At 36.3% G+C, this 144,179-nt stretch overlaps 7 protein-coding genes, 1 long non-coding RNA gene, 1 other non-coding gene and 1 pseudogene across 9 annotated transcripts; 3 read left to right on the forward strand and 7 right to left on the reverse strand.

Annotated features, from left to right (window-relative positions):
• Window positions 1–9,432: 9,432 nt before the first annotated feature.
• LOC146916215 (putative inactive poly [ADP-ribose] polymerase SRO1) lies at window positions 9,433–10,176 on the reverse strand. Its single transcript, XM_085721575.1, has one exon. The coding sequence runs from the start codon at window positions 10,174–10,176 to the stop codon at window positions 9,433–9,435; it is 744 nt and encodes a 247-aa protein (XP_085577701.1).
• Window positions 10,177–23,797: 13,621 nt separating this feature from the next.
• On the forward strand, window positions 23,798–26,623 carry LOC146916216 (uncharacterized). Its single transcript, XR_015014929.1, has 5 exons — window positions 23,798–24,633; window positions 24,730–24,818; window positions 25,032–25,169; window positions 25,904–26,094; window positions 26,178–26,623. It is a non-coding gene; the product is annotated as an uncharacterized LOC146916216 (long non-coding RNA).
• An 837-nt stretch (window positions 26,624–27,460) lies between these two features.
• LOC146916217 (putative inactive poly [ADP-ribose] polymerase SRO1) lies at window positions 27,461–57,466 on the reverse strand. The gene is made up of 2 exons (XM_085721576.1): window positions 56,646–57,466; window positions 27,461–27,593 (listed from the first exon to the last, which is right to left on the reverse strand). The coding sequence occupies exons 1-2, from the start codon at window positions 57,464–57,466 to the stop codon at window positions 27,461–27,463; spliced, it is 954 nt and encodes a 317-aa protein (XP_085577702.1).
• On the forward strand, window positions 50,609–50,715 carry LOC146916218 (small nucleolar RNA R71). Its single transcript, XR_015017188.1, has one exon. It is a non-coding gene; the product is annotated as a small nucleolar RNA R71 (small nucleolar RNA).
• An 11,186-nt stretch (window positions 57,467–68,652) lies between the features above and the next one.
• On the reverse strand, window positions 68,653–69,372 carry LOC146916219 (putative inactive poly [ADP-ribose] polymerase SRO1). The gene has a single exon (XM_085721578.1). It carries the CDS (start codon window positions 69,370–69,372, stop codon window positions 68,653–68,655), a length of 720 nt encoding a protein of 239 aa, XP_085577704.1.
• A 3,423-nt stretch (window positions 69,373–72,795) lies between these two features.
• Window positions 72,796–73,989, reverse strand: LOC146916220 (putative inactive poly [ADP-ribose] polymerase SRO1). The gene is made up of 3 exons (XM_085721579.1): window positions 73,596–73,989; window positions 73,153–73,501; window positions 72,796–73,057 (listed from the first exon to the last, which is right to left on the reverse strand). Exons 1-3 carry the CDS (start codon window positions 73,987–73,989, stop codon window positions 72,796–72,798), a joined length of 1,005 nt encoding a protein of 334 aa, XP_085577705.1.
• A 3,424-nt stretch (window positions 73,990–77,413) lies between these two features.
• LOC146916221 (putative inactive poly [ADP-ribose] polymerase SRO1 pseudogene) lies at window positions 77,414–78,485 on the reverse strand (annotated as a pseudogene).
• A 15,559-nt stretch (window positions 78,486–94,044) lies between these two features.
• On the reverse strand, window positions 94,045–99,191 carry LOC146916222 (uncharacterized). Its single transcript, XM_085718342.1, has 2 exons — window positions 98,465–99,191; window positions 94,045–95,295 (listed from the first exon to the last, which is right to left on the reverse strand). The coding sequence occupies exon 2, from the start codon at window positions 95,270–95,272 to the stop codon at window positions 94,286–94,288; it is 987 nt and encodes a 328-aa protein (XP_085574468.1). The 5' UTR covers window positions 95,273–95,295; window positions 98,465–99,191; the 3' UTR covers window positions 94,045–94,285.
• A 4,867-nt stretch (window positions 99,192–104,058) lies between these two features.
• Window positions 104,059–109,207, reverse strand: LOC146916223 (uncharacterized). Its single transcript, XM_085718343.1, has 2 exons — window positions 108,481–109,207; window positions 104,059–105,309 (listed from the first exon to the last, which is right to left on the reverse strand). Exon 2 carries the CDS (start codon window positions 105,284–105,286, stop codon window positions 104,300–104,302), a length of 987 nt encoding a protein of 328 aa, XP_085574469.1. The 5' UTR covers window positions 105,287–105,309; window positions 108,481–109,207; the 3' UTR covers window positions 104,059–104,299.
• A 14,856-nt stretch (window positions 109,208–124,063) lies between these two features.
• Window positions 124,064–124,483, forward strand: LOC146916224 (uncharacterized). Its single transcript, XM_085721580.1, has one exon. The coding sequence runs from the start codon at window positions 124,064–124,066 to the stop codon at window positions 124,481–124,483; it is 420 nt and encodes a 139-aa protein (XP_085577706.1).
• Window positions 124,484–144,179: the final 19,696 nt, after the last annotated feature.

Genomic DNA, 144,179 nt, shown 5'->3' on the forward strand with positions numbered 1-144,179 from the left:
GAGTAGCAACGATAACCTTTTTGAGACCGATGATAACCAAGAAAGACACATTTGAGTGATCGGGCCGATAGTTTGTCAAGACCAGGAGAAAGATCGTGAACAAAACATGTGGACCCAAACACACGGGGTGGAAGTGAGTGTAAAGGGGTATTAGGAAAAAGGATCGAGTGTGGGACTTGAATACCTAAGACCGAGGAAGGCATGCGATTTATAAGATAGCATGCCGTTAGAACAGCATCCCCCCAAAAACGAAACGGGACATTACTATGAAGTAAAAGAGTTCGAATGGTTTCAATGAGATGACAATTTTTCCGTTCAGCAACCCCATTTTGTTGAGGTGTATGGGCACATGAAGTTTGATAAAGAATACCGTTGGAGGACATAAATGTTTGAAATTGGTGAGACAAATATTCTTTGGCATTATCACTACGTAAAGTTTGAATAGACACTCCAAATTAAGTTTTAACTTCTTGATAAAATTGTTGAAAAATAGAGTATAATTCAGATCTATTTTTCATTAAAAATAGCCATGTGCAACGAGAAAAGTCATCAATAAAAGTGACAAAATATTTGGAATCAAGAGTGGAGATATGACGCGAAGGGCCCCAAACATCAGAATGGACTAAAGCAAAAGGGGACGATGCTCGTTTATTGACTCGATCGGGAAAATGAATACGAGTGTGTTTCCCTAACTGACACGACTCACAGTGCAACTCGGATAATTTAGAAAGACTAGGGACCAACCTTTGAAGTTTGAGGAGACTTGGGTGACCCAACTGAGCATGTATAGTAAGAGGGGAATCTATGGTTGGGCATGCTGTGGAGGGGTTTAAGAGATAATAAAGACCATTAGACTTACACCCGACGCCTATTTGCTGTCCCGAAATCCGATCCTGCAAAGTAACATTGCCTTTAGTAAAGGTGACAACACATTCATGTGAAAGAATGAGTTAAGTGAGAGAAATTAAATTAAATGGAGATCCAGGGACATAAAGGACAGATGTAATTGACAGAGAAAGGAGCACTCTGACAGTGCCAATGCCTGTGGACTGTGTTTCTAAACCATTTGCTGTGATAATACTCGGTAAGTAACCGGATGTAGTGAGAGGGGAGGAAAAAATCTATATTACCGGTAATATGATGGATTGCACCTGAATCAAGAACCCATGGACTAAGAGAGGGTGACGTAGAGTTACAACTAAATGATTTACCGGTGTGCGCTCCCGAAATAGCGGAACTTTGACGAAATTTTACCCATCGGAGAAAATCTTCATAAGTTGGCGTAGAAACCTTAGGAGAATCAGTGGTCCGAATGGCGTCAGATATAGCAATCAAAGGACGTGAAGAGCACCCTTCAAGTTTCCTGCACTGAACAATAGTATGTCCCAAACAGTGACAATACCTACATTTGGGACGAATCATAGAGGTAGATGATCGCTTCCGAGAATCAAAAAACAACCATAAGCAATAAAAAAAGGATCATAAACAGTGTGCTGAAACTGTCAAGAGAGAGAAAATCACACAAAAAAGCAAGAAGACAAGGCTGTTTGAACGGAAACACGTATACACGTGACTCAAAACTCGAAAATAAGGGCAGATCTGAAACCAGCACAAGATAGATGCGACGGCGCGTGAGACCCACTCGCAGAGAGAGTGGAAGCGCGTGAGGGCGCGTGATAGACGCGTTTGAGACGGCGGTTTCGGAGACGGGCCGATCTGCACGATGCGAATCGGATGGTTGTGGTATATCGTTGAAAAAGTCGCCGGAAAAGGTAATAAGAGCGGCGGCAGCAGCTAATCTGACAAGAAAGTGAAAGTCTAGTTGCCGGAAAGTGTCACGGCAGAGGAGGAGAGGCAAACCGGAGTTGAAACACGGTTTGCCGAAAATTTTTCTCAACGGAGGACAGTGGGTCCACCGGGTAAACACGGTGTAAGGGCTGTCTCTCAATAGGCTCTAGATACCATGTTGAATAAGAGAGAAAAGAGAGACATATAATGAAATACCGTGTGTCTGAATAGCACAACGGAAGATTTATTATATAGAAGTAAGTAGCTTAGGGCCTAAGCTATGATATATTTACAGAATGAATATTCATCATAATATTATATCCTAAGTAACTTAGAGAGTAAGTTAAAATATATTTAGAGCATAAATATAATTATTTACTATATATTTATATATCAACATAGTGAAATCCCTTGCCAATGCAAGGGGACTGGACTACTCATGTGTTGTGGGAGAAACCAATGTAAAGTTGTTTTGTGGTTATTATCACTGAGAATATCTTATGACACTTTCATAACAAACTATATAGTATTCTCATGGAGGGCCAATCCAGAATAAATATCACTCCTAATATTTTTACCTATGTATAGACTTAATATCTCATATTCATGACCTGTGAGATGTACTCATTAGTCTACATACATAATAGTCTCTACACTTTATTATTATCCCAATTTATATTAAAGCTTGACTACAGATACTTTTACGAATAATGTTCTGGATAGATATGTATGTTCATAGGTAAAAAAATAGTCTCTATACTTTTACAAGGTAACAAAATCATGAATAATAGTTCTATACTTTTACAAGGTAAAAAAATTGCTAAAGGAACATTACATCACTGTCAAAATCCAAAAGGGCCTTGAAGCTGACAATAAATTCTGGATAGATATGTGTGTTCATATTCATGTTCCAAACTACATAGTACTCTGAACATTGAATGTCATCCACCCCGTTATCATATTCACAACTACTTGGATATATTTGATCACTTCCTGGATGAAGAAGCTCCATGTTCCCCATTATAGCACGATATAGGACCAAATGCTTAATTCCTTTTTCATCGACATCGCAATAAAGTGAACTGTAAACATGGAAAAACTAAATCTTGTTAGAATTTAAACATAATAATCTATATGAAAAGTTATGAAGTTCAATGTTCATCATATGAAAACTAACCAAGCATAAGGTTGGGTAACAACAGTAAGATGAACACGAAAACCATATATTCCTTTAGATGGAGATTGTCCGTAGTGACGAAGTCCATATTCTGTCATCTTTGATAGTTCCTCTGTAGAACAAGCATGGCACGCATAGCGGAAATTAGCATCCCCCTGAACTTCTTTTGTGATATCAGCATGCTTTCGGAATAACTCCAGCCGCCTTTTCGTTGACATGCTTGAGTTATGAGAAATATCAACTATGTCAGACTCAGTAATGCCCAACACAATCATTCCTGTAAGAAACATCTCCTTTACAGAATCCACATCCAGTTTTTCATATATAGATTCTGTATAAGCAACTAAATCTACATCTGGCTCTTTCATCTCACTTATATTATTGGGTTCTTCAGGGAAAAAGTAGTTCCCTTTCTGATCAATCCAAGCAATGGGTTGTTGCAAACCCGTTTTCAAATCAACATGATACATATGTAGAAAATTTAACACAACCTCTTGACCATCTAACTGTACCTTCACATTTACTTCTTTATTTTGAAATCTCTTTTAACCAAGTCAACAACATAATCTGGATAGTCCAACCATTCACCGTTCTTATAGAACATCAAACGTTTGGGCATCCCACTTTTCTTGTAGTTCAAATAGATCATGGACAAGGATCTTGAAATAACAAGACCAGAGTCATCTGGTTTGCTAAAATCTTCAAACAATCTCATTTGTTTGACAGCCACACTTGTTGGTGCTGAAACTCCAATCACATGTGAAACACATCGGGTAGCCCACTTTTTCTTCTGATTCACTATAGTTCCATCCAATGACTTTGGGGGTTTTGCTTCCATTTCTACACAATACAATCCATGTAAACTCTTAATAACAATGTATATTGAAGTGACATTTGATGACATTGACTTTCCAACTAAACAAATATATTTCGGCAACTCTTCTTATGGTCCCCAAAAATCATTCAAAATAAACATTTAATGACTGATATGATTTTCTTAAAACTAATAAAGCTTAATCCATTTACCATTTACTCATAAAAAGTTGTGCATAAACATTTTCAAACTTGCCCGTAGTTTGGTATAACCTAAAGCCACCATTGAAATTTTCATGAAAGGATTGAGCATGGTTTACTAAACTATCATTTACTAAAGGCCAAAACTAAAGATAAAAGCGTCAACACCATAAATAAAACATGAATAAAACAAAAATAAATAAATAAACACATGTAAGAAATGACTCAATTGACAATAGTAACGCAAAAAAGTTATATCTACCCAGCTATGCTCCTAATAAAAGAATTAAACAATATAAAAGATCGTAACTATTTTCAAAAAATAAAACAAAAACAATTCGCTTTATCAAAGTTCAAAACCAACAAGGCCGTACATGCACCATTCACCAATTCCAACCCAAGAAATTGTTTCGATATTTCCCCAAATTTAAATAAATAAATAAATTCACGTCCCTCTTTCAATTTTTTTAAGAAAAAAAATTAAAATGTAATAACATCATTTTTAATTACTAACATCACAAATATGTTAGCTCCTCAATAACCAACAATCGTCTGAAATACCTCTGCATAAAATCATTCAAAAACTATCAGTGAGTTTCAATATTACTTCCAACAACAAAATCATCACCAAAAATTGATGAAAAAGAAAAACTCATTTCAAACTCAGAAGAAAAAGATCCTAACTTGATCCACTTAAATCAACCCATTAATGACATATTCAATCAAACACAAAAATAAACCAAAAAAACAAAGTAAATTACAATAATTGAAACTAAAAAAAAAACACCGACAATTAAATTAAATAATACAGAATAAATGAATACTAAGCAACAGAGAAAAGGCTTTAAAATTATACCTGAATTCAGAAACACCCACAACAATATAATACCAAGCAATGTCACAAGTAATTTATTGTAACTTTGAAGTTATACATCTAATTGGGGGAGTAAGAGGTCCTTTTTATACATATTCTAACCCAAAAACATAAACTCTGACTAATCCATTAGGCGAGTTGGGTATCTCACGAACACGCGTGAAATGGTAAACATTAACAAATTAGATAAATTAGGTATTAGTTTTCTTCACTTCTAGAATGCTGAGTAAGCACTTAGTCATTGTTCGTTGTATTAGTTTTCTTTTTCAACAATTCACAAATCTTTCTCGAAATCAAATATCCAAATATGGATATTTTTTTAAAAAATTCAGGTGTATCGTGTGAGCGGTTTTATTATATTGTGTAAACGGTTTTTTATGGTAATAAATTTTAAAATATCATGTGAACGGTTTTATTATACTACTTGTTTTGACGATGTATACTTGCTCACAATTTTTGCACTTTGTTAACATTTTTTACACTAACGTTGTGTATAAATTAAACTCTTAAAATAATGATAAATGCATATATTGTTATTTTTATAATAGTTAAGATTATCATGCTATTAAAATAACAATCAATTATTATGGCATTTAATTTTATAATGAATTACATTATTTATTTATAATTAATATTTAAATTCAAGTTAAAAAAATAGGGGAAATTTACAAATTAGATAAATTAGGTATTTAAAAGAACATGAGTTTGATTTTTGGATTGAACAATTCTTGACCATGCTATATCCATCTCACAGCCAAAATCTGGATCACCAAAAAACAAATTAGGGGGTTAAATTTAATAAGAGAGAAAAAAAGGACATGCTAAGTTTCAACATTTATAATACACACATATATAGAAATAGAACATTGCAAGAAATGGCTATAACTCTTTTAAATGAGGGCATTGTTGAAAAATAATTTTGGTCTGAAGCCATCAACATTTCTTACTATATTTTGAACAGAGACTCTATCGTAAGGATTTTGAACAAAACCCCAATTGAAATTTAGAAAGGAATAAACCAAATATTTCTTATTTCCAATATTTTTGAGTGTTATTGCCATATCTTTAATCGTAAGAATAACCTTGTAAAATTTGACTGAAAGACAGACAAAGGATTCTTCCTTGTCTATTGTACTACCTCAAAGGCATATAAAGTATATAATGTGAGAACATGCACAACAGATGGTGGTTGACGACGTTGGTAAGTTTGAAGAGGCCGTGGAGTGGGAGGCTCTGCGGGAGGGTCTACAAGAATGGTTGTAGGAGGCTCCGTGGGAGGAGGCACATAAATAGTCGACTCGGGCGGAGCAGACACCATAGGTTGAAGAGGAACAATATCAGACGAGGTTGGCATATCAGCCTGAAGTGGGTCAAGAGGTACATTGGTTGACCCAAAAAAAGGAACAGACTCAAAAAATGTAACATCAGCTGACATGAGGTACCGTCGAAGAGTAGGAGAGTAGCAACGATAACCTTTTTGAGACCGATGATAACCAAGAAAGACACATTTGAGTGATCGGGCCGATAGTTTGTCAAGACCAGGAGAAAGATCGTGAACAAAACATGTGGACCCAAACACAAGGGGTGGAAGTGAGTGTAAAGGGGTATTAGGAAAAAGGATCGAGTGTGGGACTTGAATACCTAAGACCGAGGAAGGCATGCGATTTATAAGATAGCATGCCGTTAGAACAGCATCCCCCCAAAAACGAAACGGGACCTTACTATGAAGTAAAAGAGTTCGAATGGTTTCAATGAGATGACGATTTTTCCGTTCAGCAACCCCATTTTGTTGAGGTGTATGGGCACATGAAGTTTGATAAAGAATACCATTGGAGGACATAAATGTTTGAAATTGGTGAGACAAATATTCTTTGGCATTATCACTACGTAAAGTTTGAATAGACACTCCAAATTAAGTTTTAACTTCTTGATAAAATTGTTGAAAAATAGAGTATAATTCAGATCTATTTTTCATTAAAAATAGCCATGTGCAACGAGAAAAGTCATCAATAAAAGTGACAAAATATTTGGAATCAAGAGTGGAGATATGACGCGAAGGGCCCCAAACATCAGAATGGACTAAAGCAAAAGGGGACGATGCTCGTTTATTGACTCGATCAGGAAAATGAGTACGAGTGTGTTTCCCTAACTGACACGACTCACAGTGCAACTCGGATAATTTAGAAAGACTAGGGACCAACCTTTGAAGTTTGAGGAGACTTGGGTGACCCAACTGAGCATGTATAGTAAGAGGGGAATCTATGGTTGGGCATGCTGTGGAGGGGTTTAAGAGATAATAAAGACCATTAGACTTACACCCGACGCCTATTTGCTGTCCTGAAATCCGATCCTGCAAAGTAACATTGCCTTTAGTAAAGGTGACAACACATTCATGCGAACGAATGAGTTGACTGAGAGAAATTAAATTAAATGGAGATCCAGGTACATAAAGGACAGATGTAATTGACAGAGAAAGGAGCACTCTGACAGTGCCAATGCCTGTGGACTGTGTTTCTAAACCATTTGCTGTGATAATACTCGGTAAGTAACCGGATGTAGTGAGAGGGGAGGAAAAAAATCTATATTACCGGTAATATGATGGGTTGCACCTGAATCAAGAACCCATGGACTAAAAGAGGGTGACGTAGAGTTACAACTAAATGATTTACCGGTGTGCGCTCCCGAAATAGCGGAACTTTGACGAAATTTTACCCATCGGAGAAAATCTTCATAAGTTGGCGTAGAAACCTTAGGAGAATCAGTGGTCCGAATGGCGTCAGATATAGCAATCAAAGGACGTGAAGAGCACCCTTGAAGTTTCCTGCACTGAACAATAGTATGTCCCAAACAGTGACAATACCTACATTTGGGACGAATCATAGAGGTAGATGATCGCTTCCGAGAATCAAAAAACAGCCATAAGCAATAAAAAAAGGATCACAAACAGTGTGTTGAAACTGTCAAGAGAGAGAAAATCACACAAAAAAGCAAGAAGACAAGGCTGTTTGAATGGAAACACGTATACACGTGACTCAAAACTCGAAAATAAGGGCAGATCTGAAACCAGCACAAGATTCCGAGTCCGACGATACAAACGGCGGCTGAAATGGTGACTGGACGCGCTTCCACGCGCAAAAGATGCGACGGCGCGTGAGACCCACTCGCAGAGAGAGTGGAAGCGCGTGAGGGCGCGTGATAGACGCGTTTGAGACGGCGGTTTCGGAGACGGGCCGATCTGCACGATGCGAATCGGATGGTGGTGGTATATCGTTGAAAAAGTCGCCGGAAAAGGTAATAAGAGCGGCGGCAGCAGCTAATCTGACAATAAAGTGAAAGTCTAGTTGCCGGAAAGTGTCACGGCAGAGGAGGAGAGGCAAACCAGAGTTGAAACACGGTTTGCCGAAAATTTTTCTCAACGGAGGACAGTGGGTCCACCGGGTAAACACGGTGTAAGGGCTGTCTCTCAATAGGCTCTAGATACCATGTTGAATAAGAGAGAAAAGAGAGACATATAATGAAATACCGTGTGTCTGAATAGCACAACGGAAGATTTATTATATAGAAGTAAGTAGCTTAGGGCCTAAGCTATGATATATTTACAGAATGAATATTCATCATAATATTATATCCTAAGTAACTTAGAGAGTAAGTTAAAATATATTTAGAGCATAAATATAATTATTTACTATATATTTATATATCAACATAGTGAAATCCCTTGCCAATGCAAGGGGACTGGACTACTCATGTGTTGTGGGAGAAACCAATGTAAAGTTGTTTTGTGGTTATTATCACTGAGAATATCTTATGACACTTTCATAACAAACTATATAGTATTCTCATGGAGGGCCAATCCAGAATAAATATCACTCCTAATATTTTTACCTATGTATAGACTTAATATCTCATATTCATGACCTGTGAGATGTACTCATTAGTCTACATACATAATAGTCTCTACACTTTATTATTATCCCAATTTATATTAAAGCTTGACTACAGATACTTTTACGAATAATGTTCTGGATAGATATGTATGTTCATAGGTAAAAAAATAGTCTCTATACTTTTACAAGGTAAAAAAATCATGAATAATAGTCTCTATACTTTTACAAGGTAAAAAAATTGCTAAAGGAACATTACATCACTGTCAAAATCCAAAAGGGCCTTGAAGCTGACAATAAATTCTGGATAGATATGTGTGTTCATATTCATGTTCCAAACTACATAGTACTCTGAACATTGAATGTCATCCACCCCGTTATCATATTCACAACTACTTGGATATATTTGATCACTTCCTGGATGAAGAAGCTCCATGTTCCCCATTATAGCACGATATAGGACCAAATGCTTAATTCCTTTTTCATCGACATCGCAATAAAGTGAACTGTAAACATGGAAAAACTAAATCTTGTTAGAATTTAAACATAATAATCTATATGAAAAGTTATGAAGTTCAATGTTCATCATATGAAAACTAACCAAGCATAAGGTTGGGTAACAACAGTAAGATGAACACCAAAACCATATATTCCTTTAGATGGAGATTGTCCGTAGTGACGAAGTCCATATTCTGTCATCTTTGATAGTTCCTCTGTAGAACAAGCATGGCACGGATAGCGGAAATTAGCATCCCCTGAACTTCTTTTGTGATATCAGCATGCTTTCGGAATAACTCCAGCCGCCTTTTCGTTGACATGCTTGAGTTATGAGAAATATCAACTATGTCAGACTCAGTAATGCCCAACACAATCATTCCTGTAAGAAACATCTCCTTTACAGAATCCACATCCAGTTTTCCATATAAAGATTCTGTATAAGCAACTAAATCTACATCTGGCTCTTTCATCTCACTTATATTATTGGGTTCTTCAGGGAAAAAGTAGTTCCCTTTCTGATCAATCCAAGCAATGGGTTGTTGCAAACCCGTTTTCAAATCAACATGATACATATGTAGAAAATTTAACACAACCTCTTGACCATCTAACTGTACCTTCACATTTACCTTCTTTATTTTGAAATCTCTTTTAACCAAGTCAACAACATAATCTGGATAGTCCAACCATTCACCGTTCTTATAGAACATCAAACGTTTGGGCATCCCACTTTTCTTGTAGTTCAAATAGATCATGGACAAGGATCTTGAAATAACAAGACCAGAGTCATCTGGTTTGCTAAAATCTTCAAACAATCTCATTTGTTTGACAGCCACACTTGTTGGTGCTGAAACTCCAATCACATGTGAAACACATCGGGTAGCCCACTTTTTCTTCTGATTCACTATAGTTCCATCCAATGACTTTGAGGGTTTTGCTTCCATTTCTACACAATACAATCCAAGTAAACTCTTAATAACAATGTATATTGAAGTGACATTTGATGACATTGACTTTCCAACAAAACAAATATATTTCGGCAACTCTTCTTATGGTCCCCAAAAATCATTCAAAATAAACATTTAATGACTGATATGATTTTCTGAAAACTAATAAAGCTTAATCCATTTACCATTTACTCATAAAAAGTTGTGCATAAACATTTTCAAACTTGCCCGTAGTTTGGTATAACCTAAAGCCACCATTGAAATTTTCATGAAAGGATTGAGCATGGTTTACTAAACTATCATTTACTAAAGGCCAAAACTAAAGATAAAAGCGTCAACACCATAAATAAAACATGAATAAAACAAAAATAAATAAATAAACACATGTAAGAAATGACTCAATTGACAATAGTAACGCAAAAAAGTTATATCTACCCAGCTATGCTCCTAATAAAAGAATTAAACAATATAAAAGATCGTAACTATTTTCAAAAAATAAAACAAAAACAATTCGCTTTATCAAAGTTCAAAACCAACAAGGCCGTACATGCACCATTCACCAATTCCAACCCAAGAAATTGTTTCGATATTTCCCCAAATTTAAATAAATAAATAAATTCACGTCCCTCTTTCAATTTTTTTAAGAAAAAAAATTAAAATGTAATAACATCATTTTTAATTACTAACATCACAAATATGTTAGCTCCTCAATAACCAACAATCGTCTGAAATACCTCTGCATAAAATCATTCAAAAACTATCAGTGAGTTTCAATATTACTTCCAACAACAAAATCATCACCAAAAATTGATGAAAAAGAAAAACTCATTTCAAACTCAGAAGAAAAAGATCCTAACTTGATCCACTTAAATCAACCCATTAATGACATATTCAATCAAACACAAAAATAAACCAAAAAAACAAAGTAAATTACAATAATTGAAACTAAAAAAAAACCGACAATTAAATTAAATAATACAGAATAAATGAATACTAAGCAACAGAGAAAAGGCTTTAAAATTATACCTGAATTCAGAAACACCCACAACAATATAATACCAAGCAATGTCACAAGTAATTTATTGTAACTTTGAAGTTATACATCTAATTGGGGGAGTAAGAGGTCCTTTTTATACATATTCTAACCCAAAAACATAAACTCTGACTAATCCATTAGGCGAGTTGGGTATCTCACGAACACGCATGAAATGGTAAACATTAACAAATTAGATAAATTAGGTATTAGTTTTCTTCACTTCTAGAATGCTGAGTAAGCACTTAGTCATTGTTCGTTGTATTAGTTTTCTTTTTCAACAATTCACAAATCTTTCTCGAAATCAAATATCCAAATATGGATATTTTTTAAAAAAATTCAGGTGTATCGTGTGAGCGGTTTTATTATATTGTGTAAACGGTTTTTTATGGTAATAAATTTTAAAATATCATGTGAACGGTTTTATTATACTACTTGTTTTGACGATGTATACTTGCTCACAATTTTTGCACTTTGTTAACATTTTTTACACTAACGTTGTGTATAAATTAAACTCTTAAAATAATGATAAATGCATATATTGTTATTTTTATAATAGTTAAGATTATCATGCTATTAAAATAACAATCAATTATTATGGCATTTAATTTTATAATGAATTACATTATTATTTATAATTAATATTTAAATTCAAGTTAAAAAAATAGGGGAAATTTACAAATTAGATAAATTAGGTATTTAAAAGAACATGAGTTTGATTTTTGGATTGAACAATTCTTGACCATGCTATATCCATCTCACAGCCAAAATCTGGATCACCAAAAAACAAATTAGGGGGTTAAATTTAATAAGAGAGAAAAAAAGGACATGCTAAGTTTCAACATTTATAATACACACGTATATAGAAATAGAACATTGCAAGAAATGGCTATAACTCTTTTAAATGAGGGCATTGTTGAAAAATAATTTTGGTCTGAAGCCATCAACATTTCTTACTATATTTTGAACAGAGACTCTATCGTAAGGATTTTGAACAAAACCCCAATTGAAATTTAGAAAGGAATAAACCAAATATCTCTTATTTCCAATATTTTTGAGTGTTATTGCCATATCTTTAATCGTAAGAATAACCTTGTAAAATTTGACTGAAAGACAGACAAAGGATTCTTCCTTGTCTATTGTACTACCTCAAAGGCATATAAAGTATATAATGTGAGAACATGCACAACAGATGGTGGTTGACGACGTTGGTAAGTTTGAAGAGGCCGTGGAGTGGGAGGCTCTGCGGGAGGGTCTTCAAGAATGGTTGTAGGAGGCTCCGTGGGAGGAGGCACATAAATAGTGGACTCGGGCGGAGCAGACACCATAGGTTGAAGAGGAACAATATCAGACGAGGTTGGCATATTAGCCTGAAGTGGGTCAAGAGGTACATTGGTTGACCCAAAAAAAGGAACAGACTCAAAAAATGTAACATCAGCTGACATGAGGTACCGTCGAAGAGTAGGAGAGTAGCAACGATAACCTTTTTGAGACCGATGATAACCAAGAAAGACACATTTGAGTGATCGGGCCGATAGTTTGTCAAGACCAGGAGAAAGATCGTGAACAAAACATGTGGACCCAAACACAAGGGGTGGAAGTGAGTGTAAAGGGGTATTAGGAAAAAGGATCGAGTGTGGGACTTGAATACCTAAGACCGAGGAAGGCATGCGATTTATAAGATAGCATGCCGTTAGAACAGCATCCCCCCAAAAACGAAACGGGACCTTACTATGAAGTAAAAGAGTTCGAATGGTTTCAATGAGATGACGATTTTTCCGTTCAGCAACCCCATTTTGTTGAGGTGTATGGGCACATGAAGTTTGATAAAGAATACCATTGGAGGACATAAATGTTTGAAATTGGTGAGACAAATATTCTTTGGCATTATCACTACGTAAAGTTTGAATAGACACTCCAAATTAAGTTTTAACTTCTTGATAAAATTATTGAAAAATAGAGTATAATTCAGATCTATTTTTCATTAAAAATAGCCATGTGCAACGAGAAAAGTCATCAATAAAAGTGACAAAATATTTGGAATCAAGAGTGGAGATATGACGCGAAGGGCCCCAAACATCAGAATGGACTAAAGCAAAAGGGGATGATGCTCGTTTATTGACTCGATCAGGAAAATGAGTACGAGTGTGTTTCCCTAACTGACACGACTCACAGTGCAACTCGGATAATTTAGAAAGACTAGGGACCAACCTTTGAAGTTTGAGGAGACTTGGGTGACCCAACTGAGCATGTATAGTAAGAGGGGAATCTATGGTTGGGCATGCTGTGGAGGGGTTTAAGAGATAATAAAGACCATTAGACTTACACCCGACGCCTATTTGCTGTCCCGAAATCCGATCCTGCAAAGTAACATTGCCTTTAGTAAAGGTGACAACACATTCATGCGAACGAATGAGTTGACTGAGAGAAATTAAATTAAATGGAGATCCAGGGACATAAAGGACAGATGTAATTGACAGAGAAAGGAGCACTCTGACAGTGCCAATGCCTGTGGACTGTGTTTCTAAACCATTTGCTGTGATAATACTCGGTAAGTAACCGGATGTAGTGAGAGGGGAGGAAAAAAATCTATATTACCGGTAATATGATGGGTTGCACCTGAATCAAGAACCCATGGACTAAAAGAGGGTGACGTAGAGTTACAACTAAATGATTTACCGGTGTGCGCTGCCGAAATAGCGGAACTTTGACGAAATTTTACCCATCGGAGAAAATCTTCATAAGTTGGCGTAGAAACCTTAGGAGAATCAGTGGTCCGAATGGCGTCAGATATAGCAATCAAAGGAAGTGAAGAGCACCCTTGAAGTTTCCTGCACTGAACAATAGTATGTCCCAAACAGTGACAATACCTACATTTGGGACGAATCATAGAGGTAGATGATCGCTTCCGAGAATCAAAAAACAGCCATAAGCAATAAAAAAAGGATCACAAACAGTGTGTTGAAACTGTCAAGAGAGAGAAAATCACACAAAAAAGCAAGAAGACAAGGCTGTTTGAATGGAAACACGTATACACGTGACTCAAAACTCAAAAATAAGGGCAGATCTGAAACCAGCACAAGATTCCGAGTCCGACGATACAAACGGCGGCTGAAATGGTGACTGGACGCGCTTCCACGCGCAAAAGATGCGACGGCGCGTGAGACCCACTCGCAGAGAGAGTGGAAGCGCGTGAGGGCGCGTGATAGACGCGTTTGAGACGGCGGTTTCGGAGACAGCCCGATCTGCACGATGAGAATCGGATGGTGGTGGTATATCGTTGAAAAAGTCGCCGGAAATGGTAATAAGGGCGGCGACAGCAGCTAATCTGACAAGAAAGTGAAAGTCTAGTTGCCGGAAAGTGTCACGGCAGAGGAGGAGAGGCAAACCGGAGTTGAAACACGGTTTGCCGAAATTTTTTCTCAACTGAGAACAGTGGGTCCACCGGGTAAACACGGTGTAAGGGCTGTCTCTCAATAGGCTCTAGATACCATGTTGAGTAAGAGAGAAAAGAGAGACATATAATGAAATACCGTGTGTCTAAATAGCACAACGGAAGATTTATTATATAGAAGTAAGTAGCTTAGGGCCTAAGCTATGATATATTTACAGAATGAATATTCATCATAATATTATATCCTAAGTAACTTAGAGAGTAAGTTAAAATATATTTAGAGCATAAATATAATTATTTACTATATATTTATATATCAACATAGTGAAATCCCTTGCCAATGCAAGGGGACTGGACTACTCATGTGTTGTGGGAGAAACCAATGTAAAGTTGTTTTGTGGTTATTATCACTGAGAATATCTTATGACACTTTCATAACAAACTATATAGTATTCTCATGGAGGGCCAATCCAGAATAAATATCACTCCTAATATTTTTACCTATGTATAGACTTAATATCTCATATTCATGACCTGTGAGATGTACTCATTAGTCTACATACATAATAGTCTCTACACTTTATTATTATCCCAATTTATATTAAAGCTTGACTACAGATACTTTTACGAATAATGTTCTGGATAGATATGTATGTTCATAGGTAAAAAAATAGTCTCTATACTTTTACAAGGTAAAAAAATCATGAATAATAGTCTCTATACTTTTACAAGGTAAAAAAATTGCTAAAGGAACATTACATCACTATCAAAATCCAAAAGGGCCTTGAAGCTGACAATAAATTCTGGATAGATATGTGTGTTCATATTCATGTTCCAAACTACATAGTACTCTGAACATTGAATGTCATCCACCCCGTTATCATATTCACAACTACTTGGATATATTTGATCACTTCCTGGATGAAGAAGCTCCATGTTCCCCATTATAGCACGATATAGGACCAAATGCTTAATTCCATTTTCATCGACATCGCAATAAAGTGAACTGTAAACATGGAAAAACTAAATCTTGTTAGAATTTAAACATAATAATCTATATGAAAAGTTATGAAGTTCAATGTTCATCACATGAAAACTAACCAAGCATAAGGTTAGGTAACAACAGTAAGATGAACACCAAAACCATATATTCCTTTAGATGGAGATAGTCCGTAGTGACGAAGCCCATATTCTGTCATCTTTGATAGTTCCTCTGTAGAACAAGCAAGCCACGCATAGCAGAAATTAGCATCCCCCTGAACTTCTTTTGTGATATCAGCATGCTTTCGGAATAACTTCAGCCGCCTTTTCGTTGACATGCTTGAGTTATGAAAAATATCAACTATGTCAGACTCAGTAATGCCCACAACAGTCATTCCTGTAAGAAACATCTCCTTTACAGAATCCACATCCAGTTTTCCATATATAGATTCTGTATAAGCATCTAAATCTACATCTGGCTCTTTCATCTCACTTATATTATTGGGTTCTTCAGGGAAAAAGCAGTTCCCTTTCTGATCAATCCATGCAATGGGTAGTTGCAAAACCGTTTTCAAATCAACATGATACATATGTAGAAAATTTAACACAACCTCTTGACCATCTAATTGTACCTCCACATTTACCTTCTTTATTTTGAAATCTCTTTTAACCAAGTCAACAACATAATCTTGATAGTCCAACCATTCACCGTTCTGATAGAACATCAAACGTTTGGGCATCCCACTTTTCTTGTAGTTCAAATAGATCATGGACAAGGATCTTGAAATAACAAGACCATAGTCATCTGGTTTGCTAAAATCTTCAAACAATCTCATTTGTTTGACAGCCACACTTGTTGGTGCTGAAACTCCAATCACATGGGAAACACATCGGTTAGCCCACTTTTTCTTCTGATTCACTATAGTTCCATCCAATGACTTTGAGGGTTTTGCTTCCATTTCTACACAATACAATCCAAGTAAACTCTTAATAACAATGTATATTGAAGTGACATTTGATGACATTGACTTTCCAACTAAACAAATATATTTCGACAACTCTTCTTATGGTCCCTAAAAATCATTCAAAATAAACATTTAATGACTGATATGATTTTCTTAAAACTAATAAAGCTTAATCCATTTACCATTTACTCATAAAAAGTTGTGCATAAACATTTTCAAACTTGCCCGTAGTTTGGTATAACCTAAAGCCACCATTGAAATTTTCATGAAAGGATTGAGCATGGTTTACTAAACTATCATTTACTAAAGGCCAAAACTAAAGATAAAAGCGTCAACACCATAAATAAAACATGAATAAAACGAAAATAAATAAATAAACACATGTAAGAAATGACTCAATTGACAATAGTAACGCAAAAAAGTTATATCTACCCAGCTATGCTCCTAATAAAAGAATTTAACAATATAAAAGATCGTAACTATTCTCAAAAAATAAAACAAAAACAATTCGCTTTATCAAAATTCAAAACCAACAAGGCCGTACATGCACCATTCACCAATTCCAACCCAAGAAATTGTTTCGATATTTCCCCAAATTTAAATAAATAAATAAATTCACGCCCCTCTTTCAATTTTTTTAAGAAAAAAATTAAAATGTAATCACATCATTTTTAATTACTAACATCACTAAAATTTTAGCTCCTCAATAACCAACAATCGTCTGAAATACCTCTGCATAAAATCATTCAAAAACTATCAGTGAGTTTCAATATTACTTCCAACAACAAAATCATCCCCAAAAATTGATGAAAAAGAAAAACTCATTTCAAACTCAGAAGAAAAAGATCCTAACTTGATCCACTTAAATCAACCCATTAATGACATATTCAATCAAACACAAAAATATACCAAAAAAACAAAGTAAATTACAATAATTGAAACTCAAAAAAACAACCGACAATTAAATTAAATGATACAGAATAAATGAATACTAAGCAACAGAGAAAAGGCTTTAAAATTATACCTGAATTCAGAAACACCCACAACAATATAATACCAAGCAATGTCACAAGTAATTTATTGTAACTTTGAAGTTATACATCTAATTGGGGGAGTAAGAGGTCCTTTTTATACATATTCTAACCCAAAAACATAAATTCTGACTAATCCATTAGGCGAGTTGGGTATCTCACGAACACGCATGAAATGGTAAACATTAACAAATTAGATAAATTAGGTATTAGTTTTCTTCACTTCTAGAATGCTGAGTAAGCACTTAGTCATTGTTCGTTGTATTAGTTTTCTTTTTCAACAATTCACAAATCTTTCTCGAAATCAAATATCCAAATATGGATATTTTTTAAAAAAATTCAGGTGTATCGTGTGAGCGGTTTTATTATATTGTGTAAACGGTTTTTTATGGTAATAAATTTTAAAATATCATGTGAACGGTTTTATTATACTACTTGTTTTGACGATGGCTCACAATTTTTGCACTTTGTTAACATTTTTTACACTAACGTTGTGTATAAATTAAACTCTTAAAATAATGATAAATGCATATATTGTTATTTTTATAATAGTTAAGATTATCATGCTATTAAAATAACAATCAATTATTATGGCATTTAATTTTATAATGAATTACATTATTTATTTATAATTAATATTTAAATTCAAGTTAAAAAAATAGGGGAAATTTACAAATTAGATAAATTTGGTATTTAAAAGAACATGAGTTTGATTTTTGGATTGAACAATTCTTGACCATGCTATATCCATCTCACAGCCAAAATCTGGATCACCAAAAAACAAATTAGGGGGTTAAATTTAATAAGAGAGAAAAAAAGGACATGCTAAGTTTCAACATTTATAATACACACATATATAGAAATAGAACATTGCAAGAAATGGCTATAACTCTTTTAAATGAGGGCATTGTTGAAAAATAATTTTGGTCTGAAGCCATCAACATTTCTTACTTGTCATACCCCAATTTTGGACCAGTTATTTCTTTTTCTAGTCGTATTTTTAAAACGTCTCAAACTCTTTTTCGCTTTAATTATTTAAAGTCATTTAGTCGTCTTTTAAAATTTTTGAGGCTTTATTTTACAGTTCAAAGTGAATTTCTTTTTTGTCCAAGCTTCGTGTAATTTAAATCAGTCTTTTGTGCGTCAGCTTTTTTTTAAAAAAATAATATTTTACGCGCTCTTTTAAGCATTTAGTGTCCTGTTTTATTTTAATTTCCTTTGAAAACTTTTAATTTAAAATTTCCTCTTTGTTCGTTTTTTAAACCGCTTTAAAAGAGTTTTGCACGCATTTTGAAACACCGCGTTATTTTAGACGTTTCAGTCAAAATTTCGGCAGAGAGGTATTTTAAAATACCTCATTTATGTTAAAGTTTTTAGTCTAATTATCTTTTTATTATTATTATTAATTTTATTATTATTACTATTTAATTTTTTAAAGTCACGTGAGTTTTAAAAAACTCACACCCTTTTATTTATTTTCTTTTATTATTATTTCTTTTTAGTCTTTTGTTAGTCCATTAGGGTCCATTTATCTGTCCAGATGTCAGTATTTAATTGGTCATATTAGAAACTTGGTCCCCAAACTTCATTGTGTTGTGCTGGCATTTTCATCTGACCCATTTGAGGGTATTTTTGACATTTGTTCTCATCAGTCTAAACCCTAGTTACACCAGTATAAATAGTGTCATTATTACACTGTACAAAAAAAAAACGCGTCAGAGAGTCAGAAAAAGCTACAGCAATCAAGTCACAAACACTTTTCTTTTTTCTCTCTCATAGAATTCTGAATCAAAACACAAAAAAATACAAAGTTCATCATGAACCTCAAGAGCATGATGAACACGAAAATCCAGTAAAACTCAAAATTCATTACCACACCATTTCCGTTTCTGATCTTTCACAATAATCACACAATTTTTTTTTAAGCTCAACTCCAACAACACATATACTCACGAATCCAAACCGAGTCTGAATCGTTCCAACAAGTTTTGCTCGAATTTTCAAACCTGTCCAGATCCGTAGCAGAGGAACACGTGAAAGAAGAAATGGAGTGATGCTCATCACAACATGAACGATAACAGAACCGAAATCAGCAGAAGAACTGAAGTTTTCCAATCCAAACCAAAACGCTGAATCGAAGTATTCCGACGACTAAACTCCTGGTCTTAACAGATCTAAAAGAGGTAACGGTCCTGTTCTTTTTGTTTGTTTGTTCTTGTACAAAATTTTCGCATCTTCAAAGTTAGATCTAGGCATATGTGTTTGGTTTTTGAAAATTTTAAAGGTGGATTTGAATAGAGGATGAAGAGAGCTTCCGACTGGTTTAAAAAAATTTCAAAAAAAAAAGAAGTTGAAACTTCCGGCACGGCGCCGCCGCCGTCCTCGGCCGGTCACCACCGCACCGGAGTTCATACCTTCATCTTCTCCGATGACCTGGTTAGTGAGAGAAGAGAGCATATGTTTTTAGAAAGAGGAAGTTGGTTTAAGAATGAAGTAAAAAAACCAGGAATAAGTTTTTATACTACTTTACATGAACCGGTCTGACCTTTTTGTGAACCGAACCGGTATTTTCTTCCCAAAACCGGTTTCTCATCTTGCTTTTGGGCCCAAGTTGCTGGCTGGTTGTTTTCTTTTTCTGCATCACTACAGTTTTCCTAACTGTACCCCCCTGTTTGCATGCTGCACCCCCTCCCTGCATTTTGTTTATTTTAGTAACTCTTACAAAAACCCATATGCATTTATTTTAACTCATTTCTTTGTGACTATGTTTCAGTAGTTTTAAATACTTTAATCCCCATGAATTTTTTATTTTTATTTCGCTTTAAACTCTTACAAAAACATCATTTCATGCATTGTAAATGTTTTTTTTGTCAATAACATCTTGTGTTAATTTTACTTTTAATTTAATATTTCAATTTCTACTTCATGTATTGCTTTAAAATTTTGACATCATTGAATTTTGTTCTAGTATGAGGCTTTTAAAATTCTCATTACCTCATCATGTCATGTTTGCTTTAATTTTAGTATAATCTTATGCATTTTTTTTTATCATTCTTGCAATTTATTTATTTTCCAATATCTTAGTGTGTATTTTAGGCATTGATGTAATTTATTTTTGAGCTTTTTATTTCTTGCTTTAGAATGCCCCTAGGATGGTATGTAATAGCGTAGTAATTGCACACACCGACACTTGCACCGACACCATATCACTTTATTTGTTGCTTTACTCTCGTTTTATTTTTCACGTTGTTACGCTCGCTTTCCGTTAGTTTAGAAAAATCCTTTTTATCTCGAAAAATCAAATAAACAAAAGTCAAATTACTTTCTTAATAAACCTTGGATCCAAATCCAAGAGATTTTTCCTTTATTTTCATAATCAAAGTCTTAAATGAATCTTAATTAAACTTAGACCAAATTTCTTAAATAAAATGAAACAACCTCACTTCTATTTTATTCTTCTACACCTTGAGGTCTCGCAACCCTTCTTAAAACCATTTTCAAAAATAATTAAAATCAACCTAACCCTCAAAAAAATATTTTTAAGAGAGAACTACGGCGGTTTTGATCCCTTTTAAGGGTACGTAGGCAGAGGGTTTATTCCTTCCAAATCGATCAAATAAAAATAACAAAAGCTCATACTTCTTCTCCCTCCATTCTTTCACTTATACTTTAAAGCAATAAATTTTCAAATAAAAATAAAGTTAGAAAGAGGTTCCCACGGAGTACCGTGGACGATGCGGGTGTCTAACACCTTCCCTAATCGTAACCGACCCCGGATCCAAAAAAGGGTTTTAAATTCATCTTTTCCCTTCCCGCGAATAAAGATCGAAAGTCCAAACGATTGAAGGTTCAAAACCAATTAATGGATTGACACCCGAAAATCATGGTCTACAAAATTGGCGACTTCACTGGGGATCCTACGCGGGTTTAGCCCACCTTTCCTTCTTTATTTTGTGATTTATTTGTATATACTTTGTAGAATATTTTTACGTGAGTGGTGAGACAAAGTCCTATAACCGGACTTGAGTGAAACATAGGATATAGGACGGGGTAAAATCATAGTGACATACCAAGAGCATTCTTGGACCATGTTTACAAGTGATAACCCTACTCGGCGGAGGCCTCACGGAAGGTAGTTGTCTTGTTAACATGAGCATTCGTGTTGGCGTTATTACTTTCAATGTGAGTGTCCGGTGAAGCCGTGGACCTTAGTAACCCTTAACCCCACTTGGCCTTTTTAGGACGTAGTGCGGAGACTGAACCAAGAGCATTCTTGACTTTAGTTGTCACGTGATACTACACTCAAACTAGACTTCCTTATGGATGATATTGGACTAGGAGCATTCCTACGCACCGATGAATTCATAAGGGTAGTTGTAATTTGGGAACTTGGTAGAACCCTTGTTACATGTGCGATTGAAACCATAGTCCTTACCAAATGGCGTTGTTATCCCTTAAACTCCAACATTGTATACCTTAAACATCATCATGTTTTCCTTGCATAATCATGCATACATGCATTCATCCATAAACCTTTTTTCTCATCCATAAAAAAAAATATATTGAAGGATTTAGCCAAGCTTTTTATAAACATCAAAGGTATGGACCTTGTAAGAATGAACGCCAAGCAATACAATTTCAAAAATCTTAACTAAGCTTTTGCTTTTGTTAAAGAACTTTGTCCTTGGTTTCGTTCTTACCTTTTGAAAAGGGAACCGATTGCAATATCTTTACAAATCTTCAAATGAAACCATGTTCATCTGCAATGTTTACAATTCACCTTGACAAATCCTTCAATAACAAAAAAGGGTGTACAGGTTTTTGCATAAACATATCATGCATTCATAGTTTCCAGTCTGTGTCTTATACTCTGTTTCTGTCTACAAGAGGTTTATCCATCAGTAAAGTGGTCTGATGTCTTCATCCAAGTTCGGCTTGCATATGCAAACACTCGTGTAAACACAAAAGATTGATCAGCTTGAGCAAGAGGTCCACGAGCTTCGTGGAGAGGTAACAACACTTCGGGCTGGGGTAGAGAGGTTAACTAGCCTAGTATCTTCATTGATGGCTGCAAAGGATCCACATCTTGTTCAGCAAAGGTCTCAGCCATTATGTCAGCCAATGTGCATGAAACGACCTCGACAACAGGTTCCTCAACAACCTCAGTCGTTTACTACTCAGAATCAGGCTCCTCAGCCATTTACTTCCCAGAATCAGGCTCCTCAGCAGCTTATCCCTCAAAGTCAGGTTCCTCAGCAACTTATTCTTCAAAATCAGACTCGGAAAGCATCGTAGTTTGACCCAATTCCTATCAAATACGCAACTTTGCTTCCCATCTTGCTTAAGAAGAAACTTGTTCAAACCAGGCCACCTCCTCGGGCGCCGAATCAGCTGCCATCTTGGTATCGCCCTGACCTCAAATGTGATTTCCATCAAGGGGCACCAGGCCATGACACTGAGCAGTGTTACGCTTTGAAGGAAGAAGTTCAGAAGTTGATTGGAAATAACACCGAGTTCTTCGAAGACCCGGATATAAAGGTGCTACTTCAGCAACAACATCTGGCTCCACACTCTGTTGCCGCTCTTAGGCCCATCAATACTGTTCAAAATCCGGGTTATCAGCCCCAGTTTCATCCAAGTCAACAACATCTGGCTTCTCACTCAGTTGCCGCTGTTAGGCCCATCAATGTTGTTCAAAATCCGGGTTGTCAGCCCCAGTTTCATCCAAGTCAACAACATCTGGCTTCTCACTCAGTTGCCGCTGTTAGGCCCATCAATGTTGTTCAAAATCCGGGTTGTCAACCCCAGTTTCAACAAAGTCAACAACAGTATCAAGTTTCTCACTCTGCTGCTGCTATCAAGCCCATCACCAATACTGTTCAAAATCCGTGTTATCAGCCCCAGTTTCAGCAATACCAACAGCTGCCTCAACAACAGGCGCCAAGAACTTAGATTGATCCTATTTCTATGAAGTATGCAGAGTTGCTTCCAAAGTTGCTTGAAAGGAATTTGGTCTATACCAAGGCACCTCTTCCAATGCCAGCAAAATTGTCAGCCCGGTACAGGCCCGACCTCTTTTGTGCTTTCTATCAAGGGGCACCAGGTCATGATATTGAGCATTATTTTGCATTGCAGAAGATAGTTCAGAAGTTGATCCAGAAAAATCTCATACCTTTTGAAGAGTTTTGAATTTGAATGTGCAAGTTAACCCGCTACACTACAAGAAATTTGCTCATTACCCACGGTCTTGCGACCGTGGATAAATTTTAAGCTTTCCGACGGATTACCCACGAATAAACCATCTATAAGGTTAAAAGTCTAATGTAATATTTTTATAATTACTACCCACGGCTTAACCATCAATAATTATAGACGGCTTATATCCGTCAATAATTACCCATGGTCTAACCATCTATATCATAGATTTATTTATAATTTATATATACCTAGAAATTTTGGCTCTAGAATTTTTCCGCCAATCCCAAAGTTTCAATAATTTGGCTCCAATAAAATTTGCCAAAGTCAATCCCAAATTTCAATAATTTGGCTCCAATAAAATTTGCCAAATAGGAAAATCTCAAAATTTTGTCAAGAAAAAAAATTCCAAAATCTCATATCCTTCAAAAGCAAAACCCTCTCTTGTTCTTCAAAATCAGAAACAAATCCCAGTAACGGTAGCGAATTATGCGTGTATCGTTCGTGTTTGTGAAAACCTTACTGCAAATCAGAAACAAGTGACCACCACCGTCTCAGTCTCTCCATCCACCGTATCTCTCTCTGTCCACCGTCTCTCTTACTCTTCGATCCTCGAGCTTCTCTCTCTCTAACATTCTCTCGCAGTTTCGGCGATTCCACGCCCTGATTTCTGGATGAATTCACTCTTGGTTTCCAAAGACGTGAAATCGTCAGTTGAAATTCGATCCAGATTGACGCAACTTCTCATCTGAATCACTCACAAATATTCGATCCATCACCACAGAATATATCCACGATAAGCTTCTCGTTCTCGATTTCTTCGTCCGAGCTTTCGCTCACGTTGGAGATCTAGAGGTACTTCTCCAATGATTCAATTTCTATAACAAATGCTTGTATAACTATATGCTAATTCGTTTTTTCCTTTTGCGTTTTGAAATTTCAATTTTGAAGAGTTGTTTGACATTGAGATACGAGGCATTAGTAATGCAATGCGAGAACTCAATTCCGTGCACAAAGGTTTTCACTCGATTGCAGTAAAGGTAACGAATTATGCCTGTATGGTGTTTGTGATAATGTGCAATTCAAGATTTAGCTTAGTTGATGCTTTTTCTGAAACTGACTTATTAGTTTGGAATAAATTGAAATTATTGAATCCATGATATTATAAAATTGTGATGTAAAATTATGAAGGTTGAAATTTGAGTTTCTTTTGTGTTTGAATGCTTAATTAGTAATTACTGTTTGGTGAATAGGCATGTGAAAATTCGTTGGAAATAATGATGTTCAAAAGCTTGGAAAAGACGTGATCCCTGCAAACTTGAAGGCTAATGCTATTAGTGAGATTACTAGGCTCAGGAACTTTGCACTGACATCAATTACTTCACGTTCTGGTATATATTCTCCTATCTTCATTTGTTTGTGTTGAACCTTCATGCTGTTTTGTTCTGTTTATTGTACGTGCAAATCATTTTTAGAGTATGCTTTTCAAAATTTGAGAACAGTTTTTAATTCATGATTTGATCTAAAGATTTTTGCTGCAACCTATTAGCACTGACACAACACAACACTGACACATGTAGCTTATGCTTTACCTGCAATGCAATGATATTCTGAGCTAATCCTAAATTACACTATAAATATAAACTAGAAATATTTTATCAGCTCATTTGGTCAAGTTCACCTTACTCTGGATGCCTTTTGGCTTTACATATGCTCAATGCTATGTTATGGGTCTATACGTTGAATTCTTGGCCACCGGAAAGTTTCTAACTTGTTAATTTTAATGACGTGTCATTTTGTTAATATCACAAGACATGCAGCTTGTTCATTTTGATTTTAATAGGTTAAGCTTCACTTTCCTCTGGCATTCTTTCTGAGTTATGACGTGATTGTCTAGGTCTGTATGCTGTCTTATTCATTGTGAAGACTTCGTAATTAAATAGTATTATAAAGTCAAAAATTTGGACTTAGTTTATCCTATTTTGGCCGAACAGAGGCCACTTAAAGAATGTTCATGTAAAGAAGTTCTGGGAGGCCGTTACGGTCGTTGTTGCTTATGTGTATGTCGTGAGATGTACTTCCGCTTCCTATATATATTTACTCTGTTTAATTTCTCTCAATGCAGTACTCCTTTTGAGTTGCATGACGACAACTATGTGCTCAAAGAAATTAAATTTAGTGATAGACTAGAGTGATATTGTTACACACAATGTTATAGTTGGAGGGGAAGGTTCTAGCATGCATCTGTCACAGGTTTCCCCTTCAGCTTCAAGCGTGTCAACCAGGCCTCCAACATCACCTCCAACATTACCTTATGTAAGTGTAATTATTGAACTTAATTTTTATTTGATTTCGACGTACAAATAATGTAAAGTGTTGCATTGTTCTATTGTGAGCAGGAAACATAGCAGGAGAAGCTAGTGAAGGCATTTGAAAATGGCACCAAGATGGTTGATCCTTCATGACCCAACAGCCACATGTATCTCCGTATAGCAGTCAAGTTTCTTTCGATATTGCTGCAGAGATGGCAGTAATTGAAGAGAGACCAAACACAGGAGATGATGATGCTCGAGCTGCACAAGAGGAATGTCACCAGGAAAATGAGCGTTGCTTCCATCAGGGATGACCGACACCGTTGACATCTAGACCATGTATGAGGAGTATGACTCTGACAGCGAGCATGACTTTGTTCACAGCGTAGATGATTAAATTATACTTTACTCTCTAACTTTGAGGATTACTTATACATCCACACTATGCTATGTTGAGACTTGTGGATTGATAATTATTGAGACTGGTTTATGTTAAACTCATTGAAGTTATGATAATGATTGAATTTTGATTATATTTTAGCTTATGTTGATTAGATGGTCAATGTGATATATATATATATATATGTTGGTTCTGAAAATATATTCATGTGAAACAAAAGCACCATCAACCATATTAGATATATCAGAAACATTGTAATTTGGTCAAAACAAAAATAATAATAATACAAAGGGCTTGGTCGTGGGTAATGACATTCTAAACTTTCAGCAAAGAGAAACACGACATAGGGCTTGGCCGTGGGTAATGTTACAGACGGCTTAGTCGTGGGTAATGTAGGACCAATAATTGTTTGTTAAAACAATGATTACCCACAAATTATCCATGGCTTAGTCGTAGGTAACTACCCACAGCTTTCATGGCCGTGGGTAAAGTTACCGACGAGGCTTTTACCCACGACCTTGTGGCCCTCAGTAAGTTGTGGGTAATTAACATTACCCACGGCTTTTTTCACTTACCGACGGCTTTTGGCCATGGGTTATGAGAGAATTTCTTGTAGTGCTATCGGATCTTGGAACCTGATGTTAATACATGGAATGTTTAGCAGCAATTGGCTCCTTGCTGATGTTTATATCTACTACTCATCTGTTTAATTAATATGTTTGTTTGTTGCTTTATGTTTTTCAAAAAAATTCCTTTCGTCCCACCCGAGACGGAAGTAAACTTGTTTAGGGCTTTTTGCTTTACGTATTTTCATCATTAATGAAAGGTCGCTTTGATCCCGACTTTGTTTTTATTTTGTGCTTTTTCTGGAAAAATGGTAATACAAAAAACCAAAAATTCTTTTTTTTTCTTTAATCATTTCCACATATCTGCATAATCGTAATGTTTATATCTATAATCAAATCATGCATTAATAAACCCGTTGAACACTTAAATCATGCACTCTCTCTCGATTTTGTGTTCCTTGTGTCTGATGCTGAAAAAGGGAAGATGAAAGTTTCCCAATGAGATTATTGCCAACTGGGGCATCTTGGCCATCGAAGCTGCAAATATCAAGAAAGATTGTCCAATAGATGACATTCAATTACGAGGACTGGCACGAGATGCTACCATCTGCCTTGCAGGGTATTGTGCTTCAAGTGCACACTTTAGCAGGGGCAACCCCCCCACCATCCCTCAGTATACAATATAAAGGTAGTACCCCAAATGAAGGTCAAAGTCCTGTCAACGGAAGCTCCAATGAAAGCTAAGCTTGATTGAATCTAAAAGTGCTATTGCCGTGTGCTATGGACAGTTATATCAAAAGGATAAAGCAAGTATTCAACAAAGAAGGCTCATCCCCGTGAATGTCAAGAAAGTGGCTTTGTGCTCAAAAAATATGTTACCTGATTCCAGGGGCAATGAGTGCCTAATTACAAAAGATGGTGATAAACTTGTATGTCCTGTGAATACCGATGCAGTCAAGAAATACTTTGTTAAAATAAAAGATCGATAAGTCGCAAACCTGAAAAGGCGGCTTAGGCAAAAAAGAGCGTCTCGATGGAACTGAAAACTCGAAAGGGCGATCCATGCAAAAGTTAGAGACATGTAAAAAAAAAAAAAAAGAAGGAAAAGCTCGATAAGTCGCAAACCTGAAAAGGCGGCTTAGGCAAAAAAGCGCGTCTCGATGGGCTGAAAACCTGAAAGGGCGGCCCATGCAAAAGTTAGAGACATAAAAAAAATGAAAAAAAGATTGTGTTTATCCTGATAGGTTGAAACCCGCAAGGGCGACCTATGCAAAAGTTAAGGATTATGACAAAGTAACTGCATCTGGTCGGATATGATTCAGTTGAGGCATTTCAGTCGTCAAAAGACCGCCAACATATGGCAAGGTAACCGCAACAAATCAAATATGATTCATCTGGGGCATCTTAACTGTCAAAAGACCTCCGATATGAAGGATGTGCAAATCAAAGACTCGGAACAGTGGAATTCAAAGTTGTTAGAGAGCATAGCGGTTATTGTGTTCAATGTACCTTTTCCATATAATTACCATTTTCCAAACTTTCAAAATCTGTGGAGCCACGCCTTTGGCAGGTCACCACTCTTTTACATCTAATTCGAGCCTGTGCCCATTTATTTGAAATTCTCATTTATTCTGGTTGCATAATTTTCTTCTATTTTTGATGTGAATACTTAAAGCAAAAAAATTGAAAACTTTTTTTAATTGTCTTTTGAAAAGCATAAACAACAGGTACTTCTTCTTTGAACTTATGAGTAGTAGAAACATACATCAACATTCGTCTTAAGGACAGTTAAACTCTGTAAGGTAAGCATGACCAAATGATGTGAGATGACCTCTGTCAAAAATAGAAAAAGAGAAAAAAGAAGAATACAAAAAAAAAAAGCTTGCTAAGTTGAAAACCCGAAAGGGCGGCTTAGGCAAAAATGAGCGTCCCGGTGGATTGAAAACCCGGAAGGGCAGTCCAGGCAAAAATTAGGGGCAAACAAAAAAAGAAATATATTCCCGGTGGATTGAAAACCCGAAAGGGCGGTCCAGACAAAAATTAGGGATTCAAAAAAAAAAACAATACAAAAATGAAAAAAAAAACACAAAGACAGAGGCATTACAATTTCAAGTGGGCTAAATGGAAGAATGCACTTTGTGCTAGCTTACAAATGGCAACTTCTGCCAGACTTTGATTGATGGGTTTTATCCCGAGAAGTGGCAACTTCTGCCTGTGGTTTGAGAAATGGCGTCCTCTGCCAATGCTTTGATTGATAGCGATTGCTGCCTGTGGTTTGATCAATGACGTCTTTTGCTTGTGGTTTGACAAATGGCGACTTCCGCCACTGGCTTGATTAATGGCATCTTTTGCCTGTGTGTAGATTGATGGGTTTTTATCTCAAGAAATGGCGACTTCTGTCAGGTTTCTGATTGGCGGGCTTTACCCCAAGGAATGATCACTTCACCATCAACTGTGATTGTTGGGTTGTATCCCCCATAAGTGGGTTTGATTATTGTGGTTTTGATTATTGGGTCATATCCCCATCAGTGGTTTGATTATTGGGATGTATCCTATCAGCGGTATAATTAATATGCTATTACCCCTTTTACGGTATGATTAATGGGTTGTTACCTATCCAGTGGTTGAATTGACGATATGTTACATCTTCAGTGGCTTGATTAAGGAGTTTGTTACATTTTCAGTGGCCTGATTAATGGGTTGTTACCCCTTCAGCGGTATGATCAATGGGTTGTTATCTCTTCAAGTGGTTTGATTATGAGGCTTTCTCCCCTCAGTAATATGATCAATGGGTTGTTATCCCTTCAAGTGATTTGATTATGGGGCTTTCTCCCCTCAGCAGTATGATCAAGGGGTTGTTATCCCTTCAAGTAGTTTGATTATGGGGCTTTCTCCCCTCAGCAGTATGATCAAGGGGTTTTTATCCCTTCAAGTGGTTTGATTATGGGGCATTCTCCCCTCAGCAGTATGATCAATAGGTTGTTATCCCTTCAAGCGGTTTGATTATGGGGCATTCTCTTTTCAGTAATTGGTTATTGGACCCTTTCGCCTTTCATTAGTTGATTATGGGTCTTGACCCCATCAGTTGGCTTGAATATGGGCTTTACCCCATCAGTTTGGTTTGAATATGAGCTTTACCCCATCAGTTGGTTTGAATGCGGGCTTTACCCCATCAGTGGTTTGAAAGGCTTTACTCCGTCAGTGGTTTGAAGGGCTTTACCCCGTCAGTGTTTGGTTCATCCCCAGTGATGTTATCCCCAGTGAAGAATGCTGAATGCTTGTAATGTGATGTCGGACAACTTTCTTTGGACCTACCCAATATTGTCTCAACAGTCTCACCATTATACTGTCAAATAAGCCTCATATGCATCCATTCATCCATGCATACATAGCACGCATACAAATATCATTCATGCATAGTTGCATTATTTTCCTGCGTCTTACCCCAATACACAAAATGTCACTCTCAAAGTGTTTAATCCATAAATGTCACCAATCAGTATGTGATCAAGTGGCAGGTCCCATCAAATGATCACTTTACCAATGCTAATCAGTTCGCCAGTTCCCTGCTTAAAGTACTCCGGTATTGATAATAATCAAGCTTTATCTTTTGTTTGTTCATCGTTACCACGACCAGTTGATAATAGACAAGCTTTATCTTTTGTTTGATCGTCGTTACCACGAGCAGTTGGTAATAGACAAGCTTTATCTTTCGCATTTTCGTCGTTACCACGGGCAGTTGGTAATAGACAAGCTTTATCTTTTGTTTGATCGTCGTTACCACGGGCAGTTGGTAATAGACAAGCTTTATCTTTTGTTTGATCGTCGTTACCACGGGCAGTTGGTAATAGACAAGCTTTATCTTTTGTTTGATCGTCGTTACCACGAGCAGTTGGTAATAGACAAGCTTTATCTTTCGCATTTTCGTCGTTACCACGGGCAGTTGGTAATAGACAAGCTTTATCTTCTGTTTGATCGTCGTTACCATGGGCAGTTGGTAATAGACAAGCTTTATCTTCTGTTTGATCGTCGTTACCACGGGCAGTTGGTAATAGACAAGCTTTATCTTCTGCATTTTCATCATTTACCACGGGCTGTTGGTAATAGACAAGCTTTATTTTCCGTTTCAAGCTTTATTTTTTGTCTCAAGCTTTACTTTCCGTCTCAAGCTTTATTTCCTGTCTCAAGCTTTACTTTCCGTCTTAAACTTTATTTTCCGTCTCAAGCTTTACTTCCCGTCTTAAGCGTTATTTTCCGTCTGAGCTTTATCTTCTGTTCAAGCTTTATCTTCCCTATTTTCGTCTCTACCACGGGCTGTTGGTAATAGACAAGCTTTACTTTCTATCTCAAGCTTTACTTTCCGTCTCAAGCTTTACTTCCCGTCTTAAGCTTTATTTGCTGTCTGAGCTTTATCTTCCGTCCAAGCTTTACCGTTTGTTCAAGCTTTACATTCCGACAAGCTTTATCATCTGTATTTTCGTCTTTACCGCGTCAGTTGGTAAAAGACAGGCTTTATCTCCCCAGTGTTACTTATCAGTTTTATACCCCAGCCAGTATATGTTCGTCGTTGTTGCATTCATAATGACATTGTACGCATGCATACCATAACACTCATGAGCATTGCATTATTAGCACTTCAACTGGTCCAAAAGTGGTGTACTTAAGTATTTAAGTTTCTTCGACCCATCGATTTAAAAGTCTTCTTTCTAATCTTCGTGATGAAGAAACTTAAATAGGGGCATCTGTCATACCCCAATTTTGGAACAGTTATTTCTTTTTCTAGTCGTATTTTTAAAACGTCTCAAACTCTTTTTCGCTTTAATTATTTAAAGTCATTTAGTCGTCTTTTAAAATTTTTGAGGCTTTATTTTACAGTTCAAAGTGAATTTCTTTTTTGTCCAAGCTTCGTGTAATTTAAATCAGTCTTTTGTTCGTCAGCTTTTTAAAAAAAAATAATATTTTACGCGCTCTTTTAAGCATTTAGTGTCCTGTTTTATTTTAATTTCCTTTGAAAGCTTTTAATTTAAAATTTCCTCTTTGTTCGTTTTTTAAACCGCTTTAAAAGAGTTTTGCACGCATTTTGAAACACCGCGTTATTTTAGACGTTTCAGTCAAAATTTCGGCAGAGAGTTATTTTAAAATACCTCATTTATGTTAAAGTTTTTAGTCTTATTATCTTTTTATTATTATTATTATTAATTTTATTATTATTACTATTTAATTTTTTAAAGTCACTTGAGTTTTAAAAAACTCACACCCTTTTATTTATTTTCTTTTATTATTATTTCTTTTTAGTCTTTTGTTAGTCCATTAGGGTCCATTTATCTGTCCAGATTGTTGGAACAAAATGTGTTTAACAATGAACCTTAGAAAGTTTTGATGATAACAAGGTATTAAAAATTGTAAATTGGACTAGCTAATATTTGTTCAAGTGTACAGGACCACAGTTAAAAAAATTACATCATTGATTGGTTCTGAATGAGCAAATAAAGAGCAAAAGAAAATGAAGCTTAGATGATTCTGAAGGCAAAGCGCTCCTGAAGTCAAGCTGCTCCTGAAGAAATAACGCTCTTGAAGTAAAGCTGCTCCTGAAGAATAGTGCTTCTGAAGACAAGAGGTCCAGAAGCCACATCATCAGAAGCTGAAGAAGCTGCACCATCAGAAGCTGCAGAAGTTGCTTCATCAGAAGCTGCATCATCAGAAGCTGCCTCATCAGAAGTCATTTCACCAGAAGCTGAAGATCAACTGGATTTGCAAAACATTCAGAGATTGAAGAATCTACATTGCAAAAGCTGTCTATTGGTTTCGAAAACACAGCAGAAAATCAGTGGAACATTGCAACGGTCATTTCAAAGGTGTTTGAAGGCATGTGCTTGCAATTTGGACGAAAGCGTTGACATTGTACTTTGTACGAATTGTACAACCACGTTCTCCACTACTCTGTTTTGTGTCCACGCTACAAGACAAGAAAACAGCTCCAGAATACGGTCTCGCCTGCATATATGTTCCTTTGGATAAGGAATGGATTTCAAATTGGTTCTTCATAGAGCAACAACCAAATCAGGCAAAAGATCATTGGTGAAAGATCAAGCTTCAACAACGACTCTTTGGTGTGCTGGCAATTTCACAACGTCTCTTTCACACCTCTATATAAAGGAGTGAAGACCTAGAGATTTGGTAATGCAAGAACGCTGAACGAAAGACTCATAACATTTTTACAAGTGCCAAACCTCTGCTGAAATTGTTCTGCATTCACTTAGAATTTCTGTGTCTCAAAGTCATATCTTAGAAATTCTTAAGTCCATTGAGTCTGTATCTGATTTGTATTGTGAGCACCTCTGATTGTATATCAAGTGTTCAACCTTAAACAATTTTCTGTGTAATTTTGTTTAGTTAGGAAGTCTCTTGCAGTTGTGCTTGAGCAGGAAGTCTCTTGATTGTGTTCTTGAGCAAAGGAAGTCTCTAGCTTGTGTGCTTGAGCAAAGGAAGTCTCTTGCTTGTGTGCTTGAGCATTTGTAATCAGATATTACTCATAGTGAAATCTCCTTGGAAGTGCAAGGGGGACTGGACTACTTCCGGATTGTGGAAGGAACCAGTATAATTGCTTTGTGTCGTTCTTCTTCTCTCTCTCTGTTTTATTCCGCTGCATTTAGATTCTGATCATCACTTCAGAAGCTGTCTCACTTAGCCTCTGATCAGTGTGTTCAGTTTTTAGGAGAAATTGAAGAATTTTTCAAAACACAATTCAACCCCCCTTCTTGTGTTTTTCTCACCTTCAATTGGTATCTAGAGCCTTGGTCTGTTGTGTAACACTTAACCGTGCAACAGTCAAAGATCTGAGAAAAACATGTCTACTCCTCCTCCTGCTGGTTCTAGTGATACTAGCTATAAACATGTCTCACATGATTATAGTGATAGTAAGAAATCCAGTGTTGGAAAGATTCCAAAATTCAATGGAGATGCTGAAGAGTTCTCTTGGTGGAAGACCAACTTTTACAGTTACATCATGAGCCTAGATGAAGAATTATGGGATATTCTGGAAGATGGTGTTGGTGATTTAGTCCTTGATGAAGAAGGAGCTGCTGTGGATAGAAAGAAACATACTCCAGAACTGAGGAAACTCTACAAGAAGCATCATATTATCAGAGGAGCCCTTGTCACTGCCATACCCAAAGCAGAATACATGAAGATGAGTGACAAATCCACTGCTAAAGCTATGTTTGCTTCTCTCTGTTCAAATTATGAAGGGGGCAAGAAGGTCAAAGAAGCAAAGGCTCTCCTGCTTGTACATCAGTATGAGTTATTCAAGATGAAGGATGATGAAACTATTGAGGAGATGTACTCAAGGTTTCAAAACTTAGTTTCTGGACTACAGATTCTAAAGAAGAGCTATGTTGCTTCTGATCATGTAAGCAAGATACTCAGAAGCTTACCGGCCAGATGGAGACCAAAAGTGACTGCCATTGAGGAAGCTAAAGATTTAAACACTTTAAGTGTCGAAGATCTTGTTAGTTCTCTCAAAGTTCATGAGTTAAGTCTTAATGAACATGAGTCTACTAAGAAGAGTAAATCAATAGCTCTTCCATCCAAAGGCAAGTCATCAAAAGCTCTCAAAGTGGTTGAATCTGAAGAGGAAGAACAGTCAAGTTCAGATTCTGAACCAGATGCTGCTGAAATGGCCATGCTCTCAAACAGACTTCAATATCTGGCCAAGAAGAACAGAAAGTTTCTCTCCAGAAGGGGTAACTCCAGAAGCTCAAAGAAAGAAGATCAGAAGGGATGCTTCAACTGTAAGAAGCCGGGACACTTCATTGCTGAATGCCCTGATCTTCAAAGAGAAAAGTCAAAGGACAAGTCAAAGAGGTCTACATTCAAACCAAGCAAATTCAAGAAGCAGATTAAGCAGAGTTTAATGGCAACCTGGGATGATTTGGGTAGTGAATCTGGATCTGATAAAGAGGAAGCTGATGAAGATGCAAAGGTAGCTGTTGGGTTGGTAGCAACAGCAACTTCAGAAGCTGGATCAGATTCAGACTCAGAAGATGAAAACGAGGTATATTCCAAAATTCTCAGAGATGAACTTGTTGAGTCACTTAAAGAACTTCTTACACATTTTGAAGTAAGAACCAATGAGTTGAAGGATTTAAAAGAAAAATATGCTGATTTGGTACAACAGCAAAAATTAACTCTATTGGATCTGAAAGCTTCTGAACAAGGACTTAGGGGCTTTGACTTCATGTGTAAAACATATGAAGATCAGCTCAGGTTCTTATGTCAGAAGCTACAAGAAAAGTGTAATGAAAAACCTTTAAGTAACCATGAAATTGCTCTTGAAGATTTTATTATATCTGGCATTGACAGAAGTAGAGTAGCTTCTATGATTTATAGCATTTACAAGAACAATGGCAGAGGAATTGGTTTTCCAAAAGTGAAACTTGAGAAAACCAATCTAAAATCTTGTTGTGAATGCATCAAGGAAGGTCTGAAAACCTTCTTTGTACCAGAAGGGGCTGAGTTGGAAACTGTTGTTCAATCAGAACCTGAAGCTTCTTGTCCTAAGGCTAAGATTACTTCAAAGCCAAAGAACTCTAAGTCAAAGGCTATGATCAAATCTGATTCCAAGACTTCAAAGGTTAGGATCCTGAAAAGATCAGAACCTATTCCTCAGAGTCTGGTGAAACCAAAATCTGGGGTTCTGAAGTCTAAGTTTCAGAAGAAGACAGTTACTGCTTCTGAAGTACCAAAACCTAAGGTGATGGTTAATCAGAAGCAACCCAACTCACAGCACAAGGTACAAGAAGTGAAGAGTAAAGCCCTAAGTACTAACCTTCCAGGACCCATAGAACAATGGGTACCTAAATCTAAAAATGTCAATGATGCAGGTATGTCTAAGAGCAGTGCCAAAGCAAAGATCATGGTACCTAGACAGCGGTTGCTCAAGACACATGACAGGAGACAAGTCCATGTTCCTCAGCCTAACAATGAAAGAGGGAGGAAATGTGAAATTTGGAGGCAACCAGTCAGGCAAGATCATAGGTATAGGAACTATTGGTAATTCCTCTACCTCAATTAATAATGTATGGTTGGTAGATGGTCTTGAACATAACCTTTTGAGCATTAGTCAATTTTGTGATAATGGTTATGATGTGCTTTTCGAAAAACCCAACTGTACAGTAATCAACAAGAAAGACAAATCCATTGTGTTCAAAGGAAAGAGAGTTGACAATGTCTATAAAATCAATTTTTCTGAACTGGCTGATCAGAAGGTGTTTTGCCTACTATCAGTGAATGATAAGAAATGGATGTGGCACAGAAGGTTGGGACATGCTAACTGGAGGTTAATCTCTAAGCTTAGTAAGTTACAACTTGTGAAAGGGCTACCAGACATTGACTATCATTCAGATGCACTCTGTGGTGCATGTCAGAGAGGGAAAATTGTGAAATCATCTTTTAAAACCAAAGACATTGTTTCAACCTCAAGACCTTTAGAATTACTCCATATTGATTTATTTGGACCAGTGAGTACTGCATCCTTATATGGAAGTAAATATGGATTAGTCATTGTTGATGATTACAGCAGATGGACTTGGGTGAAATTCATAAAGAGTAAAGATGTTGCGTGTGATGTATTCAGTAGCTTCTGCACGCAAATTCAATCTGAAAAAGAATCAAAAATTTTGAAAGTCAGAAGTGATCATGGTGGAGAATTTGAAAATGAGCCATTTGAAGCTTTTTGTGAAAAACATGGAATTTTCCATGAATTCTCTTCTCCTAGAACACCACAACAAAATGGGGTTGTAGAGAGAAAGAATAGAACTTTACAAGAAATGGCCAGAACCATGATTCATGAAAACAATTTACCAAAACATTTTTGGGCAGAAGCAGTGAATACGGTATGCTATGTTCAAAACAGGATCTATATCAGACCTATTTTGGAGAAAACAACATATGAACTCTTTAAAGGAAGAAAACCCAATATCTCTTACTTTCATCAATTTGGATGTACATGTTACATTCTGAACAACAAGCTCTACCTAATGAAATTTGATGCCAAGGCCCAAAGAGGAATCTTTTTAGGTTACTCTGAAAGGTCAAAGGCATACATAGTGTATAATTCAGAAACACTCTGTGTTGAAGAATCTATGCACGTTAAATTTGATGACAAGGAGCTTGAAGATAAAACTTCAAAGCAAGATGAAAGTTTTGCAGAGATACAGGTTCCTGAAGCTACTCCAGAACCTGATCAGATAGCTGAGTCTGAAGATAGTCCAGAAGCTGAACCCACATCAGAAGCACAAGATGAAACTGCTTCTGATGAAGCACAAGATGACTCACATCAAGAAGATCCTCCCAGAAACACATTCAAGCACAAGTCTTCACATCCTGAGGAGCTAATCATTGGAAACAAAGATAGTCCAAGAAGAACAAGATCACATTTCAGACAAGTAGAGTCAATGATTGGACTAATCTCAATGATTGAACCTACAACAGTTGATGAAGCACTTTCAGATGATGGATGGATCCTAGCTATGCAAGAAGAGTTGAATCAATTTCAAAGAAATGATGTGTGGGATCTGGTACCCAAACCTCAGCACAAGAACATTATTGGAACAAAATGGGTATTCAGAAACAAGCTGAATGAGCAAGGTGAAGTAACAAGAAACAAAGCCAGGCTTGTTGCACAAGGGTATAGTCAACAAGAAGGCATTGATTACACTGAAACGTTTGCTCCAGTTGCAAGATTGGAAGCAATCAGGTTACTTCTTTCCTATGCAGTTAATCATGGCATAATATTATATCAAATGGATGTCAAGAGTGCATTTCTGAATGGTGTCATAGAAGAAGAAGTGTATGTCAAGCAACCTCCTGGATTTGAGGATATTAAATATCCTGACCATGTTTTTAAACTGAAGAAATCACTATATGGCTTGAAACAAGCTCCCAGAGCTTGGTATGATAGACTAAGTAATTTCTTAATCAAGAATGATTTTAAAAGAGGACAGGTTGATACTACACTCTTCAGAAGGATCCTTGGGAAAGATATTCTTGTTGTGCAAATATATGTTGATGATATAATATTTGGTTCTACTAATGCATCTCTTTGCAAGGAATTTTCTGAGTTAATGCAGGATGAATTTGAAATGAGCATGATGGGAGAGCTGAAGTTCTTCCTTGGCATTCAAATCAATCAATGCAAAGATGGAGTCTATGTTCATCAATCAAAGTACACAAAGGAGCTTCTGAAGAAGTTCAAACTGGAAGATTGTAAAGTGATGAACACTCCAATGCACCCTACGTGCACCTTAAGCAAAGAAGATGAAGGAGCTAAAGTAGATCAGAAGCTGTATAGAGGTATGATTGGTTCTTTGTTATACCTCACTGCATCTAGGCCAGATATTTTATTCAGTGTATGCTTGTGTGCAAGATTCCAATCAGATCCTAGAGAATCTCATATGACTGCTCTCAAGAGAATCTTCAGGTATTTGAAAGGAACAACTAATCTTGGACTCCTTTATAGGAAATCCTTAGATTATAAGCTAATTGGATTCTGTGATGCTGATTATGCTGGTGATAGGATTGAAAGAAAGTCAACCAGTGGCAATTGTCAAATTCTGGGTGATAATCTTATATCCTGGGCTAGCAAAAGACAAACAACTATTGCTATGTCTACAGCAGAAGCAGAATACATTTCAGCTGCAAGTTGTTGTACACAACTACTTTGGATGAAACATCAGTTGGAAGACTATCAGATAACTGCTAACAGTATTCCCATTTATTGTGATAATACTGCTGCTATTTGTTTGTCTAAAAATCCAATTTTGCATTCAAGAGCTAAGCACATTGAAATCAAACACCATTTTATCAGAGATTATGTTCAAAAAGGAATTTTAGATATACAATTCATTGACACTGAAAATCAATGGGCTGATATATTTACTAAGCCTTTAACTGTTGAAAGATATGATTTTATAAAGAAAAATTTGAACATGCACTACGTGTCTGATTAGATGTTTGCTTGCTCCTGAATAGGATTTTAGGTTCTGAAGTTAGTTCAGAAGCAGTAGTCCATCAGAAGCTCTTTATTGAAGTTCTGAGGAAAACTCGCTTCTGATGATGACGTCAGCATCTGAAGTCCAGAAGCTGGATTTATTGCTTCTGAATAGTTGAATTAGTGGAAACGTTGGGAGTTACTTTTTAAAAGTAACTTCTGGCCCACTAACTTGGTAGTTACTCTGTGAACTTCTTACGTGGCCTGTATGTGTTGGTGTATAACTAAAAGGGCAATGATGATTTAATAGCTTTGAAAGTACTTTTCACGCGCCCCCAATTTTGTCATTAATGTTATGTTTGTTTGTCTCTTTTGAATTGCAATCGTTTTACTTTTAACACTTTGTCAATTCACACACTACTCACTCACAACAAACACATTTTGCTCTCAAACCTCTTGCGAAGTAAGCGCAAAAACTTTAGAACCCTAAATTCTCTAAATCTTCTTCAATCATCATCAAATGGCATCATCAAGCAAGCAAGGCGCATCAGGATCTGGGTCAGTCTACAAAGAGAAGACTATGGATATTCCATGGAAATCTTTAATAGTTCAAATAGAATCACCGGTGGACTTCACTTCACTTAAGAAGTACAAAGTGAACATGGAAGGATTGATAGAAACTCAGAAGCTGTCTGAGTATTTCAAGATGCTAAATGGGCCAACTTATGTGAACTTGGTCAAGGACTTTTGGTTAAAAGCTGAAGTGTACAATGAAAAGCCTGTGAAGGTAGCAGGTAAACAAGCTGGGTCGAAGAAAGGAAAGATGGAGATAGAGTTGAATCCCACTTCCTTCAGTAGCCTTGAGATAAGGTCTGAAGTGATGGGTATTCCCGTAACCATCACAGAGGAGATAATAGCTAAAGCTTGTAGAATGAATGCAGAAGGAAGGTTTCAAGAAATAGTTAAGAAGGATGATGTCCTGCTGTAAAGCTACTACAACACTCTTTTGGGTGGTAACAAAGAAGCTAAGCCTTCTGAAATGGAGATTCATAACAGGATGTTGGTGAAATTCTGTACTGATTGCTTCTTTCTAAGAGCAGGAGGGTCTGACCAACCAAATCATCAACAGAAACTGGCAATCTACTTCATGGCCATGCTTGAGAAGATTAATTTCCCCAGATATGTCATGGATTATCTCTGCTGGGCTATTAATGAAGGCACTGTCAAAGGAAGGAAACAAGTGCCCTGTGGAAGATTGTTATCAGAATTCTTTTATCAAGGAAGAGTGCTGGATTTCTTGAAAAAGGAAAGAGATGCTTCTGATAAATGCTTCGAAGTTTCTACTGCTGAGAAGACTATTAGTAGCAAGACATTGCATTCTATGCATGTTTTCAAGACAGCCCCTAAAGATGAAAAGTGGTTGGAGATGACCACAGAAGAAACTGAGATTATCAGGGACTTTCCTTCCATCTTTAAGAAAAGTAATCCTGAACACTTAGCTAAATTAGTAGCTAAGTACATCTTGGAGGAAAATGCGAGCTCTCAGGAGGAAGCTGCTGTTGCTAAAGGGAAAGGCAAGAAGGCCAAGGCAGTTGCTGTGTCAGAAGCTGTTTCTGATGCACCTAAAGGGAAGAGAGCCAGAACTAGTTCAGAATCTGATGCTGCTCCTACTAAAGGAAAGAGGGCCAGAACTAGCACTGAGTCAGAAGCTGCTGTTGCTAAAACCAAAAAGCAAAAAGTTGCTAAGTCTGAAGATGAATCTGTTTCTGCCAAGGATAAAGGAAAGATACAGAAGGTTGGTTCTGCTTCTATTCCTCAGAAAAGAAGAAAAGGTAAGGCAGATTTGGTAATCACCGAAGAGCAGCTAGAGGAAGCTCTTGAAGAAATAGAAGAAGAAGAGGCTGAGCCAAAGCTGAAAAGGAAGAAGGCTCCTGTTGACAAGAAAAGTTCCATGGTTGAAATGACTCCAGCCATGAAGAGAATGGCTAAGGAACTTTCTGATGACTATTTGGCAAAAGAACAGGAAGGAGAAAGGACTCTAATAGTGGATGAAGCTGTTGCTGAAAATGTGGAGCAAGTTCAGAATCTTGGAACTTCAGAAGCAGTAGATAACTCAGCTATGTTATCTAAGGTATCTCAAGTTTCTCACACATCTTATAGCACATCCTCTATTCCTTCTGAAGACACATCTCTTTTAGATCACCTAGAAAGTCATTATCTAGGTGAACTACCCCAATCTGGCTTTACCACAACCTCAGAGAAAGCCTCTGAGACAACTCCAGAAGCAGCTGCTTCTGATAAAGTTGTTTCAGAAGACCCCCCACAACAAACACCTTCACCAGAAAAAGCCTCTTCACCCCCTACAACTTCATCACCCCCAATTATTCCTGAACTACCAACTCCTCAAAAGACCGTTCCTGAACATTCTGTTCCTGAACAACCAGTTACTAAACCCACTCCTGAACCTGAACCTGAAACTACCGCTCCTGAACACATTGTTCCGGAGCTAACCTCTGCTTCCATATCTTCTTCACCAGTTCAAGTCATCAAGATCATCCACCATACTGGTGTATGTGATATGGACACAGAATCTGAGGATGATCAATATGATCATGCCTCTGATATGGTAGTTGACCCCACTCCTGACCAACCATCAACCAGCCAATCATCAACTACAAATGACCAATCATCATCAAACCTACCAATTGTTCCCCTAGCCCCTCCAAAACCTTCTAAACAACCTTCACCTCCCACCATTTACCTGGATTCTCAAGTACTAAAAGATGTGTGGGAAGATATTGCTTCTGAAGTTCTCAGACTGATAGCAAGTAGAAATGACTTGGGTCATACAATAAGCTATCAGAAGCAATGGAAAAGGATCAAGGAAAGGGTCATCAACCTGATTTCAGCTCTGCATGATTCCTGTATTGAGGCTCAAGAGCAAGCCAAGCAGAAGCTGGAAGATTGGTTGAATGGCATTGAAGAGAATGCTGGAGATGTAGAAGTTCTTGGTACTTGGGTGAAGAATCCACTCAGTATCAGAGGCAGAGAACCTGATGAATTCCTGCCTAAGGAGCTGAATCTGATCATTCCTTCTGAGATCCTAGAGAAGATTGATGCACCAAACCTGGCTCTAGCTCAGGAGAACAAGGTGCTCAAAGAAGAAAATGAAAGGCTTGAAACAGAGCTAATAGAGCAGAAGCTGAAGATATCACAGTTGGAAGCTGACATGCAAGAAGCCAAGATCAGAGAAGACAACTACAGAAAAGTTATGGACAAGAAGTATGCTGATGTTCAAGAGCTTCTGAAGAAGATTTTAGAGAAATAAGCCAAACCCATAGTTGCACACCTTTAGCTTATTTTTCTGTCTTTTTAGGCTTTTGATATTCTTTGTTCATTTCTGCTTCTGAATTAGTTCTTTTTGCTTCTGATTTTATAAGGTTCTGATTTCTTCCTGCTTCTGAATAAGTTCTTTGTTTATATCATGTGTGTTGTTATTTGTATTGATAATAATGCTTGCAATGCCTTGTTTATTTGAATTATGCTCTGAACCTTTAATCTTGAGTTTTTCTCATCTCTTCTTTTTGTTTATGTCTTTTTGCTAATGACAAAAGGGGGAGTATATGTGATAGTATTTAAAGGCTCTGAGCCCCATTAATTGAAGTTTGAAAATTTTGAAAATTTCTATCCTTTTTATCGGTGTATCAAAAAGGGGGAGTATCAAATTTCAAATAACAATTAATTGAACCATTCTTCTTATCTATAAGTCAATTCTTTCAATTTTTTTATATAGCTCTGATATTATTGTGCGAAAAATGAATTTAATTAACCTGGATAGAACTTAGGGGGAGCTTACAAACCTCACCTTAAAGACTATCAGACTCAGGGGGAGTTAGAGCTTACAAACCTCAGACTCTGAGCTTACAAACCTCAGAACCCCAAGGTCAACTTGTTAATTATATTAACAACAATTGATCAATTTTTAAATACTATTGTTTGTCATCATCAAAAAGGGGGAGATTGTTGGAACAAAATGTGTTTAACAATGAACCTTAGAAAGTTTTGATGATAACAAGGTATTAAAAATTGTAAATTGGACTAGCTAATATTTGTTCAAGTGTACAGGACCACATTTAAAAAAATTACATCATTGATTGCTTCTGAATGAGCAAATAAAGAGCAAAAGAAAATGAAGCTTAGATGATTCTGAAGGCAAAGCGCTCCTGAAGTCAAGCTGCTCCTGAAGAAATAACGCTCCTGAAGTAAAGCTGCTCCTGAAGAATAGTGCTTCTGAAGACAAGAGGTCCAGAAGCCACATCATCAGAAGCTGAAGAAGCTGCATGATAGATCTCTGGCAAGTGCACCAATAACTATCGAAGTAGTAAAAATATCGTTCCCACGAGGACTGTTTTTAACTTCAATTATTCAATTTCGTTATAAAAGTCGGATGTATAAAAGTTTATTTTGTTTTGCCACTAGGCAGTAGATTTGGTTTGATTTTAAGAAATCAAATAAAAAAGTAAAGATTTGATTAAGAAAATAGGAGAGAGATGAGATCAGGTCTTCGAATCCTCTATGTTTCCCCTAATTGGTTACTGCACCTATTATTACTAATGATTCTCTAGTTTCACGATAGTTAACAAATTAGCCCTAATCAATCCCTTGAGTTAGGACCCTCTTTTTAAACTACAGCCCCTAATTCCTTAGGTGGTCTAATAATCATCAAAGGTTTAAGCACGTTAACCTAATATCACTAACAAACGATTATCCATTCCTAGACTAACCATGTTTATTAGAACAATTCAATTAGGTCTAAGTCGAAAGCTATGGTCAGTAGTCATTCGATCTCACAAAATCATGTTTATATTTGATCAGGATATAAAAAGCAGTAAGAACAATTGAATTGAATGAAAACTAGAATATCATTAATAAGTAATAGAGTTTCACAGCAACATATGATCAATTAGGGTTACATAGGTTCATCTCCGACCTAATCTCTAAGAGATTTAGCTACTCATAATTGAGTTTACAAATAGCATAATCAATGAAAGAATTAAAACATACATAAACTGGGTTAGAGATGATGAAATCCTCTCCGCTGCAGCCTTCTGGGTGTTTAAATCGCACTTTCGTTCTCCAAAATCGTAACCCTTGTTCTTCAGATTGAGTGCAGTATTTATAGAAGTCATGGGCCTGACCCATCAAAATCGCGCCGCGCCTTGTTAATTGGCGTGCCGCGATTTCCCCTTTACAGGAAGTGTGTATTTTTGCTTCAAAAATCGCAGCACGGCTTGAAATTGGCGTGGCGCGATTTCCTTCGAACAGACTTCAAATTTTAAGCTTTTTGCACTCCAGAACAGTAAAAATTGCATGAGAACTCTATCAAAATGTCACAATAAGTCCCTAATATTACGTAATGACAGAATGTCATCACAACCCCAAACTTAAACCATTCCTTGTCCTCAAGGAATTTGCTTGCAACAGTGACAAACGACAGTAAAATAACAGTTACCTGACAAAACGATAGTACCCAAAAGTTCATTCTCCTTCTAGCTAAAGATGAGCTAGTTTGACTTGTTCGCATCCACCAATTCACAACTCCACGCAACAATTTGAAATAGGGTTCTACCAGTCGACATGCAGGTCTACATATTACCATATGCTTGAAAAGTTTCTAAACATCAATCAAAGTCAATATCATTACACACTTTTGAGGTCTTTAGGGTTATAACGGGGCTTAGGTGAAAGGTGGGATATATTTGGATAAGTAGGCTACACAAAATTTGAGTTAGGCATTCCTACGGAAGTTAAAGCACAAAGTTCAATCCTTCATTCATTCACCTTGTGGAAATACAATCAATGCAAAGGTACTAGAGAACATTTTTAACTTTAAGGACACTCGAGTTTGAAGTTACTCGGATTTTAGATGTTTTGTCCCTTTTTCATCATTCAATTTCTTTTTTTTTTTTGATACACCATTTTTGTGTATATATTGCATGACAATTTCATATTTCTTTCATTTTTTTTTTTTGTTCTCTTATTCTCTAGTACCCCCACCCCAAACTTAGTTGGTTGCAAATTCCAATAGCAACCCCAAACTTAATCTTTAGCAAAATTCTACAATGCCTTAACTCAGAAATTCATTAAGGGACAAGTCCTAAAAGTCTCTAGGCTTGTAATGTAGTTTGTCACCGAACAAAAAGTTCTAATCCTACCGGCTCACAATTGGTTAAGAAAGGATAAATTCAATCAATATCAGGGTAGGCTTCAAAAAGGTTCACAGGACCAAGCACTTTTGCCTCAGTGTGTAATTGACAAAGACCAATCAATAATAGAGAAACAATGCAAGTTCTAGAAATGTAGTTGCATGGAAAACTAATCTAAATATAAGTAAATTGAAAAACAAATTTGGCAATGAACCTTATGGCTGAGATTTCTGGGAGTGTGTGACTACCTAGCAACGCCGTACACTTCGCCTTTGAATCAAGTCACCCCTCCTTTAGAACTTTTGGAATACCGTTTCATCAAACAACTGTTACTAAACTGGAATAGGTCACATGAAACAAAACAAATTCATTAATAAAACAAGTGCAGGATCAATTACAATAGGGAAATAAGTTCAATGGACTTTGACATTAAAAAGAAAATAAAAACTGAATGTATTGAAAAACAAAGTAAATCTAGTGGGTTGCCTCCCACCCAGCGCTTCTTTATCGTCACTAGCTTGACTGCTAAGGATCCTCAGAGGTCCTTCAGAATGAGTGCCACCCTTCCTTTAGGTAGGTCGCCACCTAGGTATGGTTTAACTCTTTGTCCATTAACTTTGAAACTTCGATCTCCTTCAGGTGTCACTAGTTCAACAGCTCCATATGGTGACACACTTTTGACCAAGAATGGTCCAGACCATTTTGACTTGAGCTTCCCAGGAAACAGCTTCAACCTGGAATTATACAACAAAACTAGTTGTCCACAGTTAATATCCCTAGGCACTAAGTTTTTGTCATGATACCTTTTTGTCCTGGCTTTATAGATGAGGGCATTTTCATACGCTCTAAGCCTCATCTCCTCAAGTTCATTAAGTTTCAAAATTCTTTTCTTACCAGCGGCTACTTGATCAAAATTCAAGGCCTTAATGGCCCAATAAGCTTTATGTTCCAGCTCGACTGGAAGATGACATGCCTTCCCATATACTAACTGATAGGGTGAGAACCCAAGATGGGTCTTAAAGGCTGTCCTATATGCCCACAGTGCGTCATCTAATTTCCTAGACCAATCTTTCCTATTTGACGCAACTGTCTTCTCCAGAATCTGTTTCAGCTGTCGGTTTGAAACCTCTGCTTGACCACTAGTTTGTGGGTGATAGGGAGTTGCAACTTTGTGCTTAATGTTATACTTTTTGAGCACATTTTCAAGAAAATTATTGCAAAAATGCTTCCCCCCATCACTGATCAATACTCTAGGAGTTCCAAACCTAGTGAAAATATTCTTTTGAAGGAAGTTGACAACCGTTTTGGCATCATTAGCAACACATGGTATCGCTTCAACCCACTTTGTGACATAATCAACACAGACTAGAATATGGAGATAAGAGTAAGAGGGAGGGAATGGTCCCATAAAATCAATACCCCAACAATCAAATGGTTCAACTTCAATGATTCCTTTTAGGGGCATTTCATTCCTCTTTGATATATTACCTGTCCTTTGGCATTTGTCACATCTTGTGACGAAGTCGTGGCAATCTTTGAAAAGGGTGGGCCACCAGAATCCACTTTGCAAAATTTTTGCAGCTGTTCTTTCTCCACTGTGGTGGCCTCCATAAGCTGAGCTATGGCAGTGCCACATGATACTATGTGCTTCCTCACCTGCAACACAACGTCTAATCAAACCGTCAGTACCTACCTTAAACAGATAAGGGTCATCCCACAAGTAGTGGTTTGCATCTTTGAAGAACTTTTTCCTCTGAGGGTAGGTTAGATCATCAGGAACTATGTTGCCGGCCTTAAAGTTTGCCATGTCAGCAAACCAAGGTCTTTCTCCAATAGCAAACAGCTGTTCATCGGGGAACTCGGCCTTGATGGCCTTCTCCTTCTTTGTTACCTCGTCATTCTCCAGCCTTGAGAGGTGGTCAGCTACCACGTTCTCGACTCCCTTCTTGTCACGAATTTCAAGATCAAATTCTTGCAATAATAGGATCCACCTCAACAGTCGAGGCTTTGAATCCCCTTTTGTTAAGAGATATTTGAGAGCTGCATGATCTGTAAAAACAATGACTTTGGAGCCTATTAGATAAGAACGAAATTTTTCCAATGCAAAGATTACCGCAAGCAATTCCTTTTCAGTTGTGGAATAGTTAACTTGATTTTCATTTAAAACCTTGCTTGCATAGTAAATTGCATGAAAAAATTTGTTCTTGCGTTGGCCTAGGACTGCACCAACAGCATAATCACTTGCATCACACATAAGTTCAAAAGGTAAATCCCAATCGGGTGCAATGATTATTGGTGCAGTTACCAACTTGTTTTTAATCAAAGAAAAAGCATTTAGACATTCAGAGTCAAAATTAAACTCGTTTTCTTTGACCAAGAGGTTACAGAGGGGTTTGGAAATTTTAGAAAAGTCTTTTATGAACCGCCGATAGAAACCGGCATGCCCCAAGAAACTCCTCACTCCTTTAACATTGATTGGTGGAGGAAGTTTCTCTATAACCTCTATCTTAGCTTGGTCCACTTCAATGCCTTTAGCACTTATCTTATGCCCCAAAACTATACCTTCGGTTACCATAAAATGACATTTTTCCCAATTCAAAACAAGGTTAGTTTCGGTGCATCTTTTAAGTACAGCATTTAAATGGAACAAGCATTGATCAAAAGACTTACCAAAAACAGAAAAGTCGTCCATAAATACCTCAATGTTCTTCTCTATCATATCAGAGAAGATGGAAAGCATGCACCTTTGAAAGGTTGCCGGCGCATTACACAGCCCAAAGGGCATCCTTCGATAAGCAAACACACCGAATGGACAAGTGAAGGCAGTCTTTTCTTGATCTTCCGGAGCCACTGCAATTTGATTATACCCTGAATACCCATCCAAGAAGCAATAAAAGGCTTGGCCAGCCAGTCTCTCAATCATTTGATCCATGAATGGTAATGGAAAGTGGTCCTTTCTTGTTGCGGTATTCAACCTCCGGTAGTCTATACACATTCTCCAACCAGTGACGGTGCGGGTGGGTATCAATTCATTTTTTTCATTTGCTACCACCGTCATTCCTCCTTTCTTGGGTACCACATGAACTGGACTTACCCATGAGCTATCTGAGATAGGGTAGATCATACCTGCATCTAGTAACTTCAGCACCTCTTTCTTTACCACTTCCTTCATTGTTGGGTTAAGTCTCCTTTGAGGTTGAACCACCGGTTTGTATTCAGCCTCCATGTTTATTTTATGCATGCAATAAGCTGGACTAATACCCTTTAAATCAGAAATGTTCCACCCCAAAGCTCCTTGATTGTCTCTTAACACCCTCATCAATTTTTCTTCTTCCAAAGGTGTCAAGGTATTGCTGATGATTACTGGTTTAGAGGCATCCTTAGTGAGAAAAACATATTTCAAGTGAGAAGGGAGTTCTTTTAATTCTGGATTTTTCTCTCCTTCTCCACTCAAAAGAGGGGCATCTATAGAGTGCTTACCCATTAATTCTTCTGTTTTTACCGGACCCAACTCTTGCTTGCTTGCTGCTAGTTGCTTCACACAATCACTTACTTCAAGATCTTCATCATCTTCACCTTTTTCTATAGAATTCACAATTGCACGTTCAAGAGGGTGTGTTGGTTGATGTTCACAAGAGTCATCTTTAACTATTTCTTCAATAATGTCAATCCGGTAACACTTGGGATTTTCATCTTTGTGCTTCATGGCCTCAAATATATTAAACACTACTTGCTCCTTATGGAATCTCAACATTAGCTCTCCTTTCTCAATGTCAATCAAAGCACGGCCAGTTGCAAGGAAAGGTCTTCCTAGAATGAGTGGCATATCCTCATCTTCAGCCATATCTAAGATCACAAAATCTGCTGGAAATACCAAGTCATTAACCTTGACTAGCACATCTTCAAGTATACCGAAAGGATAAGAGATTGACCGATCAGCTAAAGTAATGGTCATTCTTGTTGGTTTTGGTTCCCCACACTTAAGCTTCTTCATCATTGAAAGAGGCATCAGATTTATACTTGCTCCCAAGTCACATAAAGCTCTTCCAATGTCTACCGGTCCAATTGAACAAGGGATAGTAAAAGCACCAGGATCCTTCAGCTTAGGTGGCAGCTTCTTTTGAAGAATAGCACTACAATTCTCAGAAAGTGCTATGTTCTCATCATCCTTAGGCTTCCTTCTTTTGGTTAACAAGTCTTTCATGAACTTAGCATACAACGGCATTTGATCAAGAGCTTCACCGAAAGGAATATTTACCTGAAGTTGTGAGAAAAGTTGCATGAACTTCTTGAATTGGCCTTCATCCTTTTCTTTCTTCTTCGAAAGGTGAGGGTATGGAAGCTTCACATATGATGGAATAACCTGTGGTTTGTCTCCATCTTTCAAAATTTGACTCTTCGACTTCCTCAAGATTGAATCTTCATCAATTAATCTCTCACTTTTTTCTCCCTCTATTTTTTTCTTCCTTTCGTTTTCAACTTCTCCATGATCATTTTCTTTTTCAACTACACCCTCATCATTCTTTTCAACTACATCATTCTCCTCCACCTCAACTACTTCATCAACCTTCTTTGGAGCTTTTGGAACTAAAGGTGTCAAAACCTTTTTGCTCCTCAGTTCAATAGCATTACAAGACTCATTCTTAGGGTTATCTTTAGTGTTACCTGAGAATCCGCCTTTGTTTTGTTCAGCCAACTGCTTAGCTAATTGCCCCAGTTGAGTTTCAAGCATCTTCCTAGAAGCTTCATTGTTCTTTCTTTCAGCTTCTTGACTCTTCTTCATCTCTTCAAAGTTGCCTTGAGTCATCTTCATGAAGTTCATCATAGTTTCCTCAAGAGCGGATGGCTTCCTTTGTTGTTGTTGAGGAGGAGTTAGCATCTGAGAGTTCAAAGCATTGTTGTTTGAGTAGCTTAGATTTGGATGCTTATTAATGCCTGCATTGTAGTATTGATTCTGCCTTTGATATCCTCCCATGAAGTTAGCTTCTTCACTTGATCCTTCCGGAACACATTCACCGTTTGGATGTTCTTCACCACATAAGTCACATTTGATTGCAGCCACTTGTTGTTGCTTATGAGCCAAAGTGAAGCCTTGAAACTCCTTAGTTAGAGCTTCAATTTGTTTGTTCATAGCTGCTTGGTTAGCAAGGATAGCAGTTTGTTCACTCACCCCAAACACTCCTCTTTCTTTCTTTTTAGCTTGATCACGATACTCATTGCCAGCCATGTTTTCAATTAGAGCTTGAACTTCATGATCAGTTTTACTTTTGAGACTACCTCCCGCGGAAGCATCTAAGAACATTCGAGTGTTTGGTGTTACCCCCTCAGTGAAGATTTGGAGGTATTGCTTCTCGGTGAACTCATGATTAGGGCATCTCTTGAGAAGCAAATTGAATCGCTCCCAAGCATCATACAATGATTCACCTTCTCCTTGCTTGAAGTTAGAGATCTCCATCTTCTTGTCCCAATACTTAGACATAGGGAAGTATTTCTCCAAGAACTTCAGCTCTAACTCTTCCCATGTTTGGACAGTCCCGTTTGGAATTGTTAGCAACCAATCTTTTGCTCTTCCCGTCAAGGTGAAAGGAAACAGCCTTAGCTTCTTTTGTGCTTCAGTCACGGTGGCTGGTTGCACACAAAACTCACAGGTTTCAGCAAAACGGCTCAAGTGTTCATGAGGACTCATAGCTTCAGTCCCATCGAATTGCTTGTCCCTCAAACCATTGAGGACAGTTGTCTTGATGTCGAACGCTACGGGGTTAGCTGGTTGAAAAGTGTGGGTCAGTTGACCGCGATGAGTGGCTAACCCGTAGTCTCCAAGCTTAGGTCTTGGTGGTACAACTCCTTCTCCTTCCATCGTTGCAGATTTAGGAGAAGAATTTGTTTCAGATTCACTTGAGAGTTGCTCCGGTACTTGTTCTCGAACACCCGGTGGAACGGATTGAGCTAACCTTTGCGATCGGACAGCTTTCCGAAGTGCTCTAGCAGTTCTTTCAATCTCCGGATCGTACTCTAAGTCGTCAGAGCTCTGTTTACCTCGCATAAACAGCAAAATACCTTAGTAGCACTGCACCACGCAAAGTAATCAAGTGAATATGAAAACAGAAAAATAAAAATAAAAAAAAACAGAAAATTAAATTGCAAAAACCCTAAATTATAACGTAATTGCCTTGTTGAAATAATTCAACAGTCCCCGGCAACGGCGCCAAAAACTTGATAGATCTCTGGCAAGTGCACCAATAACTATCGAAGTAGTAAAAATATCGTTCCCACGAGGACTGTTTTTAACTTCAATTACTCAATTTCGTTATAAAAGTCGGATGTATAAAAGTTTATTTTGTTTTGCCACTAGGCAGTAGATTTGGTTTGATTTTAAGAAATCAAATAAAAAAGTAAAGATTTGATTAAGAAAATAGGAGAGAGATGAGATCAGGTCTTCGAATCCTCTATGTTTCCCCTAATTGGTTACTGCACCTATTATTACTAATGATTCTCTAGTTTCACGATAGTTAACAAATTAGCCCTAATCAATCCCTTGAGTTAGGACCCTCTTTTTAAACTACAGCCCCTAATTCCTTAGGTGGTCTAATAATCATCAAAGGTTTAAGCACGTTAACCTAATATCACTAACAAACGATTATCCATTCCTAGACTAACCATGTTTATTAGAACAATTCAATTAGGTCTAAGTCGAAAGCTATGGTCAGTAGTCATTCGATCTCACAAAATCATGTTTATATTTGATCAGGATATAAAAAGCAGTAAGAACAATTGAATTGAATGAAAACTAGAATATCATTAATAAGTAATAGAGTTTCACAGCAACATATGATCAATTAGGGTTACATAGGTTCATCTCCGACCTAATCTCTAAGAGATTTAGCTACTCATAATTGAGTTTACAAATAGCATAATCAATGAAAGAATTAAAACATACATAAACTGGGTTAGAGATGATGAAATCCTCTCCGCTGCAGCCTTCTGGGTGTTTAAATCGCACTTTCGTTCTCCAAAATCGTAACCCTTGTTCTTCAGATTGAGTGCAGTATTTATAGAAGTCATGGGCCTGACCCATCAAAATCGCGCCGCGCCTTGTTAATTGGCGTGCCGCGATTTCCCCTTTACAGGAAGTGTGTATTTTTGCTTCAAAAATCGCAGCACGGCTTGAAATTGGCGTGGCGCGATTTCCTTCGAACAGACTTCAAATTTTAAGCTTTTTGCACTCCAGAACAGTAAAAATTGCATGAGAACTCTATCAAAATGTCACAATAAGTCCCTAATATTACGTAATGACAGAATGTCATCACTGCACCATCAGAAGCTGCAGAAGTTGCTTCATCAGAAGCTGCATCATCAGAAGCTGCCTCATCAGAAGTCATTTCACCAGAAGCTGAAGATCAACTGGATTTGCAAAACATTCAGAGATTGAAGAATCTACATTGCAAAAGCTGTCTATTGGTTTCAAAAACACAGCAGAAAATCAGTGGAACATTGCAACGGTCATTTCAAAGGTGTTTGAAGGCATGTGCTTGCAATTTGGACGAAAGCGTTGACATTGTACTTTGTACGAATTGTACAACCACGTTCTCCACTACTCTGTTTTGTGTCCACGCTACAAGACAAGAAAACAGCTCCAGAATACAGTCTCGCCTGCATATATGTTCCTTTGGATAAGGAATGGATTTCAAATTGGTTCTTCATAGGACAACAACCAAATCAGGCAAAAGATCATTGGTGAAAGATCAAGCTTCAACAACGACTCTTTGGTGTGCTGGCAATTTCACAACGTCTCTTTCACACCTCTATATAAAGGAGTGAAGACCTAGAGATTTGGTAATGCAAGAACGCTGAACGAAAGACTCATAACATTTTTACAAGTGCCAAACCTCTACTGAAATTGTTCTGCATTCACTTAGATTTTCTGTGTCTCAAAGTCATATCTTAGAAATTCTTAAGTCCATTGAGTCTGTATCTGATTTGTATTGTGAGCACCTCTGATTGTATATCAAGTGTTCAACCTTAAACAATTTTCTGTGTAATTTTGTTTAGTTAGGAAGTCTCTTGCAGTTGTGCTTGAGCAGGAAGTCTCTTGATTGTGTTCTTGAGCAAAGGAAGTCTCTAGCTTGTGTGCTTGAGCAAAGGAAGTCTCTTGCTTGTGTGCTTGAGCATTTGTAATCAGATATTACTCATAGTGAAATCTCCTTGGAAGTGCAAGGGGGACTGGACTACTTCCGGATTGTGGAAGGAACCAGTATAATTGCTTTGTGTCGTTCTTCTTCTCTCTCTGTTTTATTCCGCTGCATTTAGATTCTGATCATCACTTCAGAAGCTGTCTCACTTAGCCTCTGATCAGTGTGTTCAGTTTTTAGGAGAAATTGAAGATTTTTTCAAAACACAATTCAACCCCCCTTCTTGTGTTTTTCTCACCTTCACAGATGTCAGTATTTAATTGGTCATATTAGAAACTTGGTCACCAAACTTCATTGTGTTGTGCTGGCATTTTCATCTGACCCATTTGAGGGTATTTTTGACATTGGTTCTCATCAGTCTAAACCCTAGTTACACCAGTATAAATAGTGTCATTGTTACACTGTACAAAAAAAACGCGTCAGAGAGTTAGAAAAAGCTACAACAATCAAGTCACAAACACTTTTCTTTTTTCTCTCTCATAGAATTCTGAATCAAAACACAAAAAAATACAAAGTTCATCATGAACCTCAAGAACATGATGAACATGAAAATCCAGTAAAACTCAAAATTCATTACCACACCATTTCCGTTTCTGATCTTTCACAATAATCACACAATTTTTTTTTTACGCTCAACTCCAACAACACATATACTCACGAATCCAAACCGAGTCTGAATCGTTCCAACAAGTTTTGCTCGAATTTTCAAACCTGTCCAGATCCGTAGCAGAGGAACACGTGAAAGCAGAAATGGATTGATGCTCATCACAACATGAACGATAACAGAACCGAAATCAGCAGAAGAACTGAAGTTTTCCAATCCAAACCAAAACGCTGAATCGAAGTATTCCGACGACTAATCTCCTGGTCTTAACAGATCTAAAAGAGGTAACGGTCCTGTTCTTTTCGTTTGTTTGTTCTTGTACAAAATTTTCGCATCTTCAAAGTTAGATCTGTTGGAACAAAATGTGTTTAACAATGAACCTTAAAGGGTTTTGATGATAACAAGGTATTAAAAATTGTAAATTGGACTAGCTAATATTTGTTCAAGTGTACAGGACCATAATTATAAAGTTACATCATCATTGGTTCTGAATGAGCAAATAAAGAGCTATGGAAACAACAAAAATTTGAAGCTTGGACGCTCCTGAAGGCAACTTGCTACTGAAGAGAAAAAGCGCTCCTGAAGTCAAGCTGCTCCTGAAGAAATAGCGCTCCTGAAGTAAGCTGCTCCTGAAGAATAGTGCTTCTGAAGACAAGAGGTCCAGAAGCCACATCATCAGAAGCTGCGTCATCAGAAGCTGCAGAAGTCATATCATCAGAAGCTGCATCATCAGAAGCTGCCTCATCAGAAGCCATTTCACCAGAAGCTGAATATCAACTGGATTTGCAAAGAATCAAGAATTGAAGAATTATCAATGCAAAAGCTGTCTATTGGATTCGAAAACACAAACAAAGGATTAGTGGAGTTTGCAACGGTCATTTCAAAGGTGTTTGAAGGCGTGTGTTTGCAATTTGGACGAAAGCGTTGACATTGTACTTTGTACGAATTGTACAACCACGTTCTCCACTACTCTGTTTTGTGTCCGCGCTACAGGACAAGAAAACAGCTCCAGAATACGGTTTCGCCTGCATAGATGTTCCTTTGGATAAGGAATGGATTTCAAATTTGTTCTTCATAGGACAACAGCCAAATCAGGCAAAAGATTATTGGTGAAAGATCAAGCTTCAACAACGACTCTTTGGTGTGCTGGCAATTTCACAACGTCTCTCTCACACCTCTATATAAAGGAGTGAAGACCTAGAGAATTGGTAATGCAAGAACGCTGAACGAAAGACTCACAAGATTTTCACAAGTACCAAACCTCTGCTGAAATTGTTCTGCATTCACTTAGAATTTCTGTGTCTCAAAGTCATATCTTAGAAATTCTTAAGTCCATTGAGTCTGTATCTGATTTGTATTGTGAGCACCTCTGATTGTATATCAAGTGTTCAACCTTAAACAATTTTCTGTGTAATTTTGTTTAGTTAGGAAGTCTCTTGCAGTTGTGCTTGAGCAGGAAGTCTCTTGATTGTGTTCTTGAGCAAAGGAAGTCTCTTGCTTGTGTGCTTGAGCATTGGAAGTCTCTTGCTTGTGTGCTTGAGCATTTGTAATCAGATATTACTCATAGTGAAATCTCCTTGGAAGTGCAAGGGGGACTGGACTACTTCCGGATTGTGGAAGGAACCAGTATAATTGCTTTGTGTCGTTCTTCTTCTCTCTCTCTCTCTCTGTTTTATTCCGCTGCATTTAGATTCTGATTATCACTTCAGAAGCTGTCTCGCTTAGCTTCTGATCAGTGTGTTCAGTTTTTAGGAGAAACGAAGAATTTTTCTAAAACACAATTCAACCCCCCTTCTTGTGTTTTTCTCACCTTCAATTTTTTATCTGCATATCGAGATTTTCTTTTTTTATAAAACCTAATGAAAAATAATTGTTTTTTATAGGTCTATAGCTAGGGTTTTAGTGGTCTTGTCTTTGGGCTGATCCTGCAACAATGTACTGAGTAAACACTTAAATTTTAAATGAGAGACATATCCACTTTTAGTGTTTGATGTACTTTAAATAGGATTACCTTCGGACCCATTTGGGGTTGGTCTAGTGGTTGACTTGGAATCTTGGAGTGTGTACCTCTCAAGGTCTCAGGTTCGATTTCCTCTGGTGCCAATTTCGCAACGCAAGTGGGCGAGGGATTGGTCTCCTCAAATTAGTCGGTCCTTGGATCAGATACCGAGTTTATTTTTTTTAAAAAAAAGTAGGTTATGTCTAACGAAAATGATTAATGTTGAAATTTCAATTGGAATTGAAAGAGGTGTCTTTTTATAATTGTGCCTCAAGATTACCTCTAAGGGAATTTATAGAAAACTAAGAAAAAACATCTAACCATATGTAATTACATATAAACCTTTATCGATAACATGATGACATTTAGAATACACAAGTGATAAACACATACGATTCTTAGTTTTTGATCGGCCTTGTGAAATCATTTTTCAAGGCAGAAGACTTCTTTTAACGTGGCAACTAGTTTTTGGGCGAGGACTAGGGTGGGAGACCCTAGCAAATCTCTCATTTTGAGAGATGATGTTTTAGCAATTTCAATTTAAATAAATTATAGAATCAAACCCTTTTTTTTCCATGTGCTTCTCTCTCTCGAATCCATACCCTTCAGCATATTTGTGACCAAAACCATATATTCCTTTAGATGGAGATAGTCGGTAGTGACGAAGCCCATATTCTGTCATCTTTGATAGTTCCTCTGTAGAACAAGCAAGCCACGCATAGCGGAAATTAGCATCCCCCTGAACTTCTTTTGTGATATCAGCATGCTTTCGGAATAACTCCAGCCGCCTTTTCGTTGACATGCTTGAGTTATGAAAAATATCAACTATGTCAGACTCAGTAATGCCCACAACAGTCATTCCTGTAAGAAACATCTCCTTTACAGAATCCACATCCAGTTTTCCATATATAGATTCTGTATAAGCATCTAAATCTACATTTGGCTCTTTCATCTCACTTATATTATTGGGTTCTTCAGGGAAAAAACAGTTCCCTTTCTGATCAATCCAAGCAATGGGTTGTTGCAAACCCGTTTTCAAATCAACATGATACATATGTAGAAAATTTAACACAACCTCTTGACCATCTAACTGTACCACCACATTTACCTTCTTTATTTTGAAATCTCTTTTAACCAAGTCAACAACATAATCTGGATAGTCCAACCATTCACCGTTATTATAGAACATCAAACGTTTGGGCATCCCACTTTTCTTGTAGTTCAAATAGATCATGGACAAGGATCTTGAAATAACAAGACCAGAGTCATCTGGTTTGCTAAAATCTTCAAACAATCTCATTTGTTTGACAGCCACACTTGTTGGTGCTGAAACTCCAATCACATGTGAAACACATCGGGTAGCCCACTTTTTCTTCTGATTGACTATAGTTCCATCCAATGACTTTGAGGGTTTTGCCTCCATTTCTACACAATACAATCCAAGTAAACTCTTAATAACAATGTATATTGAAGTGACATTTGATGACATTGACTTTCCAACTAAACAAATATATTTCGAAAACTCTTCTTATGGTCCCTAAAAATCATTCAAAATAAACATTTAATGACTGATATGATTTTCTTAAAACTAATAAAGCTTAATCTATTTACCATTTAATCATAAAAAGTTGTGCATAAACATTTTCAAACTTGCCCGTAGTTTGGTATAACCTAAAGCCACCATTGAAATTTTCATGAAAGGATTGAGCATGGTTTACTAAACTATCATTTACTAATGGCCAAAACTAAAGATAAAAGCGTCAACACCATAAATAAAACATGAATAAAACAAAAATAAATAAATAAACACATGTAAGAAAGGACTCAATTGACAATAGTAACGCAAAAAAGTTATATCTACCCAGCTATGCTCCTAATAAAAGAATTTAAGAATATAAAAGATCGTAACTATTTTCAAAAAATAAAACAAAAACAATTCGCTTTATCAAAATTCAAAACCAACAAGGCCGTACATGCACCATTCACCAATTCCAACCCAAGAAATTGTTTTGATATTTCCCCAAATTTAAATAAATAAATAAATTCACGCCCCTCTTTCAATTTTTTTAAGAAAAAAATTAAAATGTAATCACATCATTTTTAATTACTAACATCACAAATATGTTAGCTCCTCAATAACCAACAATCGTCTGAAATACCTCTGCATAAAATCATTCAAAAATTATCAGTGAGTTTCAATATTACTTCCAACAACAAAATCATCCCCAAAAATTGATGAAAAAGAAAAACTCATTTCAAACTCAGAAGAAAAAGATCCTAACTTGATCCACTTAAATCAACCCATTAATGACATATTCAATCAAACACAAAAATAAACCAAAAAAACAAAGTAAATTACAATAATTGAAACTCAAAAAAACAACCGACAATTAAATTAAATAATACAGATTAAATGAATACTAAGCAACAGAGAAAAGGCTTTAAAATTATACCTGAATTCAGAAACACCCACAACAATATAATACCAAGCAATGTCACAAGTAATTTATTGTAACTTTGAAGTTATACATCTAATTGGGGGAGTAAGAGGTCCTTTTTATACATATTCTAACCCAAAAACATAAACTCTGACTAATCCATTAGGCGAGTTGGGTATCTCACGAACACGCATGAAATGGTAAACATTAACAAATTAGATAAATTAGGTATTAGTTTTCTTCACTTCTAGAATGCTGAGTAAGCACTTAGTCATTGTTTGTTGTATTAGTTTTATTTTTCAACAATTCACAAATCTTTCTCGAAATCAAATATCCAAATATGGATATTTTTAAAAAAAAATTCAGGTGTATCGTGTGAGCGGTTTTATTATATTGTGTAAACGGTTTTTTATGGTAATAAATTTTAAAATATCATGTGAACGGTTTTATTATACTACTTGTTTTGACGATGTATACTTGCTCACAATTTTTGCACTTTGTTAACATTTTTTACACTAACGTTGTGTATAAATTAAACTCTTAAAATAATGATAAATGCATATATTGTTATTTTTATAATAGTTAAGATTATCATGCTATTAAAATAACAACCAATTATTATGGCATTTAATTTTATAATGAATTACATTATTTATTTATAATTAATATTTAAATTCAAGTTAAAAAAATAGGGGAAATTTACAAATTAGATAAATTAGGTATTTAAAAGAACATGAGTTTGATTTTTGGATTGAACAATTCTTGACCATGCTATATCCATCTCACAGCCAAAATCTGGATCACCAAAAAACAAATTAGGGGGTTAAATTTAATAAGAGAGAAAAAAAGGACATGCTAAGTTTCAACATTTATAATACACACATATATAGAAATCGAACATGGCAAGAAATGGTTGTAACTCTTTTAAATGAGGGCATTGTTGAAAAATAATTTTGGTCTGAAGCCATCAACATTTCTTACTATATTTTGAACAGAGTCTCTATCGTAAGGATTTTGAACAAAACCCGAATTGAAATTTAGAAAGGAATAAACCAAATATTTCTTATTTCCAATATTTTTGAGTGTTATTGCCATATCTTTAATCGTAAGAATAACCTTGTAAAATTTGACAGAAAGACAGACAAAGGATTCTTCCTTGTCTATTGTACTACCTCAATGGCATATAAAGTATATAATGTGAGAACTTAGACCATGGAAGAAACCATGCATGTCAAGTTTGATAAATTTTGAGGAACTTGAGAAGAAAAGAAAAGATGAAGACGATGATATGCTAGATACACAAGCAATCTCCAAGAAAGTAGATGAGGATAAAAATATCTCAACTACGACTCCATATCGAAATCCTCCCTGAAGTCTAGTTGTTAATTTGATTAACAATGATTGTTTAAAATACTTGTGTTTGTCATCATCAAAATGGGGGGGATTGTTGGAACAAGAGTGGTTCATACAATTTCTCTAAGGTTTTGATGATAACAAAGTATTGATGAACAATTGGAATATTAACATATGTTCAAGTGTGCAGAATCAAAGAATAAATCTAACATTGAAGGATGAATATATGAGACGCATCAGAAGGACCATGAGAATCCTAGAAGACTATGGTTGAAGATCTGAAGAAAGGTCAACCAAAAGTCAACGTCCTTAGAATAAGGATGCCTCACAAAAGCTATAGAGATACATCAATAGATTCTGTGAAGGTCATCAGACTCGGATGACCCCTCAGATTTGAGAAAATCCCGAGGGACCCATAATCCACGTAAGTTTTGTCCTCTTTTGTGAATTGTCCCTATCAAAAGGATATAATAAAGCTGTTATTTTGTCTTCTTCTCTTTACGTGTGAAAACAGACAAGGGAACTTAAGAACAAAAGGAATGCAACAAATAATTCTACTTTCAATAAAGGAACTTCAAAGGACTATTCAAAGGAATTATCCATATCAGGCAAAGAGCCAACGTTATTGATTAAAGCTTCTCAATAACTCCATTTGCAGTGACACTCTTCTCCAACGTCTATCAAATGGCTGCCTATATAGGATTTTTGTATTCAAGTAAATATCTTAGAATCCTAAAGAGTTTATTCATTTGTTCAGTTTACACTACCATTATTAAATTCAGTGTAAACGCGAATTGATTTGTTTACTTTGTAAACATTCAGAAAGTCTATTTCGTACGTTCTTTGTGAAAACTTGAGCAGTTATGGAAGTCTTGAGCAGTTGTGCTTGAGCAGGGAAGTCACTTGGAAGGGTCCTAAAGAAATTTGTAATCATGTGCGGTTATAGTGTGTTGAATAAGAGAGAAAAGAGAGACATATAATGAAATACCGTGTGTCTGAATAGCACAACGGAAGATTTATCATATAGAAGTAAGTAGCTTAGGGCCTAAGCTATGATATATTTACAGAATGAATATTCATCATAATATTATATCCTAAGTAACTTAGAGAGTAAGTTAAAATATATTTAGAGCATAAATATAATTATTTACTGTATATTTATACATCAACACTCCCCCTCAAGCTGGAGCATATAAGTCAAATGCGCCAAGCTTGCCACATATATAACTTATTCTGGGACCTCACAAAGATTTTGTAAAAACATCTGCTAGTTGATCATTTGAATTGACAAAGCTTGTGTCGATGTCTCCAGATTCAATCTTCTCTCAGACGAAGTGGCAGTCTATCTCGATATGTTTGGTCCTTGCATGGAACATTGGACTTGAGGCGATATGCAACGCAGCTTGATTATCACATATAAGCGTCATTGGTCGTGCTTCTTCGAATTGAAGTTCCTTAAGTAGCTGCTTCAACCAAATGAGTTCACATGTTACTAGTGCCATGGCCCTATATTCTGCCTCAGCGCTTGATCTTGCAACTACATTTTGTTTCTTACTCTTCCATGATATCAGGTTTCCTCCAACAAGTACACAATACCCAGAAGTAGATCGTCTATCAATGGGTGAACCTGCCCAATCAGCATCTGAGTAACCAACTATCTGAGTATGTCCTTTATCCTCATAAATGAGACCTTTTCCCGGAGCACCTTTGATGTATTTAAGAATTCGAATTAAAGCATTCATGTGTTCTTGGCAAGGAGAATTTAAGAATTGGCTTACCACACTAACTGCAAAGGAAATGTCTGGACGAGTGACTGTGAGATAATTCAATTTTCCAACCAATCTCCTATATCTTCCTGGATCAGATAAAGGCTCCCCCTGATTAGGTAGAAGTTTGACATTTGGATCCATAGGAGTATCAACTGGCTTGGCATTCAATAGACTTGTTTCTTCAAGAATATCCAAAGCATATTTCCTTTGTGAAATTACAATACCATCCTTGGATTGGGCTACCTCAATACCCAAAAAGTAACAGAGTTTACCAAGGTCCTTAGTCTGAAACTCATTAGAAAGATGTTGTTTTAACTGGTGTATGTTATACCCTAATTTTGGACCTAAAAATACTAGCTCCATTCTTCTCTTCTTGTATTTCAAGTCATTTGAATTTGTCTTGGATCAATTGCATCTTTCTCTGTATTTTATTTCAATGTCATTTGCAAAATTCATGAAAAAGGGTATTTTAGTCATTTCCTGCATTCAAACTCATTTTAATCCTTGAAAATTGTTTGAGTCTTTTCAATTGGTTTGTATAAGTACTTGTTTCAATCTCATGTCAAAATCCATTTCAAAAATTACATTTGAAGTCACTTTGAGTCAGTTTAGCCCCTAGGGGCATTTTAGTCATTTCCTGTGTTAGAATTCCTTTTAATCCCTGAAAAATTGTCTCTGAGTCTTTTAATTTGCTTGTATAAACTCTTGCTTTATTTCCCTGTTAAAAAACCATTTTGAAATTGCATTTGAGTCATTTTTTGAGTCGTTTTAGTCCCTAGGGGCATTTTGGTCATTTCACACAAAATTTTGACAGAGAGAGGTTACTTTGAAGTACCTCATTTGTGTAATTGGTTCATTTTAGTCCTTTTTGTGTTTTTTAATCGTTTCACTTTACGTTTTGTTCATTTTACCAATTTTATTCCAATTTTATTATTATTTTTTCATTTTTGGTCCTTTTATTTTCAGAAATTGCATTTAAGTCCTTTTGGTCTTAAATTTGGTTTTTGGTCTGTTTTTTTATTGCAGAATGGTCCCTATTAGTGTCAAATCTTTTTTTTAGTCCATTTGTCTCAATTGCAGATTTGATCCTTTAATTTCAAAGAATTGCAGATTAGTCCAAAAGTTTGTTATGAGTCCAAGTCCACGTGTCAGCTTACTACTGGTCCAGAAAGCCACATGGCAGCCTATAAAAGGCGCATTCACTGCACAAGTGTCAGAAGGATCAATCACACAGTGCCAACTCATAAACACATCCACATTTCTCTCTCCCAGATCAAAGAATCAAAGTCCAGAAAGATCCCAAGAACATGATGAAAGTTCGAAGAACCTAACAAACCCTTACCATTCCAGATTCACCTAAACAAACACGAAATCAACAAATTCATCATCAATTACACAAGAATCAACGAAATTTCTCAGAGAATCAAAACCAAAACCATTTCAATTCAACAAATTTTCACCAATTTCAATTGGATTCGTGCAAGCTCTCAGTGATTTTCTTCGAAAATCATCATCATCGAACTGCATCTCTCTTCTTGCAATTCGAGCTCAAAGGCGATCACAAGAAGGAGATTAAAGGAGAGAAGAAGCAGGATCAAAGCAAGATCGAACCAGAGAAGGAGATAGAGGAGAAAGAATCAGACCGGTGTGTCAAAACAGATTCACCGTCGTGTCTTTTCAGTTGAAACAACAACGAAGCGTTCACAAGAAGATCAGAGAAGAGTCAAGGAATCTTCCTTCGTCTTCCTTCGAATCTCCAATTTCCAACAGGTAAACACGTTAAACTCCTCAGTTTTTCCTTTAAATACATCAGCGAAGTCAGATCGAAGTGAATCAGTGTGAATCTGCACTTCTTTCCTCGTTTTTTTTGAAAACGTTTGCAAATAGAGGAAGAGGTGAGGATTCACATCGTAAAAACGAACACCAAAGCATCGTTTCAACTTGTTCTTCGTCAGTCTCAACATAACCGAACCCTAAAAGTGTAGATCTAGGAAGATCTACAAATTTTTTGCAAAAAGTAATGAAAGATTCAGATAGAGGACGAAGAAACGAGTGTTACGGTGTTTCAGTTCTAAAGAAAACGTTTAAGTAGCATGTTCATCGGAATCTGGAGGCTACGTCGGAGAAGATGAAGTTTCCGACCGGTATTCATCCTCTCCGGCGAGCTCTTTGCAGAGCTTTGAGAGAGAGAGAGAGAGAGAGAGAGAGAGAGAGAGAGAGAGAGCCTTAGAGAGAGAAACTAGGGTTAAGAATGAAGGGACCGGCCTCTTTTTGCTTTTATACAGGCCTAAACCGAACTGGTTCATTCGAACCGGTCTGGTTCACCCTTAGACCACGTGTTTACGTCGTTTGATCTAGGGTTCTGGGGACTGGATCAATCCAACGTCCCTGATACGTTTGGATGATACAGGATCCATATTCCCTTGGGCCTGGGCTTGGTTTCTGCGCAGACTGCTTCTCGTATGTTGCTTTTTACTTTCTACACCTCTTTTGACTCAAAAATCTTTTTATAAAAATATCTAAAAATTCTTGTGTTTTCAAAGTGTTTCTTGATATTTTTGTGAGTGTTTTACATGTTAAAATTGATAAAAGAAGAATATACTTGACACTTGTGTTTTGTTTATCTTTCTTGTGATTTTTTTTTTTACTATATTTTGATATGATATTTTGTTGAATTAATATGGATGCTTGATGTGCAAATTTGTGAATATGTTAGTCTCTGAGTTGGTTTTTTTTTTACTGATTAGAGAATGCTATTTGTTGATTTCTTGTGGTGCAAGTTATGTGGATATTGATTGTGGAAATTAAATGCCAAATATGCCTAAGATATATCATGATTCTTGACTTGAATGTGTTCTTATAATTCTCATATTGTTGATTGTGACAAAAATCTTTGAACATTGTCATGATATGGGAGTTATAGGTCATACACTTGTCTTGTTATCATGATAAATTTTAGGTATATTTTGCTAAGAGTTTAGTCACCTTGTTGTCAAGTTTTTGCTACTATGTTTAATGTTCCTTTTGCTTATAATTTTCATGCTATTATACCTTACTCTACTAACCATTTCATTTTATGTTTCATTCGTTCATAAGCATTCCTCATCTCACTTCATTTCTATAGGTTTAAAGACTTAGTATGTAAAATCTAGGGATTTTGTAATTTCTTTATATTTTTAAATTCTTGCAAGACCATAGCATGTATCTAGGCCAATGATGTAAAGGACAATGGACTCTAATGATGTACACCGACACAAGCACCGACACATGCACACACATCACATAGATACCTTAGATGTATGATTAGGATATGCATGCCTTAGATGTATGTTTAGGGTTTGAATGCTTTAGATGTATGTTTAGGACTTGAAACTTAGCAAAAAATCATTTTTCAAATAAATATGAACAATATCACTCAAATCATTTTCTCAATAAACTTTGGGATCAAATCCCATTGAATTTTCCTTTTCTTTTCTTAAATAAAATCTTAATGAATTTTAATCATACTTAGACCTTTTTGCAAAATAACTAATTCAACCTCACAATTTCACAATCTTATGCCCTTGAGGCCTCTCTATCTCATTCTTCAAATTCCAATTTTCAAACTTAAAATCAACCAACAAAAACAAAAAACATTTTTTGGAAGAGAACTACGATGGATTTGATCCCTTAAAAGGGTACGTAGGCAAGGAAACAATATTCCTTCAATTCAAATAAAATAAAAATTCAAACATTCTTCTCCCTCCAATTCTACCCTTAGCAAACTTTAGGTGTAAATATCAATTTTCAAATAGCATTTAAAAATAAAGCGCGCACGTAGAAAGTAAAGACGGTTCCTATAGGATACTATAGTCGTTATGGGTGACTAACACCTTCTCGTAGCGAAAACAACTCCCGGACCTCAATTCTCAAGGGTTTTGCTTATTTTTTCCCTTCCCAAGAATAAGAATGTGTCACCATAATCTAACCCAAAAATCTGAGAATATCCCTTGGCCACCAAGCGAGCCTTAAATCGATCAATTTTACCATCAGGGCCAACTTTCACCGTATAAAGCCAACGACAACCTACTACCGACTTGCCAGGAGGTAAAGAAACCAGTTCCCAAGTGCCACTGCTTTGGAGAGCATACATCTCATCAATCATTGCTTGTCTCCACTCAGGGTGAGATAATGCTTCTCCTGGAGATTTAGGAATAGAAACAGAAGACAACAAAGACAAGCAAGTATAATGCAAGGGGGAAAGACGATGATAGCACAAGTCAATGTAATGAGGAGATGGATTTCGAGTAGGACGTATACCTTTATGAATAGCAATAGGAACATCTATGGTCGGATCCGGTAAAGGCGGTGGCGATGAAGGAGAGTCTGGAATGGCCTCGATATCTGGAATAGGTGTCGGAACATGCATAACAGATGGTGGTTGACGACGTTGGTAATTTTGAAGAGGCCGTGGAGTGGGAGGCTCTACGGGAGGGTCTACAAGAATGGTTGTAGGAGGCTCCGTGGGAGGAGGCACATAAATAGTGGACTCGGGCGGAGCAGACACCATAGGTTGAAGAGGAACAATATCAGACGAGGTTGGCATATCAGCCTGAAGTGGGTCAAGAGGTACATTGGTTGACCCAAAAAAAGGAACAGACTCAAAAAATGTAACATCAGCTAACATGAGGTATCGTCGAAGAGTAGGAGAGTAGCAACGATAACCTTTTTGAGACCGGTGATAACCAAGAAAGACACATTTGAGTGATCAGGCTGATAGTTTGTCAAGACCAAGAGAAAGATCGTGAACAAAACATGTGGACCCAAACACACGGGGTGGAAGTGAGTGTAAAGGGGTATTAGGAAAAAGGACCGAGTGTGGGACTTGAATACCTAAGACCGAGGAAGGCATGCAATTTATAAGATAGCATACCGTTAGAACAGCATCCCCCCAAAAACGAAACGGGACATTACTATGAAGTAAAAGAGTTCGAGTGGTTTCAATGAGATGACGATTTTTCCGTTCAGCAACCCCATTTTGTTGAGGTGTATGGGCACATGAAGTTTGATGAAGAATACCATTGGAGGACATAAAAGTTTGAAATTGGTGAGACAAATATTCTTTGACATTATCACTACGTAAAGTTTGAATAGACACTCCAAATTAAGTTTTAACTTCTTGATAAAATTGTTGAAAAATAGAGTATAATTCAGATCTATTTTTCATTAAAAATAGCCATGTGCAACGAGAAAAGTCATCAATAAAAGTGACAAAATATTTGGAATCAAGAGTGGAGATATGACGCGAAGGGCCCTAAACATCAGAATGGACTAAAGCAAAAGGGGACGATGCTCGTTTATTGACTCGATCGGGAAAATGAGTACGAGTGTGTTTCCCTAACTGACACGACTCACAGTGCAACTCGGATAATTTAGAAAGACTAGGGACCAACCTTTGAAGTTTGAGGAGACTTGGGTGACCCAACTGAGCAAGTATAGTAAGAGGGGAATCTATGGTTGGGCATGCTGTGGAGGGGTTTAAGAGATAATAAAGACCATTAGACTCACACCCGACGCCTATTTGCCGTCCCGAAATCCGATCCTGCAAAGTAACATTGCCTTTAGTAAAGGTGACAACACATTCATGCGAACGAATGAGTTGACTGAGAGAAATTAAATTAAATGGAGATCCAGGGACATAAAGTACAGATGTAATTGACAGAGAAGGGAGCACTCTAACAGTGCCAACGCCTATGGACTGTGTTTCTGAACCATTTGCTGTGATAATACTCGGTAACTAACCGGATGTAGTGAGAGGGGAGGAAAAAAAATCTATATTACCGGTAATATGATGGGTTGCACCTGAATCAAGGACCCATGGACTAAGAGAGGGTGACATAGAGTTACAACTAAATGATTTACCGGTGTGCAATCCCGAAATAGCAGAACTTTGACGAAATTTTACCCATCGGAGAAAATCTTCATAAGTTGGCATAAAAACCTTAGGAGAATCAGTGGTCCGAATGGCGTCAGATATAGCAATCAAAGGACGTGAAGAGCGCCCTCGAAGTTTCCTGCACTGAACAATAGTATGTCCCAAACAGTGACAATGCCTACATTTGGGACGAATCATGGAGGTAGATGATCGCTTCCGAGAATCAATAAAACATCCATAAGCAATAAAAAAAGGATCACAAACAGTGTGCTGAAACTGTCAAGAGAGAGAAAATCACACAAAAAAGCAAGAAGACAAGGCTGTTTGAACGGAAACACGTATACCCGTGACTCAAAACTCGAAAATAAGGGCAGATCTGAAACCAGCACAAGATTCCGAGTCTGACGATACAAATGGCGGCTGAAACGGTGACTGGACGCGCTTCCACGCGCGAAAGATGTGACGGCGCGTGAGACCCACTCGCAGAGAGAGTGGAAGTGCGTGAGGGCGCGTGATATACGCGTTTGAGACGGCGGTTTCGGATGCGGTCCGATCTGCACGATGCGAATTGGATGGTGGTGGTATATCGTCGAAAAAGTCGCCGAAAAAGGTCATAAGGGCAGCGGCAGCAGCTAATCTGACAAGAAAGTGAAAGTCTAGTTGCCGGAAAGTGTCAAGGTAGAGGAGGAGGTGCAAACCGTAGTTGAAACACGGTTTGCCGAAAATATTTCTCAACGGAGGACAGTGGGTCCACCGGGTAAACACGGTGTAAGGGCTATCTCTCAATAGGCTCTAGATACCATGTTGAATAAGAGAGAGAAGAGAGACATATAATGAAATACCGTGTGTCTGAATAGCACAACGGAAGATTTATTATATAGAAGTAAGTAGCTTAGGGCCTAAGCTATGATATACTTACAGAAAGAATATTCATCATAATATTATATCCTAAGTAACTTAGAGAGTAAGTTAAAATATATTTAGAGCATAAATATAATTATTTACTATAAATTTATATATCAACATAGTGAAATCCCTTGCCAATGCAAGGGGACTGGACTACTCATGTGTTGTGGGAGAAACCAATGTAAAGTTGTTTTGTGGTTATTATCACTGAGAATATCTTATGACACTTTCATAGCGGCCACGCATAGCGGAAATTAGCATCCCCCTGAACTTCTTTTGTGATATCAGCATGCTTTCGGAATAACTCCAGCCGCCTTTTCATTGACATGCTTGAGTTATGAAAAATATCAACTATGTCAGACTCAGTAATGCCCACAACAGTCATTCCTGTAAGAAACATCTCCTTTACAGAATCGACATCCAGTTTTCGATATATAGATTCTGTATAAGCATCTAAATCTACATCTGGCTCTTTCATCTCACTTAAATTATTGGGTTCTTCAGGGAAAAAGCAGTTCCCTTTCTGATCAATCCAAGCAATGGGTTGTTGCAAACCCGTTTTCAAATCAACATGATACATATGTAGAAAATTTAACACAACCTCTTGACCATCTAACTGTACCTCCACATTTACCTTCTTTATTTTGAACTCTCTTTTAACCAAGTCAACAACATAATCTGGATAGTCCAACCAGTCACCGTTCTTATAGAACATCAAACGTTTGGGCATCCCACTTTTCTTGTAGTTCAAATAGATCATGGACAAGGATCTTGAAATAACAAGACCAGAGTCATCTAGTTTGCTAAAATCTTCAAACAATCTCATTTGTTTGACAGCCACACTTGTTGGTGCTGAAACTCCAATCACATGTGAAACACATCGGGTAGCCCACTTTTTCTTCTGATTCACTATAGTTCCATCCAATGACTTTGAGGGTTTTGCTTCCATTTCTACACAATACAATCCAAGTAAACTCTTAATAACAATGTATATTGAAGTGACGTTTGATGACATTGACTTTCCAACTAAACAAATATATTTCGACAACTCTTCTTATGGTCCCTAAAAATCATTCAAAATAAACATTTAATGACTAATATGATTTTCTTAAAACTAAGAAAGCTTAATCCATTTACCATTTACTCTTAAAAAGTTGTGCATAAACATTTTCAAACTTGCCCATAGTTTGGTATAACCTAAAGCCACCATTGAAATTTTCATGAAAGGATTGAGCATGGTTTACTAAACTATCATTTACTAAAGGCCAAAACTAAAGATAAAAGCGTCAGCACCATAAATAAAACATGAATAAAACAAAAATAAATAAATAAACACATGTAAGAAATGACTCAATTGACAATAGTAACGCAAAAAAGTTATATCTACCCAGCTATGCTCCTGATAAAAGAATTTAACAATATAAATGATTCAAACTATTTTCAAAAAATAATACAAAAACAATTCGCTTTATCAAAATTCAAAACCAACAAGGCCGTACATGCACCATTCACCAATTCCAACCCAAGAAATTGTTTTGATATTTCCCCAAATTTAAATAAATAAATAAATTCACGCCCCTCTTTCAATTTTTTTAAGAAAAAATTAAAATGTAATCACATCATTTTTAATTACTAACATCACAAATATGTTAGCTCCTCAATAACCAACAATCGTCTGAAATATCTCTGCATAAAATCATTCAAAAACTATCAGGGAGTTTCAATATTACTTGCAACAACAAAATCATCCCCAAAAATTGATGAAAAAGAAAAACTCATTTCAAACTCAGAAGAAAAAGATCCTAACTTGATCCCCTTAAATCAACCCATTAATGACATATTCAATAAAACACAAAAATAAACCAAAAAACAAAGTAAATTACAATAATTGAAACTCAAAAAAACAACCGACAATTAAATTAAATAATACAGAATAAATGAATACTAAGCAACAGAGAAAAGGCTTTAAAATTATACCTGAATTCAGAAACACCCACAACAATATAGTACCAAGCAATGTCAGAAGTAATTTATTGTAACTTTGAAGTTATACATCTAATTGGGGGAGTAAGAGGTCCTTTTTATAGATATTCTAACCCAAAAACATAAACTCTGACTAATCCATTAGGCAAGTTGGGTATCTCATGAAGACGCGTGAAATGGTAAACATTAACAAATTAGAAAAATTAGGTATTAGTTTTCTTCACTTCTAGAATGCTGAGTAAGCACTTAGTCATTGTTTGTTGTATTAGTTTTCTTTTTCAACAATTGACAAATCTTTCTCTAAATCAAATATCCAAATATGGATATTTTTTAAAAAAATTCAGGTGTATCGTGTGAGCGGTTTTATTATATTGTGTAAACGATTTTTTATGGTAATAAATTTTAAAATATCATGTGAACAGTTTTATTATACTACTTGTTTTGACGATGTATACTTGCTCACAATTTTTGCCCTTTGTTAACATTTTTTACACTAAAGTTGTCTATAAATTAAACTCTTAAAATAATGATAAATGCATATATTGTTATTTTTATAATAGTTAAGATTATCATGCTATTAAAATAACAATCAATTATTATGGCATATAATTTTATAATGAATTACATTATTTATTTATAATTAATATTTAAATTCAAGTTTAAAAAATAGGGGAAATTTAAAAATTAGATAAATTAGGTATTTAAAAGAACATGAGTTTGATTTTTGGATTGAACAATTCTTGACCATGCTATACCCATCTCACAGCCAAAATCTGGATCACCAAAAAACAAATTAGGGGGTTAAATTTAATAAGAGAGAAAAAAAAGGACATGCTAAGTTTCAACATTTATAATACACACATATATAGAAATAGAACATTGCAAGAAATGGCTATAACTCTTTTAAATGAGGGCAATGTTGAAAAATAATTTTGGTCTGAAGCCATCAACATTTCTTACTATATTTTGAACAGAGTCTCTATCGTAAGGATTTCGAACAAAACCCGAATTGAAATTTAGAAAGGAATAAACCAAATATTTCATATTTCCAATATTTTTGAGTGTTGTTGCCATATCTTTAATCGTAAGAATAACCTTGTAAAATTTGACTGAAAGACAGACAAAGGATTCTTCCTTGATGATAACAAAGTATTGAAGAACAATTGGAATATTAACATATGTTCAAGTGTGCAGAATCAAAGAATAAATCAAACATTGAAGGATGAATATATGAGACGCATCAGAAGGACCATGAGAATCCTAGAAGACTATGGTTGAAGATCTGAAGAAAGGTCAACCAAAAGTCAACATCCTTAGAATAAGGATGCCTCACAAAAGCTATAGAGATACATCAATAGATTCTGTGAAGGTCATCAGACTCTGAAGCAAATGACAGACTTGGATGACCCCTCAGATTTGAGAAAATCCCGAGGGACCCATAATCCACGTAAGTTTTGTCTTCTTTCGTTAATTGTCCCTATCAAAAGGATATAATAAAGCTGTTATTTTGTTTTCTTCTCTTTACGTGTGAAAACAGACAAGGGAACTCAAGAACAAAAGGAATGCAACAAATAATTCTACTTTCAATAAAGGAACTTCAAAGGACTATTCAAAGGAATTATCCATATCAGGCAAAGAGCCAACGTTATTGATTAAAGCTTCTCAATAACTCCATTTGCAGTGACACTCTTCTCCAACGTCTATCAAATGGCTGCCTATATAGGATTTTTGTATTCAAGTAAATATCTTAGAAATCCTAAAGAGTTTATTCATTTGTTCAGTTTACATTACCATTATTAAATTCAGTGTAAACGCAAATTGATTTGTTTACTTTGTAAACATTCAGAAAGTCTATTTCGTACGTTCTTTGTGAAAACTTGAGCACTTATGGAAGTCTTGAGCAGTTGTGCTTGAGCAGGGAAGTCACTTGGAAGGGTCCTAGAGAAATTTGTAATCATGTGTGGTTATAGTGAAATCCCTTGCCAATGCAAGGGGACTGGACTACTCATGTGTTGTGGGAGAAACCAATGTAAAGTTGTTTTGTGGTTATTATCACTGAGAATATCTTATGACACTTTCAGAACAAACTATATAGTATTCTCATGGTGGGCTAATCCAGAATAAATATCACTCCTAATATTTTTACCTATGTATAGACTTAATATCTCATATTCATGACCTGTGAGATGTACTCATTAGTCTACATACATAATAGTCTCTACACTTTATTATTATCCCAATTTATATTAAAGCTTGACTACAAAGACTTTTATGAATAATGTTCTGGATAGATATGTATGTTCATAGGTAAAAAAATAGTCTCTATACTTTTACAAGGTAAAAAAATCACGAATAATAGTCTCTATACTTTTACAAGGTAAAAAAATTGCTAAAGGAACATTACATCACTGTCAAAATCCAAAAGGGCCTTGAAGCTGACAATAAATTCTGGATAGATATGTGTGTGCATATTCATGTTCCAAACTACATAGTACTTTGAACATTGAATGTCATCCACCCCATTATCATATTCACAAATAATTGGATATATTTGATCACTTCCTAGATGAAGAAGCTCCATGTTCCCCATTATAGCACGACATTGGACCAAATGCTTAATTCCATTTTCATCGACATCGCAATAAAGTGAACTGTAAACATGGAAAAACAAAATCTTGTTAGAATTTAAACATAATAATCTATATGAAAAGTTATGAAGTTCAATGTTCATCATATGAAAACTAACCAAGCATAAGGTTGGGTAACAGCAGTAAGATGAACACCAAAACCATATATTCCTTTAGATGGAGATAGTCCGTAGTGACGAAGCCCATATTCTGTCATCTTTGATAGTTCCTCTGTAGAACAAGCAAGCCACACATAGTGGAAATTCGCATCCCCCTGAACTTCTTTTGTGATATCAGCATGCTTTCGGAATAACTCCAGCCGCCTTTTCGTTGACATGCTTGAGTTATGAAAAATATCAACTATGTCAGACTCAGTAATGCCCACAACAGTCATTCCTATAAGAAACATCTCCTTTACAGAATCCACATCCAGTTTTCCATATATAGATTCTGTATAAGCATCTAAATCTACATGGCTCTTTCATCTCACTTAAATTATTGGGTTCTTCAGGGAAAAAGCAGTTCCCTTTCTGATAAATCCAAGCAATGGGTTGTTGCAAACCCGTTTTCCAATCAACATGATACATATGGAGAAAATTTAACACAACCTCTTGACCATCTAACTGTACCTCCACATTTACCTTCTTTATTTTGAAATCTCTTTTAACCAAGTCAACAACATAATCTGGATAGTCCAACCATTCACCGTTCTTATAGAACATCAAACGTTTGGGCATCCCACTTTTCTTGTAGTTCAAATAGATCATGGACAAGGATCTTGAAATAACAAGACCAGAGTCATCTGGTTTGCTAAAATCTTCAAACAATCTCATTTGTTTGACAGCCACACTTGTTGGTGCTGAAACTCCAATCACATGTGAAACACATCGGGTAGCCCACTTTTTCTTCTGATTCACTATAGTTCCATCCAATGACTTTGAGGGTTTTGCTTCCATTTCTACACAATACAATCCATGTAAACTCTTAATAACAATGTATATTGAAGTGACATTTGATGACATTGACTTTCCAACTAAACAAATATATTTCGACAACTCTTCTTATGGTCCCTAAAAATCATTCAAAATAAACATTTAATGACTGATATGATTTTCTTAAAACTAATAAAGCTTAATCCATTTACCATTTACTCATAAAAAGTTGTGCATAAACATTTTCAAACTTGCCCGTAGTTTGGTATAACCTAAAGCCACCATTGAAATTTTCATGAAAGGATTGAGCATGGTTTACTAAACTATCATTTACTAAAGGCCAAAACTAAAGATAAAAGCGTCAACACCATAAATAAAACATGAATAAAACAAAAATAAATAAATAAACACATGTAAGAAATGACTCAATTGACAATAGTAACACAAAAAAAGTTATATCTACCCAGCTATGCTCCTAATAAAAGAATTTAACAATATAAAAGATCGTAACTATTTTCAAAAAATAAAACAAAAACAATTTGCTTTATCAAAATTCAAAACCAACAAGGCCGTACATGCACCATTCACCAATTCCAACCCAAGAAATTGTTTTGATAGTTCCCCAAATTTAAATAAATAAATAAATTCACGCCCCTCTTTCAATTTTTTTAAGAAAAAAATTAAAATGTAATCACATCATTTTTAATTACTAACATCACAAATATGTTAGCTCCTCAATAGCCAACAATCGTCTGAAATACCTCTGCATAAAATCATTCAAAAACTATCAGTGAGTTTCAATATTACTTCCAATAACAAAAGCTTCCCCAAAATTGATGAAAAAAAAACTCATTTCAAACTCAGAAGAAAAAGATCCTAACTTGATCCACTTAAATCAACCCATTAATGATATATTCAATCAAACACAAAAATAAACCAAAAAAACAAAGTATATTACAATAATTGAAACTCAAAAAAACAACCGACAATTAAATTAAATAATACAGAATAAATGAATACTAAGCAACAGAGAAAAGGCTTTAAAATTATACCTGAATTCAGAAACACCCACAACAATATAATACCAAGCAATGTCACAAGTAATTTATTGTAACTTTGAAGTTATACATCTAATTGGGGGAGTAAGAGGTCCTTTTTATACATATTCTAACCCAAAAACATAAACTCTGACTAATCCATTAGGCGAGTTGGGTATCTCACGAACACACATGAAATGGTAAACATTAACAAATTAGATAAATTAGGTATTAGTTTTCTTCACTTCTAGAATGCTGAGTAAGCACTTAGTCATTGTTCGTTGTATTAGTTTTCTTTTTCAACAATTCACAAATCTTTCTCGAAATCAAATATCCAAATATGGATATTTTTTAAAAAAATTCAGGTGTATCATGTGAGCGGTTTTATTATATTGTGTAAACGGATTTTTATGGTAATAAATTTTAAAATATCATGTGAACGGTTTTATTATACTACTTGTTTTGACGATGTATACTTGCTCACAATTTTTGCACTTTGTTAACATTTTTTACACTAACGTTGTGTATAAATTAAACTCATAAAATAATGATAAATGCATATATTGTTATTTTTATAATAGTTAAGATTATCATGCTATTAAAATAAAAATAAATTATTATGGCATTTAATTTTATAATGAATTACATTATTTATGTATAATTAATATTTAAATTCAAGTTTAAAAAATAGGGGAAATTTAAAAATTAGATAAATTAGGTATTTAAAAGAACATGAGTTTGATTTTTGGATTGAACAATTCTTGACCATGCTATACCCATCTCACAGCCAAAATCTGGATCACCAAAAAACAAATTAGGGGGTTAAATTTAATAAGAGAGAAAAAAAAGGACATGCTAAGTTTCAACATTTATAATACACACATATATAGAAATAGAACATTGCAAGAAATGGCTATGACTCTTTTAAATGAGGGCAATGTTGAAAAATAATTTTGGTCTGAAGCCATCAACATTTCTTACTATATTTTGAACAGAGTCTCTATCGTAAGGATTTTGAACAAAACCCGAATTGGAATTTAGAAAGGAATAAACCAAATATTTCATATTTCCAATATTTTTGAGTGTTGTTGCCATATCTTTAATCGTAAGAATAACCTTGTAAAATTTGACTGAAAGACAGACAAAGGATTCTTCCTTGATGATAACAAAGTATTGAAGAACAATTGGAATATTAACATATGTTCAAGTGTGCAGAATCAAAGAATAAATCAAACATTGAAGGATGAATATATGAGACGCATCAGAAGGACCATGAGAATCCTAGAAGACTATGGTTGAAGATCTGAAGAAAGGTCAACCAAAAGTCAACGTCCTTAGAATAAGGTTGCCTCACAAAAGCTATAGAGATACATCAATAGATTCTGTGAAGGTCATCAGACTCTGAAGCAAATGACAGACTTGGATGACCCCTCAGATTTGAGAAAATCCCGAGGGACCCATAATCCACGTAAGTTTTGTCTTCTTTCATTAATTGTCCCTATCAAAAGGATATAATAAAGCTGTTATTTTGTCTTCTTCTCTTTACGTGTGAAAACAAACAAGGGAACTCAAGAACAAAAGGAATGCAACAAATAATTCTACTTTCAATAAAGGAACTTCAAAGGACTATTCAAAGGAATTATCCATATCAGGCAAAGAGCCAACGTTATTGATTAAAGCTTCTCAATAACTCCATTTTCAGTGACACTCTTCTCCAACGTCAATCAAATGGCTGCCTATATAGAATTTTTGTATTCAAGTAAATATCTTAGAAATCCTAAAGAGTTTATTCAGTTGTTCAGTTTACATTACCATTATTAAATTCAGTGTAAACGTGAATTGATTTGTTTACTTTGTAAACATTCAGAAAGTCTATTTCGTACGTTCTTTGTGAAAACTTGAGCACTTATGGAAGTCTTGAGCAGTTGTGCTTGAGCAGGGAAGTCACTTGGAAGGGTCCTAGAGAAATTTGTAATCATGTGTGGTTATAGTGAAATCCCTTGCCAATGCAAGGGGACTGGACTACTCATGTGTTGTGGGAGAAACCAATGTAAAGTTGTTTTGTGGTTATTATCACTGAGAATATCTTATGACACTTTCAGAACAAACTATATAGTATTCTCATGGTGGGCCAATCCAGAATAAATATCACTCCTAATATTTTTACCTATGTATCGACTTAATATCTCATATTCATGACCTGTGAGATGTACTCATTAGTCTACATACATAATAGTCTCTACACTTTATTATTATCCCAATTTATATTAAAGCTTGACTACAAAGACTTTTATGAATAATGTTCTGGATAGATATGTATGTTCATAGGTAAAAAAATAGTCTCTATACTTTTACAAGGTAAAAAAAATCACGAATAATAGTCTCTATACTTTTAAAAGGTAATAAAATTGCTAAAGGAACATTACATCACTGTCAAAATCCAAAAGGGCCTTGAAGCTGACAATAAATTCTGGATAGATATGTGTGTGCATATTCATGTTCCAAACTACATAGTACTTTGAACATTGAATGTCATCCACCCCATTATCATATTCACAACTACTTGGATATATTTGATCACTTCCTAGATGAAGAAGCTCCATGTTCCCCATTATAGCACGACATAGGACCAAATGCTTAATTCCATTTTCATCGACATCGAAATAAAGTGAACTGTAAACATGGAAAAACTAAATCTTGTTAGAATTTAAACATAATAATCTATATGAAATGTTATGAAGTTCAATGTTCATCATATGAAAACTAACCAAGCATAAGGTTGGGTAACAGCAGTAAGATGAACACCAAAACCATATATTCCTTTAGATGGAGATAGTCCATAGTGACGAAGCCCATATTCTTTCATCTTTGATAGTTCCTCTGTAGAACAAGGAAGCCACGCATAGCAGAAATTAGCATCCCCCTGAACTTCTTTTGTGTATCAGCATGCTTTCGGAATAACTCCAGCCGCCTTTTCGTTGACATGCTTGAGTTATGAGAAATATCAACTATGTCAGACTCAGTAATGCCCACAACAATCATTCCTGTAAGAAACATCTCCTTAACAGAATCCACATCCAGTTTTCCATATATAGATTCTGTATAAGCATCTAAATCTACATCTGGCTCTTTCATCTCACTTATATTATTGGGTTCTTCAGGGAAAAAGCATTTCCCATTCTGATCAATCCAAGCAATGGGTTGTTGCAAACCCGTTTTCAAATCAACATGATACATATGTAGAAAATTTAACACAACCTCTTGACCATCTAACTTTACCTCCACATTTACCTTCTTTATTTTGAAATCTCTTTTAACCAAGTCAACAACATAATCTGGATAGTCCAACCATTCACCGTTCTTATAGAACATCAAACGTTTGGGCATCCCACTTTTCTTGTAGTTCAAATAGATCATGGACAAGGATCTTGAAATAACAAGACCAGAGTCATCTGGTTTGCTAAAATCTTCAAACAATCTCATTTGTTTGACAGCCACACTTGTTGGTGCTGAAACTCAAATCACATGTGAAACACATCGGGTAGCCCACTTTTTCTTCTGATTCACTATAGTTCCATCCAATGACTTTGAGGGTTTTCCTCCCATTTCTACACAATACAATCCAAGTAAACTCTTAATAACAATGTATATTGAAGTGACATTTGATGACATTGACTTTCCAACTAAACAAATATATTTCGACAACTCTTCTTATGGTCCCCAAAAATCATTCAAAATAAACATTTAATGACTGATACGATTTTCTTAAAACTAATAAAGCTTAATCCATTTACCATTTACTCATAAAAAGTTGTGCATAAACATTTTCAAACTTGCCCGTAGTTTGGTATAACCTAAAGCCACCATTGAAATTTTCATGAAAGGATTGAGCATGGTTTACTAAACTATCATTTACTACAGGCCAAAACTAAAGATAAAAGCGTCGTCACCATAAATAAAACATGAATAAAACAAAAATAAATAAATAAATAAATAAATAAACACATGTAAGAAATGACTCAATTGACAATAGTAACGCAAAAAAGTTATATCTACCCAGCTATGCTCCTAATAAAAGAATTTAACAATATAAAAGATCGTAACTCTCTTCAAAAAATAAAACAAAAATAATTGGCTTTATCAAAATTCAAAACCAACAACGCCGTACATGCACCATTCACCAAAACCAACCCAAGAAATTGTTTCGATATTTCCCCAAATTTAAATAAATAAATAAATTCACGCCCCTCTTTCAATTTCTTTAAGAAAAAAAATTAAAATGTAATCACATCATTTTTAATTACTAACATCACAAATATGTTAGCTCCTCAATAACCAACAATCGTCTGAAATACCTCTGCATAAAATCATTCAAAAACTATCAGTGAGTTTCAATATTACTTCCAACAACAAAATCATCCCCAAAATTTGATGAAAAAGAAAAACTCATTTCAAACTCAGAAGAAAAAGATCCTAACTTGATCCACTTAAATCAACCCATTAATGACATATTCAATCAAACACAAAAATAAACCAAAAAAACAAAGTAAATTACAATAATTGAAACTCAAAAAAACAACCGACGGTTAAATTAAATAATACAGAATAAATGAATACTAAGCAACAGAGAAAAGGCTTTAAAATTATACCTGAATTCAGAAACACCCACAACAATGGATCACCAAAAAACAACTTAGGGGGTTAAATTTAATAAGAGAGAAAGAAAGGACGGGCTAAGTTTCAACATTTATAATACACACATATATAGAAATAGAACATTGCAAGAAATGGCTATAACTTTTTTAAATGAGGGTAATTTTTTAAACCAAATATTTCTTATTTCCAATATTTTTGGGTGTTATTGCCATATCTTTAATCGTAAGGATAACCTTGTAAAATTTGACTGAAAGACAGACAAAGGATTTTTCCTTGGCTATTGTACTACCTCAAAGGCGTATAGAGTATATAATTTGAGAACTTAGACCATGGAAGAAATCATGCATGTCAAGTTTGATAAATTTAAAGAACTTGGGAAGAAAAGAAAAGATGAAGATGATGATATGCTTTATTCACAAGCAATTGATGACAGGTCATCTTACGTTATTCTTAGCCTGCTTTTTCAATCATTTTCTGTAGGATTTAGCAGCAAAAAGGAGTTGTATTAAAACGATTGCCTATGATTTTGGGACTTTTGTAATGTTTTCTATATTTGAGTCTGTAATTCTAGTTTTCCCGAAATGTAATATCCTGCTTTTCAGCAATAAGAATTTTATCTGTCGATTGTATCCGAGGTTAAGTAATGAGGAATGCAAAGTACGACAATATATATATTGGTATATAATGTCAGATGAATACGGATTTAAGCATCAGTGCCAAGTCAGACGCGATAAAGCCGCAAGGGCTATTTAAGGCCACAAGGGCCAAGTTTCCTTAATTTTTCATTCACTTTCTCTCTCTAGGTTTCAGAGAAAGAATTTCTCTCTTCCTTCTCTCTAACCCATGCTCTCTCTCTTCTCTCTAAATCATCCAAACTTCCTCCAAAACATGATCAAGCATGGATTATGGTAGCTTAAAGCATGGGTTGGTTTGAAAGTTAAAGATCAAGAATGGATCAAAAGCTAGGGTTTGATGCTTGATGCATAAGAATTGCAAGAAACTTGTTTAGGTGAGTTCTATAGATAGCTTACCACCTTTGGGTTGTGTAAATTCATGTTAGAATGTAAAGATTTATGTTATTGAGGGGTTTAGAACCCTAATGTCCCTTTGATCAATTCCTGTCGATTACATGTTAGATTTCCATGAAATATGTTATTTAAAGTCAATATATGTTGCTGGGAGATTATGGTGCATTGCAGGATCGAATTTGACGAGTTTTGGGTCAAAATCGCAAATTCAGCACCACAGACCCGAAGAAACTCGCTATTAGCGAAATTATTTCGCTAATAGCGAAATTATTTCGCTAATAGCGAAATTTTGCCAAGAAACTCGCCCAGGGTCGCTGATAGCGAAACCCTCTGGTTGGGCCAGCATGCTTTTTGGCTGTTGGCTCTTTGTGGGGTCGGTGGTGCATTCCGAAGCTTTTCTTTTATCGTTTTACAACTTTATAACCCCAAAACAACATCTAGGCAATGCACATAACATCAAATGATTCTTGAAAAGAAAATCGTGGAAATCTTAGCATGAATGGCAAGAATGGCTCAAGAGAGTTTAAGCCGATTTACTCGGGTAACAATGAATTAAGGAAGGGAATGAATGTAGAGCCTCGGCATAGTTGTTGAGAACTAGAAAGATAGCCTGAATTCCTAAATATGACAAGTATAGGAATAGGAATGCCTATGTAAGTAAGTCGCGAAGTGTATTCCCTTCACATATGATTAAGTAAGAGTATGCACGCATGATAAGTCATGGAATGATAAGTTCATCTCTCCACAATGATTAAGTACGAACATGAATGAACAAGTAGGTAGTTTACCATTAATCGGTTCGACCCCGAATCCGAGGTAAACGAGTATGCATGTATAGGTTAGAAACCTTTCATGAAATATTAAGACTATGCATTAATGAATGTTGTAGGTGGCATGAGAAACTAGATAAGCTCCACAAGGGGGCCCGCATGTCATTGAGTGTAGATGTCATGTCTTTTGTATTCCTTCCAAGGTTGGATGCAAGAGGTTCTCCAAGGGGGATGGTTAAGCCGTAAGGGACCCGAACGTCACTGAGGGAGGTATGGGATTGTACTTGGGGCTACTCCACCCCAGAGCTCTCCGTAAAATGAATCAAGACAATGAATGTTTGTTCAACGATATCATAATGAATGTATGAATGATTATGACTATGTATGATATGATTATGTTATGATATGATGTTAGCTATGAACAATTCGTGCATTAGAGTATGTTGTGAATGTTATACCGATGACGACCTTAGGTTTCCCTAATCGTCCGTTTTAGGACCGTGTCATGATTATGTATGTTAAGTCTTGATGCGTATATCGTATCTTGAGATTACGACTCTAGGATCTCTTAACCGCCATGACACGTATGATGATAGAAAGACTTATGACAAGTTATATGAACCTATGATGGGTCTAGTATGCACTACCGTCTAGGAAAGCATGACCACACACGTATAATCAACCGTCAGGTTGTATTGTAGACACGTGGTGACCGTAGGTTTTCCCGAGGTTAACTATAGCCTAGGATTTAGGGGAAATCACTGAGACATTATGTCTCATCCCAATCCTTATTTGTTTCAGATAAGCAGGATGATTATACAAGTTCGTAGCCGGATGGATGTTTCATTAAGGGTTCATTCGTACCGCTGCAGGATGTTATGGTCATCAAGGATGCATTTCTATATATGGACGAGATGTATTGTATTAATACTTATACGAATGTGACTTGTTGCATATATTATTCATTCTTAAATTTTATTGTTGTAAATTTTAATGTATCTAGTATTAAAGATAACGCTCATGCTAAACTTTCTAGATACATCTACTATGGGTGTTACATTTGGAATCAGAGCAGGTCGATTCAGATCGTGACATGGGTCATTAAGTTACAACTAAAGTAGGGGGACCATTGGGTTCCGGGTAAATGCTCTGATTGTTGTTGTTAGATGAGCCTGATCAACTCAGTTTAACATTCAATAATTAGAACGGCTGCCTGAGAGCTGAATAGGACCCAGGAGGAGCAAAGTATGTGATGAAGATGAACTGAGAAGTGAGAACTCGGAGCGAGTTATGGTAAGAATTTGATCGTGCGAGTAGGTGGCAGGTGAACTAAGCAAGTAGAAGTGCAAGTCCTCCGGGAATGCAAGGCTGCAAGGAATGGAGAAGTCGACAAGTGCTGATGGAATCAGTAAGCTCTCAGGGATAGAGATATGAGAACAAAGTCAAAGATCTGAATGTCCAAAGTGGACGAGGTTCTAATGTTTGGAATGATGAATGAGTCAGTAAAGAAACAAGTTAAACCACTCGTAGCAGAAGAAGTTAAGGAATTATGTTAAGAGTTAGAGCGATTAAGGCATTAATTTCTGATGTGTCGTGACTTGTATCGATTGGTGTTATTGCTTGCCATGCAAAAGTTATAGAATTGCTTTTAAGATGATCGAAAGGAATGATGTGCATTGGATTACTTGAGGAAATAAGATTTTTATGTAAAATATGTTTTCTGGAAAATTGAGCTGAAGAAACTCGCCAATAGCGAAATTTTCGCTATGAGCGAAATTACCCCAGAGGATTTCGCTGATAGCGAACCTGGGGCGAAATTTTCAGTTTTTTCGAAAACTGTCAGTTCGTCCCTAGGGTACGCAGTGACTATTGGGGGGTTTGTCTTCACAATCTTTTACGCAATAAGTACTCTTTATAACATCAAGTAGTGAATGCACATCACATTTAAGGTTTTCAAAGGAAAAGACATGGGTAACCATTAACAGAATCGAATCGGTTTAAGGTAACTTGGGAAGTTAATGTGATAAGACTTAAGAAGGAGCTTAGACTAAGAATTTAGAGGTTTTGGCATATGGAATGGACTTTAAGGGTGTAAGACATGAGACGGAAAGTAAAACTAGTGAAGAGTTATGATGAATCACAAGATTTTCGGATTTTGGTGAAGCAATGAGTATCCCTCGAATCTATGTTTTGCTTAATTGATTTGCTAAGGCTTGTTGTAATGATGAATTCTAAAGTCGCTAAATTTTGAAAATAAATACATGCATATGGGTGATTGGAGATGGCGTTCTTGAATATAAGTGAAATTTTGAAGGTACCGGTTTGTTACGACTCGCGTAGAGTGGGTTAAACTCACTGTAACTAAGATTTGATGGCACAACTGTGTTGTCAACTTATTTCGTGATTTTAGAGTAACGGCTAGGACCCAGATTTACTATGTTTTCATATATATAATGAGGAATCGCCAATGCCAATGACCTGTGTGCTAATTTGTGAGGTTTTCTTTGAGAAAGAAATCAACGAACAAGCATTGGTATGATTAAGCAAAGCATAGCAAGCGAGAATACGAAGATGTGATGTTGATTGTTCAAGGAAGGCATGTACGAGTACGTGATGAGTCTACCATGGGAATTCAAGATTTGCTCAGAAACGAGTTTAAGTATGATAAGTATATGTCATGAGGTAAACCCAACTAGTGAGAATGTAATGTCTATCCCCAAGTAAAGTAATATGGTAATACGATAAGTCTATCGTGAGATTCAATCTTACAAGGCAATGAGAAGTGCAAGGTTATGACTTTGGTTGCAACATGAAAGATCTTGAGAAGGGTTCAAGAAGATGGTGATCATATAAGAAAAGAATGTGAATTTCACTCGTCTCAATGGATTAGAATATTGGTAAAATTCAACTGGTGGAAATCAGAGTGGCGCAACTGAAGATAATTAGTAAAGTTGTTAACAGCAACCATGGAACATGGAATTTTATAGAAGGAGCCTTCGGAAGAAGCCTTATGGGATAAGCGAGAGTTCTTGAAATGTTAAGTAAGCAAAGATGACTTATACATTTAGTGATGAATATGGTAAAGGTATATGGATGTGTCTTCACCTAAGTAAGATAGAAAGGCTGGAAACACAACAAATGAAGAGTATGTACTATGGTAAGAGAAATACATTTAAGGGTCAAAAGGTTCCTTCTTGTGACTCAAAGCAATGATCGAATTATCAAGTGTGATAACCGGTATTAGAAGAAGAAGTGCCATACGGGAGAAGGTAACCATGATAGTGTTACCTGAATATGATGACCTGGAGGTTTAAGTCCAGTGCTCTTGGAACGAGGAAATGAATGTTGTCATGTGGATCAAGGATCCTATATGATTTATGTTATGCAGGAATGTGTATCTAAGATATACATATAAGTTAAGAAGAAATAGGGAAGAACCCACTTTTGAAGTTTAAGAATGTTATCATGAAAGGAGATACAAATCATGAGTTATGCACGATGGAGTACATGCCCTCTTATGCCATACTTGTTAAGTGATGATGATACTTGCTATGAAATGTTAAGCTACGGTTTTTATAACCTTTGAAGTTAAAATGGGTAGTAAGGGACTTGGGAACGAAGTTTATTTCAAAAATATGATTTTATAATGTTCTTTTAAAAGTTATGCATTTAGTTGTTCCAAGGACCCGAATACCAATGTTTAGAAATTTTTTATTTTTTATTTAAAAAAAACAATATGTTAGAACAAGTATCGTTATTATTTGACAAGAAGCGACGCTTGAAGGTATGCGAATGCTATGGAAAGTAAGGTTACATGAAGTAAACAACAAAGTTCTTAGAAAGGTTGTATGAGACGTACAAGTTTATGCTGAAAGCATTCTAATGCAATTGATCAAGGTTGGAAGTTTTAAGAGATTTGTAGAATCGTTAAGGTAAGTAATGTAGGTAAGAGGCATGTATCCCAACGTATAGCAAGGAAGATATGTATGAACTATGTGTATGCATGATAAGATGTCTTAGATGTGATCGAACACTGCAGGGCAAACCTGGATTCCGGTAGAATTCCAGTTAAAGGCAAATCCTGAGTGTTCCAGTTAATGGTAAGTTACTTATGCAAGTGGTTAATTCCGACAATTTGAGGATTACTTCAAGATGTTATGCTCTGAATTCAGTAAATGTTAAGTAAACTCTAAATTTCGAGGACGAAATTTTTTAAGGGGGTAGATTGTAATATCCCGCTTTTCAGCAATAAGAATTTTATCCGTCGGTTGTATCAGAGGTTAAGTAATGAGGAATGCTAAGTACGACAATATATATATATATATATATATATATATATATATATATATATATATATATATATATATATATATATATTGGTATATAATGTCAGATGAATACGGATTTAAGTATCAGTACCGAGTCTGACGCGATAAAGCCGCAAGGGCTATTTAAGGCCACAAGGGCCAGGTTTCCTTCATTTTTAATTCACTTTCTCTCTCTAGGTTTGAGAGAAAGAATTTATCTCTTCCTTCTCTCTAACCCACACTTTCTCTCTCCTCTCTAAATCATCCAAACTTCCTCCAAAACATGATCAAGCATGGATTATGGTAGCTTAGCAAACAAGACACACATGAAGGAAAGGATTAAAGCATGGTTTGGTTTGAAAGTTAAAGATCAAGAATGGATCAAAAGCTAGGGTTTGATACTTGATGCTTAAGAATTGCAAGAAACTTGTTTAGGTGAGTTCTATAGATAGCTTACCACCTTTGGGTTGTGTAAATTCATGTTAGAATGTAAAGATTTATGTTATTGAGGGGTGTAGACCAAGATTTTCGGGTGTCAAGCCATTGATTGGACTTGAACCTTCAATCTACCGGACTTGCTCGATTTTATTCTTGGGAAGGGAAAAAGAGATTGAAAAACCCTTTTTGGATCCGGGGGTTGGTTACGATTCGGGAAGGTGTTAGGCACCCGCGTCGTTCACGGTACTCCGTGAGAACCTCTTTCTAACTTTATTTTTATTTGAAAATTTATTGTTTAAAGTTGAAGTGAAAGAATGGAGGGAGAAGAAGTTGGAGTTTTGGTTATTTTTATTTGATCGATTTGAAAGGAATAAAGCCTCTGCCTACGTACCCTTAAAAGGGATCAAAACCACCGTAGTTCACTCTAAAAAATATTTTTTGTGGGTTGGGTTGGGTTGATTTTAATTATTTTTTGAAAATGATTTTGAGAAGGGTTGCGAGACCTCAAAGGTATAGAAGAATGAAATGGAAGTGAGGTTGTTTCATTTTATTTGTGAAAGGTAGTCTAAGTTTGATTTAAAGTTCAATTAGGAATTTGATTAAGAAAATAAAGGGAAAACAACTTGGATTTGGATCCAAGGTTTATTAAGAAAAATAATTTGACTTTCACTTATTCGAATTTTGAGATAAAAGTGATTTTTCTAACTAACGGAAAGTTAACGTAACGATGCAAAAAGTAAAGCAAGCACGAATAAAATGGTATAGTGTCGGTGCTAGTGTCGGTGTGTGCAATTACTAAGCTATTACATACCATTCCTAAATGCAAAGCCCACAACAAATTACATCCTTCCCCTAATTATACACACTAAAAATTATGGGGCTTTGCAATAGGAAACAAATGAATAGGAACCAAAAATTAAAGCAAACATGATTAAATGAGATATAGAGAAAATTAAAGGCATCATGTACGAAAATGAAATGCAATAATGTTGAGAAAATTCTAGCAAAGCATGAATTAAAGCAAGATGCACATGTGAGAAAATGAACAAGATATTAAAAATGCATGAGATAGAAATTTTAAAGCAAAGAACGAAGAATAAAATAAGGCATAGAAAATAAAGCTTTAAAATGGATGGGATAATATTATTTGAAGAAAAATGCATGAAGTGGAAATTGAAATGTTAAAGCAAAATTAACAAAAGATGTCGTGGAATAAAAAACATTTAAAATGCATGAAATGGTTTTTGTTTAAAGGCCTCCATAGGCTACAATGCATATGATAAAAATTAGGTTGATACATGATAAATCATTTGAAACCCAATGTAAGCATAGTTAAAATTGAACAAACTATATAATAATGCATGATATGAGAATTATTTGATTTAAAATGCATGAGATGATTTTTTTGTTTAAAAGCTTACAAACGCAAGAAAATAAACATACATGCCAAATAAAACAAGACTAAATAAAATATGCATGAAATGATTTTTGTTTAAAAGCCTACATAGGTTACAATGCATATGATGAAAATTACATCGATGAACAAACATGTAATAAAACAAATGCATGATATAAGAAAATAAGTTGAACTAAAATTCATGAAAGCATAACTAGAATTTAACAAAGTATGTAACAAAACAATGCATGATATTAAAACAATTTGATCTAAAATGCATATAAGCACAACCAAGATTAACATGTAAAACAGAAGCAGCGAATGAAAATGCAAGAAAAATATTTTTGAAGTAAACAGGGGAGGTGTAGGAAGTAAAACAGGGGGTTTATATATCATACAGTGAACAAACAAGCAAGTTGGGCTTAACAGATTTTGGAAACGGGCTGGGTTGATGTTTGGGTATGGAGCGGGTCAGAAAAAAGTTGGATTAAGGTTATGGATACATTAAAACGGGTTAAAAATTGCAGAAGATACATATGTTCCCAGCTTGCTATTTTCTTCCATTTTTTTTTAAAAAACAAGCTTCTTTTCATAAAGTAAGAACTCTCTTCTCTCTCGTTCAAAACCAGTGCCGCCTTGGAACTTCTCTCAAAAAATTTCAAAACGAATAAAAGCTCTCTCTTCTCTCACTATGAAACAAAACTTCATGTTAATGAAAGAACAATAACTTCAAACGCAAACACAACTCCTTCCTTCTAATTCGCAAAACAAAATTTCAAAGCAAACACAGCTTCATGTAGATCTACGAAAGAAGATTGAATTCGAAAGCAACAAGAATGGTCAAGAATCTTACCCTTCCTTCTTTGGATTTTACTTCGAACTGCTACAAGCCGGTGCCGGTTCTGATTCGGACTTAGCGCTTGCGTATGTTGCTGTTTGTTGAATGGATTGGGGACGGTTTGCTTCTGCTACTTTGCTTCTTGAACCGGTTTTGCTACTAGTACCTTCTCCCTTTGAATTCGGATCTGATCTGCTTCTTCTTCTTTCCTTGTTTCGGATTCAGTTGCTTGTGGTTGAGTTGGGTCGGTTGCTTGCCGTATGTTGTTGTTCACAGCTGATGATTTTGAGCGTAATCTCGAGCTTGCAAGCAGAAGGATTTGGTTGTGTTGTTGTTATGGTTTGTGTTTGCACCACTGTTGGTGTGAAGAAATTGAATCCGAAAATGGTTGGGGAAATTGTTGTTGTGGTCTTGAATTGATTTTGTGCAGAGATCCTAAATTGCTAGTGTGTGAACCGAAAATGGTTATTATGTGTGGGATTGGTGTTTTCGTGGATGGATAATGATGATGAAGATTTTGGTTTGAGATGGAATCTTGATTCACGAATTGTAACTGTTGTGGTGATGTTTGTTGTTTGTGTTAGGGTTGAAGGAATCGGTCATGAATGAAGAGGATTTGGTAATTTTAATGGAAGAAGCTTTGCTGGAGAATTGTATTGTTCTTGAGTATTCACGTGAATGTTTGAGAAAAGGGGTTTTGATCCTTCATTTGGGCTGCAGCTTTTGGAATGGTGTTTGTGTAAATCAGTGCCAGCCTCCCTTTCACCAATGATTGGGGGTCTATATATAGGGACCAACTAGGTTAAATGGAATGAATGGACAAAAGACAAGACTGCCCTTAATGAAACTTGGAGAGAAAGAAAATGCTTTGGATGCTCTTTGGACCAATAACAATGTAACAAGTGGACTTAAGACAAAACAAATTGTTGATAAAAACAAAATAAAAATGACATTAAAAGCAAAAAGAATAAATAGTAAAAATGAAAATAAAATAGAATAGAATTGTAAAATAAAATAAAAGTGATAAAAGAGTAATAAAATTTAAAGATGTTGAAACTTCGACTGAGACGACTAAGACTCGCGGTGTTTTTAAAACACGAACAAAACTTTTTAAACAGTTTAGTCATGCGGACAAAAAGGAAATTACCTAAAAAGGTTTATTTATAAAAAGAAATGAATAAAAGACTTTAGATATTTTAAAAGCACGCGTAAAAATTTAAAATGTCTGAAAAGACAAATAAAGCAATTTCAACTGGACAAAATTTTACTTGCAATATCACAGACTTTGAATGATTAGACAACGACTGAGAAAGGTTTTAACTCGTTAAAGCGAAAAGAAGAGAAATTGAGCCGTTTTAAAATACGGACAAAAATAGGTAAAAACAAAGCAAAGTGGTCAAAATTTGGGGTATGACAGATGCCCCTATTTAAGTTTCTTCGTCACGAAGATTTGAAAGAAAACTTTTAAATCGATGGGTCGAAGAGACTTAAATACTAAGTACACCGAATTTTGACCAATTGAAAAGCTGAGAATGCGATGAATACAATAATATGAATGCATGCGATGCGAGTATGAATGCAAAGACGACGAAAATAAAATGACTGGGGAACAAACTGATAGGTATCACTGGGGAGATAAAGCCTGCCTATTACCAACTGCCGTGATAAAGACGAACATACGGAAGATAAAGCTTGAATTTTACCAACTGTTGTGGTAAAGACGAAAATACAGAAGATAAAGCTTGGAACGGGCAATAAAGCTTAAGACGGAAAATAAAGCTTGAGACGGGAAGTAAAGCTTGTCTATTACAAACAGCCCGTGGTAAAGACGGAGATACAGAAGATAAAGCTTGTCTATTACCAACTGACGTGGTGAAGACGAAAATACAGATGACAAATCTTGTCTATTACCAACTGACGCGGTAAAGACGAAAATACAGATGACAAATCTTGTCTATTACCAACTGACGCGGTAAAGACGAAAATACAGATGACAAAGCTTGTCTATTACCAACTGACGCGGTAAAGACGAAAAATACAGATGATAAAGCTTGTCGGAATATAAAGCTTGAACAGACGGTAAAGCTTGGAAGATAAAGCTCAGACAGCAAATAAAGCTTAAGACGAGAAGTAAAGCTTGAGACGGAAAATAAAGCTTAAGAAGGAAAATAAAGCTTATGACGGAGAGTAAAGCTTGAGATGGAAAGTAAAGCTTATCAATTACCAACAGCCCGTGGTAAACGATGACAATGCGGAAGATAAAGCTTGGACTGAAGATAAAGCTCAGACGGAAGATAAAGTTTGAGACTGAACATAAAGCTTGAGACAAAAGTAAAGCTTGAGGTGGAAAGTAAAGCTTATCAATTACCAACAGCCCGTGGTAACGATGAAAATGCGGAAGATAAAGCTTGTCTACTACCAACTGTCGTGGTAAAGACGAAAATACTGATTAAAGCTTGTCTATTACCAACTGCCCGTGGTAACGACGAATATATTGAAGATAAAGCTTGTCTATTACCCACTGCTCGTGGTAACGACGATTAAACAGAAGATAAAGCTTGTCTATTACCAACTGCCCGTGGTAAAGACGAAAGAACGGAAGATAAAGCTTGTCTATTACCAACTGCCGTGGTAAAGACGAATATACTGATTGGTATCGATAAAGTGATTACTTGATGGGACCTGCCACTTGAACACATACTGATTGGTGACATTTATGGATTAGACACTTTGAGATTGACATCTTGTGTATTGGAGTAAGACGCAGGAAAATAATGCAGCTATGCATGAATGATATTTGTATGCGTGCTATGTATGCATGGATGAATGAATGCGTATGAGGCTTATTTGACAGTATAATGGTGAGACTGTTGAGACCAGATTGGGAAGGTCCGAAGAAAGTGGCCCGACATCATGTTGCAAGCATCTGACACCCTTTATTGGGGATAACATCACTGGGGATGAACCAAACACTGACGGGGTAAAGCCCTTCAAACCACTGATTGGGTAAAGCCCGCATTCTTAACCATTGATGGGGTAAAAACCCAAATTCAAACCAAGCTGATGGGGTAAAGCTCATATTCAAACCAACTGATGGGGTCAAGACCCATAATCAACTACTGAAAGGGGGGAAGGGTCCAATAACCAATTACTGAAAAGAGAATGCCCCGTAATCAAACCGCTTGAAGGGATAACAACCCATTGATCATACTACTGAGGGGAGAATGCCCCATGATCAAATCACTTGAAGAGAGAATGACACATTGATCGTACCGCTGCACGGGTAACAACCCATTAATCATACTGCTGAGGGGAGAATGCCCCATAATCAAATCACTTGAAGAGAGAATGACACATTGATCATACCGCTGCACGGGTAACAACCCATTAATCAGGCCAGTGAAGAGGTAACATACCATCAATCCGACCACTGGAGGGGTAACAACCCATTAATCATACCGCGAAGGGGTAATGACACATTAATTATACCACTGATGGGATACAACCCAACAAACAAAACTGCTGATGGGAATATTACCCAATATGACGTCTCAGTTGATGGTGAAGTAATCATTCCTTGGGGTAAAGCCCGCCAATCAGAAACCTGACAGAAGTCATTGATCAAACCACAGGCAAAAGATGTCATTGATCAAACCATCAATCAAACCACAGGCAAAAGATGTCATTGATCAAACCACAGGCAGCAGTCACTATCAATCAAAGCACTGGCAGATGACGCCATTTCTCAAACCACAGACAAAAGTTGCCATTTCTCGGGATAAAACCCATCAATCAAAGTCTGGCAGAAGTCGCTATTTGTAAGCTAGCACAAAGTGCATTCTTCCATTCAACCCACTTGAAATTGTGATGCCTCTGTCTTTGTTGTTTTTTTTTGTTCATTTTTTGTATTTTTTTTTTTGAATCCCTAATTTTTGCCTGGACCGTCCTTTCGGGTTTTCAATCCACCGGGAATATACTTCTTTTTTGTTTGCCCCTAATTTTTGCCTGGACTGCCCTTTCGGGTTTTCAATCCACCGGGACGCTCATTTTTGCCTAAGCCGCCCTTTCGGGTTTTCAACTTAGCGAGCATTTTTTTTGCATTCTTTTCTTTTTTTTTTGACAGAGGTCATCCCACAGCTTTTGGTCATGCTTACCCTGCAGAGTTTAACTATCCTTGACACGAATGTTGATGTATGTTTCTACTCCTCATAAGTTCAAAGAAGATGTACCTGTTGTTTATGCTTTTCAAAAGACATTAAAAAAAAGTTTTAAAAATTTTTGCTTTAAGTATTCACATCAAAAATAGAAGAAAATTATGCAAACAGAATAACTGAGAATTTCAAATAAATGGGCACAAGCTCAAATTAGATGTAAATGGAGTGGTGGCATGCCAAAGGCGTGGCCCCACGGATTAAAAAAAAGCTTGGAAAATGGTAATCATATGGGAAAGGTACATTGAACACAATAACCGCTATGCTCCCTAACAACTTTGAATTCCACTGTTCCGAGTCTTTGATTTTGCAGATGCTTCGTGTCGAAGGTCTTTTGACAGTTGAAAATGCCCCAGATGAATCATATCTGAATTGATGTAGTTACCTTGCCATAAACCGGAGGTCTTTTGACAGCTGAAATTCCCCAAGTGAATCATACCTGATCAGATGCAGTTACATCGCCATGAGTTGGCGGTCTTTTGTTGGCTGAAGTGCTCCAAGTGAGTCATGTCTGACCAGATGCAGTTACTTTGTCATAATCCTTAACTTTTGCATAGGTCGCCCTTGCGGGTTTCAACCTATCAGGATAAACACATTTTCATTTTTTTGCATGTCTCTAACTTTTGCATGGACCGCCCTTTCGGGTTTTCAGTCCATCGAGACGCTCTTTTTTGCCTAAGCCGCTTTTTTAGGTTTGCGACTTATCGAGCTTTTCGTTTTAACAAAGTATTTCTTGACTGCATTGGCATTCACAGGACATACAAGTTTGTCACCATGCTTTTGTGATTAGGCATTCCTTTGCTCCTGGAATCAGGTAACATATTTTTTTTTTTGAGCACAAAGCCACCTTCTTGATATTCATGGGGACGAGCCTTCTTTGTCGGCTATTTGATATAACTGTATGTGGCGCACGATGATAACACTTTTGAATTCTATCAAGCTTTGTTTTCATTGGAGCCTCCGTTGACGGGACTTTGACCTCCATGTGGGGGAACTGCCTTTATACTGCATACTGAGGGATGGTGGGGGGGCTGCCCCTGCTAAAGTGTGCACTTGAAGTACAATATTCTTGCGAGGCAGATGGAAACGTCTCGTGCCAGTCTTTGCCTATGAAAGTCCTCTTCAGAACAATCTTTCTTGATATTTGTAGCTTCAATGTCCAAGATGCCCCAGTAGGCGATAAATCTTATTGGAAACTTCTTCATGATCCCTTTTTCAGCCTCAGACACAGAGAACTCAAAGTCGAGAGAGAGTACCGGGCTAAAGTGTTCAACGGGTTTATTAATGCATGATTTGATTATTGATATAAACATTATGATTATGCAGATATGTGAAAATGATTTAAAGAAAAATAATTTTTGGTTTTTTTGTATTACCATTTTTCCAGAAAAAGCACAATAAAAACAAAGTCGGGATCAAAGCGACTTTTTAATTAATGATGAAAATACATAAAGCAAAAAGCCCTAAACAAGTTCACTTTCGTCTCGGGTAGGACGAAAGGATTTTTTTTTGAAAAACATAAAGCAACAAACAAACATATTAATTAAACAGATGAGTAGTAGAAAGAAACATCAGCAAAGACCCAATTGCGGCTAAACATTCAATGCATCAACATCAGGTTCCAAGATCCGATAGCGGATTAACTTGCATATTCCAATTCAAACTCTTCAAAAGGTATGAGATTTTTCTGGATCAACTTCTGAACTATCTTCTGCAACGCACAACAGTGCTCAATATCATGACCGGGTGCCCCTTGATGGAAAGCACAAAAGAGGTCGGGCCTATGCCGGGCTGACAATTTTGCTGGCATTGGCAGAGGTGCCTTGGGAGAGACCAAATTCCTTTCAAGCAACTTTGGAAACAACTCTGCATACGTCATGGGAATAGGGTCAATCTGTTTCCTTGAAATCCGTTGTCGAGCCTGTTGTTGATATTGCTGAAACTGGGGTTGATAACCTGGATTTTGAACATCATTGATGGGCCTAACAGCGTCAACAGAGTGAGAATCCAGATGTTGTTGCTGAAGTAGCACTTTTATATCCGGGTCTTTGAAGAAACCGGTGTTATTTTCAATCAATTCCTGAACTTCTTCCTTCAAAGCGTAACACTGCTCAGCGTCATGACCTGGTGCCCCTTGATGAAAATCACATTTGAGCTCAGGGCAATACCAAGATGGCAGCGGATTTGGCACCTGATGAAGTGGCCTGGTTTGACCAAGTTTCTTCTTAGGCAAGATGGGAAGCAAAGTTGCATATTTGATAGGAATTAGGTCAAACTGCGATGCTTTCCGAGCCTGATTTTGAAGAATAAGTTGATGAGGAGCCCAGTTCTGGGAAGTAAACGGCTGAGGAGCCTGATTCTGAGTAGTAAGCGGCTGAGGCTGTTGAGGAACCTGTTGTCGAGGTCGTTTCATGCTCCTTGGCTGATATAATGGTTGAGACTTTTGTTGAACAAGCAGTGGATCCTTTGCAGCCATCAACGAAGATACTAAGCTAGTTAACTTCTCTACCTCAAACCGAAGTGTTGTTACCTCTCCACGAAGCTCATGGACCTCTTGCTCAAGCTGATCAATCTTTTGTGTTTGCATGAGTGTTTGCATGTGCGAGCCGAACTTGGATGAAGACATCTGACCACTTTACTGACAGATTCCTTTTGTACATAGAGATAAAGTATGAGACACAGACTAGAAACTATGAATGCAACATGATGCATGATATGTTTATGCAAAAAAAAAAGTACAATTTTTTGTTATCGAAGGATTTATCAAGGTAAATTGTAAACATTGCAGGTGAACATGATTTCATTTTGAAGATTTGTAAAGATATTGCAATAGGTTCCCTTTTCAAAATGTAAGAACGAACCCAAGGATGAGGTTCTTAATCAAAAGCAAAAGCTTTGGTAAGATTTTTGAAGTTGTACTGCTTGGTATTCATTCTTACAAGGCCCATTCCTTTGATGTTTACAAAAATCTTGGCTAAATCCTTTGATAGTTTTATGAATGGGAAAAAATGTTTATGGATGAATGCATGAATGTGTGATGATGCTGAGAAAACATGATGAGATTTAAGGTATACAATGTTGGAGCTTAAGGATAACAACGCCATTTGGTAAGGACTAAAGGTTTCCATTTGCACTTGTAACAAGGGTTCTACCAAGGTTCCCAAAGTTTTCAACCACGTCCGAATATTTGTTAGGCGACGAGAGTACTCTCGTTCCAACAATATTCATCGGTTAGTCTCGTTTGGGTGTAGTATCGCGTGACGACCAATACGAGAGTACTCTCGACTAGCCACCGCACTACGTCCTAAAAGGCCAAGATGGGTTAAAGGTGACTAAAGGTTCTCAACTTCGACGGTCCCTTGAAAGTGTCATGCCATACGCGAGTACTCGCGACAACAACGGTATACCTCCAAGGTCCCTCCATTGAGTGGGTTATCACATGTACCAATGCCGAAGAGTACTCTTGGCATGGATACTATGATTATACCCGATCCTATCTTAAGTTCACTCAAGCCCGGGTATAGAGCTTATCTCACCACTCCCGTATAAATACTTACAAAGTATATACAAATGATAAAGCATAAGAAATAAAGAAAGAAAGGTGGGCTTAACCCGCGTAGGACCCCCAGCGGAGTCGCCATTTTTGTAGACCAAGATTTTCGGGTGTCAAGCCATTGATTGGACTTGAACCTTCAATCTACCGGACTTGCTCGATTTTATTCTTGGGAAGGGAAAAAGAGATTGAAAAACCCTTTTTGGATCCGGGGGTTGGTTACGATTCGGGAAGGTGTTAGGCACCCGCGTCGTTCACGGTACTCCGTGAGAACCTCTTTCTAACTTTATTTTTATTTGAAAATTTATTGTTTAAAGTTGAAGTGAAAGAATGGAGGGAGAAGAAGTTGGAGTTTTGGTTATTTTTATTTGATCGATTTGAAAGGAATAAAGCCTCTGCCTACGTACCCTTAAAAGGGATCAAAACCACCGTAGTTCACTCTAAAAAATATTTTTTGTGGGTTGGGTTGGGTTGATTTTAATTATTTTTTGAAAATGATTTTGAGAAGGGTTGCGAGACCTCAAAGGTATAGAAGAATGAAATGGAAGTGAGGTTGTTTCATTTTATTTGTGAAAGGTAGTCTAAGTTTGATTTAAAGTTCAATTAGGAATTTGATTAAGAAAATAAAGGGAAAACAACTTGGATTTGGATCCAAGGTTTATTAAGAAAAATAATTTGACTTTCACTTATTCGAATTTTGAGATAAAAGTGATTTTTCTAACTAACGGAAAGTTAACGTAACGATGCAAAAAGTAAAGCAAGCACGAATAAAATGGTATAGTGTCGGTGCTAGTGTCGGTGTGTGCAATTACTAAGCTATTACATACCATTCCTAAATGCAAAGCCCACAACAAATTACATCCTTCCCCTAATTATACACACTAAAAATTATGGGGCTTTGCAATAGGAAACAAATGAATAGGAACCAAAAATTAAAGCAAACATGATTAAATGAGATATAGAGAAAATTAAAGGCATCATGTACGAAAATGAAATGCAATAATGTTGAGAAAATTCTAGCAAAGCATGAATTAAAGCAAGATGCACATGTGAGAAAATGAACAAGATATTAAAAATGCATGAGATAGAAATTTTAAAGCAAAGAACGAAGAATAAAATAAGGCATAGAAAATAAAGCTTTAAAATGGATGGGATAATATTATTTGAAGAAAAATGCATGAAGTGGAAATTGAAATGTTAAAGCAAAATTAACAAAAGATGTCGTGGAATAAAAAACATTTAAAATGCATGAAATGGTTTTTGTTTAAAGGCCTCCATAGGCTACAATGCATATGATAAAAATTAGGTTGATACATGATAAATCATTTGAAACCCAATGTAAGCATAGTTAAAATTGAACAAACTATATAATAATGCATGATATGAGAATTATTTGATTTAAAATGCATGAGATGATTTTTTTGTTTAAAAGCTTACAAACGCAAGAAAATAAACATACATGCCAAATAAAACAAGACTAAATAAAATATGCATGAAATGATTTTTGTTTAAAAGCCTACATAGGTTACAATGCATATGATGAAAATTACATCGATGAACAAACATGTAATAAAACAAATGCATGATATAAGAAAATAAGTTGAACTAAAATTCATGAAAGCATAACTAGAATTTAACAAAGTATGTAACAAAACAATGCATGATATTAAAACAATTTGATCTAAAATGCATATAAGCACAACCAAGATTAACATGTAAAACAGAAGCAGCGAATGAAAATGCAAGAAAAATATTTTTGAAGTAAACAGGGGAGGTGTAGGAAGTAAAACAGGGGGTTTATATATCATACAGTGAACAAACAAGCAAGTTGGGCTTAACAGATTTTGGAAACGGGCTGGGTTGATGTTTGGGTATGGAGCGGGTCAGAAAAAAGTTGGATTAAGGTTATGGATACATTAAAACGGGTTAAAAATTGCAGAAGATACATATGTTCCCAGCTTGCTATTTTCTTCCATTTTTTTTTAAAAAACAAGCTTCTTTTCATAAAGTAAGAACTCTCTTCTCTCTCGTTCAAAACCAGTGCCGCCTTGGAACTTCTCTCAAAAAATTTCAAAACGAATAAAAGCTCTCTCTTCTCTCACTATGAAACAAAACTTCATGTTAATGAAAGAACAATAACTTCAAACGCAAACACAACTCCTTCCTTCTAATTCGCAAAACAAAATTTCAAAGCAAACACAGCTTCATGTAGATCTACGAAAGAAGATTGAATTCGAAAGCAACAAGAATGGTCAAGAATCTTACCCTTCCTTCTTTGGATTTTACTTCGAACTGCTACAAGCCGGTGCCGGTTCTGATTCGGACTTAGCGCTTGCGTATGTTGCTGTTTGTTGAATGGATTGGGGACGGTTTGCTTCTGCTACTTTGCTTCTTGAACCGGTTTTGCTACTAGTACCTTCTCCCTTTGAATTCGGATCTGATCTGCTTCTTCTTCTTTCCTTGTTTCGGATTCAGTTGCTTGTGGTTGAGTTGGGTCGGTTGCTTGCCGTATGTTGTTGTTCACAGCTGATGATTTTGAGCGTAATCTCGAGCTTGCAAGCAGAAGGATTTGGTTGTGTTGTTGTTATGGTTTGTGTTTGCACCACTGTTGGTGTGAAGAAATTGAATCCGAAAATGGTTGGGGAAATTGTTGTTGTGGTCTTGAATTGATTTTGTGCAGAGATCCTAAATTGCTAGTGTGTGAACCGAAAATGGTTATTATGTGTGGGATTGGTGTTTTCGTGGATGGATAATGATGATGAAGATTTTGGTTTGAGATGGAATCTTGATTCACGAATTGTAACTGTTGTGGTGATGTTTGTTGTTTGTGTTAGGGTTGAAGGAATCGGTCATGAATGAAGAGGATTTGGTAATTTTAATGGAAGAAGCTTTGCTGGAGAATTGTATTGTTCTTGAGTATTCACGTGAATGTTTGAGAAAAGGGGTTTTGATCCTTCATTTGGGCTGCAGCTTTTGGAATGGTGTTTGTGTAAATCAGTGCCAGCCTCCCTTTCACCAATGATTGGGGGTCTATATATAGGGACCAACTAGGTTAAATGGAATGAATGGACAAAAGACAAGACTGCCCTTAATGAAACTTGGAGAGAAAGAAAATGCTTTGGATGCTCTTTGGACCAATAACAATGTAACAAGTGGACTTAAGACAAAACAAATTGTTGATAAAAACAAAATAAAAATGACATTAAAAGCAAAAAGAATAAATAGTAAAAATGAAAATAAAATAGAATAGAATTGTAAAATAAAATAAAAGTGATAAAAGAGTAATAAAATTTAAAGATGTTGAAACTTCGACTGAGACGACTAAGACTCGCGGTGTTTTTAAAACACGAACAAAACTTTTTAAACAGTTTAGTCATGCGGACAAAAAGGAAATTACCTAAAAAGGTTTATTTATAAAAAGAAATGAATAAAAGACTTTAGATATTTTAAAAGCACGCGTAAAAATTTAAAATGTCTGAAAAGACAAATAAAGCAATTTCAACTGGACAAAATTTTACTTGCAATATCACAGACTTTGAATGATTAGACAACGACTGAGAAAGGTTTTAACTCGTTAAAGCGAAAAGAAGAGAAATTGAGCCGTTTTAAAATACGGACAAAAATAGGTAAAAACAAAGCAAAGTGGTCAAAATTTGGGGTATGACAGATGCCCCTATTTAAGTTTCTTCGTCACGAAGATTTGAAAGAAAACTTTTAAATCGATGGGTCGAAGAGACTTAAATACTAAGTACACCGAATTTTGACCAATTGAAAAGCTGAGAATGCGATGAATACAATAATATGAATGCATGCGATGCGAGTATGAATGCAAAGACGACGAAAATAAAATGACTGGGGAACAAACTGATAGGTATCACTGGGGAGATAAAGCCTGCCTATTACCAACTGCCGTGATAAAGACGAACATACGGAAGATAAAGCTTGAATTTTACCAACTGTTGTGGTAAAGACGAAAATACAGAAGATAAAGCTTGGAACGGGCAATAAAGCTTAAGACGGAAAATAAAGCTTGAGACGGGAAGTAAAGCTTGTCTATTACAAACAGCCCGTGGTAAAGACGGAGATACAGAAGATAAAGCTTGTCTATTACCAACTGACGTGGTGAAGACGAAAATACAGATGACAAATCTTGTCTATTACCAACTGACGCGGTAAAGACGAAAATACAGATGACAAATCTTGTCTATTACCAACTGACGCGGTAAAGACGAAAATACAGATGACAAAGCTTGTCTATTACCAACTGACGCGGTAAAGACGAAAAATACAGATGATAAAGCTTGTCGGAATATAAAGCTTGAACAGACGGTAAAGCTTGGAAGATAAAGCTCAGACAGCAAATAAAGCTTAAGACGAGAAGTAAAGCTTGAGACGGAAAATAAAGCTTAAGAAGGAAAATAAAGCTTATGACGGAGAGTAAAGCTTGAGATGGAAAGTAAAGCTTATCAATTACCAACAGCCCGTGGTAAACGATGACAATGCGGAAGATAAAGCTTGGACTGAAGATAAAGCTCAGACGGAAGATAAAGTTTGAGACTGAACATAAAGCTTGAGACAAAAGTAAAGCTTGAGGTGGAAAGTAAAGCTTATCAATTACCAACAGCCCGTGGTAACGATGAAAATGCGGAAGATAAAGCTTGTCTACTACCAACTGTCGTGGTAAAGACGAAAATACTGATTAAAGCTTGTCTATTACCAACTGCCCGTGGTAACGACGAATATATTGAAGATAAAGCTTGTCTATTACCCACTGCTCGTGGTAACGACGATTAAACAGAAGATAAAGCTTGTCTATTACCAACTGCCCGTGGTAAAGACGAAAGAACGGAAGATAAAGCTTGTCTATTACCAACTGCCGTGGTAAAGACGAATATACTGATTGGTATCGATAAAGTGATTACTTGATGGGACCTGCCACTTGAACACATACTGATTGGTGACATTTATGGATTAGACACTTTGAGATTGACATCTTGTGTATTGGAGTAAGACGCAGGAAAATAATGCAGCTATGCATGAATGATATTTGTATGCGTGCTATGTATGCATGGATGAATGAATGCGTATGAGGCTTATTTGACAGTATAATGGTGAGACTGTTGAGACCAGATTGGGAAGGTCCGAAGAAAGTGGCCCGACATCATGTTGCAAGCATCTGACACCCTTTATTGGGGATAACATCACTGGGGATGAACCAAACACTGACGGGGTAAAGCCCTTCAAACCACTGATTGGGTAAAGCCCGCATTCTTAACCATTGATGGGGTAAAAACCCAAATTCAAACCAAGCTGATGGGGTAAAGCTCATATTCAAACCAACTGATGGGGTCAAGACCCATAATCAACTACTGAAAGGGGGGAAGGGTCCAATAACCAATTACTGAAAAGAGAATGCCCCGTAATCAAACCGCTTGAAGGGATAACAACCCATTGATCATACTACTGAGGGGAGAATGCCCCATGATCAAATCACTTGAAGAGAGAATGACACATTGATCGTACCGCTGCACGGGTAACAACCCATTAATCATACTGCTGAGGGGAGAATGCCCCATAATCAAATCACTTGAAGAGAGAATGACACATTGATCATACCGCTGCACGGGTAACAACCCATTAATCAGGCCAGTGAAGAGGTAACATACCATCAATCCGACCACTGGAGGGGTAACAACCCATTAATCATACCGCGAAGGGGTAATGACACATTAATTATACCACTGATGGGATACAACCCAACAAACAAAACTGCTGATGGGAATATTACCCAATATGACGTCTCAGTTGATGGTGAAGTAATCATTCCTTGGGGTAAAGCCCGCCAATCAGAAACCTGACAGAAGTCATTGATCAAACCACAGGCAAAAGATGTCATTGATCAAACCATCAATCAAACCACAGGCAAAAGATGTCATTGATCAAACCACAGGCAGCAGTCACTATCAATCAAAGCACTGGCAGATGACGCCATTTCTCAAACCACAGACAAAAGTTGCCATTTCTCAGGATAAAACCCATCAATCAAAGTCTGGCAGAAGTCGTTATTTGTAAGCTAGCACAAAGTGCATTCTTCCATTCAACCCACTTGAAATTGTGATGCCTCTGTCTTTGTTGTTTTTTTTTGTTCATTTTTTGTATTTTTTTTTTTGAATCCCTAATTTTTGCCTGGACCGTCCTTTCGGGTTTTCAATCCACCGGGAATATACTTCTTTTTTGTTTGCCCCTAATTTTTGCCTGGACTGCCCTTTCGGGTTTTCAATCCACCGGGACGCTCATTTTTGCCTAAGCCGCCCTTTCGGGTTTTCAACTTAGCGAGCATTTTTTTTGCATTCTTTTTTTTTTTTTTTGACAGAGGTCATCCCACAGCTTTTGGTCATGCTTACCCTGCAGAGTTTAACTATCCTTGACACGAATGTTGATGTATGTTTCTACTCCTCATAAGTTCAAAGAAGATGTACCTGTTGTTTATGCTTTTCAAAAGACATTAAAAAAAAGTTTTAAAAATTTTTGCTTTAAGTATTCACATCAAAAATAGAAGAAAATTATGCAAACAGAATAACTGAGAATTTCAAATAAATGGGCACAAGCTCAAATTAGATGTAAATGGAGTGGTGGCATGCCAAAGGCGTGGCCCCACGGATTAAAAAAAAGCTTGGAAAATGGTAATCATATGGGAAAGGTACATTGAACACAATAACCGCTATGCTCCCTAACAACTTTGAATTCCACTGTTCCGAGTCTTTGATTTTGCAGATGCTTCGTGTCGAAGGTCTTTTGACAGTTGAAAATGCCCCAGATGAATCATATCTGAATTGATGTAGTTACCTTGCCATAAACCGGAGGTCTTTTGACAGCTGAAATTCCCCAAGTGAATCATACCTGATCAGATGCAGTTACATCGCCATGAGTTGGCGGTCTTTTGTTGGCTGAAGTGCTCCAAGTGAGTCATGTCTGACCAGATGCAGTTACTTTGTCATAATCCTTAACTTTTGCATAGGTCGCCCTTGCGGGTTTCAACCTATCAGGATAAACACATTTTCATTTTTTTGCATGTCTCTAACTTTTGCATGGACCGCCCTTTCGGGTTTTCAGTCCATCGAGACGCTCTTTTTTGCCTAAGCCGCTTTTTTAGGTTTGCGACTTATCGAGCTTTTCGTTTTAACAAAGTATTTCTTGACTGCATTGGCATTCACAGGACATACAAGTTTGTCACCATGCTTTTGTGATTAGGCATTCCTTTGCTCCTGGAATCAGGTAACATATTTTTTTTTTTGAGCACAAAGCCACCTTCTTGATATTCATGGGGACGAGCCTTCTTTGTCGGCTATTTGATATAACTGTATGTGGCGCACGATGATAACACTTTTGAATTCTATCAAGCTTTGTTTTCATTGGAGCCTCCGTTGACGGGACTTTGACCTCCATGTGGGGGAACTGCCTTTATACTGCATACTGAGGGATGGTGGGGGGGCTGCCCCTGCTAAAGTGTGCACTTGAAGTACAATATTCTTGCGAGGCAGATGGAAACGTCTCGTGCCAGTCTTTGCCTATGAAAGTCCTCTTCAGAACAATCTTTCTTGATATTTGTAGCTTCAATGGCCAAGATGCCCCAGTAGGCGATAAATCTTATTGGAAACTTCTTCATGATCCCTTTTTCAGCCTCAGACACAGAGAACTCAAAGTCGAGAGAGAGTACCGGGCTAAAGTGTTCAACGGGTTTATTAATGCATGATTTGATTATTGATATAAACATTATGATTATGCAGATATGTGAAAATGATTTAAAGAAAAATAATTTTTGGTTTTTTTGTATTACCATTTTTCCAGAAAAAGCACAATAAAAACAAAGTCGGGATCAAAGCGACTTTTTAATTAATGATGAAAATACATAAAGCAAAAAGCCCTAAACAAGTTCACTTTCGTCTCGGGTAGGACGAAAGGATTTTTTTTTGAAAAACATAAAGCAACAAACAAACATATTAATTAAACAGATGAGTAGTAGAAAGAAACATCAGCAAAGACCCAATTGCGGCTAAACATTCAATGCATCAACATCAGGTTCCAAGATCCGATAGCGGATTAACTTGCATATTCCAATTCAAACTCTTCAAAAGGTATGAGATTTTTCTGGATCAACTTCTGAACTATCTTCTGCAACGCACAACAGTGCTCAATATCATGACCGGGTGCCCCTTGATGGAAAGCACAAAAGAGGTCGGGCCTATGCCGGGCTGACAATTTTGCTGGCATTGGCAGAGGTGCCTTGGGAGAGACCAAATTCCTTTCAAGCAACTTTGGAAACAACTCTGCATACGTCATGGGAATAGGGTCAATCTGTTTCCTTGAAATCCGTTGTCGAGCCTGTTGTTGATATTGCTGAAACTGGGGTTGATAACCTGGATTTTGAACATCATTGATGGGCCTAACAGCGTCAACAGAGTGAGAATCCAGATGTTGTTGCTGAAGTAGCACTTTTATATCCGGGTCTTTGAAGAAACCGGTGTTATTTTCAATCAATTCCTGAACTTCTTCCTTCAAAGCGTAACACTGCTCAGCGTCATGACCTGGTGCCCCTTGATGAAAATCACATTTGAGCTCAGGGCAATACCAAGATGGCAGCGGATTTGGCACCTGATGAAGTGGCCTGGTTTGACCAAGTTTCTTCTTAGGCAAGATGGGAAGCAAAGTTGCATATTTGATAGGAATTAGGTCAAACTGCGATGCTTTCCGAGCCTGATTTTGAAGAATAAGTTGATGAGGAGCCCAGTTCTGGGAAGTAAACGGCTGAGGAGCCTGATTCTGAGTAGTAAGCGGCTGAGGCTGTTGAGGAACCTGTTGTCGAGGTCGTTTCATGCTCCTTGGCTGATATAATGGTTGAGACTTTTGTTGAACAAGCAGTGGATCCTTTGCAGCCATCAACGAAGATACTAAGCTAGTTAACTTCTCTACCTCAAACCGAAGTGTTGTTACCTCTCCACGAAGCTCATGGACCTCTTGCTCAAGCTGATCAATCTTTTGTGTTTGCATGAGTGTTTGCATGTGCGAGCCGAACTTGGATGAAGACATCTGACCACTTTACTGACAGATTCCTTTTGTACATAGAGATAAAGTATGAGACACAGACTAGAAACTATGAATGCAACATGATGCATGATATGTTTATGCAAAAAAAAAAGTACAATTTTTTGTTATCGAAGGATTTATCAAGGTAAATTGTAAACATTGCAGGTGAACATGATTTCATTTTGAAGATTTGTAAAGATATTGCAATAGGTTCCCTTTTCAAAATGTAAGAACGAACCCAAGGATGAGGTTCTTAATCAAAAGCAAAAGCTTTGGTAAGATTTTTGAAGTTGTACTGCTTGGTATTCATTCTTACAAGGCCCATTCCTTTGATGTTTACAAAAATCTTGGCTAAATCCTTTGATAGTTTTATGAATGGGAAAAAATGTTTATGGATGAATGCATGAATGTGTGATGATGCTGAGAAAACATGATGAGATTTAAGGTATACAATGTTGGAGCTTAAGGATAACAACGCCATTTGGTAAGGACTAAAGGTTTCCATTTGCACTTGTAACAAGGGTTCTACCAAGGTTCCCAAAGTTTTCAACCACGTCCGAATATTTGTTAGGCGACGAGAGTACTCTCGTTCCAACAATATTCATCGGTTAGTCTCGTTTGGGTGTAGTATCGCGTGACGACCAATACGAGAGTACTCTCGACTAGCCACCGCACTACGTCCTAAAAGGCCAAGATGGGTTAAAGGTGACTAAAGGTTCTCAACTTCGACGGTCCCTTGAAAGTGTCATGCCATACGCGAGTACTCGCGACAACAACGGTATACCTCCAAGGTCCCTCCATTGAGTGGGTTATCACATGTACCAATGCCGAAGAGTACTCTTGGCATGGATACTATGATTATACCCGATCCTATCTTAAGTTCACTCAAGCCCGGGTATAGAGCTTATCTCACCACTCCCGTATAAATACTTACAAAGTATATACAAATGATAAAGCATAAGAAATAAAGAAAGAAAGGTGGGCTTAACCCGCGTAGGACCCCCAGCGGAGTCGCCATTTTTGTAGACCAAGATTTTCGGGTGTCAAGCCATTGATTGGACTTGAACCTTCAATCTACCGGACTTGCTCGATTTTATTCTTGGGAAGGGAAAAAGAGATTGAAAAACCCTTTTTGGATCCGGGGGTTGGTTACGATTCGGGAAGGTGTTAGGCACCCGCGTCGTTCACGGTACTCCGTGAGAACCTCTTTCTAACTTTATTTTTATTTGAAAATTTATTGTTTAAAGTTGAAGTGAAAGAATGGAGGGAGAAGAAGTTGGAGTTTTGGTTATTTTTATTTGATCGATTTGAAAGGAATAAAGCCTCTGCCTACGTACCCTTAAAAGGGATCAAAACCACCGTAGTTCACTCTAAAAAATATTTTTTGTGGGTTGGGTTGGGTTGATTTTAATTATTTTTTGAAAATGATTTTGAGAAGGGTTGCGAGACCTCAAAGGTATAGAAGAATGAAATGGAAGTGAGGTTGTTTCATTTTATTTGTGAAAGGTAGTCTAAGTTTGATTTAAAGTTCAATTAGGAATTTGATTAAGAAAATAAAGGGAAAACAACTTGGATTTGGATCCAAGGTTTATTAAGAAAAATAATTTGACTTTCACTTATTCGAATTTTGAGATAAAAGTGATTTTTCTAACTAACGGAAAGTTAACGTAACGATGCAAAAAGTAAAGCAAGCACGAATAAAATGGTATAGTGTCGGTGCTAGTGTCGGTGTGTGCAATTACTAAGCTATTACATACCATTCCTAAATGCAAAGCCCACAACAAATTACATCCTTCCCCTAATTATACACACTAAAAATTATGGGGCTTTGCAATAGGAAACAAATGAATAGGAACCAAAAATTAAAGCAAACATGATTAAATGAGATATAGAGAAAATTAAAGGCATCATGTACGAAAATGAAATGCAATAATGTTGAGAAAATTCTAGCAAAGCATGAATTAAAGCAAGATGCACATGTGAGAAAATGAACAAGATATTAAAAATGCATGAGATAGAAATTTTAAAGCAAAGAACGAAGAATAAAATAAGGCATAGAAAATAAAGCTTTAAAATGGATGGGATAATATTATTTGAAGAAAAATGCATGAAGTGGAAATTGAAATGTTAAAGCAAAATTAACAAAAGATGTCGTGGAATAAAAAACATTTAAAATGCATGAAATGGTTTTTGTTTAAAGGCCTCCATAGGCTACAATGCATATGATAAAAATTAGGTTGATACATGATAAATCATTTGAAACCCAATGTAAGCATAGTTAAAATTGAACAAACTATATAATAATGCATGATATGAGAATTATTTGATTTAAAATGCATGAGATGATTTTTTTGTTTAAAAGCTTACAAACGCAAGAAAATAAACATACATGCCAAATAAAACAAGACTAAATAAAATATGCATGAAATGATTTTTGTTTAAAAGCCTACATAGGTTACAATGCATATGATGAAAATTACATCGATGAACAAACATGTAATAAAACAAATGCATGATATAAGAAAATAAGTTGAACTAAAATTCATGAAAGCATAACTAGAATTTAACAAAGTATGTAACAAAACAATGCATGATATTAAAACAATTTGATCTAAAATGCATATAAGCACAACCAAGATTAACATGTAAAACAGAAGCAGCGAATGAAAATGCAAGAAAAATATTTTTGAAGTAAACAGGGGAGGTGTAGGAAGTAAAACAGGGGGTTTATATATCATACAGTGAACAAACAAGCAAGTTGGGCTTAACAGATTTTGGAAACGGGCTGGGTTGATGTTTGGGTATGGAGCGGGTCAGAAAAAAGTTGGATTAAGGTTATGGATACATTAAAACGGGTTAAAAATTGCAGAAGATACATATGTTCCCAGCTTGCTATTTTCTTCCATTTTTTTTTAAAAAACAAAAGCTTCTTTTCATAAAGTAAGAACTCTCTTCTCTCTCGTTCAAAACCAGTGCCGCCTTGGAACTTCTCTCAAAAAATTTCAAAACGAATAAAAGCTCTCTCTTCTCTCACTATGAAACAAAACTTCATGTTAATGAAAGAACAATAACTTCAAACGCAAACACAACTCCTTCCTTCTAATTCGCAAAACAAAATTTCAAAGCAAACACAGCTTCATGTAGATCTACGAAAGAAGATTGAATTCGAAAGCAACAAGAATGGTCAAGAATCTTACCCTTCCTTCTTTGGATTTTACTTCGAACTGCTACAAGCCGGTGCCGGTTCTGATTCGGACTTAGCGCTTGCGTATGTTGCTGTTTGTTGAATGGATTGGGGACGGTTTGCTTCTGCTACTTTGCTTCTTGAACCGGTTTTGCTACTAGTACCTTCTCCCTTTGAATTCGGATCTGATCTGCTTCTTCTTCTTTCCTTGTTTCGGATTCAGTTGCTTGTGGTTGAGTTGGGTCGGTTGCTTGCCGTATGTTGTTGTTCATAGCTGATGATTTTGAGCGTAATCTCGAGCTTGCAAGCAGAAGGATTTGGTTGTGTTGTTGTTATGGTTTGTGTTTGCACCACTGTTGGTGTGAAGAAATTGAATCCGAAAATGGTTGGGGAAATTGTTGTTGTGGTCTTGAATTGATTTTGTGCAGAGATCCTAAATTGCTAGTGTGTGAACCGAAAATGGTTATTATGTGTGGGATTGGTGTTTTCGTGGATGGATAATGATGATGAAGATTTTTGTTTGAGATGGAATCTTGATTCACGAATTGTAACTGTTGTGGTGATGTTTGTTGTTTGTGTTAGGGTTGAAGGAATCGGTCATGAATGAAGAGGATTTGGTAATTTTAATGGAAGAAGCTTTGCTGGAGAATTGTATTGTTCTTGAGTATTCACGTGAATGTTTGAGAAAAGGGGTTTTGATCCTTCATTTGGGCTGCAGCTTTTGGAATGGTGTTTGTGTAAATCAGTGCCAGCCTCCCTTTCACCAATGATTGGGGGTCTATATATAGGGACCAACTAGGTTAAATGGAATGAATGGACAAAAGACAAGACTGCCCTTAATGAAACTTGGAGAGAAAGAAAATGCTTTGGATGCTCTTTGGACCAATAACAATGTAACAAGTGGACTTAAGACAAAACAAATTGTTGATAAAAACAAAATAAAAATGACATTAAAAGCAAAAAGAATAAATAGTAAAAATGAAAATAAAATAGAATAGAATTGTAAAATAAAATAAAAGTGATAAAAGAGTAATAAAATTTAAAGATGTTGAAACTTCGACTGAGACGACTAAGACTCGCGGTGTTTTTAAAACACGAACAAAACTTTTTAAACAGTTTAGTCATGCGGACAAAAAGGAAATTACCTAAAAAGGTTTATTTATAAAAAGAAATGAATAAAAGACTTTAGATATTTTAAAAGCACGCGTAAAAATTTAAAATGTCTGAAAAGACAAATAAAGCAATTTCAACTGGACAAAATTTTACTTGCAATATCACAGACTTTGAATGATTAGACAACGACTGAGAAAGGTTTTAACTCGTTAAAGCGAAAAGAAGAGAAATTGAGCCGTTTTAAAATACGGACAAAAATAGGTAAAAACAAAGCAAAGTGGTCAAAATTTGGGGTATGACAAGGGGTTTAGAACCCTAATGTCCCTTTGATCAATTCTTGTCGATTACATGTTAGATTTCCATGAAATATGTTATTTAAAGTCAATATATGTTGCTGGGAGATTATGGTGCATTACAGGATCGAATTTGACGAGTTTTGGGTCAAAATTGCAAAATCAGCACCACAGACCCGAAGAAACTCGCCCAAGGGTCGCTGATAGCGAAACCCTCTGGTTGGGCCAGCATGCTTTTTGGCTGTTGGCTCTTTGTGGGGTCGGTGGTGCATTCCGAAGCTTTTCTTTTATCGTTTTACAACTTTATAACCCCAAAACAACATCTAGGCAATGCACATAACATCAAATGATTCTTGAAAAGAAAATCGTGGAAATCTTAGCATGAATGGCAAGAGTGGCTCAAGAGAGTTTAAGCCGATTTACTTGGGTAACAATGAATTAAGGAAGGGAATGAATGTAGAGCCTCGGCATAGTTGTTGAGAACTAGAAAGATAGCCTGAATTCCGAAATATGACAAGTATAGGAATAGGAATGCCTATGTAAGTAAGTCGCGAAGTGTATTCCCTTCGCATATGATTATGTAAGAGTATACACGCATGATAAGTCATGGAATGATAAGTTCATCTCTCCACAATGATTAAGTACGAACATGAATGAACAAGTAGGTAGTTTACCATTAATCGGTTCGACCCCGAATCCGAGGTAAACGAGTATGCATGTATAGGTTAGAAACCTTTCATGAAATATTAAGACTATGCATTAATGAATGTTGTAGGTGGCATGAGAAACTGGATAAGCTCCACAAGGGGGGCCCGCATGTCACTGAGTGTAGGTGTCGTGTCTTTTGTATTCCTTCCAAGGTTGGATGCAAGAGGTTCTCCAATGGGGATGGTTAAGCCGTAAGGGACCCGCACGTCACTGAGGGAGGTATGTGATTGTACTAGGGGCTACTCCACCCCGGGGCTCTCCGTGAAATGAATCAAGACAATGAATGTTGTTGGAACAAAATGTGTTTAACAATGAACCTTAAGGAGTTTTGATGATAACAAGGTATTAAAAATTGTAAATTGGACTAGCTAATATTTGTTCAAGTGTACAGGACCATAATTAAAAAGTTACATCATTTATTTGTTCTGAATGAGCAAATAAAGAGCAAAAAGGATCAACAAAATTGAAGCTTAGACGCTCCTGAAGGCAACCTGCTCCTGAAGAGAATAAGCGCTCCTGAAGTAAAGTCGCTCCTGAAGTTAGTAAAGTGCTCCTGAAGAATAGTGCTCCTGAAGACAAGAGGTCCAGAAGTTGCATCATCAGAAACTACGTTATCAGAAGCTGCATCATCAGAAGCTGCTTTATCAGAAGCTACCTCATCAGAAGCCATTTCACCAGAAGCTGAAGATCAACTGAATTTGATAAATTCATGGATTCAAGAGTTGTGTCATGAATCGAAATTCATCAAAGGACAACAAAAGATCAGTGGAATTTTGCAACGGTCATTTCAAAGGTGTTTGAAGACATGTGCTTGCAATTTTGGACGAAAGCGTTGACATTGTACTCTGTACGAACTGTACAACCACCTTCTCCACTACTCTGTTTTGTGTCCACGCTACAAGACAAGAAAACAGCTCCAGAATACGGCTTCGCCTGCATAGATGTTCCTTTGGATAAGGAATGGATTTCAAATTGGTTCTTCATAGGACAATAACCAAATCAGGCAAAAGATCATTGGTGAAATATCAAGCTTCAACAACGACTCTTTGATGTGCTGGCAATTTCACAACGTCTCTTTCACACATCTATATAAAGGAGTGAAGACTTAGAGAATTGGCAATGCTGAACGAAAGACTCACAACATTTTTACAAGTGCCAAACCTCTGCTGAAATTGTTCTGCATTCACTTAGAATTTCTGTGTCTCAAAGTTTCATCTTAGAAATTCTTAAGTTATTGAGTCTGTATCTGATTTGTATTGTGAGCACCTCTGATTGTATATCAAGTGTTCAACCTTAAACAATTTTCTGTGTAATTTTGTTTAGTTAGAAGTCTCTTGCAGTTGTGCTTGAGCAGGGAAGTCTCTTGATTGTGTTCTTGAGCAAAGGAAGACTCTTGCAAAGTGTGCTTGAGCAAAGGAAGTCTCTTGCAGGTGTGCTTGAGCAATTGTAATCAGATATTACTCTTAGTGAAATCTCCTTGGAAGTGCAAGGGGGACTGGACTACTTCCGGATTATGGAAGGAACCAGTATAATTGCTTTGTGTCGTTCTTCTTCTCTCTCTCTGTTTTATTCCGCTGCATTTAGATTCTGATTACCACTTCAGAAGCTGTCTCACTTAGCTTCTGACCAGTGTGTTCAGTTTTTAGGAGGAACGAAGAATTTTTCAAAAACACAATTCAACCCCCCTTCTTGTGTTTTTCTCACCTTCAAATGTTTGTTCAACGCTATCATAATGAATGTATGAACGATTATGACTATGTATGACATGATTATGTTATGATATGATGTTAGCTATGCACAAGTGCATTAGAGTATGTTATGAATGTTATACCGATGACGACCTTAGGTTTCCCTAATCGTCCGGTTTAGGACCGTGTCATGATTATGTATGTTAAGTCTTGATGCGTATATCATATCATGAGGTTGCGGCTCTAGGATCCCTTAACCGCCATGACACGTATGATGATATAAAGACTTATGACAAGTAAGATGAACCTATGACGGGTCTAGTATGCACTACCGTCTAGGAAAGCATGACCACACACGTATAATCAATCGTCAGGTTGTATTGTAGACACGTGGTGACCGTAGGTTTCCCCGAGGTTACCTATAGCCTAGGATTTAGGGGAACTCACTGAGACATTATGTCTCATCCCAATCCTTATTTGTTTTAGATAAGCAGGATGATTATGCAAGTTCGTAGCTGGATGGATGTTTCATCAAGGGTTCGTTCGTACCGCTGCAGGATGTTATGGTCATCAAAGATGTATTTCTATGTATGGACGAGATGTATTGTATTAATACTTATACGAACGTGACTTGTTGCATATATTATTCATTCGGAAATTTTATTGTTGTAAATTTTAATGTATCCAATACTAAAGATAACGCTCATGCTAAACTTTCTAGATACGTCTAGTATGGGTGTTACACGAAACATAGAAATTTTAGGGGGTTTTTGAAGTAATTTGTGAAGATAATATTGCTTATTGCTTTAATTTATGTTTTGATGATGTCTAAGATAGCTAGGTTTATTTGATGATGTTCTTTTATGTTGATTAGCTTGAGCTTAGAAACTTGTTAAAGCACCCTAGCAAATCTTATCTCATAGTGTCATGTAATTCTTTGATGTCTCGTGTGGTGTCATGAATTGCTTGGTTCGATTCATGATTCATTGATTCAGATCTAGAATTCCTTTTGTCCATTCCTTTTGTCCATTTTCCTTGTGTCACTCCTTTTGAATCGAGTCAAACCTTCTCTCATTGTGTCTTGTATTCCCTTGTTGTCTTGTCCAGTGTCTTGTTTAGCAAACTTCATTTTTGTGTGTTTGTGTTCTTCTTTGTGATGATTGAATCGATTCAAATTAATTTGAATTGATTCACAAACCTCTTTGACTTTGCTTGAATCTATTCAAATTTTCATGACTAGCTACTCAGTGAATATATTCAAATTATTTTGAATCTATTTAATCACCTCTCTGACTTTGGTTGAATCTATTCAAATTTTTATGACTAGCATCACAGTGAATAGATTCAAATTAATTTGAATCGATTCAAATTCCTCTCTGACTCTAGTTGAATAGATTCAAATTAATTGAAAAGATTCAAATTCCTCTCTGACTCTGGTTGAATAGATTCAAATTAATTTGAATAGTATCAATCTTCATCCGAGGATTTTTGAATCTATTCAAATTCTGTCTGATGCGTATCAATCTTCATCCTAGGATTTTTGAATCTATTCAAATCCTGTTTGAATCTATTCAATCTTCATAAACTCATCTACCTTGTCTCTTAATTGTCTGAATCAATTCAGACATTAATTGAATCGATTAAAAATGTTGTTTTCGGTCAAAATCTTGCTCTTGCCACCCTTTTCTATAAATATTCACTACCTCATAACCCAAGGTAAATGAATCATTTGCAACTATTCTCTCTAGGTCTCAAAAACTCATTGTTGATATATTCTTCAAGATTAAACACTTTTTCTTGGAATCACTTTGTTCTTTGAGTGTATAGATTCTCTCGGGTGCTAGTAGGGATTGTAAGTTGGTTCTCTCAAGAAGATTGATTGGGCTTAATCAAGTCTTCAAAGGAAGTGAATAATCTCATTCCAACTCCAAATGACTTGGGGGTCTTTCTAACCGTTCTTGAAGTCGAAGGGTGTTTGTTTACCGGACGTAGCATTAAAGACTCGAGTGAAGAGTTCGAAGGAGTGCACAGGTAATTCAAGGATCCGAAGATTCAAGAAGCACCAAATTCAAGGGGTACTTGAAGTTTGGGGGAGTAGTTTACATAGGCGTTGAAGAATTAGGGCTTTAATTTGAAGGAACTCTTGTAAACATTGTAATCAACATTTGTTACATAGTGGATGACCTTGGTGAAGGCGTACTTCATGAAGTAGAGTAGAGGTAGCCCTAAGCTATGACGAAATAGGGTGAACTACTATAACCACCAGTATTCTCTCTTTCCCTATCCTTTTTACTTTTCAATATTGCTTGTGATTAATTGAATAATTGATAGGTTAATTGCTAGTATTGATCTAAGTAGCTTTTCATTGAAAATTGACCTAATTCATTGAGTTAGGTTTTGAAGGAAAATCGAAAGATATCATACACAGCGGAAGAAGAAGAAGAAGAAGAATTTTGATTTTCTTTCCTTGGATCATTACGAAATTCCAACATGAATCAGTGATTCGATTGTTACCTCGAAGTTTGGAATCTGAACGTTGGAAACTGGAAACTGGAATCTCGATCACAGCCAAGCAAGCAGCAAGCAGCAAAGCCTCTAGCAAGTCCACACGAACAGTGCTCCTCCAAAACTCGGTGCTAGCCAATGAATGGGAAGTGCAGAGAAGAAGGGTTGCTCCAAAAACGTGTAACCAAAAACTTCAGCACTAGAGTTCTATTTATAGAACTTCTAGTGTGCTCTGCAAGTCAGAAGTCACTATTGGGCTTCCGTAAGCCCAACAACGAGTTTAGTAATTTTGCTAACTAATTAGCGTTATTTACTAAACGCACCCCTTATATAAGTCATACTTATATATTTCTCTTTTGACTGTTCTTTGTGTGTGACCCTTTAGGTTCTAGTCACGTTGGCAATAATATTAAATCTAACATTTAATATTATAAACAATGAGCGGTATCTAGCAACACATCATTGCTACCCAAGTGACAAGAATGTCAAGTGATCTGACGAAACCTTTCCATGATAATACTCATGTGTACACTTACTCCTTTGTCTTGATATCTTTATTGATCCCAAGGCATAGATATTGTCCCCCTTGTATAGATCAATGTTTATATTCCATGATTCCGAAATATACTGAATAACGAACAAGTCCAATATCTTATATTGACTTAGTTCGGCATGGCCATGCAGTTTTACAGTCATATTTCATCAAGAGGCCTAAAGATATATCTCCCGTTTATGAGGAGGGACAAATCCCATCTAGGACACTCATGTCCCTCAGCATGCTTCATCAAGTACCCATCAACCAACGTTATGGTTATCCTTTTACAGACAACGTTAGAATGGCAACAAAGCACTTGAGTCCACATCTAGGGATCATAGTGGTTTCAGGTCTAAGAGCGATATACACTATTATTAGTGTGAGAATATCTTATGACAATTGCATAACTTACTATGTAGTATTCTCACGGTGGGTCAATCCAGTATAAATATTACTCCTAATATTTATACCTATGTATATACTTAATATCTCATATCTATGACCCATGAGATGCGGTCATCAGTCTACATACATAATGGTCTCAACGCTTTATTATTATCCTTTATTCATATTAAAGCTTTGACTACGGATACATTTAAGAATAGCGTTCTTTATGATAATGTAATCTCATGATTAAGTCACACTTAATATTCCATTACATGAACTATCTATTCTAGGGACTTTATTATTTTGAAACATAACAAAATCAATAAAGAAATTCCTTATTATTATACATATTCACAATATATATTTATATCAATATCATGATACAAAGCCAAACCCAATCAATTTTGATTGGATATTAGGGCTTACTCCAACAATTTCCCACTAGCACTAAAAGCCAATCAAATATTAACTCAATATATATTGATCAAGTGTTAGCATCAAGCACACCCTGGGCATGATACTATTCTAGTAGATAAGGAACTCTTTCCTATGTTGGTAGGTTACACTTCTTTCAATTTCCACTTTCGATCTTCCATCGAAAAGAAATTGAAGTGTCAAAGTATACATTTGGATTATTGGTGAGATCAAGTATTCATTGCTCGCAAGATTAAACCAATTTCACCTCAGACGGGATCAATGGAATCCGCAACGCAAGAGACACATGGTTTCGCTCAGTTATGAGCTAAACAATCCAAATCATATATATTTGACATCTGTAATAGAAACAACAACTATTTGAAGCTTGTACTTTTACAAATTTCATAGTTGATATCCAAGCATAGCATTTATTCCAAATTGCGATTTGGATATACTGTACACCGATATTAAAGTCAGCATCATTGTAACTTCTTTACAATGTTCCTTTATTCCGTGTTCAAGAAACAATCCTTAGTCCTTTAAGACATCCATGGATATTCTTGAAAGTATTCTAGTATCAAACACTACAATCAATTTTGGTACATATTGAAAATAATTTTCTAACCATGTCTCATATGTGTAGATAAATTGTTTTGGTGACTAGTATGTCATCCACATACTCCACCAAACTAATATCAATGCTCCCACTATTCTCCTTGTGTGCACAAGATTTTATTAATCAAAGTTTTTCATAAAACTTCACTAATAAAACAAATAATTCAACTTCAAGAAGCTTGCTCCAATTCATACATGAATTTTGTAATATATATACCTTTCTAGCATTCTTTGGATTAACAAAACCCTACATATATGTCAAATACATATACAAGGTCATTCTAATTAAAGAATGCAACATCGTTGTCCATCTCCTAGAATTTGCATTATACAATAATGACAAGTGGGATCGTTAGATTTAAGCATTATGATGATGTAATAGTTTCGTCATGATTTGCATCACGAGTTGCATGAAACCTTCTACAATCAATCACATCTTAAATGTATTCATAATACCATCCACGTCAGCTTTCTACAAGAAAATTCACATTCATCTCATGAGTCATACTCATTTGGATGATTTAACCAATATCCATATATGGTTTGTGTACATGGATTCTTTATAAGATCCCATGGCATTTAGCCATTTCTCAAAGTTCAGGCCATTTACGACCTTCTAGTAAGTTTGGGGCTCATCTACCATGAAAATCATAACACCTTGTTGAGCCATGACAAAATCATGTTACTCATTATAGTGATATGACATATCAAACTCATCTAGATCTTGTGCTACTCGAACTGGTGATTTAACAACAACCCTTTGTTGAATTAGTTCATGTTCCATTCTTAAAGATACATGTATTTTGTGGTACTTGACTTAATTCAAGTTCTACAACACTCCCACTGGCTCCTGCAGAGACATACTCCTTTAATAGGAATACTCCAGATCTAGAGACAAACGACTATTGTCATGAAAGGTGATGTATAATCAGTATCCCTTAGTTTCCTTAAGGTACCTCCACAAATGTACATTCATTTAATTTGTAGTTTAGTTTATCTAATAAACCATATAACCTCAAATTATCATAAAGTCAAAAACTAGGTACTCTTACCTCCATATCTAATATGGTGTCTTTATGATTACTCTATTGGAACTTGTAGTGGGTGAAGAATAACTGTAATTTAATTTAACATCAAGAGTCAATGAGTTATAACCAAACTATTTTAGATCGATTCATGTCAAACATGAAGCGATATAAATAATAATTATACTCATTAATCAAGCATTTACCATCACGACTTACTCATATGGTCTTTATACTTTTCAAACCTATTTCTTTTACTTCATTGTTAAACTCTTCGAACAATTTCAAAGATTTCTTGAATTGTGTCAAATACACTTTTCTCATATACTATTAATTAGTAATGTTAGATGAAGTAAGAGAAATAAAATATCCAGCAAATATGTTTAGTGCTCCATATACATCTCATATGTATATCAACTCAAATAGATTATGTGTCCTTTTCACCTTTACCGGTATACTAATCTATTTTGAAAGGTGGAACTCACATCCTTCAAATGATATAAAACCAAATGAGTCCAATAGTCCATATCCATGGATTTTGGAAATGTGAATGACACTTGTTTGTACTAAACAGTGATGTCAATGATATACAAAAGGTTCAAATCTCATTTGATTCTTTTCTCATATGTTATAGACTAGCTTATCAAGATCATGGAACTCAAATCCATTACTTGATCAGCACATTGTATAGAAAACATTATTAGGACAATAGGACAATATTTGTCTATCATTCAACTACATAATCCTTCTCTCGTCAATACAAGATTTATGATTTAATGTTTCTATTTTATATGGAATTTAATAACAATTATTTGGTTCCATATAAAGTTAAGTTTAAGTCCAAGCATAAGCTATTATAGTCAATGAAACAATTTTTTCCATTCCAGACGTAGGTGAACTTCACTTATAGTTAATGTTCTGCTTCTTTAAAACTCTCTATATTTCAACAAATATGAGATTAATCATCAAGTATCATATACTTATGATGAAGAAGTAGAAATTTAACTTTCTATAACTATATGGGTAAATAAGAAGTCTTACTTCTTTTTTATATTTTGACCCTTTCAAAACTACGAGCAATTTTTGTTTTTCAACTTTTGAAATAATTGCTTCTCCTTTTTGCAACCGTGTTTAACCTTTCAAAGGTAGAAAAACAGAATTTGAATTTTATTCTTATCCATGTACATCTACTTGATAGGCTTAAACTATTCCATTTATAACATTGAGGTTGAATGATCATATCATTCTCCATCGTCGTTACCACTATGACATATCCTATATCTACTCATTTGACCCAATGCTTCTAATAAGCGTTGTTTTTCAAATATAGACATAGAAAGTTGCTAGGAAATAACTGCTCGAGAATATACAGTTTTTCTCATTCTTAAGAACAATTCTTAAATTTTGTACCAATTCAGAAACTCTTTTCTGAAAATTTTGTTCTTCATAAGAACTTTTAACAGTATAATAAAATTTATATGCTAAAGAAATTCTAAATACAGAAAATAAATAAAATAAATGTATCATGATTTAAAACATATTTAAATAGGTGTTTAATTAAATACGCTCCCACTATTTTACTCAAATCAAATGACCTTCAAAACACTTGCTTCGGAAAATCCCGTTGGAAGATTTTCTAGTGGGTTGAAATCCATATTTCACCTTGCTTTAAGTCAATGGGGGCTGTACTCAAAACTCAGTTATTTAGGTAGGAACTCCTTCCAATTGTATCTCATACAGCTTTCAAATCATTTGAGTGAATAACTCCTTACTCTAATCTATCATATAGATGTTCCCAAACATTGCTTCTAAATTTATTTTAATCTTATTAAAATTAATTTAGTTAAATTAAACCCAAAAGAATAACACTTGGGTAAATTGGATTACCGCACCGCAACTTACTAGTATATAAAGTGCACCTCGCGGAGGCGAAACCTACACATTTCGATATTAGTCTTGAAGGGTGTTAAACTTTTGGAAAGCATTAAACTTAATATTTTGAATTGAAGGATTTTTATTAAGTTTGATCTCACCTCACCACGGCTTATATATCATATATATTCGCACTCCAATCATAACATGCATAACGATTATACAATAATAAAAGTGACATGATTATGGCCATCCTAACGCTATGACTCTCTCAAGCCAATGAGAGAATCTAAACTAATCCTAGAAACGACCTTGCTTCTCCAAGCTTGACCTCCAGGACTATCCTAACGTCATGAGCCCTATTACTTCTTTGCATTCTATTTACATTACATATGAAAGAAACTCGTTTTACATACGAGGGAGTGGATGAGAAGAGAATGTACAATAGAGATATAAGAGAGAGGCACGACACGCAGGCCGTATTTTAATATCCAAAAGAAATAAAATAAAAGGACTAGGGCCATAATCATTCACATGATAATAATAACAAACACACTTTTATTATTATTAATTATACCTTATAATTAAATAAATTAAATTAAAATTTGACATATGATCACACTACGCAGATTAGCTGGGGGTTTAATTGAGTACCAAAATATATTATATTGAGTACAAAAATATATTATATTAAGTACAAAAATATCTCATATTATGTATCAAAATATATTTCATTGAGTACCAAAATATATTATATTATGTACCAAAATATATTTCAGATCAAGTACTAAAATATATTAGATTGCATACCAAAATATCTCAGATTGTGTTCCAAAATATTCTAGATTGCGTATTTCGCATCAACACTTGACACGTTTATGAACACCCAAATCGTTTCGGCAAATATTATGATCAAATCCAAAAGATCATATATGATATTGAAACTCTTTCAAATCATGATTCTTTTAAATTATAAACAAATCAAGTTAAAGTCATGCAAATCGATTAAATAATTTCAAAAGATCATATATGACATTGAAACTATTTCAAATCATGATCTTTTAAATTAACTATCAATTTAGGATCGTTTATTACCTTTCAAACAACTTTTGAAAAACAAATTAACTATCAATTTAGGATCGTTTATTACCTTTCAAACAACTTTTGAAAAACAATCCAAAAGGTAGAATTTTTTATTTACTTAATTATAGTAATATTGACACTCAATAATTATTATAATTAAATATGCTTTATTTAGGCAATCAATTTGTTTCCAAAACAAATTACAGGGCTAAAATTAAGCAAATATTTTATTACCAAATTCAAAAATCATATCTGATATTGAAACTCTTTCAAAATCATGATCTTTTAAATTTACTACCTTTCTCCAATTAAATAAATTAATTAAACATAAATATTTTCAAGGATTGTTTGTTCAGCATGAATAACCGGATCTATGATGCTTCACCAGATTCGGATATTGAAGCTCACTCTCACGAATTGTTCAAATTCACAACAATCTCTTTGAAAACAATTGATCGAATGATACAACCATAATAATACAACGCTTGTATAGTTAGGTATCCCAATACAACAATCAAACATCAATAGTTTTAACAATTGTTTGTTCAGTATGGACAACTGGATCTTTGATGCTTCACCAGAATCGGTATTCGAAGCTCAATCTCACGAGTTGACTACAAATTCACAATCAATTATATAAAACCTATTGAACGAATGATATCATCAATATATCACATATAATGATGTTGTATTAAAATCATATATCACATATATGATATTGATCAATCAATTTTAATTAATATTTAAATTTAAATAATAAAATATTAACACTTAATATTCTATTTTATTAATGGATTTGCATTCCAAATTAATTCCTTATAGAATATCAAAATATTAGCAAATCAAATATTTGCGAAAATATTATTATCTCTTAAAACAATTTTAAAAGATAATCTAATTTGATTTGTTTCCAATCATGTTCCCGTCGATATGTATAATCGATATGTCGTTACTTCACCAGAAACGGTTTCTGAAACATCAAACAAATCGAAAAGCCATGCACAGAAAACATGATACGATGCCAATTTTAATTCTCTTTATTATTTAATTCCGATTCAAAATGTTTAATCATATTAAAACATAAAGCAATAACAAAGCAATCCGATTCAGTGTTTCGTAATTGGCTCTGATACCACTGAAGGAAAATCGAAAGATATCATACACAGCGGAAGAAGAAGAAGAAGAAGAAGAATTTCGATTTTCTTTCCTTGGATCATTACGAAATTCAAACATGAATCAGTGATTCGATTGTTACCTTGAAGTTTGGAATCTGAACGTTGGAAACTGGAAACTGGAATCTCGATCACAGCCAAGCAAGCAGCAAGCAGCAAAGCCTCTAGCAAGTCCACACGAACAGTGCTCCTCCAAAACTCGGTGCTAGCCAATGAATGGGAAGTGCAGAGAAGAAGGGTTGCTCCAAAAACGTGTAACCAAAAACTTCAGCACTAGAGTTCTATTTATAGAACTTCTAGTGTGCTCTGCAAGTCAGAAGTCACTATTGGGCTTCCGTAAGCCCAACAACGAGTTTAGTAATTTTGCTAACTAATTAGCGTTATTTACTAAACGCACCCCTTATATAAGTCATACTTATATATTTCTCTTTTGACTGTTCTTTGTGTGTGACCCTTTAGGTTCTAGTCACGTTGGCAATAATATTAAATCTAACATTTAATATTATAAACAATGAGCGGTATCTAGAAACACATCATTGCTACCCAAGTGACAAGAATGTCAAGTGATCTGACGAAACCTTTCCATGATAATACTCATGTGTACACTTACTCCTTAGTCTCGATATCTTTATTGATCCCAAGGCATAGATATTGTCACCCTTGTATAGATCAATGTTTATATTCCTTGATTCCGAAATATACTGAATAACGAACAAGTCCAATATCTTATATTGACTTAGGTCGGCATGGCCATGCAGTTTTACAGTCATATTTCATCAAGAGGCCTAAAGATATATCTCCCGTTTATGAGGAGGGACAAATCCCATCTAGGACACTCATGTCCCTCAGCATGCTTCATCAAGTACCCATCAACCAACGTTATGGTTATTCTTTTACAGACAACGTTAGAATGGCAACAAAGCACTTGAGTCCACATCTAGGGATCATGGTTGTTTCAGGTCTAAGAGCGATATACACTATTATCACTATGAGAATATCTTATGACAATTGCATAACTTACTATGTAGTATTCTCACGGTGGGTCAATCCAGTATAAATATTACTCCTAATATTTATACCTATGTATAGACTTAATATCTCATATCTATGACCCATGAGATGCGGTCATCAGTCTACATACATAATAGTCTCAACGCTTTATTATTATTATCCTTTATTCATATTAAAGCTTTGACTACGGATACATTTAAGAATAGCGTTCTTTATGATAATGTAATCTCATGATTAAGTCACACTTAATATTCCATTACATGAACTATCTATTCTAGGGACTTTATTATTTTGAAACATAACAAAATCAATAAAGAAATGGCTTATTATTATATATATTCACAATATATATTTATATCAATATCATGACACAAAGCCAAACCCAATCAATTTTGATTGGATATTAGGGCTTACTCCAACAGGTTTCATATAATTTTCTTAGATCAATTGATTGCAAAGTCTATTCAATTCTTCAATTACACTTGCATTGTGTTTTTGAATTGATAGCATAATATTTTTGTTCATATGTTTGGTTTGAAATTGTGTATTGTTTTGTACCTTGTTCAAGGATTATTAATAATTGATTGTGTTAAAAGATTTGTATCGTGAATCTCTCAATTCGATAAAATCTTATTCCACATATGTTTGCTACTGGTTATTTATTGATTGTGATATTTCAAGCAAATTTCCAATAGTCAATTTCATTAAAATCCATTTTTAACAAATCTTCGGAAAATCTTTTAAAAAGCTATTCACACCCCCCACTTCTAGCTTGGTAACCATCTAGCCATATAGACCAACAAGTGGTATCATAGAGCTTGGTATCTTCATACGGCTAACTACCGGAAGAGTTGATCCATATGGCTAGTAAGGAGCCCACGTGGGTGTATAATAGTGATCCTAGTTTCGATGGCGAAAATTACGACTATTGGAATGAATGCATGAGAGTTCACATCCAATCGGTGGATATGGATGTGTGGGACGTCGTGGCCAACAGGCGGTTTCAACTGCAAGTTGTTGCCAACGGTGTAGCATAAGATAAGCTAATAGCCGATCGGAGTGATGATGACAAAAAGAAGGTCCAATACGATTTGAAGGCACGGAATATCCTCATATCCTCTCTTGGGGTAAATGAGTATCATTAAGTATCTCATTGTAAGACCTCTAAAGATATGTGGGATGCATTGGAAACCCTTCACGAAGGAACCGATGAAGTGAAACAATCAAAAATTAATACCCTTGTGCAACAAAATGAGCTTTTTTGCATGAAAGATGGTGAAACCATCTCCTCCATACAAATGAGATTTACACATATTGTAAACAAGTTGCAAAAACTTGGTAAAACAATTTCAATCCAAGATTGCACTAATAAAATTTTGAGATGTAAGACAAAGGAATGGCAGCCCAAGGTTGCCACTATCAAGGAATCACAAAATCTCAATGTTCTTAGTATGATCACACTCTTTGGCAAATTAAAGGAACATGAGTATGAGATCAATCGCTTCAAGTCAAATGAGGATGACTCTAAGAAGAAGGAAAGGAAGTCCATTGCTTTCAACACCACCTCGTCCATCTCTACCTCTTCGGTTTAAAATGATAATGAATACGATGACGATACTATAAATGAAGAGGAAATGAGCTTGTTTGTTAGGAGGTACAACCGTTACATTAAAAGGAATGGGTTAAAGAACATTGACAAGAATCTAGTGAACTTTAGAAAGTCCTCAAGAAAAGGAAAAGAATCGGATAGTGATGAGAAAGTTTTTACTTGCTATGGTTGCAGAAAAGTAGGCCACTATAAAAATGAATGTCCGGAATTTTCTAAAGAAAGAAGGAGATTTGGATTCAATCAAAACTCAAGAGGAAGAAAAGCCTACATTGTCTGGGAAGAAGATGAAGTTACCTCCAATACTAGTGACACCGAAAACAAGGATGAATAAGACCGATGCTTCATGGGTCAAATGAAGAAAGCTAAAAATGAGGTAATCTTCTCCGACTCTGACTCCGATTCTTACTCCAATTTCAAACCCACTTATAAGGACTTACAAGATTCTATTGAAGAAATGCATGTTGAATCTCTAAATGCTTTTGAGAAACTAATGGCTCAAAAGAAAACTATTTTGAAATTAGAATCCGATATTTCTAAACTTAAGGAAGCATTTGAAAGTTTAAGAGATGAGCATGCTTTACTTGTTAGTGAGAAAATTGTAAGTCCCACAATTGAGTCGCCTAAGACAAAGTCACCCAAATATGATAATTGGATGGACTTTGCTAGTTGTGAGATTTGCCCTAGTCTTCATGAAGAGATAAATTCTCTCAATAAGAAGCTAGAACGTGTCTCTAAGGGAACCATAACTTTTTCTATGAATTCAAAAGATGAAAGAACCCCTTTTAAAAGACCTTACACTAAATACTCTTATGTGAGGAAAAACAAGTTTCATAGAAAAACTTATGTTCCAACAATTAGGTGTCATTATTGTGGTATAAGTGGCCACACCACATCTCATTGCCATATTTGGAGAGTTGAAGTTCCTAAAGGGGTAATGATGTGGGTACCTAAAGTCACTTGTTCTGAAACTCATCCCAAGGCTCCAACTTGTGTTGGAAACCAAAGGACACCTAATTGTGTAAATGTGTCTTGTAACTTTGAAGGAACTTTTTCAATCTAGGTTGTCCAAGACACCAAAACTAAGATGTGCTCCTTTTTCTCACTTTCATACTTCTAAGCGCATCTTAAATCTCACAAATCAACTATGGTATTCCTTGTTTTCTCTTACTCCCAAAAGATTGGGAAAGGTGTGTTTGGTTTAGTGTGTATAGGTTTGATGAAGAATGAGAAAAGTCAAAGATGATGCTCCACTATAAGCTCCTTAATTCTTAAGGACATCATGGGAAAAAGTGTGATGAAGACGCATTCGAGGACTTTAAATATCTAACCTATCCATTGTCTTATCATGTTGGTTGATTACGAGTGACCTCTCAATCTTCATTATCATTGAAGCACTCTAATAAGGGAGTAAGTATATTTTGATAGTAGGTAAAGTTTTCTTGGAAGATTCAAATGCGTTTTGATCTTTCCTTGGAAATCTTCTCTTATCTCTCTCATTTTGCTTGATAGTTTCTCTTATAGGTTAATTGTATTTATCCAATGTGTTCTTGTTTGTTGATTGCCTTTCATCCTTTTGCATGCTATCTTTCTTTTTGTATTGTATCTTGCATGCTTGCTTGTATGTCAATTACGATTGTCTACTTGCTCTTGTTTAGGATGGTTTAGATGGCTCTCTATCTCTCCCTAGTGCACTATTACAAGGGAGTAAGTTTTGGTTATAGGTAAAGAATTTTCATTGAACCTCAAATGAGTTTTGACTTCTCCTTGAAAATTTTCTCCTACCCTATCTTGTGTTTGATATGTTCTTATCATCCTACTTTTGTTATATTATACATGAGTGTAGCTTATCGTTGATTTTATTCATCCCTTATTGCATGATATTTGTATTTTCTCTATGCCTTGTCTTGCATGCTTGCTTGAAATTCTATTATGATTGTTTACAGGCTATTTGTTTTGGGGGTGTCATCTAAGATCTTGTTTGTTCAAATGTTCACAAAAGTAAATTGCTTGGTAACTCCTTTTTCTTGTGTTAGGAATGTGCTTTGTAAAAAGCACCTTTGCACCATCTCTCTTTGACATTGTTAAAGGGGGAGGTTATGCCATCATGATTGTTGTCTCGTTCATGAAATTTGGCTTTCCTGTTTATGCACATGTTTATGGTTATTGGTATCCATGCTTGTTGTTATCTTTAATGTTGATTTTATGCATGTTCATTGGTATCTATGCATGTTTATGTCGGATTGTAGTCAATTGCAATTGCTTATTTGCTTGTTTATGATATTCCACTTTGGTTAATATCCCTTTTTGACGTTGTCAAAGGGGGAGATAATATTGATGTATTTCTTCATACGTGCCTATATGACTATATATATTGCCATATTTGTTTGCTCGTGTTGGTGCAATTCTTGTATGCTATGTTTTAGGGGGAGAGATTAGCCCACATCATCAACATATGTTTGATTATCCCTTTTTGTGTGTTTGTATCCTTCTTTGTCATGATTGAATCGATTTAAATTAATTTGAATCGATTCATAAACCTCTCTGACTTTGGTTTAATCTATTCAAATTTTGATGACTAGCAACTCAGTGAATATATTCAAATTGTTTTGAATCTATTCAATCACCTCTCTGACTTTGGTTGAATCTATTCAAACTTTTATGACTAGCATCACATTGAATAGATTCAAATTAATTTGAATCGATTCAAATTCCTCTCTGACTCTCGTTGAATAGATTCAAATTAATTGAATCGATTCAAATTCCTCCCTGACTCTGGTTGAATAGATTCAAATTAATTTGAATAGTATCAATCTTCATCCGAGGATTTTTGAATCTATTCAAATTCTGTCTGATGCATATCAATCTTCATCCTAGGATTTTTGAATCTATTCAAATCCTGTTTGAATCTATTCAATCTTCATAAACTCATCTACCTTGTCTCTTAACTGTCTGAATCAATTCATGCATTAATTGAATCGATTCAAAATGTTGTTTTCGATTCAAATCTTGCTCTTGCCACCATTTTCTATAAATATTCACAAACCTCATGACACCCAAAGTAATTGAATCATTTGCAACTATTCTATCTAGGTCTCAAAAACTCATTGTTCATATATTCTACAAGATTAAACACTTTTTCTTAGAATCATTTTGTTCTTTGAGTCTATAGATTCTCTAGGGTGCTAGTAGGGATTGTAAGTTGGTTCTCTCAAGAAGATTGATTGGGTTTAATCAAGGCTTCAAAGGAAGTGAATAATCTCATTCCACCTCTAAAGGACTTGGGGGTCTTTCTAACCGTTCTTGAAGTCGAAGGGGGTTTCTTTGCCGGACGTAGCATTGAAGACTCGAGTGAAGAGTTCGAAGGAGTGCACGGGTAATTCAAGGATTCGAAGATGTTGGAACAAAATGTGTTTAACAATGAACCTTAGAAAGTTTTGATGATAACAAGGTATTAAAAATTGTAAATTGGACTAGCTAATATTTGTTCAAGTGTACAGGACCACAGTTAAAAAAAGTTACATCATTGATTGGTTCTGAATGAGCAAATAAAGAGCAAAAGAAAATGAAGCCTAGATGATTTTGAAGGCAAAGCGCTCCTGAAGTCAAGCTGCTCCTGAAGAAATAACGCTCCTGAAGAATAGTGCTTCTGAAGACAAGAGGTCCAGAAGCCACATCATCAGAAGCTGAAGAAGCTGCACCATCAGAAGCTGCAGAAGTTGCTTCATCAGAAGCTGTATCATCAGAAGCTGCCTCGTCAGAAGTCATTTCACCAGAAGCTGAAGATCAACTGGATTTGCAAAACATTCAGAGATTGAAGAATCTACATTGCAAAAGCTGTCTATTGGTTTCGAAAACACAGCAGAAAATCAGTGGAACATTGCATCGGTCATTTCAAAGGTGTTTGAAGCCATGTGCTTGCAATTTGGACGAAAGCGTTGACATTGTACTTTGTACGAATTGTACAACCACGTTCTCCACTACTCTGTTTTGTGTCCACGCTACAAGACAAGAAAACAGCTCCAGAATACGGTCTCGCCTGCATATATGTTCCTTTGGATAAGGAATGGATTTCAAATTGGTTCTTCATAGGACAACAACCAAATCAGGCAAAAGATCATTGGTGAAAGATCAAGCTTCAACAACGACTCTTTGGTGTGCTGGCAATTTCGCAACGTCTCTTTCACACCTCTATATAAAGGAGTGAAGACCTAGAGATTTGGTAATGCAAGAACGCTGAACGAAAGACTCATAACATTTTTACAAGTGTCAAACCTCTGCTGAAATTGTTCTGCATTCACTTAGAATTTCTGTGTCTCAAAGTCATATCTTAGAAATTCTTAAGTCCATTGAGTCTGTATCTGATTTGTATTGTGAGCACCTCTAATTGTATATAAAGTGTTCAACCTTAAACAATTTTCTGTGTAATTTTGTTTAGTTAGGAAGTCTCTTGCAGTTGTGCTTGAGCAGGAAGTCTCTTGATTGTGTTCTTGAGCAAAGGAAGTCTCTAGCTTGTGTGCTTGAGCAAAGGAAGTCTCTTGCTTGTGTGCTTGAGCATTTGTAATCAGATATTACTCATAGTGAAATCTCCTTGGAAGTGCAAGGGGGACTGGACTACTTCCGGATTGTGGAAGGAACCAGTATAATTGCTTTGTGTCGTTCTTCTTCTCTCTCTCTGTTTTATTCCGCTGCATTTAGATTCTGATCATCACTTTAGAAGCTGTCTCACTTAGCCTCTGATCAGTGTGTTCAGTTTTTAGGAGAAATTGAAGAATTTTTCAAAACACAATTCAACTCCCCTTCTTGTGTTTTTCTCACCTTCAATTGGTATCTAGAGCCTTGGTCTGTTGTGTAACACTTAACCGTGCAACAGTCAAAGATCTGAGAAAAACATGTCTACTCCTCCTCCTACTGGTTCTGGTGATACTAGCTATAAACATGTCTCACATGATTATAGTGATAGTAAGAAATCCAGTGTTGGAAAGATTACAAAATTCAATGGAGATGCTGAAGAGTTCTCTTGGTGGAAGACCAACTTTTACAGTTACATCATGAGCCTAGATGAAGAATTATGGGATATTCTGGAAGATGGTGTTGGTGATTTAGTCCTTGATGAAGAAGGAGTTGCTGTGGATAGAAAGAAACATACTCCAGAACTGAGGAAACTCTACAAGAAGCATCATATTATCAGAGGAGCCCTTGTCACTGCCATACCCAAAGCAGAATACATGAAGATGAGTGACAAATCCACTGCTAAAGCTATGTTTGCTTCTCTCTGTTCAAATTATGAAGGGAGCAAGAAGGTCAAAGAAGCAAAGGCTCTCCTGCTTGTACATCAGTACGAGTTATTCAAGATGAAGGATGATGAAACTATTGAGGAGATGTACTCAAGGTTTCAAACCTTAGTTTCTGGGCTACAGATTCTAAAGAAGAGCTATGTTGCTTCTGATCATGTAAGCAAGATACTCAGAAGCTTACCGGCCAGATGGAGACCAAAAGTGACTGCCATTGAGGAAGCTAAAGATTTAAACACTTTAAGTGTCGAAGATCTTGTTAGTTCTCTCAAAGTTCATGAGTTAAGTCTTAATGAACATGAGTCTACTAAGAAGAGTAAATCAATAGCTCTTCCATCCAAAGGCAAGTCATCAAAAGCTCTCAAAGTGGTTGAATCTGAAGAGGAAGAACAGTCAAGTTCAGATTCGGAACCAGATGCTGCTGAAATGGCCATGCTCTCAAACAGACTTCAATATCTGGCCAAGAAGAACATAAAGTTTCTCTCCAGAAGGGGTAACTCCAGAAGCTCAAAGAAAGAAGATCAGAAGGGATGCTTCAACTGTAAGAAGCCGGGACACTTCATTGCTAAATGCCCTGATCTTCAAAGAGAAAAGTCAAAGGACAAGTCAAAGAGGTCTACATTCAAACCAAGCAAATTCAAGAAGCAGATTAAGCAGAGTTTAATGGCAACCTGGGATGATTTGGGTAGTGAATCTGGATCTGATAAAGAGGAAGCTGATGAAGATGCAAAGGTAGCTGTTGGGATGGTAGCAACAGCAACTTCAGAAGCTGGATCAGATTCAGACTCAGAAGATGAAAACGAGGTATATTCCAAAATTCCCAGAGATGAACTTGTTGAGTCACTTAAAGAACTTCTTACACATTTTGAAGTAAGAACCAATGAGTTGAAGGATTTAAAAGAAAAATATGCTGATTTGGTACAACAGCAAAAATCAACTCTATTGGATCTGAAAGCTTCTGAACAAGGACTTAGGGGCTTTGAATTCACGTGTAAAACATATGAAGATCAGCTCAGGTTCTTATGTCAAAAGCTACAAGAAAAGTGTAATGAAAAACCTTTAAGTAACCATGAAATTTCTCTTGAAGATTTTATTATATCTGGAATTGACAGAAGCAGAGTAGCTTCTATGATTTATAGCATTTACAAGAACAATGGCAGAGGAATTGGTTTTCCAGAAGTGAAACTTGAGAAAACCAATCTAAAATCTTGTTGTGAATGCATCAAGGAAGGTCTGAAAACCTTCTTTGTACCAGAAGGGGCTGAGTTGGAACTGTTGTTCAATCAGAACCTGAAGCTTCTAGTCCTAAGGCTAAGATTACTTCAAAGCCAAAGAACTCTAAGTCAAAGGCTATGATCAAATCTGATTCCAAGACTTCAAAGGTTAGGATCCTGAAAAGATCAGAACCTATTCCTCAGAGTCTGGTGAAACCAAAATCTGGGGTTCTGAAGACTAAGTTTCAGAAGAAGACAGTTACTGCTTCTGAAGTACCAAAACCTAAGGTGATGGTTAATCAGAAGCAACCCAACTCACAGCACAAGGTACAAGAAGTGAAGAGTAAAGCCCTAAGTACTAACCTTCCAGGACCCATAGAACAATGGGTACCTAAATCTAAAAATGTCAATGATGCAGGTATGTCTAAGAGCAGTGCCAAAGCAAAGATCATGGTACCTAGACAGCGGTTGCTCAAGACACATGACAGGAGACAAGTCCATGTTCCTCAGCCTAACAATGAAAGAGGGAGGAAATGTGAAATTTGGAGGCAACCAGTCAGGCAAGATCATAGGTACAGGAACTATTGGTAATTCCTCTACCTCAATTAATAATGTATGGTTGGTAGATGGTCTTGAACATAACCTTTTAAGCATTAGTCAATTTTGTGATAATGGTTATGATGTGCTTTTTGAAAAACCCAACTGTACAGTAATCAACAAGAAAGACAAATCCATTGTGTTCAAAGGAAAGAGAGTTGACAATGTCTATAAAATCAATTTTTCTGAACTGGCTGATCAGAAGGTGTTTTGCCTACTATCAGTGAATGATAAGAAATGGATGTGGCACAGAAGGTTGGGACATGCTAACTGGAGATTAATCTCTAAGCTTAGTAAGTTACAACTTGTGAAAGGGCTATCAGACATTGACTATCATTCAGATGCACTCTGTGGTGCATGTCAGAGAGGGAAAATTGTGAAATCATCTTTTAAAACCAAAGACATTGTTTCAACCTCAAGACCTTTAGAATTACTCCATATTGATTTATTTGGACCAGTGAGTACTGCATCCTTATATGGAAGTAAATATGGATTAGTCATTGTTGATGATTACAGCAGATGGACTTGGGTGAAATTCATAAAGAGTAAAGATGTTGCGTGTGATGTATTCAGTAGCTTCTGCACTCAAATTCAATCTGAAAAAGAATCAAAAATTTTGAAAGTTAGAAGTGATCATGGTGGAGAATTTGAAAATGAGCCATTTGAAGCTTTTTGTGAAAAACATGGAATTTTCCATGAATTCTCTTCTCCTAGAACACCACAACAAAATGGGGTTGTAGAGAGAAAGAATAGAACTTTACAAGAAATGGCCAGAACCATGATTCATGAAAACAATTTACCAAAACATTTTTGGGCAGAAGCAGTGAATACGGCATGCTATGTTCAAAACAGGATCTATATCAGACCTATTTTGGAGAAAACAGCATATGAACTCTTTAAAGGAAGAAAACCCAATATCTCTTACTTTCATCAATTTGGATGTACATGTTACATTCTGAACAACAAGCTCTACCTAAAGAAATTTGATGCCAAGGCCCAAAGAGGAATCTTTTTAGGTTACTCTGAAAGGTCAAAGGCATACAGAGTGTATAATTCATAAACACTCTGTGTTGAAGAATCTATGCACGTTAAATTTGTTGACAAGGAGCTTGAAGATAAAACTTCAAAGCAAGATGAAAGTTTTGCAGAGATACAGGTTCCTGAAGCTACTCCAGAACCTGATCAGATAGCTGAGTCTGAAGATAGTCCAGAAGCTAAACCCACATCAGAAGCACAAGATGAAACTGCTTCTGATGAAGCACAAGATGGCTCACATCAAGAAGATCCTCCCAGAAACACATTCAAGCACAAGTCTTCACATCCTGAGGAGCTAATCATTGGAAACAAAGATAGTCCAAGAAGAACAAGATCACATTTCAGACAAGTAGAGTCAATGATTGGACTAATCTCAATGATTGAACCTACCACAGTTGATGAAGCACTTTCAGATGATGGATGGATCCTAGCTATGCAAGAAGAGTTGAATCAATTTCAAAGAAATGATGTGTGGGATCTGGTACCCAAACCTCAGCACAAGAACATTATTGGAACAAAATGGGTATTCAGAAACAAGCTGAATGAGCAAGGTGAAGTAACAAGAAACAAAGCCAGGCTTGTTGCACAAGGGTATAGTCAACAAGAAGGCATTGATTACACTGAAACGTTTGCTCCAGTTGCAAGATTGGAAGCAATCAGGTTACTTCTTTCCTATTCAGTCAATCATGGCATAATATTGTATCAAATGGATGTCAAGAGTGCATTTCTGAATGGTGTCATAGAAGAAGAAGTGTATGTCAAGCAACCTCCTGGATTTGAGGATATTAAATATCCTAACCATGTTTTTAAACTGAAGAAATCACTATATGGCTTGAAACAAGCTCCCAGAGCTTGGTATGATAGACTAAGTAATTTCTTAATCAAGAATGATTTTAAAAGAGGACAGGTTGATACTACACTCTTCAGAAGGACCCTTGGGAAAGATATTCTTGTTGTGCAAATATATGTTGATGATATAATATTTGGTTCTACTAATGCATCTCTTTGCAAGGAATTTTCTGAGTTAATGCAGGATGAATTTGAAATGAGCATGATGGGAGAGCTGAAGTTCTTCCTTGGCATTCAAATCAATCAATGCAAAGATGGAGTCTATGTTCATCAATCAAAGTACACAAAGGAGCTTCTGAAGAAGTTCAAACTTGAAGATTGTAAAGTGATGAACACTCCAATGCACCCTACGTGCACCTTAAGCAAAGAAGATGAAGGAGCTAAAGTAGATCAGAAGCTGTATAGAGGTATGATTGGTTCTTTGTTATACCTCACTGCATCTAGGCCAGATATTTTATTCAGTGTATGCTTGTGTGCAAGATTCCAATCAGATCCTAGAGAATCTCATATGACTGCTGTCAAGAGAATCTTCAGGTATTTGAAAGGAACAACTAATCTTGGACTCCTTTATAGGAAATCCTTAGATTATAAGCTAATTGGATTCTGTGATGCTGATTATGCTGGTGATAGGATTGAAAGAAAGTCAACCAGTGGCAATTGTCAATTTCTGGGTGATAATCTTATATCCTGGGCTAGCAAAAGACAAACAACTATTGCTATGTCTACAGCAGAAGCAGAATACATTTCAGCTGCAAGTTGTTGTACACAACTACTTTGGATGAAACATCAGTTGGAAGACTATCAGATAATTGCTAACAGTATTCCCATTTATTGTGATAATACTGCTGCTATTTGTTTGTCTAAAAATCCAATTTTGCATTCAAGAGCTAAGCACATTGAAATCAAACACCATTTTATCAGAGATTATGTTCAAAAAGGAATTTTAGATATACAATTCATTGACACTGAAAATCAATGGGCTGATATATTTACTAAGCCTTTAACTGTTGAAAGATATGATTTTATAAAGAAAAATTTGAACATGCACTACATGTCTGATTAGATGTTTGCTTGCTCCTGAATAGGATTTTAGGTTCTGAAGTTAGTTCAGAAGCAGTAGTCCATCAGAAGCTCTTTATTGAGGTTCTGAGGAAAACTCGCTTCTGATGATGACGTCAGCATCTGAAGTCCAGAAGCTGGATTTATTGCTTCTGAATAGTTGAATTAGTGGAAACGTTGGGAGTTACTTTTTAAAAGTAACTTCTGGCCCACTAACTTGGTAGTTACTATGTGAACTTCTTACGTGGCCTGTATGTGTTGGTGTATAACTAAAAGGGCAATGATGATTTAATAGCTTTGAAAGTACTTTTCACGCGCCCCCAATTTTGTCATTAATGTTATGTTTGTTTGTCTCTTTTGAATTGCAATCGTTTTACTTTTAACACTTTGTCAATTCACACACTACTCACTCACAACAAACACATTTTGCTCTCAAACCTCTTGCGAAGTAAGCGCAAAAACCTTAGAACCCTAAATTCTCTAAATCTTCTTCAATCATCATCAAATGGCATCATCAAGCAAGCAAGGAGCATCAGGATCTGGGTTAGTCTACAAAGAGAAGACTATGGATATTCCATGGAAATCTTTAATAGTTCAAATAGAATCACCGGTGGACTTCACTTCACTTAAGAAGTACAAAGTGAACATGGAAGGATTGATAGAAACTCAGAAGCTGTCTGAGTATTTCAAGATGCTAAATGGGCCAACTTATGTGAACTTGGTCAAGGACTTTTGGTTAAAAGCTGAAGTGTACAATGAAAAGCCTGTGAAGGTAGCAGGTAAACAAGCTGGGTCGAAGAAAGGAAAGATGGAGATAGAGTTGAATCCCACTTCCTTCAGTAGCCTTGAGATAAGGTCTGAAGTGATGGGTATTCCCGTAACCATCACAGAGGAGATAATAGCTAAAGCTTGTAGAATGAATGCAGAAGGAAGGTTTCAAGAAAGAGTTAAGAAGGATGATGTCCTGCTGCAAAGCTACTACAACACTCTTCTGGGTGGTAACAAAGATGCTAAGCCTTCTGAAATGGAGATTCATCACAGGATGTTGGTGAAATTCTGTACTGATTGCTTCTTTCTAAGAGCAGGAGGGTCTGACCAACCAAATCATCAACAGAAACTGGCAATCTACTTCATGGCCATGCTTGAGAAGATTAATTTCCCCAGATATGTCATGGATTATCTCTGCTGGGCTATTAATGAAGGCACTGTCAAAGGAAGGAAACAAGTGCCCTGTGGAAGATTGTTATCAGAAATCTTTTATCAAGGAAGAGTGCTGGATTTCTTGAAAAAGACAAGAGATGCTTCTGATAAATGCTTCGAAGTTTCTACTGCTGAGAAGACTAGCAGTAGCAAGACATTGCATTCTATGCATGTTTTCAAGACAGCCCCTAAAGATGAAAAGTGGTTGGAGATGACCACAGAAGAAACTGAGATTATCAGGGACTTTCCTTCCATCTTTAAGGAAAGTAATCCTGAACACTTAGCTAAATTAGTAGCTGAGTACGTCTTGGAGGAAAATGCGAGCTCTCAGGAGGAAGCTGCTGTTGCTAAAGGGAAAGGCAAGAAGGCCAAGGCAGTTGCTGTGTCAGAAGCTGTTTCTGATGCACCTAAAGGGAAGAGAGCAAGAACTAGTTCAGAATCTGATGCTGCTCCTACTAAAGGAAAGAGGGCCAGAACTAGCACTGAGTCTGAAGCTGCTGTTGCTAAAACCAAAAAGCAAAAAGTTGCTAAGTCTGAAGATGAATCTGTTTCTGCCAAGGATAAAGGAAAGATACAGAAGGTTGGTGCTGCTTCTATTCCTCAGAAAAGAAGAAAAGGTAAGGCAGATTTGGTAATCACCGAAGAGCAGCTAGAGGAAGCTCTTGAAGAAATAGAAGAAGAAGAGGCTGAGCCAAAGCTGAAAAGGAAGAAGGCTCCTGTTGACAAGAAAAGATCCATGGTTGAAATGACTCCAGCCATGAAGAGAATGGCTAAGGAACTTTCTGATGACTATTTGGCAAATAGGCAAGAACGGAAAGCCATGAATGAACTTGAAAAAGAACAGGAAGGAGAAAGGACTCTAATAGTGGATGAAGCTGTTGCTGAAAATGTCGAGCAAGTTCGGAATCTTGGAACTTCAGAAGCAGTAGATAACTCAGCTATGTTATCTAAGGTATCTCAAGTTTCTCACACATCTTATAGCACATCCTCTATTCCTTCTGAAGACACATCTCTTTTAGATCACCTAGAAAGTCATTATCTAGGTGAACTACCCCAATCTGGCTTTACCACAACCTCAGAGAAAGCCTCTGAGACAACTCCAGAAGCAGCTGCTTCTGATAAAGTTGTTTCAGAAGACCCCCCACAACAAACACCTTCACCAGAAAAAGCCTCTTCACCCTCTACAACTTCATCACCCCCAATTATTCCTGAACAATCTGTTCCTGAACAACCAACTCCTCAAAAGACCGTTCCTGAACATTCTGTTCCTGAACAACCAGTTACTAAACCCACTCCTGAACCTGAACCTGAAACTACCGCTCCTGAACACATTGTTCCTTAGCTAACCTCTGCTTCCATATCTTCTTCACCAGTTCAAGTCATCAAGATCATCCACCATACTGGTGTATGTGATATGGACACAGACTCTGAAGATGATCAATATGATCATGCCTCTGATATGGTAGTTGACCCCACTCCTGACCAACCATCAACCAGACAATCATCAACTACAAATGACCAATCATCATCAAACCTACCAATTGTTCCCCTAGCCCCGCCAAAACCCTCTAAACAACCTTCACCTCCCACCATTTACCTGGATTCTCAAGTACTAAAAGATGTGTGGGAAGATATTGCTTCTGAAGTTCTCAGAATGATAGCAAGTAGAAATGACTTGGGTCATACAATAAGCTATCAGAAGCAATGGAGAAGGATCAAGGAAAGGGTCATCAACCTGATTTCAGCTCTGCATGATTCCTGTATTGAGGCTCAAGAGCAAGCCAAGCAGAAGCTGGAAGATTGGTTGAATGGCATTGAAGAGAATGCTGGAGATGTAGAAGTTCTTGGTACTTGGGTGAAGAATCAACTCAGTATCAGAGGCAGAGAACCTGATGAATTCCTGCCTAAGGAGCTGAATCTGATCATTCCTTCTGAGATCCTAGAGAAGATTGATGCACCAAACCTGGCTCTAGCTCAGGAGAACAAGGTGCTCAAAGAAGAAAATGAAAGGCTTGAAACAGAGCTAATAGAGCAGAAGCTGAAGATATCACAGTTGGAAGCTGACATGCAAGAAGCCAAGATCAGAGAAGACAACTACAGAAAAGTTATGGACAAGAAGTATGTTGATGTTCAAGAGCTTCTGAAGAAGATTTTAGAGAAATAAGCCAAACCCATAGTTGCACACTTTTAGCTTATTTTTCTGTCTTTTTAGGCTTTTGATATTCTTTGTTCATTTCTGCTTCTGAATTAGTTCTTTTTGCTTCTGATTTTATAAGCTTCTGATTTCTTCCTGCTTCTGAATAAGTTCTTTGTTTATATCATGTGTGTTGTTATTTGCATTGATAATAATGCTTGCTATGCCTTGTTTATTTAATTTTTGAAGATGGTTAATATGCTTTAATTTATTTGAATTATGCTCTGAACCTTTAATCTTGAGTTTTTCTCATCTCTTCTTTTTGTTTATGTCTTTTTGCTAATGACAAAAGGGGGAGTATATGTGATAGTATTTAAAGGCTCTGAGCCCCATTAATTGAAGTTTGAAAATTTTGAAAATTTCTATCCTTTTTATTGGTGTATCAAAAAGGGGGAGTATCAAAAGCTGTATCATCAGAAGCTGCCTCATCAGAAGTCATTTCACCAGAAGCTGAAGATCAACTGGATTTGCAAAACATTCAGAGATTGAAGAATCTACATTGCAAAAGCTGTCTATTGGTTTCGAAAACACAGCAGAAAATCAGTGGAACATTGCAACGGTCATTTCAAAGGTGTTTGAAGGCATGTGCTTGCAATTTGGACGAAAGCGTTGACATTGTACTTTGTACGAATTGTACAACCACGTTCTCCACTACTCTGTTTTGTGTCCACGCTACAAGACAAGAAAACAGCTCCAGAATACGATCTCGCCTGCATATATGTTCCTTTGGATAAGGAATGGATTTCAAATTGGTTCTTCATAGGACAACAACCAAATCAGGCAAAAGATCATTGGTGAAAGATCAAGCTTCAACAACGACTCTTTGGTGTGCTGGCAATTTCACAACGTCTCTTTCACACCTCTATATAAAGGAGTGAAGACCTAGAGATTTGGTAATGCAAGAACGCTGAACGAAAGACTCATAACATTTTTACAAGTGCCAAACCTCTGATGAAATTGTTCTGCATTCACTTAGAATATCTGTGTCTCAAAGTCATATCTTAGAAATTCTTAAGTCCATTGAGTCTGTATCTGATTTGTATTGTGAGCACCTCTGATTGTATATCAAGTGTTCAACCTTAAACAATTTTCTGTGTAATTTTGTTTAGTTAGGAAGTCTCTTGCAGATGTGCTTGAGCAGGAAGTCTCTTGATTGTGTTCTTGAGCAAAGGAAGTCTCTAGCTTGTGTGCTTGAGCAAAGGAAGTCTCTTGCTTGTGTGCTTGAGTATTTGTAATCAGATATTACTCATAGTGAAATCTCCTTGGAAGTGCAAGGGGGATTGGACTACTTCCGGATTGTGGAAGGAACCAGTATAATTGCTTTGTGTCGTTCTTCTTCTCTCTCTCTCTGTTTTATTCCGCTGCATTTAGATTCTGATCATCACTTCAGAAGCTGTCTCACTTAGCCTCTGATCAGTGTGTTCAGTTTTTAGGAGAAATTGAAGAATTTTTCAAAACACAATTCAACCCCCCTTCTTGTGTTTTTCTCACCTTCAGATTTTCAGCTAGATTTATTTTATTATTTATTTATGTGTGTTATATGTGCTCTTATGTGATTATTTGCCTCTGTGTGTATTTTTGGTTGGGATTTGTAGAATTTTGTGTTAGAAGGGTATTTTAGTCATTTTGGACTTAGGGGTATTTTGGTCATTTTGAGAGTAGGGGTAATTTTGTAATTTGTTGAGGATTATTTTTAGTGCTTAGTGAGAGCTAGTATTATTTTACTAAGTGTTAGGGGGTTGTGGTGAATTATTTTATTACCGGTAGGTGACCGTTAGTGTTACATTTTACCGTTTAGTGAGTAGTAACATTTTGGGTTAAGAATAGAAATGGGTTAGGCCCATTAAGGCATTGTGAGTTAAGCCCAATTAGTTGAACCTATATAAACTCTTGTTAGTAGAGAAATAGGGTTTTTTACCAACATTTTCAATTGAGAAGACATAGAGGTAGAGAGAGAAAAGAACAAGAGGAGAAAAAGGGTTTGAAGAGAGAAGATCTAGAGGAGGCTGGAGGGAGCTGGAGATTCAAGCTTTGGGAGCTAAAGTGAAGCCCTAGTTGATAATTGTGAAGAATTAAGGTAAGGGGGTTAGGCTTTACTCATAATCCTTAGTTTAATTTCTACCCTAATTCTTTACATAATTGTGGTTAAGTGCTTGATTTGATTTTGGTTGTAGAATTTTGTGCTTAATGTTGTTGACATGATTATGTACATGAATCGAATGATAATTGTGATGTTGTTGTTGAATTTGTATGTAAAAATGGGTAGATATGAATATGATATGTTTTTGCATGACATCGATGATGAATGAAGTTGTGGTTGTAGAATTGTGAATGAATTCATGTTCAAATGTTGTTGTTGTTATCTTGACATATGTTTTTGTTGAATTGATGCAATGGGTATCATTGAAATGATGAATTATGATGAGATTTGTTGTTGTTGTTCAAATTTGTGAAGTTTGTGCAAAGTTGTTCATGTGAAGGACCCAAATGAAATTTTGATATATGAGGTTGTTGACTGAGTTTTTGAAGTTGTTGGATGAATTGGAATTGGTAGAATTTATGTTTTCATGTTGTGGTTGTGTTAGTCGAGTCGATTGGGAGAAAACGGGTTTTTCGTGTGAAATGTCGGTGTTTAAGCGTTTTTGCAAATAAGTGATTATGTGAGGTTTGGGAGAAATGGTTTTGGGATGGTTGAAACTTGAATTTTCCTGTAGATTATGATAGAGCTAAGTGTCAGGAGCGTATGACTCGATCCACAATGCATATGTTCACAACAATTCAACGGTTATCATCAACGGCTATCATCAACATTCAACTTTATCATAAAGTTCAACAAACTACATTCAATACAACACATGATAACAACATCATATTCATCACCTCACAATCATTCATACATCTTCTTACAATCATATCAAACTATCCTTAGAGGATTCATAAAGCATTCGGCTCATAAAACTATTTTCATCAAAGTTCGTCTCTAACTTCACCATTTTAAAGCAATTGAAGCTTTTGAACCAAAACCAAGTAAACAAGATTCAATGCCTCAACTAAGTATACTTCTAGACCACATATAAGTGCAGTAGAGCATACAATTACGTTTCACCGGCTAAACACGACGAAACCATGAAATTCCCAAAGTTCGTCTCTCTTTGTCTTTTTTACAAAAGAATCCCATTTTCAAAGCAAAACATGTTAAGACTTGATGAAACCAATCACAACCATTTTTAGAAATCATATAAACATTATACAACCTTAATCCTACTACAATTTTCGGAGAAAACGAGTTTTCGGAAAATCGACTTTCTTGGACCATTTTTTAAAAGTTTAAGTTTAATTCACAAACCAAGTCCAATTCAATTCAAATGAAGTTCCAGTAGGATTAAATGTATAAACAGAGGTTAAACAAGTCAAAGGAAACATTCTAGAAAGCTAGGATTGGTCCCCAAGTGCACAAAACGAGAAATCAAACATGGCTGAACAGGGCATGGTTCGCTTAAGCGAGGTCTGCTTCGCTTAAGCAACCAGCTCACAGAGGCTACAGGACCTCGTTCGATTAGGGCTCGCTTGGAGCTCGCTTAAGCGAACTGCTTCCTGAACCTGCAGATGAGACTTCGCTTGGAGCTCGCTTCATCAGTCCAGACTCTAACTTTCGGGTTTCAAACCCTTTTCACCCCAAAATCCCAATTTTGATCATCCCAAACCCCAAAACTCAGTTCCAAAGATGTTTATAGGTCATATATGCTTCAAAACACTTAAACATGGACAAGTTTTGAAATTGAAACATCAACACATCAAAATTCATCAATTCACCAACACTTCCTCAACTTTCAACAACAACAACAATTTCATTATCAATTCACCAAATTCATGATACCCACTGCATCAATTCAACAACAACATATCTAACAACAACAACAATAACATTGAAACATGAATTCATCATCAATCTAGCAACCACAACATTATTCATCCTCAATTTCATACAAAAACTCAACATGTTCATAACTACCCATTTTAACATACAAATTCAACAACAACAACACAATTATCATTCAATTCATATACATAATCATATCATCACAATTAAGCACGAATTTCTACAACTAAATTCAAATTAACCACTTAATGAAAGAATTAGGGTAGAATCTACAACTATTAATTATGATTTAAGTCTAACCCCCTTACCTTAATTCTTCACAATCAACACCAAGGCTTCACTTTAGCTCCAATCCTAGCTCCAATCCTTGAAGCTTGACCTCCCTCTAGCTCTCTCTAGCTCTTCCTCTTCAAACCCTTATCTTCTCTCTATCTCTATCTCTTCTCAATTGAAAATGTTGGTAAAAACCCTATTTTCTCTACCAACTAGAGCTTATATAGGTTCCACCTAAATGGGCTCAACTCACAAAGTCTTAATGGGTCTAACCCATTACTAATCTAACTCCAAAATGTTACTACTCACTTAACGGTAAAATGTAATATTAACGGTCACTTACCGGTAATAAAATAATTACTACACTCTCTCTAGTGGCTTAGTAAAATAACAACTCTCTTACCACTAAAAATATTCCTCAGCAAAATTACAAAATTACCCCTACTCTCAAAATGACCAAAATGCCCCTAAGTTCAAAATGACTAAAATACCCTTCTAACACTGAATTCTACAAATCCCGACCAAAAATACACACAGAGGCAATTAATCGCATAAGAGCAGATATAACACACATAAACAAATAATAAAATAAATCTAGCGAAAAAATCAGGCTGTTACAACTCTGCCCAACTAAAAAGATTTTTCGCCCTCGAAAATTACCTGAAGGAAACAACTCCGGATACGAAACCTTCATCCTACTCCCCGATTCCTAAGTGGCACTCTCACCAGTTGGTCCAACCCAAATCACTTTAACCAAAACGATCTCCATGCCACGCAAACGCTTCACTTCCCGATCCTCAATCCTAATGGGCCAAGTCTCAACGGTCAAATTATCTCTTACTTCCAAATCATCGACTTGAATCACATGAGACACATCATACACATACTTCCGCAACTGAGACACATGAAACACAACATGAAGATTCGACAAAGATGGCGGTAACGCAATTCGATACGCTACAATCCCAACCTTCTCAACAATCTCAAACGATCCAACAAAACGAGGAGTCAACTTCCGACACTTCAAAGCATGACCAACACCAGTTACATGATTCACTCTCAAAAACACATGATCACCAACCTGAAACTCAATGTCCTTCCTCCTCTTATCATGATAACCCTTCTGCCTACTCTGAGATGCTCTCATCTTCTCTTGAATCATCTTAACCTTGTCCGTAGTCTCTTGCACAACTTCCGGCCATAACAAAGCACTTTCACCTGACTCATACTAGCACAGAGGAGTTCTACACCTTCTACCATACAAAGCCTCAAACGGTGCCATTCCGATACTAGAATGAAAACTGTTGTTGTAAGTAAACTCAATCAACGGTAAACATTCGACCCAACTGACACCTTGCTCCAACACACAAGCTCTCAAAAAATCTTCCAAACTCTGAATAGTCCTCTCCGCCTGACCATCAGTCTGGGGACGATAAGCATAACTCAACCTCAACTTAGTTCCCAAAGTTGCTTGCAAACTCTCCCAAAACTTAGAAGTAAACCTTGGATCCCGATCTGACACAATACTAGAAGGAATACCATGCAATCTAACAATATGCTCAATGTAAATCTCAGTCAACTTCACCACAGACATACCGGTCTTAATAGGAACAAAATGTGCCGACTTCGTCAACACCTAAATCGAGTCAAAACCCTTAACAGTCTTCGGCAACGCTTCGACAAAATCCATAGAGATACTATCCCACTTCCACTCTGGCACAAACAACAATTGCATCATACCCGACGGCTTCTGATGTTCAATCTTAGACTTCTGACAAACCAAACAAGCATACACAAACTCTGCGATCTCCTTCTTCATTCCAGGCTACCAAATCAACCTCTTCAAATCCTGATACATCTTAGTCGCTCCTGGATGAATACTCAAACTACTTCTGTGACCTTCTTCCAAAATCTGTCTCTTAAGCTCAAGAACACTTGGTACACAAACACGATTACGAAACATCAAAACACCGTTCTCACCCAATCTGAAGTCTCTACCCTTGCCTTGATTAACCAACACCACTCGATCTACAAGTTCCAAATCTTCATTCCGACCATTCTCAATCTCTTCCAAGATATTACTTGTC

This window comes from Medicago sativa, chromosome 6 (genome assembly GCF_051527215.1).
Source record: "Medicago sativa cultivar Bolivia chromosome 6, Bolivia_mono, whole genome shotgun sequence".
Classification (NCBI taxonomy): Eukaryota; Viridiplantae; Streptophyta; class Magnoliopsida; order Fabales; family Fabaceae; genus Medicago; species Medicago sativa.

Bases quoted from the DNA above. Each gene is read 5' to 3' on its own strand.
- LOC146916215 (XM_085721575.1), bottom strand. From the start codon at position 10,176: ATGGAAGCAAAACCCTCAAAGTCATTGGATGGAACTATAGTGAATCAG.
- LOC146916217 (XM_085721576.1), bottom strand. From the start codon at position 57,466: ATGGAGGCAAAACCCTCAAAGTCATTGGATGGAACTATAGTCAATCAG. The intron at 27,594-56,645 runs GTATGGATTCGA...TGATATTTGCAG, and splicing joins GGTCACAAATATGCTGAAGG to CTTCGATGGCCAAGATGCCC.
- LOC146916219 (XM_085721578.1), bottom strand. From the start codon at position 69,372: ATGGAAGCAAAACCCTCAAAGTCATTGGATGGAACTATAGTGAATCAG.
- LOC146916220 (XM_085721579.1), bottom strand. From the start codon at position 73,989: ATGGAAGCAAAACCCTCAAAGTCATTGGATGGAACTATAGTGAATCAG. The intron at 73,502-73,595 runs GTTTGCAACAAC...AGAGCCATGTAG, and splicing joins TCATGTTGATTGGAAAACGG to ATTTAGATGCTTATACAGAA. The intron at 73,058-73,152 runs GTTAGTTTTCAT...CCATGTTTACAG, and splicing joins GTTACCCAACCTTATGCTTG to TTCACTTTATTGCGATGTCG.
- LOC146916222 (XM_085718342.1), bottom strand. From the start codon at position 95,272: ATGTCTTCATCCAAGTTCGGCTCGCACATGCAAACACTCATGCAAACA.
- LOC146916223 (XM_085718343.1), bottom strand. From the start codon at position 105,286: ATGTCTTCATCCAAGTTCGGCTCGCACATGCAAACACTCATGCAAACA.
- LOC146916224 (XM_085721580.1), top strand. From the start codon at position 124,064: ATGTGGGATGCATTGGAAACCCTTCACGAAGGAACCGATGAAGTGAAA.